At 42.2% G+C, this 139,682-nt stretch overlaps 7 protein-coding genes across 10 annotated transcripts; 3 read left to right on the forward strand and 4 right to left on the reverse strand.

The window, feature by feature from the left end:
- Positions 1 to 533: 533 nt before the first annotated feature.
- Positions 534 to 45,192, reverse strand: dnmbp (dynamin binding protein). Of its 3 annotated transcripts, none has more exons than XM_080463063.1 (17): positions 45,054 to 45,192; positions 29,964 to 30,118; positions 29,125 to 29,247; positions 24,880 to 27,090; positions 10,254 to 10,468; positions 9,606 to 9,705; positions 9,184 to 9,331; positions 7,710 to 7,727; positions 6,615 to 6,814; positions 6,390 to 6,520; positions 6,205 to 6,309; positions 5,928 to 6,056; positions 4,652 to 4,987; positions 4,381 to 4,569; positions 4,109 to 4,307; positions 2,072 to 2,706; positions 534 to 1,498 (listed from the first exon to the last, which is right to left on the reverse strand). In XM_080463063.1, exons 2-17 carry the CDS (start codon positions 30,106 to 30,108, stop codon positions 1,310 to 1,312), a joined length of 5,073 nt encoding a protein of 1,690 aa, XP_080319189.1. In that variant the 5' UTR covers positions 30,109 to 30,118; positions 45,054 to 45,192; the 3' UTR covers positions 534 to 1,309. The 3 variants fall into 3 exon arrangements, with proteins under 3 accessions (XP_080319189.1, XP_080319190.1, XP_080319191.1); XM_080463064.1 differs by lacking the exon at positions 45,054 to 45,192 and adding an exon at positions 33,417 to 33,426; XM_080463065.1 differs by lacking the exons at positions 24,880 to 27,090; positions 29,125 to 29,247; positions 29,964 to 30,118; positions 45,054 to 45,192 and adding an exon at positions 19,246 to 21,106.
- A 4,049-nt stretch (positions 45,193 to 49,241) lies between these two features.
- On the reverse strand, positions 49,242 to 52,674 carry zmynd10 (zinc finger, MYND-type containing 10). Its single transcript, XM_080486419.1, has 11 exons — positions 52,546 to 52,674; positions 52,336 to 52,452; positions 52,207 to 52,260; positions 51,989 to 52,123; positions 51,724 to 51,812; positions 51,552 to 51,646; positions 51,156 to 51,328; positions 50,215 to 50,340; positions 50,023 to 50,144; positions 49,710 to 49,829; positions 49,242 to 49,573 (listed from the first exon to the last, which is right to left on the reverse strand). Exons 1-11 carry the CDS (start codon positions 52,645 to 52,647, stop codon positions 49,522 to 49,524), a joined length of 1,185 nt encoding a protein of 394 aa, XP_080342545.1. The 5' UTR covers positions 52,648 to 52,674; the 3' UTR covers positions 49,242 to 49,521.
- Positions 52,675 to 55,883: 3,209 nt separating this feature from the next.
- Positions 55,884 to 71,308, reverse strand: cpn1 (carboxypeptidase N, polypeptide 1). Its single transcript, XM_080478492.1, has 9 exons — positions 70,900 to 71,308; positions 68,907 to 69,103; positions 67,695 to 67,850; positions 63,738 to 63,914; positions 63,531 to 63,642; positions 59,297 to 59,436; positions 58,426 to 58,525; positions 56,514 to 56,632; positions 55,884 to 56,349 (listed from the first exon to the last, which is right to left on the reverse strand). The coding sequence occupies exons 1-9, from the start codon at positions 71,138 to 71,140 to the stop codon at positions 56,239 to 56,241; spliced, it is 1,353 nt and encodes a 450-aa protein (XP_080334618.1). The 5' UTR covers positions 71,141 to 71,308; the 3' UTR covers positions 55,884 to 56,238.
- Positions 71,309 to 74,062: 2,754 nt separating this feature from the next.
- LOC308114361 (integrin beta-3-like) lies at positions 74,063 to 91,920 on the forward strand. The gene is made up of 15 exons (XM_080471187.1): positions 74,063 to 74,299; positions 75,119 to 75,204; positions 75,940 to 76,144; positions 76,222 to 76,474; positions 77,911 to 78,073; positions 78,316 to 78,477; positions 78,604 to 78,699; positions 79,471 to 79,560; positions 79,977 to 80,111; positions 81,782 to 82,208; positions 85,563 to 85,785; positions 85,874 to 85,974; positions 86,760 to 86,879; positions 88,968 to 89,134; positions 90,603 to 91,920. The coding sequence occupies exons 1-15, from the start codon at positions 74,224 to 74,226 to the stop codon at positions 90,669 to 90,671; spliced, it is 2,373 nt and encodes a 790-aa protein (XP_080327313.1). The 5' UTR covers positions 74,063 to 74,223; the 3' UTR covers positions 90,672 to 91,920.
- Positions 91,921 to 94,069: 2,149 nt separating this feature from the next.
- Positions 94,070 to 106,598, forward strand: LOC308113961 (serine/threonine-protein kinase tousled-like 2). Of its 2 annotated transcripts, XM_080470550.1 has the most exons (21): positions 94,070 to 94,675; positions 96,031 to 96,125; positions 97,187 to 97,258; positions 97,936 to 98,005; positions 98,151 to 98,188; positions 98,392 to 98,484; positions 99,675 to 99,782; positions 99,950 to 100,042; positions 100,644 to 100,754; positions 100,917 to 101,053; positions 101,171 to 101,323; positions 102,439 to 102,505; positions 102,620 to 102,717; positions 102,788 to 102,869; positions 103,498 to 103,589; positions 103,686 to 103,775; positions 103,861 to 104,030; positions 104,167 to 104,305; positions 105,099 to 105,210; positions 105,301 to 105,408; positions 105,512 to 106,598. In XM_080470550.1, the coding sequence occupies exons 2-21, from the start codon at positions 96,033 to 96,035 to the stop codon at positions 105,683 to 105,685; spliced, it is 2,100 nt and encodes a 699-aa protein (XP_080326676.1). In that variant the 5' UTR covers positions 94,070 to 94,675; positions 96,031 to 96,032; the 3' UTR covers positions 105,686 to 106,598. The 2 variants fall into 2 exon arrangements, with proteins under 2 accessions (XP_080326676.1, XP_080326677.1); XM_080470551.1 differs by lacking the exon at positions 98,392 to 98,484 and having other exon boundaries at positions 94,214 to 94,675.
- Positions 106,469 to 111,763, reverse strand: becn1 (beclin 1, autophagy related). Its single transcript, XM_080470569.1, has 12 exons — positions 111,628 to 111,763; positions 111,307 to 111,435; positions 111,153 to 111,220; positions 110,783 to 110,841; positions 109,748 to 109,838; positions 109,512 to 109,648; positions 109,227 to 109,421; positions 109,001 to 109,147; positions 108,697 to 108,846; positions 108,276 to 108,336; positions 108,026 to 108,168; positions 106,469 to 107,123 (listed from the first exon to the last, which is right to left on the reverse strand). Exons 2-12 carry the CDS (start codon positions 111,431 to 111,433, stop codon positions 106,955 to 106,957), a joined length of 1,347 nt encoding a protein of 448 aa, XP_080326695.1. The 5' UTR covers positions 111,434 to 111,435; positions 111,628 to 111,763; the 3' UTR covers positions 106,469 to 106,954.
- Positions 111,764 to 112,713: 950 nt separating this feature from the next.
- LOC308109503 (uncharacterized protein) lies at positions 112,714 to 139,341 on the forward strand. Its single transcript, XM_080463094.1, has 21 exons — positions 112,714 to 112,799; positions 114,111 to 114,192; positions 114,282 to 114,335; positions 114,450 to 114,530; positions 114,633 to 114,721; positions 114,811 to 114,847; positions 114,939 to 115,054; positions 115,295 to 117,649; positions 117,893 to 117,966; positions 118,837 to 118,972; positions 119,446 to 119,503; positions 123,491 to 123,594; positions 124,383 to 124,564; positions 124,643 to 124,730; positions 127,646 to 127,723; positions 127,937 to 127,977; positions 128,510 to 128,593; positions 131,737 to 131,794; positions 135,067 to 135,140; positions 135,604 to 135,661; positions 138,788 to 139,341. The coding sequence occupies exons 2-21, from the start codon at positions 114,119 to 114,121 to the stop codon at positions 138,880 to 138,882; spliced, it is 3,936 nt and encodes a 1,311-aa protein (XP_080319220.1). The 5' UTR covers positions 112,714 to 112,799; positions 114,111 to 114,118; the 3' UTR covers positions 138,883 to 139,341.
- The last annotated feature ends 341 nt before the right edge of the window (positions 139,342 to 139,682 follow it).

Here is a 139,682-nt window from a genome sequence, read left to right on the forward strand (position 1 = left end):
AAAAGTGAGAAAAATGAACTTCAAACTTTCACGGTCTCCTTTAAACAAGGCCAGCAGGGGGCGCCAAAGAACTTTGAACACTTTGTTACTAAGATACTAGTTTGTGGCCTGGTTTAAAAACAACAAAAAAGAGAAAAGAAAACTTCTTTCTAGTCTTTGTAGTCCTTGTTATGACCATGATAGTTCAATACCTTTTTTATTTCTATGCTTGAAACAATTCTAAAGATTGGAAAAAATTTAATTTTGGATTAAAACGAGTGTAAAAACATTGCACACCTGCAAGTGACGTGGGATGACCTTGGAAAGTATAAAAAAAATCTAAATTAAGTAACACAAGTGGTCATATAAATAAAAGAGCACTTTGTTTATAATGCACTCGAACCCATTTGTACTTTAAAGTGAAAGCATTTAGATCATCCCATCATTTCACCGACTCCGGCCATTCAGAGAGAAAACTGTTCTGTGTGCGACTCCTCAGGTCTATAACGTTCGTAGTTCATTCTGCAAAAACTGAAGCAATCGGACACGGTTTTATTTGTCAGCCAAGCTGTTTTTTATTTATTTTTATTATTATTCAAACAGTGATCACTTTACAGTGGGCGCAACATCATATCCTCAATATGCAGCCATGTGTAGCCTGTGATGTACATTGGGAGCATGTGGAGAAGATTTCATCCGACTCTTTCTTCCGGTCTCTCTCTCTCTCTCTCTGACGGGAGATCAGAGGAATGCCTGTAAACCGTACACGAAATACCACGAAGCCGATTTCCACACGACAGTCCAAACCCGTGTCGACGGCGCCGCGGAAACTTCAAACTTCAAACGTCGAGTGACCACGTTTTGGGCGTAAATCCATCTCACATCCAAGCACTACTATAGCGGCGCCAGGAGCCACATGCAGGGAAATTAAAGTGATTATCAGTGTCAGTCCGCCCGCATACCCCTCCATGTTGGTTTTATACGAACCAGTCCAAACCCCGAAACGTTCACATTTCCATTGTGATCTCCCAAACGTACATTTTGATCATCGTCGGGCCCGAGAGCGCGCGGCCAAATCTGGTGCAATTCACAGGTTTTCACTGGAAACGCGAGTACGGTGCAGTTCCCAGTAAGTAAAAATAGTATAAAAAGTCTATAAATATAGGCATATGATGCAAACTTTTCTACCTCCAACGAGTTAAAAGAAAGGTCACAGCATGTCGGACGCTTTGCCTCGTTGTTCCGTCGGCGCTCGCCGTAGGGGGGACGGCGAGCCCCTCAGTCGGGTGTACGCTCAGTCTCGGGTACAAGTCCGCCGGACGACGCTCGTTCATGTGTACTCGGACTTGCGGATGTAGTTGGAAGGCACGTATCCTCGCTGGCCGCCCGCCGTCTCGCCCAGCCACCACTCGCCGTTGCCGTTCATGTCCTTGAATTCCAGGATCCGCAGCCGCTGATTGGCGGAGATGCTCAGTTCGTTAGCACAGCGGGCCGTGAAGGAGTAGAGAGCGTAGTAAATCTGACAATATATTAAAAAACAAAAACAAACAATGGTTCTTTTTAGAAAGTCTCCTAATCACTGCACAGCGAAAAGACAAACATTGATTCACATGAGGGGGAAGACAAACACTGACTAGAGAGGAAGTGAAGAAGAAACGCGACTCATTGATTGGTCTGGACCGAAAGAGGAAGTCCTGCCGCTTTAGCCCCTGGTGGCTAGGCTAGTTAGCTTGTTGCTATTGGGTAGCCACAAACAGCCGTGATATAAAGTCTTCCAGAAATCAATCAGCGCCATTTTCACCACTACTTCCTCACTACTCCACGTCTGGCCACCAGATATTTTCCACCTTTTTATTCCTGCTTTATATTCTCATGATTTGCGCGGTTAGCTCTCTTTGTTTACTACCCAGAATGCATTGCGCTCTTAACAGCAAGAACGATCGTTGGTAAAGGAAGTGAGACCGAGGTTTTCAAGGGGACCAGAGATCTCTTGTTTGCTCCGGTTCAGAGTTGGTGGACTCTGGTCCGGACCAAACAGGAACATGAACGCGCCCTTAAGGTATATATTGTTTGACACAACACTGGTGCTCACCTGATGTCCATCGAGCTCGCTCTCGGGTTCTGGCTCCGGCTCCGGCTCGCTGTACTCCTCTCGGGGGTGGGTGGGCTTCTTCTCGCCGTTTCTGTACCGATACGAGCTGGAGCTCTTGTCGGCGTGTCCGTACCTCTGCGAGCGGCCGTTTCTCTGCGAAGAGCAAGAGTCCGATTCGGAGAGGTCCGACGTGTCCCGGCGCCCGCCCGGGCTTCCGTAGCTCGTGTCGTACGTGTCTCTGGGATCTGCCGAGTGGCGGTGGGAGGAGTTGCGGTCCGAGAAGTCCCGGCGGCTCGCGGGGTTCCGGGGCGACGAGTTGATGGAGTTGCTCTGGCTGGCGGAGTCGGGCGCGTCTCTGGGCTGACTCCTCCGGGCGGAGGCGGAATCCAGCGACGGGTGCGGCGACGACTGGCCCGGCGGTGGCGGCGGCGGCGGCTGCTGCAGCGTGGAGAAGCCGACGGTGGCCGCTTCGTGGTTGAAGGTCAGCGTGCTGTTGCTGTTCTGGCGGGAGAAGACGGGCGAAGAGCCGCCGTAGCCCGACTCGTTGGACGACTGGCTCTCGATGGACACGTCCGACTGACTCCGGCGCGGGTTGTAGGGCTTGAGGAAGGAACTGTACACGAAACCCTTGGCGACTGCAAAACACGAGCGACACGAGACGAAGAGGCAGATTAGAACGCTGGAAAACGATCATTTGTGTTTCTAAGACGGAGATATGCAACTGTTATGAATAAAAGAGCTTCTATCCAACAAGATTGGAACCTTAGAAAGTTCTATACTTTACATTTATTTAGGAGTGGCACGCTGCCAGGTTTTCGTCTTATATTTCAAACTGACCTTATATTGAGATTGTAGTCATTTTTCTGTAGTAATTATTTGATCTTGCAAAATTATTACAGCAATATTTTACCAGTCCAGCAACTGGAGATGAAACTGGACTGTATGTGGCTCCTGAAGTCAGATTTTATTTAGGATTTTTTTTTTAAACATCTTTGTATATATCATATAACTGTATATATATTGTATACATCTTTTCTTTGGTTCAGTTATGTGCTTTTAAATAAGTATGTTTCTTCCACAACATATTTGGTGTTTGGCTCGTTCAATATCAACTGGTCCTACAATTTATCACACGTCACAATGCAGTATTTAGTCGTACACAATGTAGTGTTTAGTTGTATCCAAGGCATTAGATGGACAACTCAAGATCTAATTTTTCAAAAATCTTCCAGTACGCCCCTCTTTTTTGCTCCATTTAATCTATTTTTATGTATATTTAATTGATTTTATTTTATGATTGTATAGTAATAACAAAAAAAAAAAAATATATATATATATATATATATTTGACCAGCACTGGTCACCCCGTCTGCTTCATTGATAAGGGTCAATTACACTTTTAAGAAGTAAACATTTTCCTACTTTCTAGCAGTGTCACCTTTGGTTCTGTAAAAATAATATTGGCAATTTTAGCAGTTTCACTTTTTTTTTTTAAAACAACTTTTGTGGATTTAATCGTTTGTTTGTTTTTCCCGACCATTGGACTCATTTAGAGACTTTTCAAGGCTCGTTTGTCCTTTTTAACCTTTTCTTTTACCTTTTGTCATTCAGGCAAAGCCGATTTCAGTTATTTGAACAATTTTAGTCATTTTGTTTCATCTCATTTCAGCTACTTTGTCTTATAGGCCATTTTATTTCTTTCTCTAACCATTTATAGTAATTTGAACAGTTTTAGGGGTTTCTCACCACATATCAAACATACAAAGCAGCATAATTGTTAAAGAAAGAAAGTCTGTCTCTGTTGAGTGAGTGTACTCTGAGACCTTTCCTGATTTGGATGAATTAATTAAGTTGCAGCATCTTTCATTAGTTAAACTACTGAACCGGTCTTTCATTCAGACGTTCATCGGAATTTCAGTCCCTTGAGTACTTTTTGAAGATAGAATGCAAACAGAATGACAATAAGACCGAAATATATACATATATTTACGTGTAATTTTCATGTGACCTCTGGTTTAAAACAAATGAACAACCCACCTCCCTTATCGATGAGCCAGCGGTTTTGGCTGCCCATCGGGTCCTGCTGCTTGATCACACCGACAAGATCACCCTCCTGTATGGAGACGTCCAGGTCCTGCGCGGCGTTGAAGTTCCTGTCGGCCTGGAAGAGCTTGTCGGGGCCGTAGCGCACCATGAGCGCCGCGCGGTGCTCGTCGGACTGCAAGGCGCTGTTGGGCTGGAAGGCAGACGAGACGTTTTAAGATTCTGCTCCGCCGACGATAAAACAGCAGTTTTAGAGTCGCACTCACAGCTCCCTGCAGTTGCTTTTTGGACGTCTGCTTCTCCAGAGTTTTCTTCTCGAAGGTCTTTTTGACGGCGGCGGCGGCCGGGGGCAGGTTCTCCGGGCAGAAGCTGAAGCTCTGGAGAAGCTGGAGGACTCGGCTGTACTCGTCCTGGAACTGTGCGATCAGGTTTCCCTCCATGCCGACGTTGGAGAACTTGAGGGGTAAATGGTAAGTAATCATTAGATATTGATGATTCAGCACAACCTTTATACGTCTTCACAAAAGACACACTCACCACTTGCAGCAGCGGCTTGAGCTCCCCCATCGTGGTCTTCATGAAGTCCTTCTGGGCCTGGGCGAAGGCTCTCACGCAGCCGGTGAACAGGTCCTCCGCGGCGCCGTGGAACTTGGGCAGCTCGTCCAGCAGCTGGGCGTTGAGCGCCTCATAGTTGTTGCGCGCCGCCTGCAGCTCGTCCTGGACGCGGCGGTCCTTCAGGCGGTCGGCACGCTCCTTGCAGTTGTCGTAGTCCAGCAGCTTGTCGAAGCGCTTCTGGATGAGCTTGTGCGGCCCGGCGAACATGAGGAGCAGCTGGGTGAGCGGGTTGATGACCAGGGCCTCGGTGCGCTCCTTCTGCTCGGGACACGACGGCAGCCAGACCGACAGTTTAATGTTGGACATGACAGCTTGTCTCAAAATGTCTCCGGCACATTTACAGTTTTAACAAGGACAAACCAGAGACCTGCCTCATCACCTGAAATATATGTCCTAATGTCAGGAACGTTTCAGTGATAAATAGTTTCAACAAAAGCTAAATAGAGAATTCAATTCAAGATAAACAGATGAATTGACTTTGACCGATTAAGATTTAAAAATGTTTATATAATGAGAAGTGGAAGAGATCAGATTGTCTTAACCGGAAATGACTGCAGATGCTGTAATGTAATAATAGCCAAAAGTCTGATAAAATATTTGAGCCAATGTTTTGGCAGTAGTTCAATATTTCATTAATGCATAAGTAGCTTTTATTTATTTTTTAAATCACTTTAAAATCTATTAACCGTTTATTCTTAATAGTCTTGTTTCAATGTATTTCCCTTATTTCCTATAAAGAATTATTATTATTATTATTATTATTATTATTATTATTATATCATATAAAGATTATTTCCTATGGAAAGTGTGCTTTTGCTTTTGTGTGTATCTCCTATAAATATTCGTATTATTATTTCATCCTATGAATATTAATTATTTCCTTTAATTAGTTTATTTCCTATAAAAAAATAAACTCAGTATATTTTGCTTTTGTGTTATAACTGAATCTCCAGACGGATATCAGACATTTCTAATGTATAGCAAGAAGAACAGGAAGGGAAAATGTAGAGAAACACAATAGAATCCATGGATATGTAAAAGCCTGATAAAAATAATAACTTTTTCCTTAATCTAAATTAAAGAACAATTATGAATCACTGCAGTAAATAATAATAATTAAAAAAAAAAAAAAATGCATATCTACGACTGTATTTCTTGGAAATATCTCTCGAGTGATGCATTGACGAGACAAACGTACAAACTGTGTGAACTGCTTGTCGCTGATGCTGCGGTGCGCCCTCTGGAAGCGCTCCGGGTCCAGCACGCTGCGCTCCGTGTAGATGTCGCAGAAGCTGATGGCCGCCAGGACCTTCACAGACGCTGATTCCTGGAGACAAACAGAAGCTCTTCATTCACGGTAATGATTCAGTAGTTTAGCGATGATTTTAATGCAATAGAGTGGTATTATAAATATTATATATACTATATTATAAAGCAGGACATGCGACTTGCTTTCCACTGTTTACTGTTCTCACCCTGATGTGTTGCAGGTACAAGGAAATGTCCCGGATAAAAGACTTGATGAGTCTCTCCTGAAGCCTGAACTTCTTCTCAGCCTCGTCGAAGGCCTCGTCTTTAATCTGGGAGAAGACAGAAGAGCAGGCGAGGTGAGCGGAGTCGATTCTTCACCACTCGGACGTCCTCCGGGGCGGCGACGTACCTGAGGTGAAATCCCCGTGAGGTGCTTGAGGTGGCTGCTGACCCTGTTGGACTTCTTGATGATGGAGTGCATGCTCAGCTTGGAGATTTTGTCAATAAACGTATCTTCATCACCTTTCCTGTACTTCATCACTGTGGACAGCAGGGGGCGAACAAAGTGATCAAAACACACATTTTAAACCCGAATCGTTTTCAAATGGCGGCTGAAGCGCGGCGGCTGCTTTACCGAGGTCCTTCCTGCGTTTGTACTCATTGATGTTCCCGTTGATCTCCTTGACGGCCTGCACGGCCATGGCGAGCTGCGCCCGGTCGTGGTGGCTCTCTGGCGTGGCGCCCAGCAGCTCCATCAGCAGCAGCGGGTAACGCATCACCCGCTGCACGGGCTTGATCAGGAAGGAGCCCAGGTTGATGTAATTAGTTTTCCCCCTGGGGAAAAGAAAAAAGAAGAACATAAAGTGGTGAGCAGATGAGAGAATCAAGAGTCTGAGGAATGACACACAAAGCCAGCAGGAAATCAATCAACTACTGACTTTTGTTGAGAATCATTTTTTATCCCCCCATGTACATAGTTCACACCTCTATCATGTGGATAGCATGATCCAATGATATGTGACCATCATCATCATATTTACACACATACACTGTATATCCTGATGATGATGCCAACAACCAACACAATATGTGGGTCATGTAAAGGGACACGATCACTTAGTTTTGATGCGATCTCGAGGACAAACTGCTGAATAAGTTCACAGGCAACATACTTATGGGTTTTTTTACCCCCCTAATATTTAATTAATATATATTTTTTTACTTTTTTTTTTAAACAAATTTCATGCAGAACATTAACAATACATAAAAATAAAAAAAAAGATTTTTTTTAAAGTGCCATGAACAGTATTTGCTTTATCAAAAAAAAAAAGTAAAAAATACAATTTAATAAAAATATATTCAGCTTGTTGTCGCCGTTTAGTCCACTAGATGGCATCAGACACATTCCCCAGAATTAACCTCTTTTTTTTTTTTTAAGTAGGTTATGGCAGAAGAGAAGCCGTGGACAATGAAATGAACTTTTCTCTGCACATGCAAACAAACAAGTTCATCTCAGTCCAGGGAAGACATCTTAAATGGCCTTAAAGGAAACTCTCCAAACTCAGAGCACAATCAATTTTAGCTTGAACACATGGTGAACACATGCAGACACCCACACACACACACGCCAATGCCATTATTCAAAAAGGGGGGTTAGTGAGCAATAGACATGCAGCCAAGATGATTCTCGGGTGGGAAAATGGAGACCGCTCTGGTTACGGGAACTTACCACTCGCGGTAAATGGCTCTGTTGAAGGAAAGGATGGAAAGAGATAGGAAAAACGACAAAAACAGGATTTTTACTGCAAGTTCGCAACTTGACGTCAACAAGTCAGAGACCCTGAAAGAAAGTGACTAAAAATACGTGAACTTCACGGTGTTTTAAACGGGGACGTTGTCTGTTGGTTGTTATGGTTCTGTTTGGTGAATTCCCTCTTAAATTCCACCGTGGCCGTAATAAAAACTCAGAGACAATCGACACCCACTGGCTTCCTCGGCGAAGCGGTGGCTCACACGACCTTTACAACACATAAGTTACGACTACGGTGTCCTCTTCGGCGAATTAACTTGAATCTCACAAAACAAAAAGGTGTGAAAGCAAAAAAAAAACAAAAAAAAAACTATGTTCACGCTGCGATAGCTTCCGGCCTCGGCATAACTTGTGTTTATGTTTAAACGCAGAGGCGCTATCTGACTTCACAGAAAGGCAGCGGGTTCGGCTCAAGGGTTATGAGTCACCGATAGTGAAACCGGACAGGAGAAACAGGGCAGGGCGCATTCCTCAGCTGCTCCACGTGAATAAAGTCCAGCCAGACCGAGCAGCCTGACAGCAGCAGCGACGACAACATGAGGTCGCTTCAAGGGAAAACTTTAACATTTCAAGTGCAAATAACAAAGATTAAATATTTGTTTTGCTGAAGTATTCAAGGGCTGCATTTCTAAGAAACCCGAGAACTAACAGGACACCTATCTCTAACTTTAAAGGCACCAATTATTACACAGTTTTTCAACAATTTCACAAAATTTGTCAAAGATCCAACAACATTGTATTCAAAGAGTTTTTACCCAAATTCAGCCAGTTTAAAAGTCCCTCTGCTGAGAAGAGGCCGTTTCTGACTGGCCACGCCTCCTCCAGGAGAAGAGTTTTCCGGTGTTCCAGATCCAGTGGTTTCCCTGTTAACTGGTGACTCTTTAGCGTCGCTGCTAATAACGGATGTTAAAAAGCCGTCCCGACAAAGGCCTTTTACAATGAAGTTTCGAAGTGTTGTACCTTTTGTTAGTGTTATTCTGATATATGCCGTTACCACCCGCGACGACGGACGCTAAAGGAAGTCAGTCACCATTTAAACAGGGAAACCAGTTACTCCGAAACACCGTTACAAACCGCTGATGTTTACGGTGAAATTGAATTTTAAAATGCTTCATACCCGAAACAGAAAGTTGTTTTCACCTGCTCTTATAATGAAAGGTCTCCTACAAACTTGCACTCTTAACTACTAACACTCGTCGCAGCATTTTCATGCTAAAACCGGCACACGCGCAAACATGCACTTTCTCTTTTTGTTACTCACATGCAAAGAATTTCACAAACAACTCAGGTCTAAAATCTAAAAGTGGAAAACGTCTTGAAATCTGTTTCTTGTTTTTTTTATTAGGAGGAACAGATTTCAAGATGTTTTCCAGTTGAAGCCTCAGTGACTCACCTGAGTCTCTCCAGACACTCCAACACATGGCGCTGGATGTTTTCGTCCTTCTCGTAGGTTTCCAGCAGAGAGATGGCATCGTCGTGGTTCTGGCAGTAGATTTTGTACACGTCCTCAAGCTCTACTTTGAAGTCCAGAAATACCTTTCCTGAGGGGACGATAACGTAAAACCATGTGCTTTTTGAAAGAGGGAATCCCAGAAAGTTAAACAAGGCGTTAAAAAAAATTCAACAGAAATGCAGAAAAAAAAAAGTCAAAACAAAATGAAATCTAATTTAAAATAATCACACTTGAGCTTTCTTCCTATGAAACTTAGTCATCTCAAAGTGCATTCTATCTCGAGCCAATAAAAAAACAGTGACGCCACGCGTCTATTGGAGTAAAGTATGCAAACGGGCGTCTTTCAAAAACCGGCTCCTCACCTATGGAGTCGCTTTCCCACAGCGTTTCAAACAGTCGCTGCGACAGGTCGATCACAGAGCCCAGGTTACCAAACAGCCCGTCGAAGTCCACGTTCTTCACCTTCGCAAAGGAAAAAAAATAAACAAACGCGTGTGAACGACGATGGCACAGATACACGCAGAACTAAGAATACAAACGTTTTTTTATTCAGCTTCTGATGTATAACAAAGTCTTTACATTAAACCTGCAAAAAGTATGTGATACCAGTTATATCTACACGACAACTAAAACACACTGAATTACTGCATTAGTGTAATTAATCCTCGACTTTAAAAGTCAATGTTAACAACAGACAAAACTTTTTTTTTATTTTCAATGTGGGACCAACACATAAAAACGCACTGATATTTCATAAAAGGAAATAAGTTTAAAATGTGGAAATAGTTGTTCGGAAAAAGTTAAAACTTTACTAAAATTAAAAGCTCACTGTTCACCATTGTCTGTAACGACGTAGGGAAATTGGACGCGGCCCAATATTGACAAGCTGATTCCCACAATAAAGGGATTAGACTAAGTTCTCACCTCCTCCTCTCCCATCACACCTGCTTTGTACAAACAAACAAGGCCGTGGGTCCTGAAAACTTGGCGACGCGTTCCCCTCTCCTTACCTGATTCTTCTGCAGCGGCTCCACGATCTCCTCCACACACATCTGCAGGTCCTTGATGTAATCCCTCTCCGTCTGCCGCAGCTCCTCGATGACCTTTGACCTCTTCTCCAGCATCCTCAGCTCGGGGTCCTCCGTGCCAGCGCCGGCGGAGGGGGTCATGTCCGAGGCCGGGGTGGAGTCCAGGGATTTGGGCTGAGACGATAAGAGTGTCATCTCTGGGGGAAAAAAAAGCAGATTGAACTTGACTGGAAATGAAAGTCGCCGGGAAATTGGCAGGAAGGCGACACTTGTTGGAGCCAAAAAGGAAAAGAACATTTTAGAGAAGACAGTGGAGAGAAAACGTTTCCCAGCCAGCCTTCCATTCATTTGTCACCAAACACACTAGTGCCCACCCACCCGGCCCGCCCAAAGCCCTCCATCTTTTCTGACCAGCTTTTGATCAATGTCTCTGCTATCACTCACACAGGCCTGATATCTGATGAGGGGGGGGCCTGGAGGGAAAGCCTGGTTCATGCTCTGCTGCTTTTCATGAATGGACATAAAACTGGAGTGGACTGGGGCTCTTTGTGTGCTCCACAAAGGCTTGTGACAGCAGCTACAGGCTCTCAGGGACGGGCGGACGTTTAAGGAGACGGAAGGGGGAGGAGAGATAACGGCGCCGGAGAGAGAATGTGAGGAATCAGTGACGACTGCCAGAATCCCAAAAGTCATGTCGTATTTAAAACATGGTTTAGTTTGATACGTCATGTCTTCAACCAGTCTTGTCAATCATATAAAACAGATACTCTCATAGAAATACAAGTATTACAAACTGTCATTAAAGATTATTTATCAGTAAGTAAACCCGGTCACAACTGCTGACTTTTAGGGGAATGTGTACGGACACATCTATTCTACAGAATGCAAACCAGTGTATCTGCACAGAGGAGCATTGTGGGTAATTACGGTGCTGCTGTACAATGGTGTAGTGGTTAGCACTCACAGGACAGTCTCCGGGTTTGAGTCCAGTTTAGACCTGCGGGACGTCCGAGACATTTGCTCGTGGGTATTAATGCGACTGTCTCACTGTGTCTGTGCTGCGATGGACCGGCGGCCTGCAGCCCACCCTACCCTACCCTACCCCGCCCTGCCCACCGCCGAGCCAGATAAGACCCAGGAGACGGATGGTTGGGTCAGAAACGCAGGAGATTGCGCCGTGTTGAGAGACGAGCGCGAAGTCCTTCCCTTCCTCCCTGAACAGATGCCGTCAGACGTTAATGGAGTTAACCCTGCTTACCCTCACCTGACGACATGCAGGCGTTTACACACAGCATGCATCCAGTGTCAATCACAAAAAATATAAATAAAACACACTTAATGATCTAAAATGTCACATGAACGATAACACAAAAAAAAAGTCCTAAAATTTAAGAATATGTATTGAATTTTTATTTTCAAGATTGTGTATCTGACCCCAAGCCCCCCCCCCCCCCCCCCCCCCCCCCCCCACCCCCGACCTCATCCCTCCCTCCATCTTTCTTTCTCTTCACGTGACTTGGCTCAGGCTCAACTCAAGGAGCTTTTCTCACCGCTCGCACCGTATCTGGCCACAGCGTCCACCGCCGCTGCTCCTCCGATGAGAAAGTAGTCCACTAATGGGTTTTTAAAAGTCACCAACAACACAGGGCGACCGGAGACAAAGGGCCGTGGGTTTTAATTGGAATCAATCGGCTCATTCCCACGTTTGATCCTCTGCACCCGCATCATTCGCTCCACTTCACACGCTTCAGCGACCATTTCCATCACCGCCAAACCTGCGGACCCCGCGCCACCACATTTTGACCCAATTCTACAAAAATCCCTCTTTTCATTGTTCCGCTCGGGGGTTCTGCCACTGTACGCCTTTCTTTGGTTTGTTTTTGTGCATCTGAACATACATATTTGACAATCTGGAAACTCTTCTTATCTGAACTCAAACAACTTACTGCAACACTAACGTCGTTGTAAATGTGCAGCATCTCGGACAGAAACCTCCCATTCAATGCTGCAGAGCAGGAAACAACAATCACTTAATATCTATAATCTGGAATTTGATTTATCCAATTTAGACAGTTTGAGAGCTTTTACGCAGTCCCTTTGTCTCTTCATCACATTCAGCTTTTGAATCTCATTACTCTTCATGTAATTTTAGTTTCTGCATTGTAATGTTTGTTAATTGTGCACCAGTAATCATTCCACTGCCATTATATTGTAAACAATAGAGGGCTTGATAGGAAGCTCACACTAATGCACAATACAATGACTATACTGTTCTTGCAGCACAAAACCATGTTTCTTTTTTAAATAATATATGATGAATCTCTGCGGGGGATAGCCAAGCAGTTGAATATATACTGATTGAAGCACTGACCTGGCAACGTAGATTTAAAAAAAAAATAAAAATAAATTGCTGCTGTGTGTATAAAACACATTAAATACATTATAGAGGGGCAAATGAAGATAGAAAACTATTAGAAAACTTATCAGCATTGGATGTTTTGGTAAAGCATTTCTGATTTTGATGATGACTGATGACTTTGGTATAAAAATCATCAACTTTTTCTTTTAAATTTATAATGGGAATGCTAGACAATTACAAACAGGGAAGAGGAACAAAGGTCCCACCATGGGAGCCATTAAATATTCCTTCTCTTCCCACATTAAAGACGGACGTGAGCAAACTCAGGCAACTTGTGTGGCGTTTATAACAGACAAGCTTCAGCAGGTGGACTCAATAGCAGAGAGCAGAGGTGGAGCCAGTTGACTGAGTCATCCAACTTCTGAACAATAGAAACTGGGACAGGTCTGCTTCCAATCCGTCCACCTGTCCTGCATCGGGATATCCATCAGATTCATTTGGGGAAAAACCCAGAGAACCCGTTTTCTCGAAACACAAGAATTTCCCAGAACAGACGATTTATAAAAATTGGAATTGAGTTAAAAGTTCACATCAGAGGGTGTTGCTCATGGCAGGGAGTGGAGTGCTAATAACAGTGCAATAAACAGTCGTGAAACAGAATAACACCGACATTCAGAGTGACTCAGCAGATACGCGAGCGACGGTCATCGAGGATTTAGTATCAGAGTGGATTTCAGCTGGAACAAACACTTGGCGGGTCGGGCTTCAAGTTACTCTAAAATAAGACTGTTTGTGGCATGAGATAATATTTCCAGCTAACATTATTCTACACTCTCATTTGCATTGAAACGAGTAAGAAAAACACGGTTTCTCTTGCTTTGATCGTCTCGTGCAAAGACATTTAGTCTTGTCATTCTGATTAAATATTCCACTCATTCATCAAAGGTTTTACAATAAATACCAAAAAAACTGAATATAAAGATTCTCTGAAATTCACTAACACACTGTCTAAAAGTATCTCCACTGCAGATTAAGAGAAGACAGGATGCTCAGTTTTCACCCACCTGCCGATTTAAAGTCATTCAAAAACAAGCACACCCCACACACACTCACACACAGTGTTTAAAGTCCATCACCCATTCAAAGACAGTCCATTGTCAATCTGAAGTCCAGCTCCTGAGCCTTGCAGACAACAGCACGTCCCGCCGCAGAAAACTCCATTCCAGAGCTCCAATTACCATGAGAAAGGATGGGAACCCACCATCATCTCTCACACACTCACACTCACACTCACACTCACACACACACACACACACACACACACACACACACACACACACACACACACACACACACACACACACACACACACACACACACACACACACACACACACACACACACACACACACACACACACACACACACACACACACAAGGGAGGCCAACCACTCTGGCAGATGATAAAACCTGGAACTGGACTAAAGCTGTAAATCAAATTGATGAGACATAAACGAGTGATGGATGATTGGAAAAGTGCAGATCTGGTATAAAATCCATCTTCTTTTTTTTTTAACCACCTCTTTCATTTAAAATGCTGCTTTTCTTTTGCAGAAAATCGCAGAATTTGAGTTAAGATGGAAAAGGCTAATCCAGCTCCGTGATTTATCCGTTTCAGGTTTCACAGACACCTGGTGGGACGACGACTCCTCCTCCTCCTCCTCCTCCTCCTCCTCCTCCGACAAGCTGAACTCCATTGAAATGATCATGATAGGAGTAAACATCTTACTTTGAAACTTCCACTTCATGCAATCTAGAAAGTCCTAAAAAGACTAGTTTTCTCAAATTTTCTCTTCTGCAAATCCTTTTTCTAGGTGCTTCTCTGCTACTGCAGAAAAAAAACGTTTAGTCATGATGCTCCTCCTGGAACTTCTTTGATGAAGAAGCTGCACAAGAGTCAAAAGTTTGTCCTGCAGCTCTCTGAAGTCGCACACAATCAGCGCTGTGTGCTCCGCTCCAAAGTTCAACACACAGTGCATGGTCGCCATGGAAACAAGAATGGCAGGGGGCCCTCCTCATATCAAGCCAAGTTTTCGAGAGTGGCATTACTCAAATGATCAAGTGTGTGTGTGTGTGTGTGTGTGTGTGTGTGTGTGTGTGTGTGTGTGTGTGTGTGTGTGTGTGTGTGTGTGTGTGTGTGTGTGGCGAGACATGACGGTACATGAGAATAAGTACAAACAAGCTCAATTCCCAAACTACCAGAAAACAGACAACTCCCACACAACAACCCGCGAGCCACAACTTGTAGTTATTGATAAATGCTTAAAATAAAAAACAACAACCCCGTGATGACTAGAAGAAATGTCAGCGGAGGGCGTGTAAACATTAGCGGGGCACCAAGCTGTGACCATTTCACACAGTAACTATGTGCTTTAAAGACACGCCGCCGGTTTGTGTAAACCTTTTCAGCTTTGCTTAGAAAAACAAGCGAAACCTGACATTGTTTGGATCTTATTTAATCATCCGACCGAGCAAGCATGAAGGGGATTTACTCGGCTACAAGGCTGAGCTTCTGTTACTGACTTACTGGTTCAGGTATGAAGTAGGTCATACTGAAAAGAAAATTTTATTTAAATACTATCTTGTTTATCTATTAGGATCAAATGCAAAAGGTCAAATTCCTGCTTCGGGCAGGATCTCCACGCATGGGTATTCCTTTTAATTACAGGCCCCTCTCAGATTCCATGTAATGAATAGAACAATGCTTCAGAAATACGACGTTTGTCCTGATTGAATCCGGCGTTGACGAATTACCTTGCACACTAACTGTCAGTGACAATTTACATGTTTTAATGCTAAAGAGTTTCATGCAAAATGGGGCCCAAGTTCAAATCAATAGCTTGGTTGGAATGTCCTAACTAACTTCACTCCTGTGATGAAAGACGTGCAATTATCTCAAGAGACCGTCGGTTTTGCATATGAGAGAACTGGACGTCGCTATTCACGCAAACAAGCAGCACTTTTCTCAAACTAATGAAGAAGCGGAAGACAAATGCGTCTTCTTGAGGCCTCGCAGGTGCTTCAGTAACTCACTGGGATGCAGATTACACCCGCAGATATTCCACTTTTCTGGGATATCTCTTGCCTTTGGTTTTCCTGTTTGGGATTAAAAACTTGTCTCTGCATCACGATCTCGGCGTGAGAATCGCCCTGAAACGTTGATAAGACTCAACATGTGCTAATCGTTGGGCGAGTGAAGACAAGAGTTCCTGCTCGGGGCATTTTGAGTTTTCCCACACCCAAACATGACGGCGACGTTATGCCATTCATGAATTACTGTTGCAGAGTGAGCTTCTTCAACCACTCAAACAAAAGTAAAACATTTAGTTTAATCGCTCCCGTATCCCATCGTGATATCAACCGATTTACGGCCAATGAGCTCAAACGAATACCAAAAAATACCGAGTCATTTCTAGGATTATGAACAATGTGGATATAATAAAGGACAGTAAAGTAATTAATCAATCAATGCGTCTACACTACAAACAAACTGTTTTAGAATTAAAATGAAGTTCTAACGGAGATATGTCAGACTGCTTTGGGGTAAACAAGGAAATGATTTTCATGACTTTGTATAACTGTTTTTCTCAGTTCGTGTGAAGGTCATGTAAAAAGCAGTAACCTTTCACATTAAAACAAATAATCCACTTCATTTCTTTATCAGTGATGATTGAACGTTTGTTTACTGAGGAAGAGTCCTGACAGAAAACACTTGTGTGTCACACTGCAGAAAACTCTTGACTTAGAATAGAGTCTGCGGGACTCTGAAGGACGATCAGCACGTCTATTTTCCCACAGATCAACTTGAAAAAGCAGATAACATCACTCTTTTCGTCTTTTTTTTTTTTTTTTTAAGCTGCAGGTACCAGTAGATCCTCTCACTGAAAACTGAAGACTGTGCGTCTTGTCAGTAATGTGCACCTGTAACATATATTTATTTAGTTGTGCTGCACATGCGACGTCAACGTCTTCGTGAAACACGTATGGGAGAGGAACTTAAAAATCCAAACTACACAAAAATAAACTTTGACGAAACTGATTATCAGATGATACAGAAGTGACACAGGAAAGGAAAAACTGTAGAAGAAGATTCAAGATAAACCAAATGACATTCATACAAACTGAAGTAGGATTAATCACTGGTTGCTAACTTCAGGGTTATTTTTTTTTTTAAACAGATAAGACGGCCCAGGAGCAATGATGTCAGATGATTTGAGATTTCCTGTCTTAACTCCAAACTCCTCCGTCCCTCCCACTGACGGATTACAGTGGACGACGGAGCAGATGCTGTCAGATCATAGATGGATGACGACACATCACTGACAAAGACATTTACGTCTCGTCCATACGGCAGATGACTGGAGTTCAAATCGCACCAACTCTCATGGTCACACGGATGCATCCCCCCCCCCAAAGTAGCACACTAATTATCCAACTATCTTATAACAGGAACAGGATACAGATACACAGTCACACGCTAATATTGATGATTATCAAACAAACTCCCATAAGACTCAAACCAGGGTTACTCTGGCGGTGCGGTGAGAGAGTTCCAGCCACTGTGGCCAGGGCACAATAATAACGGTGACTAAAATGGATTATAAAAGCACTTTAACATGCCCGCCGGGCTCATCTCTAAAAGCCTGGGCCATCACCTCGATGTCACTGCATCGCGGCGAAGCTCCGATGGACACGACAAGGAGATGGCCTAATGTTTTTAGCCGCGCGATCAAATGCTTCGCTGAGGGAGAACCCCCTGACCGAGCTGAAACTGTTTAACAAGATTAACGGATGACACCAAGTGTGTGTGTGTGTGTGTGTGTGTGTGTGTATGCTTGCATGTGTGCATTTAAAAGGAAAAAAATGGCGTCATCTCTTAAATAAGCTTCTGAGACACACACACACACACACACACACACACACACACACACACACACACACACACACACACACACACACACTCAGTCTGCAGTTAAGGAGTCAGTGCTGGCCGCCGCCTGGCACCAGACAGACCCCCACCTTCCACACACCATGCTGACGCTAGGGATTAATACTCGGACTCTCGGAATGGATGAAAGGTGGGGGTCTGTGTGTGTGTGTGTGTGTGTGTGTGTGTGTGTGTGTGTGTGTGTGTGTGTGTGTGTGTGTGTGTGTGTGTGTGTGTGTGTCTAGGTGACTGGGGGAGGGGTCTTGGGGCGCCACCTGCTTCTTCTTAGCCACAATAAAGTGAGTCGAGGGACGTGTTCTCTCCTCCTTCAATACCTCGTGATCCATTTTTAAATGAGGATTTAACTTCCGGATTGGAAACTGACAGATAATCAACTCAAAAACACACAAGTAGAGAACTACTTCTTAACAATTCTGACACAGGATTTTCTGACGACTTAACCTGTTTTCAATATCTGACCTCATCAATGTTTTTTTTCTTTCTTTCTTCAGACTGTTTCTTTCATGCAAAGGTCTTCAGGCAGAAAAAGGAGTTAAAAGATTGTTTCACCAAATCGTTTCCTAAACATGCTCTGATGTGAGTTGCAGTGATTTTTTTCGAGTTCTGAATGTTTCCTCTTCCCTTAAACCCACAAAGACAGATCTCAAAGCCTAAACACACAAACCACAAACGCTTTGTGGCATTAATGTTCATATTTACACACGAGCCACTTTATTAAACACACAAATCAAATGTAATTTGCTCCGGTAACAACAGCTCCGGAGTAAATCCAAACCAAACTTTGAGGTTTTGGTTTAAGACCGTCAACAACTTTTCCTTCATGCTTTCTTTAGAAGTTGTGGTTTCACTGGACTACATTATTTTGAAAGGCACGTCTAAGCATAAATGGGAGGTTGGTGTTGAACACTGAAAGACATTAACTTATTGGTGAATGAAAATCCAATCACACCGTCTTTGTAAAAGCAGATGGTGATTTCCATGATTACATCAAATTATATCAGTGCACTGGGGGTTAAATACGTCTGTGTAACAAATTAAAATACTACAATGCATGTGTATTGTATTTGTTGTCTCGGGGAAATCAATCAATGCAGGAGCAAGTTTGACCTTTCTGTCCTCAACAAACAAGCTGCAGGCGAGCGCACATTGCATCGGGGATCAACAGGAAACAAGAATGATCACAAAAACCAAAAAGACACGTAACCTGTTCTGCAGGTTTCTGCACCTGCAAATACCTGACAGCTCACTTTTCTAAGAGACAGGTGACACCGAGACACACACGAACACACAAACAGCTTCCGGCACTCACTTTCTAAAGTGGCGAGAGGTGAGTGTGACGAGTCAGCACTATGAAACCTCCAGCATTGATTAGAGGCGCACGTCTCGAGGTCGCCAATGACAAGGAGTCTGTGGTGACCTCCACACTTTTATCAGCAGTGCTTCTAACAGATAAGAACTCGCACGTTTCCTCCTGTGGAGAACTTTTGTCTCAGGAGCTGTAAATACTCCCACAAGGTAAATTTACAGACGAGCACACGCGCACTTAAGTCTCTGACAAGTTAATCAAACACACCTTCTGTCACCTGACAGTCTCCTTTGTTTTTTACCTGGGCTTTTTTTCCTGGTCGTGGCGAACTGGGATTTGAGCAGGGAGCTCGGAGCCGTCTTCCTGTAGAAGCTGTTGCGGTCCAGCGAGCCCACGTAAACGGGTTTGCGACCCCGTCTAGAACCGTCGACGCCCCCTCCGGCGCCGGACTCGTAGCCCTTCTCCTGGTCGTCGCCGTGCCGGTACACACCGGGATCCTCGAAAGAGAGAATCTCTCCACGCGCCAACTTCTGGTTCTGCTCCTCGACCCACTCCTCACAGTGTGTCTTGCCAGCTTTTTGAGGGTATTCCATAGACAGCGATCGTAAGTCTCTGTATCTGTCCCTGGGACTGTGATGGCGACGTTCCTCTTCTCTGGAGGCGTAGCGGTCATTCTCGCGGTCGTAGTGGTCCACGTCCCGTCTTTCACCGCGGTCCCTTGCCGAATACTCCCTCCGCTTGTGGGAGTATTGCTCATCTCTCCTTTCCTCTCCAATATCTCTGTATCTGTCTCTCTCCTTGTAAGCCCAGTGCTCATCAACGTCAGAGTCGTACTGGCCTCTTCTTTTACTGGCGTGTACATCCCCATCCCCATCCCTCCACTTGTAAACCTCCCTGTCTCTGTAGTGTTTGTCTCTGTGGTCGTATTCGTCCTCTGAATATCGATCGTAGTAACGGTCCTTTTCTTTGCGCTCATTATAGTGGAGGTCCTCTTCTCTACGTTGGTAATACTCCTTACCTCTAGAACGATACCTCTCTTTAGAGTCATAATAATCCCTGTCACGGTCATCATAATGATCCGTGTCTCTGTATTTGTCTCTGCGAGCGTACGCGTCTTTATGCTCGTAGTAGTCTTCATACTCACTGCTGTAACTTTCATGTTCTCTGAAGTTATTTTTATAGTGTTGCCTGCTATCATAGTAGTGTTTCTCCCTGTCGTCATGATCTCCAGGGACATTTCTGTCATAATGATCCCTGTACCTGTACTTGTCATGATAATCACGGTCTTCTGAGTCTCTGCGCCTCCTCTGATCATAACGGTCATTGTCACGCTCATTTTCTCTCTCGTAATCATCCCTCCTTCTCCTGCTCTCGTCCGATTTACCGTATCCATCCTGAGTTCTGAAGTCATTGCCGTCTCTTTCTGGCGGCGCCCTGCTGTACTCCTGGTGGCTGTAATCCTCAGGACCCTGATAAAAACAATGCTTTCCTTTCCGTTCAGAAATCCTTAGATCGAGGTGTCCATCTTCTGAACGAGGGTGGAAGTAAACATCCTGGCCGGCGGGCTGGTGTCTAATCTGGGCTTGATGATCCCATTGTACCGGCCACGGAGCTGGCACATGAGCTGGAGGTGGCACCGGGCCACCTACCTGAACCATCATGCCGCCATGTACTGGCACGGGGAAGCCTGGCACTGGAAGTGGGTCACCAGGACTGGGTACGAGGACCGGTACCTGAGGGTGACCCGGGGGAGCCACTCCATACCCGGGGTACGCCACCTGTTGCTGCTGATGCTGAAGCTGCAGCTGATGGAGTTGCTGTATGTGCTGCAGATGGGCCAACCGTTCCCGTTCCTTCGCCCAGCCTGCGTCGCCCAGCTCCTCCACGCTCTTCCCCCGCCGCATCGGAGCGTTGGCTGCGTGGTTCCAATCCACCGGGGCAAACATGACCGGGTTTCCATACACCACCGGACTCTTCATGGCTCCTGTTGCATGCTCAGCCCACCCGCAGCTGATGGACTTTCCCGTTTAATATTTCCTCCTGATAAAGTTCTGCATTCCAGAACAAAGCGCGGTGGGAGGCTCCACCTGCCAGGCATGTTGTCTTGCAAGGCTCCCACTTGTTTTTCTCTCCCGTCTCCTCTCCACTGCCTCAGCAGGACTGCCTAACCCGAGCGCCACCCAGCCCAGAGTGCACTGGAACGTGCCCTCCCTTCGACCGTCTCAGCGAATCGTGGAAGGAGAAAGAGAGCAGGGTGAGTGAAGGAGGGGCCTGCTCGGGTTAATGATTCAGTAGAGTCACATGAGTGGAGGATTAGCCCGACAGCCACTCCCATTGTTTCAATTGGCCAGCACTCCTCTTTGCAGGAAAACAGTCTGTCTGGAGATTTTCTTTTAATGGAACACAGCAACAAACTTCACAGTCTGTCTTCAAGTGACTCTGGCACCATACAATGAACCATCTTTCCCAGTATCCTGTGTTTGTTATTTTTGCTCTTTCCTGTAGGTTTCAGAGTAAAGTTCGCCAGGTCAATGATGCGTCTCGTTCCTGTGTGTGGAGAAGACTTGTTTTTAACCTTGTTGTTGTGAAAATAAACTTGGCTTCAACAAGGAAGGGCAAAGTCACGACACTTTGCCCTACATACCTGTGAGGTAGCAACCATTTATAAGCAAAAGGCTTCTCTTTAAATGTACAATCAACTTAATCAAAAGAGGTGTAGAAATGTAGGAAATAAGCAAAAAGATCAAAATAAACGATCAAGAATCTGATATATGTCGACATTTAGAGTAAGTCAATGAGCGTTCAGCGGTGGAGATTCTTCAGAGCCTGACGAGGCTGAGGCAGCTTCAGAAAGAAAGTAGCTGCTGGAGTGTACAATGAGCCATTGTTGGGAGACTGTCCCCGCTGAGAGACGAGACACGATCTACTAGTGTGAGAAAAAACTCAGGCCTATTCATAAAGCTGGAGTGTAATATACCCCCCTGCCTGGACTCTCTATGAGAGAGGCGGGCCGCTTTATAGAACCTGCACACACGTCATACAATCAAACACACATATCTGCCAATTTCCTATCAAATTACAACAATCTCAACTTTAATTAGGGGCCACAACTTCATGAATGTAATTCTTTTTTCTTTTGTGAAGTAAAATCAGAACATAATGCATTAACTACATGATGGTATTACTACGCTCATGCTAAAGCATAGAGGTATTCTGCAGACATCAGTCTCCACTTACATAAGACCGTTTAATGATCAGTGTTCAACATCTCAGCTTTCAGCAGTAGAACGAGACCGAAACTGTGAGTTTGTCTACCTGTTGCAGCTGGAGGAATGTCAAATACAACATTCCTGTGTGTGGCCGTGTTAGTTTATTCACATGAGGGTGTCCAGGACATGATCACCAAAACAATTTATAAAATAAAATGCTGTGACATGCAGGGATATATTCATCATCAAACAGCAAGACGTCTCCCAATTGGGGGAAACCAAAAGCTGAAACAGATCCTGAAGACAGTATTAAGCAGATATTTTGAAAAAATGCTGTGATATGACAGATTATATTAATAAAATTGTCAAATGAAGAAGAGTAGAGTTTTGTGAAAACACATGTGTTGCCATATTATCAGTTCTCACCCCAACACAATTTTTTTCCCAGTAACTCAGATAAGAAAAACTAACTTTTGTATTTTGGAAACACCAAATATGTTTGAATTAAAACTTATGAACCACATCTACACACTCCTCAACCTAAAGTCCAAATTGAAAGATGGTCGTCCTGAGTGTGCTCAGTCCAGTATCTTATTGATTTCTTTCTGTCTTGATTGAAACTATCACGCCTCCGACCAGCCTTTAAACACGACTCTGAACAGGCCAAGCACTGAAGTTACTCCCTGCCTTGTAACAATAAGCGCTCATTGTTTCTCAGCGTCACACTTCGAAACACACCCTGTAAAAACACGGAGGAACGCTCACTCCTTGGCGAGTGAATGTCTGTATGTGGCCGTGTGTGTTCTGACACACACCAGTACGATGACAGGCACGTTTTTAAGGCAACAAAGGTCCTGAGAGGGTGATAGTTATATACACACACACCTACACAGGAAGTACAAAAGGAAACGTCAATTTCTTGTAAATGAGCATTTGTCTCCAACCAATAAGTTGAACGTCACATACATATTTGTGTCCTCTCAAGCATGGCTCCATCGCTAACAAAGATAGATTTGTGTTGTAAAACACAAAAGGAATAAATAAAAAATATAAAAAGTAATAAAAAAAATTATAAAATTAAATAAATGTTTGATTTATTACTGCGAAAACAGAGTTTGAGGATTCTCCCGGGGTGATGAGTCAATGGAAGGTATGTTGCTGCCTGACCCTTAGAGGCACCTGCAGACACTGGAGCCTGTCCCTGCCCTCAGGACGATTCTTTTCATTGAGAGAAGATCAGAGACTCCACCAGCATCAACAAGCAATGGAGACTGAATAATAGAGTCCAACAATGGTCCAACAAAATCACAGAACTTGAAACAATAATACTACCACTATTCATTTACTGGTATATTGGTTTAAATCATACCAGTCAATTCTTAATATATTTCTTGACTTGTTGATGACTACATTAATGGCAATAGTACAAAAGAGAATATAAAGAAGACAATAAAGAATATTTTTAATAACTAAATATTTTAACAATTTCAGAATCGGACAAATCATCCTGACATCGTCATCTTTGATGGATAATCCAAAACTGTGGCAAATATAGAAACGATTCAATAAATAAAAAAAAAAAAGAATTCTCACACTGGACAAACATACTGAGGTAGAATTGAAGTGGAAAATGTTGTCAATTAATAGTCACTTAACAGCCAACCAACGAAAGTTTATCAAAGCCAAACAGCAAGACATTTAACTTTTAAACTGATTCAATGGCCCGTGATGAGTAAAGTGACTCAGGCTGTCGACATACCTGCCATTCGGCTGACGGTGGTCTTATGAGTGGGTCCAAACAGTGTGGAAAGCCGGGCCACAGGCCATGTGGTCGCACGCCATAACCATATTTTGGGTGGCACACTAAAGTGCGCCATGCTCTGTCCCAACTCTCCACTAATGCAAAAAAACAAATCCTCAAATCACAATGTCTCTCTTGGGGAAAAAAAAAAAAGAAAGGTGAACAGAGGAAACTCCGAGAAAGGCAAGAGAGGTCGGAAACTTGGATGGTGAGACAAGAGGGTACCGTCTTTGAGTGGAAAGAGAGACAGAGGCCCACGTGGAGGGCTTGCCCGCTCACTGTGAGCAGGAATGCGCCTCATGTCTATGTGAAAAAGTGGTCGGATGCCAAAGACAGCAGTGTGCACCCAGACAGCATTAGGCAGTGAAAACAAATCTGACTCAATTAGCTTTGGAGGACAGTGATCCCACAAAAAGTCCTTTTACAGACCCGTTATAAATAGATAATAATTGATAATGTGCAAATACGATATGAAAATTAAACAATTTCGATAAATGCCATCACAGTAAGTAAAGTGAAGGTTTTAGAGTATTTGTGTCTCGAATTCTGCAACATTTATTAATCTCTTAAAATGTACTAAAGATAGTAAACTATGACAATAGTTTAAATACTTTTGTGCATTTGTGTGCATCAGAGAGGACTGGACAGGAAATCTTTTTAGTACTGCCGTCTCACTTTTTGATTCCTTCTTTATTGCATTCTGGACTCCGTGAATGAGCAGGAACAAACCCGCAGGCAACGCAGAGCAACCGAAATCAGCTAAAAACAAGTTCTACTTTATTTGTGTCTTGTTTTGCATCGTTTCTACGAGCACACAACAGTTGGCTTTACCTTTTTGTGAACTTAAAACTGTGCTGGAACATTGAATTCAGTGCGACTAATCCCATCTGCTCTTAAAAATCTATTGCTTCCATCGGAGTCTTACCTTGAAGCTGCTGCTGCTCCAAAGCCAGAGTCTCCAACGTGTAGTTGCAGAACTCCAGATTCTCCAGGGCCTGTATCCGAGCCGTCTCTTCCTCCTCTTCTTCCAGCATCGCCCGGAGTTCCTCCGCCGTGTTCGCGTACACCTCCATGTCCTGCTCCACCTCCTGTAGCCGTAGCAACAGCTGGTACCTCTCCTCCTCCTCCCTCTGCCTCTGGCTCTCCAGCTCCATCTCTCGCTCCAGCTCTTGCTCCGCCTCCAGCTGCCGCTGGATTTCCTGTTCCTGTGCCGCCGAGAGGTCGCCGAACTCGTCGTGACCCTCCGTGATTTGGTCGAGGTGGTTTCCAGCCGGCTCGTCGGGACTGTAGAAGATGGGGCTGTTGGTTAGGGTGCTGCCCGTTGGTGGAGGAGTATTCTGCCGAGGCGGTGGGCGCGGTGCCGGGCGAGCGGGCCTGTAGGCGGCGGGGGCGGGGGGCCGTAGCGCCCTGGGACGGGGGGGAGGGGGCCGGAGGCTTCGGCGTCTGTCCAAAGACAAAGAGCGCGAGAGGCAGGACGCGGGAGCGAGCGAGGAGCCTCGGATGAGATCGCCTTCGTCGCTGTAATCCAGAATAGAAAAGTGTCTGGAGATGCCAGGTTGCTCGTTGAGATCAGCCACGGACAACGTGTCGGCGGAAGCGCCGGGGCCCGTGTGGGCGTCGCCGTACGGAGAAGTCAAGCTCTTCTCGAACTCAAACAGCTGCTGGGAGAGCTTCGCCTCCAGGTCGCTGGCCGACGCCGCCAAAGCTTCCAAGGTGACGGACGCCGGCAGCGTCCCGTTGTCGCCGCGCGTCGTCCTCTGGAAGTGTGGCCGTGCTTCGGAATTGCGTAACATCATATCAGCATCGCCTACACTGGCGTGGCGAGTTACCTTCCTTTGCTTGTGACCTTCGACGAGGTTGAATAAGGCCTGGCCAAGACTGGCACCTCTGTTATTGGCGGAGGCGCCGTCTGGTGGCGAGCCCTGGCGGTACTTCGTGTGCTTCGACCAACCCGAGTGCGAGCTGGGAAGCGTCAAGCTGTGTGTGAGCTTCGGTTGTGAAGGTCGAGCGTTACCGTTGGTGTAGTTGCTCCTGCCAGAAGACGCGCCTGCAGGCTGCCTGCTGCTGTGAGCCGGCAGGTTGGGCCGCGGTGGGAGTCTGGGCCTCGCAGGGGGGGTGGATTTAGGTCTCTGAGGCCTTCTGTTTTGAGGGGCAACAGGTCTACGTGGCTGAGCCTCAGGCCTGTTGTCGCCCTCTCTAGTTTGAACCTCAGCACTTTTGTTTTCATACTTGCACCTCTGCTCCTGAGTCCTTTCGAAATAGTCCAGGTCCCACACGGTGTGATCCTCATAGGTCGCCCACTCAGGATTGTTCTCTGACCCGTTGAAATGGCTCGAGCCGTAATCGGTATTTTGATTGTCTTCCTCTGGCTCAACCGCCTCCGTTTCCTTTGCAGTTTTTTGGCCGTCGCCCTCTATTTTGACAAACCGATGAGGGAAGATCCCCTGGTGCCCCCGCAGCTCCCCCTCCAGCCACCCGTCTTCCAAAGTACTCACAATACGAATGCGATCTCCCACATCAAAGTCCAGCTCTCCGGGCTCCATGGCCCGAAACTCATACAGAGCCACTCCAAAGACTCCGCCGCCCTCCTCCTCCTCCTCCTCCTCTTCCTCCTCTTGCTTTTCTTCAACAGCATCCCTTTGTTCCTCTTCGTCTCTTAGAAAACCCTCTCCTTCTTCCATGCCCTCCTCCTCTCCAGCATCATAAGAGTCCTCGTAGGTGAATTCTCCAACGCCATCGTCCAGATACCGGCAGTCCGAGGGCTGCTGGGGAGAGCGGAGAGGACCCAGGAGCTCCACAAACCCCTCCGGGAAGATTCCCCGGCGGCCCTCCAGCTCCCCCTGGAACCAGCCGGGCTCGGGCAGGCCAGTGATGATGATCAAGTCCCCCTCGCGGAAGTCCAGCTCCTCGTTGAGCTGCGCATGCAGGTTCATGAGAGCGCGGGCCTGGCCCAGGGCGTAAGGCGGGAGCTCGGAGGCCTGGGCCTGAGCCGAGCGCTCGGACAGCTGGCGGGAGCGGCCGGAGAGGTTCAGCTCCTTCACGCAGGACGTGGGGAAGAGTCCGCGGACGCCCCACGCGTTACAGCCCCGCTGCCAGGCTTCACCGGAGCCTCCGGCCTCGGCGACGACCACGTCCCCTACAACAGAACGCAAAGAGCATTTCACTTCATATTCAGGACAGATTTCAGTTGGGATTCAGAATGATTTCTTCTTCTCAAGTGTTTCACATGCAGGACTGTGCAAAGGTTTTAGGCTGGTGTACTATAACGCTACTCATTGATCATATAAAACCAGAAGCAAAGCAAGTTCTGATGTGATGACCTTAACCTAATAGTCTGTCAGGGCTTACAAGAAGTGACAGATAGATCTGAATCAGAAAAAAACTAAATTAATTTAATTAAATGCAGGTTCCTCTCCTCCGAATTGCTTTAAAAATGTTTTTTTAAAGCACTCTTGCGGCAGTCCACCACCACAACTACCACACTCTCACACACACACACAACAACCAAAAACCTTTAGAAAGTCCTGTACACATCATAAATAACGTGAAGACGACTGACACAGACACAGCAATACAATGACATAATAAGACAGTGGAAAAACACAAATTTGTATCTACCAGTTCACATACCTCGACGCTGAGTCTTTTGTTTTCGCGTTGATTTTTCTTATGAAATGAAATAAGCAATCTGAATTTGTGATTCTAACTTATTTAATTATCATTTTGCACATTGTGGGGATAAAAACTTTTGTTTGAAACTTGAAACCAGGTCACCTTGCTGATATTACAAAGAAGCTCGCAAGCCTTTTTTGGTTTTTTTCCAGATTAGCTTTGTTTTGATTACTTTGCTTATGGAGTCTAAGGTCCAACAGGGGAAAGAGGGATTACAGGAATTTTGACTGGTCCAAGCAGAAGTCATGGAGGCCACATTCCACAGACCTGCGGCTCCACCTCCCATTGTGTCTGTGACCAGCGCTGGAACACGGATCTCAGGATTGTGGAAAACCCAACTGGAAATGAACATTTCCACTTTCAGACAGGCAATAATCACAGTTTCCTTTGCGTCCCGTGATCTGGGATGTTTTATTTGGCTATTGCAGTATAAAGACACACTAAAATAAAGTGATTTAATCTAAATAAAGTTGATAAATGTTTTATTTTTTATTGTCTGAAAGTGCAGCGAATTGCCTTAGAATAATGAACTAGTGAGATTGTATTAAAGTTCAGTTTAATCCTGATAACGTCTACAACTACCACTTCTACCTAACTAATGTAAAAAGCTTTACCAAAACAAAGAATCTCTGTAAACACCGCTGCTGCATCCTTGAGAGTGGTCTGAATGGAACAAATAACAATGAAACGACAATCTCAAACGTGCAAATCAGATGTCAGAAATCAGAAATCTCAAAAGAAAGAAGAAAGCAATGGGAGAGTGCCTGTTTGTTTAAAGTTTGTCCTCTGAGGACATCTAGTGGAGAGATCTGGAAGTAAACATGTTGTTTCCCAACAGTTTGAGGAACTGCGAAAGTACTTTATGTCCCCAAAATGACTGAATTATTATTTTAATTCTATAGCTTTAATAATCATACAAATATAAGCCACGAAATTCTAATTAAAATGGAGCATATGGACAATGTCTTTAAATCTGCAGGAGGTAAATCTAAACAGCAGCTTTAAATTGATATGAAGTAAATTATTGTAAAGGAGACTTTTTATAATTTTGTATCTCATATTTAAGCCTCATTTGTTTTTTAAGTATTAAAAAACCTGAAACAATCCAAATTTTTAAAAAAATAAGTTTTTAAACATTTTTTAATACAATAATATATATCCGTCTTTCTCTGAACAGCATCATTACATTGTTAAATGTCCACCATTTAAAAAGCTAAAAGAATATAATCAACTGGAAATTAGATATTAACTTTAAACAATATTGTGTGAAAAAAAGACTCATACTATCAGGTCACAACACAAAACAACACAAAACAAACGTTTACCTGAGCGCTGCAACGTCAACAAGCAGCATTAAGCTAAATGAGAAAACATGACCTGTTAGAGTTCCCAATACTTTTTTTATTATGTTTTCAGCTGCATCCAGGAGAAGAGCAGTAGTGATGGGGACAAAAAGCAGCCGTGTCTGTCCTAATGAAGCCATTCTGCATGGTTATACCTCTCTGCAGGGAGAGATTGCCCGGCTCCGCTGATGAGAAATCGTTGATGCACACGACGAGTCGGTCGCCGGGCTTGGTGCTGGGGATAGTGACCTCCTCCACAAACGTGCTGGGGAACTGACCTGAAGGCGAGAGGGTGGAAACGAGTCAATCGAAAGTGAAACTAAAGCTCTTGTTTCCTGAAGACAAAACAAACTCAAAATGTTGTAACCTCCCGATTTCCTCCCCTCCGTGACGACTCACATCCAGTTGTTTGTGGACATTTAAGACACGGTTGAGATGATTTGCAGATGAAGACTAAAGTCTGAGTGGGACGGCGCGTCTCTCAAAAGGTGACGGAGGTGTTCAAAGGTGAGCTCAGGGGGGAATGAAAACCTCATATGAAGAATAAGGGTTGGATTTTGGTTTTCAGTGTGAATACAGAACGTAAAATCTTTGTTTTCCTAATGACTTTTTTGAGTTTGAAGCAATAAATGTCTATAACTTCATGGTTGCTGATTGATCCGTTGATGTTTTCTGTAATTCACCATCTACTAATAGAAACTACTGATGTGTTGTTGCGATACTTGACTTATATAATTTCGCTTTTATGCAATCTGAAAAATGTACATTCTTTTTCACAATGAGGTGATCGACCTTCACTGGGAGTGCAGCATATGGATAAAGCAAGACGGGGAATCAAGCCGCCACGTTTGAGATTTAGAAGTTGAGCAACAGCTTATCCAATGGAGCCACGAATACCAGTAAAGCAGAAATATTATCAAAGAAAACCCCTGACAAATCCAGAAAAGGGTGTCAAAACGGCTTTTCATTACACGCGAATTCAAATCCTTCGTACCTGTGACGCCATCTTTGTTGCCGAGCAACCAGAACTCGTCCACCACACCGAGCACCTCGATGACGTCGCCGGTGAAGAGGGGCAGCTCCTCTGAGACGCTGGGCAGGAACTCAAACACGGCGCGCACCACCGACCCCGCTTCCATCACTCATTACCTGCCGGGAGAGGGAGAGGGAGAGAGGGAGAGAGGGAGGGAGAGAGAGAGAGAGAGAGAGAGAGAGAGAGAGAGAGATGTGGTTAACAGACAACTTCCACACTTCCTAATGGTAAAAGCCAAGATCCACACGGATTCACGACGGGTAAAAGAAATAAAAACCGACCGAACTGTAAAGTGCAGGACTTCTATTTGTTGCTTTCTGAACAAGGCACCTTTTAAAATCCTCCTTATTCAAATCAACAAGCTTTCATGAAGTAACAGCCAGTGAAACGGGCTGCGAGAGCGTGAGAAACCCGCGACAGAAAGAAGAAAGAGGTCTAATTAAAGCAGCTGAAGGACACTCCTTCACACTTTTCCTTCCTTCTCCCGTTTCTCCGCCGTCCTCTGTGGAAACAAAAAGTGTTTATGGGCTGGAAACTCGCTTCAGGTACATTATTAATTCCACACACGTATTTTCTGGTGAAATCATCTCTAACCTGAACACAACGACGTGTCTGTCATGTAAAAGCTTCATACTGTGGGGTATGACTGTGTTTCAGTTTGAACATAGTTTAATTAAAAGTGACCTATTGTAAACAAACCAAACATTTTTTTTAATGAATTAAATTAAAATTATTTAAGAAAAAAATGTTAAGAATAAATTTAAGAAAAAATAAAATAAATTAAATTAAATTAAATTAAATTAAATTAAATTAAATTAAATTAAATTAAATTAAAATAAAGTAAAAACTCTTTTAGAAGAGGAAGGATTAGGAAGTTATTTTGTGTAATCTAGTCCTCTATCTCTAAGTGTCATTATCACAAAGTTTTAATTCCATACCCACACTTCTGGTTGGCAAACAAAGCGATAATCATTGTGATGATTTGTTGTCATTTGAAACCGTTTGCTGATCTGACAACACATATGTTTGTAATTACGGACTCGCCGTGGCTGGAAAGGAAAATCACAATCACAAACGTGGGAGGAAAAAATTACAAAAACAAAAGTCAAAAGAGCAATTGCACAAAGTTGTGGTTGATTTTCCAACTTCTTCCTTAATTATTGGTTGAAACAAGAAAAAAAAAAGGCAGAAAACGAGTATTTCAGCAGCCCTGGTGCGTCACTATCTGGAGACAGACTAACCACAGGTGGGGATGGAGGAACGAGAGAAGAGGGCTGCAGTTTGCCTCCATCAAAGAGGCTTCTGTTAGGAGGTCAATGGAGCTGGGGGGGTGGGGGGATCCTCCAGCCATCGGTCAGGTTATCCCGGATGTGGCCGAGCAGCAGATGCATGACAGTAGAATTAGAGAAAACACCAGAATATTCTACTGCGTGTGGCTCGTTGCTTGGTTGACCACTAAACCAGAACAGTTTTTCCTAACAAACACATCCGGCGGGTCGTTGTGAACTCAACACCACCCCGTGTTAACAGCCACAGTGAAACACGAGCCGAGGCTGTAACTAATGCAAGTCAAGGGGACGAGGCCGAGCGCCGGCTAAAGACACTTTAACAACAAGCACAATCGGGCTGCTGCTCATCTACTGTAACGGACGACACATCTTGATAAGTATATTCATGTGTAATGTTGGACAAAATGTCTAAAAACAATTATATAAATGTGATATAGCAATGACTGAAGAATCACCAGATAACGCTTCATCAATTACATCAGTGGTTCACAAACCTTTTCAAGCACCTTAACGGTGCAATTATGTTCAGTGGAACATGATCTTTTTTTGGGAGCATATTGCTTCATCTTCTGCTTTGCGTTTACTCGGAAGCCCCAGTCTAAGGCCCCGTTTACATGACAACGTTTCATGTGACGACGCCTAATCCATTAAAAAAAAAAAAGAAAAAAAAAAGGAGTGTGTTTACACTGCATCAGCAGACACACTGACAACAATGTAGTTAGTCTGCCGGGCCACGGGAGGGCGCTGTTGCTTGTTTTAGTAATGAAACCACACAGACATGTGTGCAGAGAACAATACACTATAAATGTGAAAAAAAAAATAATAAAATCAAGAGAACCCGACATTTATATGGACTGATGACAAATCGGATGCCATCAGGGGAGAGTCTTATATATATACTATAAAACTACTGATATGGACTATAAAACTGGAATATGGACCGCGAGTCATACCACTACGGGTCCGCCATCTTTTCATTCATAAGGTGCCCCCCCCCTGCAATGGCACTGTGCCTCCCCTAGGGGGCCCACCCCCCACTTTGGGAACCACTGAATTAGATATTTGTAATACTGATAAATCAGCAGATTATAGCCATGAGAGAATAATCGGTGAACCAACCTTTGGCCGAGTTTTACACTTAAGTTTACTAATAATAAAGCAGTGAATATGGTGTTTTTGTGATGTCCTTGTGTTACGTGTCCAGTAGAGGGCGCTTTAACTAAACGGAGTGGTTTACCCTCATTGGTTAAGTTTACCATCATGAACCAGTTTAAAAAGCTTTTAAAATCATATATCATTAGTAAGTATAAGAAAGAAGAGCAACAATTTTACCTAGGATAGCAATAATTTATAATATGTATATAATAATAAAAGGTATATATTGTGATAGAGTATATTATTAATTTAACTATTGCCACCATATGTTTTGTATTTAAAATGTAATTGATGAACTTTAAGTAGTATATTATTAATATTATGTACATTCATGTGTATGTATGTATCATTGATGTGCATGTATAACCTATATATATATAAAACTTCTGTATAGTATATATTGAATGTGTATAGTAAAAATACGACATTATCTTGATAGTCTTGTTTTGTTTAGTTTTGTTGTGATGGTGTAGGTGTGAATAAGTCTTTGCTTCAACTGACACCCTTTCGGCTGATTAGTTGGACAATTGAGTGTTTGTTTGTTCTGTGTTTGTTTGCTGAAGACTAAATTCAATTCAGAGTTTGAATGTTCTCTGGTATTTGGGATCCTGCACTCAAAGAGCCTGACACGCAACTTTAATTCCGTTTTGTCAAGGTAATATTAACAGGAGGACCAAATGACTCATTTTCTGCACATTAGCTGAGAGATGAATGGAACAAGCCCCAGCATGCACCTTTGTGGTTCGGTTTTCCCGAAACAAAAGAGCCAAAATGATCTTACCGACAAAAGCTCAGTGTCTGGAGGAGTGAGAATAGTTCCTGTAAACAAAGAGCTAAAAAAACGTCTGTGTGGTCCGGCAGGTTTAAAGACACAGGAACTAAACACGAGCACAAGTCTGCGTTTGGAGATTCGTTTTCTCGGTATGCGAGGTCGTATAAATAATTCCTTTGACTATCTCAACACACATACCCAATCAGCCAGTTGCTCGGCGGCGACACAATCGTTCTAGATACGCAGACGTGGTCGACACAACCTGCTGAGATTCAGCAGAGCGACAGGATCCATGTGACCAACTGCTAATGGAGATTTTCACACGGGACCGTTTCGAGGTTGTGAAGAAAAGTTGCCTTAAAAACCAAGAAATATCCAGTCAGACTCAGTTCTTTGGGCAGAAATTCCTTGTTGGTGCCAGAAGTGAAGAGGAAAGCAGCATAACTGGCTCCAGATGAGAGAAAAGCAACAGAATCCGGAGTCAACCACATGAAAGTATGAATCCGTCTGACTTTAAACAGTCTGAGAGCTGCTGTTGGTGTGACGGTGCAGAGAAAAATCTTTCAAAGAATTTGACCGGCACCTCGTTGAAAGCATGTAGAAGGAATCCAAACTGAAACACACACACACACACACACACACACACACACACACACACACACACACACACACACACACACACACACACACACACACACACACACCTCATTCGTTCGTCTTTTAAACAAACGGCAGCCGTCAAATCCAGATGATCCGTGATGTCGACAGCTACAAACGTTCAGAAATGTTGAGGCGACGCGAGATCTCGACAGGACTGCTTTGAAAAACAACGCGCTGCAAATTTAAAGACGCATATTGATGGATATTGTTCTGCTTTGTAGTGAAAAAGCAAATCACTTTAAATGTAAAAATATGAAAATAGATTGTGTTTAAGAAGCATGAAGCACCGTGTTGTTTTCTTTATATTCGTAATAATATAAGATCACCGGTCTAATAACTGGCGGGACTCAAGAGGGCACCTTGCCGAGTGATAAAAGTCTTGGATAATGTTTTCTGCCCTGCTGGTGGGAAGTTCAACGTCTTTTCGTCACAAACTTACAACAATAATCAATTTCAATCAATCTGATTTGTCCTGAACTGCGTTAAAACCAACGCAGAGTATCCAGACTCCGCAGCGCCGAGCCTCGCCGACGTTAATCCTTTGGACCTGAATCCCGCCAGACAAGCTCCTTAGTGTTATTTCTGGTTTGTCTGTGTGTCGGTGCTCAGTGACTTTAGCCCTCCAACACGGCGATTCACAGAGCCATCGCTCCGGCAGCTCTTATCCAAATGAAAGGACCACCGGCCGATTATCAGAGCCGTGAAACACAAAAATCTGCTTTTAGTTGGGAGGTTTTTTTTCGTAAAGAGGACAGCTGACTTCTTGATTGACAGGCAGAAAAAGAGAATGTGTTTGGGTTTTAATAATTTCAGACTGTATTTTCTGTCTCTTTAAGTCAGTTTGAGATGGAATCTTCTAACAGTTGATTCGAGGAGGCTCCCCCCCTGCAGTGGGAAAATTGAATTAAAAGTGCTTCAAATTCAGTTTTTCCTATTTGTTTTAAAGGAGGAGAAAGTGAGTAATAAAAAAAGACTCAGAACAAGAAACATCTGCCCGTTTAACCAAACACATGATTAATTAGTTTAACTTTCTGTCCAGCTACTCAATGTTCACGATCATTTACGTCATTATTTCACCAGAGAAGTTAAACTAGGAGGCAATTTGTATTAAAAGAATTAATGTGGTAAATCTACTGGCGTACGATCGAAATCCAGAGTCTCTCTCCTCAACAAAACCCCTACAAACAAACAGATTTTTACGAGTGAATTAAGTCATTTAAAATTTTAACTTTTCCTCTGTGCAGAAACGTAATGTTCCAGTCATTAAACCGTTGTGACTCGTGCAGCAAATTTTGAAAACAACAGAAACGCATTCATCTAAACAGAAAAAGGGTTGGAAAAGACTTGGACGGTGTCACTCCTGGAAACACCTACAAGACACACACTCTTGTCGGGATATGAAGCGTTAACCGCTGATCCACCACTGGTATTAAGAAAAAATAAAAGGTACAAAGGGCATTCACACACCCGAAGTCTTCCGAACGAAACTCACAGGCGTGGACCGACCATTACCTGATAAGCAGCAGGACTCTGATCAGGACTGAGAAAATAGTCAAACACACTCCGGATCATAAAACAGGTCATTGCATCATCAAAACGGATTTTCTTTCTGACAGAAAACCTTCTCTGCATTGATCAGTGATGGAACCTGGGGGGCGGGGGGGGGGGGGGGGGGGGGGGGGGGGGGGGGGGGCTGTGTGACTCGAACTAGTGTGTCACTTGGCATCGGCCTGGAGAAAGTAACAGGATCACGACAGACGGCTAAATCAACAGCTGACGTACACACACACACACACACGCACGCACACGCACGCACACACACACACACACACACACACACACACACACACTTCGCAGCTGACAGCCAGACAAAGCGCCAACTGTCTGACCCGAGGCATCATCAGACGTTTAGAAAACCACTTCTGCGCGAAGACGAACAATAAGTAGTCAAAATCAGTTTATTTCAAGTGTAAATTGGTCGGTTTATTGTGCAACATGAGTTTTGAATTTTGTGAACTGCTTTTAACTCCAGTTAACACAAAGTGAACCAGGTGTCATCTGGAATTCTGACCCGCGGGTCACTTTTCTAGTAGTGAAAAATAACCCGCCTCATAGAATTTTGACCCCTAATCTGAAACTTCTGCTGATAAGAATGTTCTAATGTAGATATTTAATATAAATATTACTTGTTACATGTCATAAGCCTCTGCTTTTTTTGTATTATTTGATCTTTCCTTTCATATATAGTATATATTGTATATATTATATACAATTTCAAAAAAAGGCTAAATCCTTAAAGGCTCTATATACACACAATAGAAATAATCTTTCTTATTTATTTATTCCTAAAAATAAATTTCAAGACTAAACAATGCTAAAGGTGTATTAGTTAGATGTCACGTGAGAGGTACATTTTTATTATTTTTATGCACTTATTATTTTTACAACTAAATAGGAAACAAAGGTCACTTTTCTATGCTATAGAATATCGACCCATGCTTATTTTAATGTTGTGTTTTTTTTCGGGGGGGGGGGGGGGGGGGGGGGGGGGGGGGGGTTACCAGGGACTGAGCACGAGAGGCCTGGCCTGGAGGCCTGGAACCTATTGTATTTGTAATATTTCTGATTATTCTTTTTTTTTTTTTTCTTCGACTCCTGGCGCCTCATTGACCCCAAATCTGACCCACTAAATTCCCTCAAATGTTGACCAGAATCGGCACGCTCATCAAAACTGGTGAAAAAGCATTTGAATGCGTCAGGATGATTACCTACAAGAGCAATTAGATTTTTTTCAAGTGGATAATGTGCTTTTCTTAGAGAGTAGGTTCTGAAGCGCTCGTGTGCCAAATCTGGTGCTTTTATCATTAAATGAAAGATTGTTTCAACAATCTGCTCTATGAGAAAAGTGGTTTTGTTTTTTAACCAGAGTTGTGGGGAAACCAGGGCACCTTGAGAAAATCCACATTAATGACTTCTAATGGATTAATGGTTTCTGAAGTGTCTGACCTGGAAGTCTTTGCCACGGCAGGTAGTAAAAACGACCAGTCCCACAGCAACCTCCTTCTCTTTTGGTCACTTCTTACTTACCTGGAACCATCCGTGCCAGAAACCCTCTTCTTTCTTTTTCACTTCCTTCTATTCACTTACCTTGACAGCTACATCTGTTCCTTGTTCCGCTCTTCCGGCTCTCTTTCGTTGTCTTCTCGGCCTCTTCCACCGTCTCTCCGGCCTTCTTCTCTCTCATCCCATTGTTCAGCGTCTTTTGAAGAGTCGCCACCAGAAGCCTCTTTTCTTCTTTGTCTTGGCCTGGAGTTCCTCCTCTAAGGCCTTGTTGACCTCCTCCAGCCTGACCTTCTCATCCAGCAGGCTATTGCAATGAGTACGGAAGGTCGCCTTCATACATTGCAGGGTCTCCTTGTCATGCTGCAGGGTCTCCTTCTCCTGCTGCAGGGACTCCTTCTCCTGCTGCAGGGACTCCTTCTCCTGCTGCAGGGTCTCCTTCTCCTGCTGCAGGGTCTCCTTGACCTGCTGCAGGGACTCCTTATCCTGCTGCTGTAGGGACTCCTTCTCCTGCTGCAGGGACTCCTTCTCCTGCTGCAGGGTCTCCTTCTCCTGCTGCAGGGTCTCCTTGACCTGCTGCAGGGACTTCAAGCATGTATGCATGTTCTTTGATGCCAGCTCTGCTTTAATAAAGGAAAAATACTACTCTAATATCTGTCATTTGTGTATTTGAATATGTGTTGAAGCTGGCAAAGGTGCAGACACATTAGAGATCCAGACATAATGCTAAACTAAAGCTACAAGCAGCTTTAAACGGGTCCTCGCTGCTTGGGGCACTGCGACTGAGACAGTCAGCCGGCGTATGTATGTCATCTAATAAAACGTGAAGTTTGGGGCCAGTCGGAGCTTGGACAGGTTACGGAGACCTAACATTCTGTTTCCAGCAGTGGCGCTATGGCCGATGGTTGTAATTGTTGTATGGCTGTGATGAGGACCGGGCTCTGAGGCTTTCAAAATAAAAGCCCAACACCATAATTGAACAATATTGAAATGGGCCCGAGGCCATGATTGAGGCCAGAGGGGCCAGCGTGCAAGGTCCCGATCAAGGCTGCTTGCAGCTTTAATTTTAAGTTACTTTCGTAGTTTTGGTGCGATGGTTTTGTCTCAGTTTTAGCTCATGCGCTCTGTCCACACACACTGGTCACGAATCTGATTACCTCCTGTGTAATAATCTGCTGCAATAACGTAGAATAAAACAATAAAACATGAGCATCATCCTCTACTCCTTGATGCCTCGATACGTCTGACTGAGATTAAACGATATTAACAGTAAACTTAAATCAACATCTTATTTGAACTATATTTATATATCCTTGACACTTCAGAGAACTAATGTGCCTTCCACTGTGCCATGACAATAAAATATAGTTTTTCAGATAACTATTATAGTGATATGACTTGAAATTAATAATACAGAAAATTATACCATATGAATATTTCATTTCAAGGTTATTGTGTATTGTGTTTTTTGTTTTTTACTGCCTTCAGCTGCATCTTTACACAAGTTAATTGTGCTGATTAATCAAGTCAAAAAGCCAAAATTGAGCTTTCGGTTACACACACGTACCGAGGACTGTGCGTCACAAATCCTCGATTTTCACCTGAGATGGGCTGGAAGTTCAGACGAGTCATTGGGAGACGAGAGCGGAGGAAGTGGGATCTGCTGACTGTCTGTATTCTTTTACCAAACCGCGGTCCGGTGCCAACAATAAAGCCGCTGCCTCATGATCCGGGAGCGAGGCAAACTGACCTCTGCGCCATTCATCCCATTCAAATACACTGAAGTGGCAGGCTGGCACGTGCTTCTGTGTGTGTGTGTGTGTGTGTGTGTGTGTGTGTGTGTGTGTGTGTGTGTGTGTGTGTGTGTGTGTGTACACTGGTAGAAACCTCTGGAGTGAGCTGGATGGCCGCTGATGTCTCTTGATAGCGTTTTGTTTACGGCGGCGAGGCAGCGCCCAGAGTGCTGAGTCCGCCGAAACACATTCACTGTGAAACAACGTCACTGGAGCAGGTGGACGGTTCTGGATATGTTCGGGACATGTGCTGCATCCTTTTTGACCGTCTAGTCTTTCAGCACTTGTGACAAGGGTGTGTGTGTGTGGGGGGGGGGGGGGGGGGGTGCTGGCCAGCTGACAGTTGTCAACACGGGTCATTTTGCTTTATGAGCATGTGTTAAAGAGTCACAGACCCTCTGAGGCACGACGACAAAGCCGATTCAGATGTCTTCCCTCACACACACACACACACACAAGTAAAATAGAAACCACACACACACACACACACACACACACACACACACACACACACACACACACACACACACACACACACACACACACACACACACACACACACACACACACACACACACACACACACACACACACACACACACACACACACAAAGAACATGATGTGATTTAGTTTAGGCTTTGCCGTCTTTTGCCAGCTCTTAATCAATGTCATGTTTGCCGAAAGAAGAAACTCACCAAAGCACAAAACATTAGTCCCAAAGCTCCTTGTTTAGACCGTAACACTGAAATAATCAGTTTCCCCACTAATAGCTCCAAGAACAAAAAAACATCGAAAATATCCTTAGAATTTAAAATGTATGAAATCACCAAGTTACTGACCAACGTCTAACAGCCACACAGTGACGTTCTGCATTGTAAAGTGAGGAGAGGAGCCCAACTTAACGGTGCGTTTGGTCCAGATGAGGCAGCTCCACGTGGCGACTGCCAGCTGGACACTGACAACACATCTGGCAGGCTGAGTCAAACGCCTCATCATGACAAACACTGTTGAAATATTTGGTTTTATTCCAGCAGATGAACTCGCCACAGTGCAAGCAGAGAGACGCCGCACAACGACATAAGCAATATCACCATGGTAGAAACAAGCCCCACGTGAGGACACGGGGTCTATAAATGCCCCGAAACAAGGCAGAATATTCTTCTTAAATAACGTATTAGAGTAATACTGGTCTTTTTTAAAGTCAATATTGTTGAGGTATAGATACCAAAAGGAGTTATCTCTATTTGTCAACTGGTTTATTTTCCATCATACTTACATGTGAAACATCTGCTTTAAGCAGAATAAATTCTCAATCACCCACTGTTTAAATATTTTACTTTTATTTACCAACTTTGTACTTGAAGACAACATTTCATGCTTATCTTCTATTATAAGACCTAGTTTTAGAATTATTATTAACACCCTCAATTAGTTAATATTGAATAAAATTAAATAGTATTTAAAGTTTAATTGCCCAAAATCCAGCTTACCCTTGATTTTTCCTCCAGTTGAATATTGGTTCATAGGAGCTGCATTCAGAATCTGCTGTGTCTGTGTGAGCTGGACTGGCTCCACCCACACATGCCCATCTTGGGAAGAGGAGGAAGTCCTTCCTCTCGTGGTGCCATGTGCCAGAGCAGAGCTGCCTAATTGTGGGAGGAGTCAAAGGGAGGGCCTACCTTGATAGGGATTGGCTAAACCCCCGATGACACTATATAGGGTTTGATTTCTGAGTGGCTGGTTGGAGCAACACACTTTTTAAGAACTGAAACAAGCCAGGGAGAGAGAGGACAGACTGTCTTCACTTCTGGTTACACATATTAGTGTTGGAAAACCATCAGAGAGTGAATTTTGCATAATATGACCTCCTTTAAAACTCTTTCTTCCAGAAGCAAAAAACACGGAATGATCGTTATTAGACACCAGCCTCTTCCTCCTGCTGGCAGCTGCTGTACTTGCATTAGATTAATAAAAATATGTGAATTTGGTGCTTTTGTATTGAAATACTTTCAACAGTGTTCAAATGTTTGCAGCAGGCGAGAGGAAAGTTACAGGAACATTTCAAGTGTTGAGTTCAGGGGAAAACCCTGGGTGGGTTCCTGTGGAGGACTGGAAACACTCGCGTTTGGCTCATCCCAAGAGCAAAATCCGCCTCCCTCTTCGCATTTTCATTCAGCCGGTTCATTTTCCAGCATCTCCGCAGTTTGGCCATCGGCCATGTCGTCATTTGTCAGATTTCATTGCGTCTTCATTTCTCCTTTCACGCTCTCTTCCAGTCCACAACGCCCTCTGCTCACATACTTGTCTCTGCATTTCGTTTTCTCAAGCCAGCACGTGTTCAGTATCAATGGCCTGTATGACACACACACACACACACACACACACACACACACACACACACACACACACACACACACACACACACACACACACACACACACACACACACACACACACACACACACACACACACACACACACACACACACACACACACACACACACACACACACACACACACACACACACACACACACACACACACACACACACACACACACACACACACACACACACACACACACGGCTCTTTTGCATAAACATTTCCACAGCGAGGAGGAGGACAGCTTGGAGAACTGAGCTCAGAGGGCCGAGCCTGCGTCGTCATGGCGACAGCGATCTGTTTGGACTGCGAAGAGGGTTTTCCCTGAGAGGACCCCGGAGGTGTCCGAGGATATGCCGCACCCTCACAAACACAGCTCAGCCCCCCCATAATAGGTTGCATATGAGCCCTTACGTAACGAGTGTGTTCCCCCCCGGGATCACATCCTGACATGCCCGCAGACACGGGATCAATTCACGGAGGGTGAAATATGCAACAAAAAACTTTTTTTTTTTTTTTTAAATCCTCCGCAATACAATATTCTTATGTGTTATTACGAATTTCAGCAGAATGAGAGAAAAAATGCGGAAAATGTGGTCTGCTTTCATAAGTTCAAATGAGTTTGGCATAATTCTGCAACAATCTGAGTGACAGGAGATTGTAAGAATAGCTGACAAGTGGTCTCCCAATGCAAAGAACTACTATGGGATGAAAACAATATTGATTAAAGGACTAAATATAGCTCATGGGGCTATAAAATCTGAAATATGTAAGTGATGTTTTAGTCATGGGGAAAAGAAACTATCCATCCAATAAAGCATTACATAAGTCTCTTAGTCGCAGCTATTGCAGAGACAGTTGAGACATTTATGTAAAAAATAAAGCCTTAAGCCTTTTACATACATTTTAAGCAACAGAAGACCATATCTAAAAAACAAACTCTCTTTCATAGCTCAAATAAGACAAATGCTGTTTACTTATTAAATGATGTGCAGCCCACCGACATGATGAAACCAAAGAATAACAGCCGAGTAGATCATGTAGAATTCTGTGTGCCTGTCTCTTTAAGAGGGAAGACGCAAAGTCGACCATCCTCGGCACCCGTTTTAGTTTTTTGTTTAAATCTTCATCTCTTAATTCCACAGGATTTTCGGCGCCGTTGGTAACACGTACACCAAGTACATCAAAACGTGCGGAAAACTGGGGATTACCGTGTGAAAGTACTTTTGTTAACGACTCGGCAAACCGTTTCTGCAAGAATCGCAAAACAAAAAAACAATGACAGCCGCGAGCAGCAGGCACACACAACATTTTCTATTTTCCAGTTCAATATTAGACCGACAACAAGTCAATTCCAGTACGTGGCCGTACAAACTGTGTAAAACAGGCTCCGGCTGACCAGTGATACCAATTCAGCTTCATTTCACCTGGGCAGTGACAATCGTCAATGTAAAAATAATATTCTACAGCAGAGTGACTTCCTCAATCCACTCTATTTATAATACCGAAATATATTTAAGGTGCATGGTTCACTTCCTCCCCTGCAGCTTCTGTTTTCACCAACCCGGCTGCACTTTTGCATTCTGTCATTTATTTTCCCACGCTTAATGAAGTTATTGTATTGAGCATTTCACCGTGCGTGTCGCAGAGTGGAGAGTCGTTTGAACCAACAACCAAACCGAAGATATAAGCGCCATTAGGCCGCGTGCGCACCTTCGATTCCCGACAGTTATTCGCAGAGCTGTTTCACTGCCAACCGACACGAGACGTCTCAAGTTTCCCCGTTACCAGATCCTGCTGCCAGCGTTTAATAATTAATTGGACGTGTAGGATGTTTGTGTCCATTTAAAAATCTTTACCAGGCATTAAACACACAACAATCGTTGTGTTGCACAGCCATAATATACAAGAATTGACATGTTAGTGACTTGTAAATTCACACAATGCATTTGATTTCTGCAGGCAAAGAACAATTAAAAAGGTGAGTTTCAGAGAAAAACAAAACAAACTGTGCATCTTCCTCATACGTTTGCTGTATATTCATGTTGGATGGTCTTTATGAACTTGGAGACACAATCATTGATGTTTCCTCATCAGTGTATTTTTAGACGAAAATCAAAAAGCAAATTTGCATGTCTTAAAAATATATTTCCCTGATCCTGTGTTGCTTAACGTATTGATATTTTCTGATATGTTTAATGTGTATAACTACCTGTCTTGGCCAGGACACTCTTAAAAACGAGATTTTCAATCTCCACGATGATTAAATAAAGGTTAAACGCAAAGTGAAAAATAAAACACATTTGAATGGTCGTTTCTTTCTTTCACCGTCTAAGTCTTGTTGAGGGTTTTAGACTAAATTCAACTGTATTTCACTACAAGGCCGTGAGAAATTAGGAAAGTAAAAAAGTTTCTTTGAAAATGAATCACTTACACACACATAAAAAACAAAAAAACACAAGCCGATCAGGACGGGATACGCCGGCTCTGACATCTAACTGAATAGCAAAGCTTAAACGAATACGGTTCATCGCAATCCAAACAATCACAGGATTTAGTTCAAATAATTAACCTCTGATTGTCATGTATTGAAATACGAAACACAAATAGAATAAGAGAGAACAGAATAGAAGTCAGTCCAATGGACTTTTTAAAACTACATAGTTTTTATAAACGACACTCCAAACTATAATCACTTGGTGTGGTGCAGCATGCAAGATTATACACTTCATTGCACTATAATTGTGGACTTTATCTACTTAACCAATGAGGAACGTCGGTTTTACCAGTGTGTTGGTGACTCTCCAGATCGAATGCTGAAGATTTAACACGGCATCACCTGCACTTGTCACACTTAGCTATTGATGTGATTTCAGAATGCGAAACACCAAATCAGCGGCGGAATGCAGATTTGAACATAATCTAAAGGAAGTGCCAGAAGGAATAACTATTTATTATTTGGATTGTTTCAAAAGACAGTTTAATAACTCACAGTTGGCAGTTCAAGCGCGTTACTTTCTCCCCATTATAAGGTTTATTTTCACAATTATTAAATGATCTTAGGAGGCACTAGTTTTATTAGGGTCTATTGTTATGGAATTGCTTGAACTGGATTGAGAACTTAAATGTATATTTGAATGTTGACAATGACACTATAAGGACTTTTCCCCTCATTAGATGTTTTCAATTAGTCAGACAAGCACTAACTGTTGGTGAATGAGTGATCCCAAACATTCCTTCTCCGAGTTAATCTAATGTTAAATTCAAGTCCAGGCAAGTGGCGTCGAGGGGCTGAAGTGAGTTTTAAAGCCTCGTCGTGTGTCTCCTGATGGGATGGAAACAAGGCTTTGGCTGTGCGTCCTCTCGCTTCCACCCCCCCCCCCCCCCCCCCCCCCCCCCCCCCCCGCTGGGAACAACTGACAGCAGTGGGCACAGGTGACACACAGACAGCAGGGGGATTATTGGGTCTGCAGCGCTTGTGCTCGCTGCCATCACTCATTCAGATCACGTCATTAGGCAGTTCAGCCTGAAAGCTGTGAGAGAGTGTGTTTGTGTGTGAGAGTGTGAGTTTGTGTGAGTGAGTGAATGTGTGAGTGAGTGAGTGAGTGAGTGAGTGAATGTGTGAGTGTGTGAGTGAGTGAGTGAGTGAGTGAGTGAGTGAGTGAGTGAGTGTGTGAGTGTGTGAGTGAGTGAGCAGGCCAAATCATACCCAAACTACACCCAAAAGCCTGGCTGCTCCAGAGCACACTTTCACCAACAAGTTGAAGTGAGGAGAGCGAAGTAAAAGCAGTGGAAAGAAGCTGGTGTGCAAACGTGAAAAACGCGTGTTTGTGCGTTATTACGCATTAGTAGCGCAGCAATCGAGTTCTAATTGTTCCTAGTTCGTGCCGCTGTGAACGTGAGGGTTAAAAAAAAACATAATAAAAATGTTTTCCTACCTGTGGAGTGTGTCCTGTTGAAAGATCGCCTCAGTCTGGGTTATGCGACTCCTTCAGCCTGCTGATGTGGTGCTGCGCGGAGCGGCGCGGCGCGGCGCAACTTCTGGGAGCAGTTTACGCGTCCCAGGGCTTCGGAGGAGGACGCCGAGTCATTGGGGTTTTTTGTTTTTTTTCTCCTCTCTCGGTCCCGTTATTCTGCCGCAGAGCTCAAGGAAACACGCTGACAGGCGGAGAAGGCTCTCGGTGTGGCTCTCAGCTGTCATGAGGCTGGACAGAGGAGCGGCGGAGCGGCGCGGCGCCTCCCTCCTTCCCTCCTTCCCTCCCTCCGGCCTGCAACACCCTCCCACTGCTCCTCGCGCAGGAGACCCGCGGCTGGCTCCGCTCGTGCCTGTCTGAAAACACAAAGATCCAAACACTTTCACCACCAAATATACATTTATTTATTTTTTTATCCAAAATTCCACAAAGAATAATGTATAGAAATGTCTAAAACCACTTCCAATTTCGAAATAAAAGCAACACGAAATGCACACTTCTAAATTGTTTTATTATTTAAATCTAAAGTGAAATCCATGTTGCATCCACATAAGTCCTTTAAAGCTATTTAACTCCTAAATTAAATTTTTTTTTCTCTAGAGATTAGCTCTGAAAACTGCCGCTCTGGAGCCACATGTGGCTCTTTGGCCCTACTGTAGTGGCTCCCTGAACCTTTCACTGAATTATACCTCAGCAAATATTACATCTTGAGTTGTTTTTTTATGCACACAAAGTCATTTTTTAAGTCACTTTTAACTCTTGGCTTGAAAGACGTTTGAATAAAGTTAAAAGGACTAAAATGGGGTAAAACTGTTCCCTCAAACTCGTCCATGGAAAAATAATGAGAAACATATTTAAGAATTTCGAAAATCCATATGACCGGATGTGTTGGGGCAGCAGGGAGACACTTGGTCTCTCTATAGTTTATACCAAAACTGAGGTTCATGCCGCAAATACAGAACTGGAAAAAAAAAAAAAACTAGAATTAATAAAGGCTAAATATTTTTTTTGTTTCTTGCAACTCTTTCAGCGTTCTTTGTTCGTTAATTTTAATTAACATGCAGCCTGACAGACAAATCACACTTAAGTACCTACATTTGGAAGTAAACTGAAGGGAGAACATGCAAACTCCACATAGAAAGACCCGCCATGTTCAGAATTCAATCTTGTTACTATGAACACCCATTCTGCAGACCCTGCATTGACTTATGCCCTCTATAAAAAAAAATAAATAAATAACAGCTTATTTACATGTAAACCCTGTAGAACTGATCTAACAAACAGCGTGGTCACTCTCATTGTGGACATTGTTAAAAATGACTTCACCTTAATCAAACAACACAAGCCTGGATAAGGTTTTATGTGGACATTCAACAAGTACATTTAAATAATGACTGCGTCTTAAGGTTGTTGACTTCATTGATGAATCTGTATATTTTCCCCGAATGTAACCGTATTGTCTATTCATTGTCAGCAAAAGAAGTTTAACTCATGTTGTGGATAACTTTGTCTTCAAATTGCCTGAATAAAAACAGTAGAAATTGGTAAAAACAAAAAAATATATATATATATATATATAAATTTATGTCATGCTTTAACCTCCACACAGAAATTCACTTTACGATGGCTTTTACTTCCTTTTTGTCTGTTGTTGCACTGGAAATCGGCTAAATATCCATCAATCTCACAATGGCTTAGGGACACAATGGTTTTTCTAAAACTTCATTAAAATATAGATTTACTGTGAGAAGGTGTAAAAGCACAGGGTTTTTTCGAATGTATTTCTTATTTCAAAGGTTTGCATGTGCTTCCCAATTGAATCTGTGCCTGGACTTGATAATAAACAAATAACTATTTATTTATTTATTTATTTATTTATATTTAATTTTATTTTATTTTATTTTATTTTATTTTATTTTATTTAAATTGAATTGAATTGAATTGAATTGAATTTAATCTTATCTTATCCTATCTTATCTTATCTTATCTTATCTTATCTTATCTCATTTCATTTAATTTAATTTAATTTCATTTCATTTTATTGATGTACTGTTCATTCTGAGCCAGATTTGACAGTGGTTTTGTTGTTGTTTTATGTATAGACACAATGAAAAAGTAAGAATTCAATTTCTAGTACTGATATTATGTTCATCGATTGTTTTTCTCAATAAAAGTTTGTGTGGGGAAAAAAAATCATCTCAGCCAGTCTTGGATTTCTGTTGTTGTCATTATGTTTCGCTGATTACCTTAACCGAACACCCAGTATATTCACTTTTTGTGCATTAAAACTACACCGCAGCTCTCAAAACGTAATGTTTCTTCCTCAAGACACACTGAATTCCAAAGCTTTCAAAACTCTCCACTGGCAATGTAACTGAGGATAGAAACTGAAGCCTGGAAACGTGATCATTAACGAACATGTCCATGCAACAAGCCAAATGTTGCAACTAAAACCCTCCATTATGAATCATCTCCCGTTGTGATCTGTTGCTTGTGAAATCCGTGCGAGGAAAGAGCAACACTGCAGTCGTGGCAAAGGATTGAACGAAAAAATCAACATGGACATTTCCTCAATTCATGACCTCATTCCTGTGCAGGTCAGCACTTGTCCACTCCACCCAAAAAAAAAAAGAAAAAAGAAAAAAGTTCACAACAGCTTCAGGAAAAAGAAGAATCTAAATATATAACTTTTGCTTTCTACAGTTTTTCTTGATTTGGAGTGTTCGGTGTTCAGCCACAGTTATTTATTAGTATTTAATACGAAGTGAAAAAAGGCTGTTAGAAGCCCTGTGCTTAATGGATTTCATACAATAACGTGTGATATTTAAGATTTGAGACGCCCAGCAAACAGGAATTCTTTCATTTTCATGTATTTTTATTTAGGCTGAGCAAACCGGAGCTATCGCATACAAGAATATACGGATGTTTTGTTGTTTTTTAACTTGTTCTCCAGCGTGTCGTGAAGTGCTGAACGCACTTTTTTTGCTGAGTCGACTGTAAAGCCAGCTTCCTCATATGTGGTCTTGTGTGTGCAGGAACAATTGGAGGAAACAACGGCAGATGGATGTGTTTGCCTTCGAGGTTTCGTCGCGGAAAACGGAAAAGATTCTGGAGAGGACGCACAGGCACTGACATGGAAACGGGTTCACACCGACATAAACTGAACGCAACGCAAAACTCGTGATTTTATCAGAACCATGAAATGATTTAAATTCTACTTGCTGCTGGAGTTCAGTGTGTTTGAAAGTGGTCGTCTGGTTTACCGAGAACTTTCCTGTGAACTCTGAGTCAATGAATGTGGGTGAACGTGTATGTGTGTGTGTGTGTGTGTGTGTGTGGGAAATGCCTGGCACTGTAGGAGCGCTGGTGGGCTTCATTGACGCCACGTTTGGCCAAGTATTCACACACACACACACGCGCACACACACGCACACACACGCACACACACGCACACACACACACACACACATGCATGGCCACTCAGTGCAGCTGGGAACCCTCCAGATCAGTAAGGCTGCATGAAGCGTCGGCTTTGTCTCCGCTCACACTGAACTTTCAACCAACGGCAGCATGTGGGCCCATTGTCGTCCCTCCATATTTGTTGCCGGTCCAGCGTCACTATAATGCTCTGTGCGCAGAGAATACGCCGCCTGTTGACAATCAACCTTTTGTGTTTTTCATGTGAGAAACACAACGTACGCTTGAGTAGGCAAAAAAAACTCAGACTGACTCAGTTTGGCAAGAAGTTTGATGGTAAATGAGTAATTTTCACAATGATCCAGATTTGTTTAACGTTTCAATAATTTTCCATTGTTTAAAGGTGACGAGTCGGTGTGACGTCCCACCTGGTGCAACACTCATGATTCCATTAGTCGACGTATTGATGATCATTACCTCTTTTTCCCCTCACGGGACTCAATGTTGGAGTGGTTCACGATGCCGGAATTTAATACAAACTTCAGGCGAAACTTGTCGTCTGAAATGGATCGACTGCATGCAGCAGTTAAAGAAAGTTTAATAAATATAAGAAAAACGCAGAGACATTACAAAAACTAGAAGAATTATTAACTTTGAGCAAAAACTTGAGGTATATTTCCTGCCTCCCAATACCCATTGTGCCTTCAAACTACTGAATCATATTGACAGAAGAAACACTTTTACAACAACTTTATTGGCATAACTTGCTGAAGTGGAAAACTAATAAATATCACGAAGGTAAAAGAACAAGAGACTCATTCCTGGTCTCTCTAGTGAAACAAGTGAACTAAGTGAGGTGACATGAAAAATAAAAACATTTAAAATCTTTGAATAAAAAGGACAGAACGCTATAAACATGCATAAGCATGGTAACATTAACCAATGTAATGGTGTTCAAAATGGCGGCATTGGAACTGGGCAGAGTTCTGACAGGGTCCAGTCGACCCGGAGCTTCTTAGCGCCGGCAGTGCAGCTTGTGTTTCGGCCAGTGCTTCGCTTGACACCCTCTGGAATGAGCAAAGCAGACGACGCGAGATGCTTTACATCCAGACAGCGAACATGTACCGTATAAATGGAAAAATACTGAGCATTGGTGACGTGTGTACGCCGTGTACGCCGTGTACGCCGCCCTCGTGGTCTCACCTGTCACAGTAGAACGCCCACTGGCACCGAGAGCATTTCCTTGTGGCGTCGCCCCCACAGAAGCCGCACCGGTGCGGGAAGAAACGCTCCATCATGTTGAAGTTGTACGTTTCAGTCAACCTGGATCAGACAAACAGATGTAGAGTATTAAAAGGGATCAAAACACTGCATCTTAGGCAAAACGTTTAATGTACTAAGATGTTTCCATCAGAGCTACGATGAAATCTCGAAAATTGTTGGAGCTTAACTTCAAATTCGGGGATTCCTTTTTTAAATGTCCAACCTCTAAAGAACAACTGGAACACACTTTCACCTCTCGGCCTGTCGTTTCAAGTCACTGGCAGACGGGCTGAATATTTCTTTGACTTGATGCTTTGCGATTGCCTTCCACTTCCCACCGTTCTCTGTGAGAATGTTGCTCCGCATTTCTGGGATCTACAAGGGAAGATGTTTTGATTGGTAAATGCACTGGGAGAAAGAAAACAAACCTGACGTGTGACGGTACCTGCTCCAGAACCAGCTGATGTTTTGGAGGCGCTGGGTCTGCGAAGGCCAGCGAGGCCAGGAACTGCCGCAGGTGAATCAGGGGAGGCAGCTGATCCATCAACACGTCTGTCATGAAGCTCTGCAGCTGCAGAAACACGAGGGACGGTAAATGGAACGACGGCGAGGAGGCACAAGGCTCGACGATTATCTAATTTACACAGCAGGAAGAGGAGGAGAACACCTTTTAATTTAAAATGCCTTTACCGAGCTGGGCCCTAAAATACCAGGTCCCTCATTAATGTTTTTTGGAAGCTAAACGCTGTTTTTTCATCTTCATGGAAGAAAGAGTCACTATGTGGCTTAAAGGGAAGATAAGCTACTTTACCAGGAACCAACTGGAGAGATTTTGGATTAATCGGGGCTGTTTTTTACACTTGGTTAGTCCAAAATGAAATCCAACTTCATTTATGGAACGAAACCTCATCGTGAGGTCACTTGATAAGAACAACTTGTGTAGATGTTGATTTGACTGTTGGTTGGACTGCTTTTTTTATTTTAGGTCATTTATTGACTTGCTTATTTTTCATATATTGTTTATCTGTATGTATATGTGCACAAGAGGGCTCCTCATTTGTTAAAAATAATCGCGATGTTAAAAAAAAAAAAAAAAGAGAATACAGAAGCCAAGATACAGATTACAAAGCATTATGAGAAACATTAGCAGTTTACATTTCTGTTTGAATTGATCTGAATCAGCAACCAGTTTGTAGGAAGAGGATGTTTTGTTTTTGTTTTTTAAATCAGTGTCACAGGGCGTTGGTACGAATCCTTAGTGAACTGACTCTCTACAACATGTTACTGAACACGTGAAGAGCCTGATGAGCACCTCAGTCTTCTTGGATGATTCTTGGAAACAGTCACACCGGCACACAGTCAGACGATGTTTCACTCAGTTTGTACCTTGAGGAGCTGATTCCTGTTGAAGTTGTTGAAGTCGTACTTTCTTTGGCAGTCTTTTTTGAGCAGCAGGTTGTAAAGGGCGAGCCAGACCTGACCCTCAAGCATCGTGATCTTCAGCTGGTCCTCAGCAGGAGTCTTCTCCCATTTGCATTTAATGTAATTTTGCAACTCGCCTACAGGGGGAGACAAAGAGCAGACAGACGAACAGGTTACTTCAAGCAAAAGGACTGATTTTGCTTTTTCTAAATAAATAAGAGCTATCACAAAAAAAAAAAATAACAATCAACGATCGTTTCATTTAACATCCGAAGATGCAGTGAACGTGTTTCCCACAAAATATCTGGAGCAGTTCGTAAAATGTGTCGACATTTCGGAAAAACAAGTAGTGTGACGTACCATCTACACGGCGACTCCAAGGATGGCATTCAATCAGCTGCACCAGGAGACAGGGCAGGTTGTGTGTGCACAGCATGCGGTTGATCACACTGATACTGAAAGGAGACGAAAGTATTGTGTCGACTGTACCGTACATGATGTAATACAGCTCCTATATATATATCTGACATACTTGTTGGTGTGATCCGTGATGTATTGCAGTACAGGCAAGGCTCTCATGGAGATGTGAAACTCTGATGCGGTGTCCTGGTTCTGCAATTCCTTCATCGAAAGAAGAGAGAAACTTGACTGAGGTGTTGATGAAAGCTTAAACGAGTACAACACACGACAACTTTATTATTCAAAATGTAGATGATGGCGGCGGGGATGGGGGGGGGTTCCCCCCCCCCCCCGTTTCTTCTCAGAGTGGTAAACAAGCACAGATCTCCGACATTTACCTCTGCAGGGGAAATGTGTTTGTCATCATGGGTCACAGCCTCGTTCCTGGCGGCTCTGACAACCAGCATGATGAGTTTGCGGTGGCAGTAATCCACCAAGTCCACAAGAGAGTCGTCCGCCGCCTCACACGACTCCTGCACACGACACACACCAACGTTTCAACACGGCTTTTCAACTACACTGATATTCACACGGGGTTGTTTGTGTATCCACCAACCTTAAAAAACATTATTGATTCAAGCAGAGACAAAATTGTGACTTCATGGTGCACCTAAAAACACATAAAAAAAAATAAATTAAGAATGAATATTGTGTATAAATGTACCACATCTCATGTTGCACTCACCATTATGTACAGAAGATATGAGTTGCTTGGATTAAAGTCCTTCAGTTGGCATAAGATGGGAAAGACATTCTGCTTCCACACCTCCACAAGGATCATCTCATGGACCAGGTCCGGGATCTATAGATGGGGATAAATCTTTCACTTCAGGCGACCACAGGAGACGTCACTCACATCTTAAACATGACGCTGTAAATATGTAAAGACGGTCACCTTTCCATGTGACGCCAGGAGCTCCTGGACAAAGTCATCCCGCTTGGCAGATGCATTCAGAAAGGCCTGATTGTTCAGCTTCTGGATGTTCACATGCTGCATGAGCCACCTGTCAACACAGAGAGGAGCAACACTGAGGGGCTCTATCATCTGCTCTGACAGTCAAAGCATGGATGCAAAGTGGTGTTCAAACCTCTTATTAAGATGGTGATGCTCTCATTTCATCCATTAACATGCTTAAATTGTCATGGAGGTACATATTAGTTAAACAATACTAGACAATAAATAAACACAAATAGACCAAACTATTATGTGAATATCAAATAACCAGAGAAGAAACCACCAACAAAGTCCACAAACAAACAAAATTACTGTAGAAACTGAGACAGAAACGCAAAGAATTGTTGGGGTTTTCTCTGTTAAAGTGTCCTGAAATGACTGTTTGTTGTATTTGGCACTTTTTAAATAAAGTTAAACTGAATTAGAACAACAGGAACATTGCGGGTCCCACACGAGGAGGGCAGAAGATAAAATAGGGATAAAAAAATAAATAAAATAAAAAAACTGTGGCAAAGAGAAAGACTTATGTTTCCAAATAAATAATGAATCTTGATTTTCGAACACGACATCTCTGAGATTAGCTTTTAGCTCCGCAGGCTAACGCTCACCTGTCCGATCCCACCTCCTTCAGAGGGAAAGTTTCCAGAACTTTAACTAAACTTTCCGCTTCCGCAGCAAAAATTAACGACTCTGCCATGTTGGTAAAGATTAATGACAAAATGACAACGACAACAAACCACCGCAGCTTTAAGCTTTAGGAGCGTAACGTCTGAAACGAGCGCAGCTGGACTGGAGTGGTTGTCCTGGTGACTGTTAAACACGAGCGCAGGGTGCAGTTTGACTTCACCGCCGCGGAGGGGCGCCAGATCGACACCTGCGACTACAGCAATACTCTCCACAGTCAATCTCTTACTTTGGAAGAAGTTGCACTGCATTGACAACATATGGAAGTAATATTAGTTAAGCACTAATAGTTGAAATATTACATATAATATGTATATAAAATAACAGCATCAGCTGTTACCATCTGAAAAATATAGTCCCTCAAAAAACATGATTTATCTTGGTGAAGTGACTTGGCAAATAATCTGAGGAAATCCAAAAGGGTTCTCCTGCACTTTCAGGGCTCAGTCCCGCATTACAAAGAAAATAAAAAATTGTATGGGGAAAACATCTTTGACACATATAAAACATGAGATGGGCTAAAATATCAGTTCAACTCATGGCCTGGTTCTCCACAGTCGTCTTGGTTTTTTATGCTATGATGTATGATTTTCCGGTGATGAAAGGTTTTAGCTTGTTGTTATTGTTGCTCATTTGTGTTGAAAGTCCTTGTTTTTCTTCAGTGTCTCTGTCATAAATTGTCACAGAGCGCTCTGAAGTGCGCTTTTCCTCTTTCCCGTTCGTCAGAGGGAAGCTATTGTTGTCCTCTGTAGAGATTGTGAATGGCCCAGAAAGAAGTGGAAAGTCTAATCTCGTTCAAGTGCCCAGAAACAAAGGTGGAGGTTTACAGCTTGTAAATGTAGTTCAAATGATCATTTTGTCTGAGAAAATTTATAACAGAACATTTTTTTTTTACATCTAAGGTCAATTTAGGGTCTGCAATTGACCTCACATGCATGCAGTTTTCTCCAACAATCCAAAAACATGTGTCAGGCGAGGCTTGAATTTAACTGTGTGTCTTTGAATAGCAGTAGAAGTGAGTGTGTGTGTGTGAATGTGTGTGTGTGTGTAGGCGGGCCGTGTGTTTCTCTGTGGTGACCTGACCAGGACGAACCCGGCCCCCCCACCGAGACCCTCAGCTGGAAGTAGATAAATACGACGGATGTTAAATGTTGTTTTCCTGTTGCTTTAGCGGTCACCCCAGGTCGAGGGTCAGTTCCTTTGGCTTCAGCTGGTTCTGCAAACATCACTTGGTTTGACGTTGCCGCAAAACAGCAGAGCAGTAGTTAGAAACCACTCGTGATTGTTATCCACTTACATGTCATAAATCTATATTCTCCTACGATCGAACCTATAGAAAGATGAAGATTGGGGATCAGACCTGCCTCCTTATGATGAAACCAACTAAGCCACAACCGCCTCAATACACCTCAGAAAATAACACTGCAGCTCAAACAGAAAGCACAACAGGATTCAAATACTTATTAATATAACAAGAGGAACAGACTTACAGTCATGACACATTGTCAGAGGATACAGAAATATATATTTTATATGACCTGACCTTCTATCTAAATTTCATGCATTTAATATTTATTTTTCTGTCTAAATCTGGTCTCCTTGTTTATCCCCGTTGTTTGTCTTATTCCAGTTGTTTTAAAAATCTATTAAAATGTGTTTACGGGTTTAATTTATAAAATCATGCTGTGTTGATTTTTAAAGGGACTATGTAAATATATTATACTTCAAGTTCTATCTATCTATCTATCTATCTACATGGCGCCATCTTTTACCTCTTTCCTTGCACAGCAGTGACCTCTACTGTACAATATATGACACTACAAGTAAAACAAGCTTCTCATCCCGTCAGGGGTCTTTGTCCCTTCATGCTGCCACTAAATTATACCTGAATAAACATCTTATGTTGTTTTCATTATATTCACGCACCCAAAGTCATTTTCAAATAGACTTTTGACTCTTGGCTAAAAAGTGTTTTTTTTTAATAAAGGCACAACTAAAACGGGGGAAATTGCTAAAATGTCAAAACTGTCTTACAAAACGCTTAAAAAGAAGGTTGAAACCTATGAAATAATGAAACGTTCTCCATAATCAAAACATGGTAAATGGAAGGTAAGATGCAGTTTATGTTCATATATCAAAACTATATACATTTTAGCCTCGTTTGAAAAGTTAAACGTATAAATGTTGCAGACTACTGCCTTAGACAGCCTATAAATCTGTACTTTATGATTTAATTAGTTCTCTAAAGGAATTCAGATGATTATTATGGCTTTAACGAAATGCCTAAACTCTGTTTGGTCAGGAACTCACTGTTTTTTTATTAGGTTTCTAGTTTTATAACGTTCATATTTAAGCACATTTAGTTTATGATACTCAGAATCCACAATGAAAAGCAATGCCATTGCCTTAAAAGTTTGAGATTTCTGTTGAATTTCTGGCTGCTATAATGTGCAGTGAGTGAGAGCTTCTGTCTCCTTTTCCAAGATACCTACCGCTCTCAATACCAGGAGTTTTTCTACAATATATCATTTATAAATCCTGGGAATTCAGAGTAAGCATGTCAAATCCAAAATCAATGACACAATGCAATAGGTGACAGTAAAAATATTCTTTTATTTTCACCTTCAGTTGTTATGAAATCATCACAATCGAAGCCAATAATAATAATAATAATAATAATAACAATAATAATACAGATGAGGACAGGTGTGTTCTTACAAAGGGTCATTGTTACATAAATACAACAATTCTTTAATACAGACACACAGTTTGTATTTACCAACAGAAAAAACAACCAAAAAAAAACAGTTTGAAATACATAATCCTAAGACTACAAAGGTATATTATGGTCATTTATCATTTACATATTTTGTATGGTTCATGTGACATCTTCAGTGTATGTGTGGAGTTTTTTGTTTGTTTGTTCCGAGACTTTAAGACGTCCGCGTCTCATCTCGGGCCGAGTTTTAAGGGGGACTTGGGAGATGAGAGGTTCCTCTTGCCGTTGTGGGGCTTTGCTTTCAGGTTCTGCTTCGGCGCCGTTTTCAAGTAAAAATTAAGCTGTCGAGATTTTTAAAAAAAAGAAAAGAAAAAGAGCACGAGTGAAACTATTTACAACCTAAAATGTCATTTAGAAAGCACTTTAAGTCAGTAAAAGCATATTTGGATGACTCACTTGTTTTTTTTTTTTTGGTTTTTTTTTAATATTGTGATGGGAAACCAACCTGTATGGCCTCCGCTGGTCCCACAGTGACGGTGTTGGTGAAAGGAAGGTAGCCAGGAGCCGAGGCTGTCGCCGTGTAGGTGCCAGGCAAGAGAAGTCTGAAGTAGTCGCCATCCGCCCCTGGGAAAACAGTTCATAAAGAAATCTGCATCCTGTCTGTACATCACTAAAGACACAGAATAATCTCATGTAGCACATGGCAGTGGGAAGAAAAATCTGCTGTGAAGTGGAACCAATATTTAGAAATGTACTGTATAAACTGAAATCAGTGACGCTCAACTGGTGGGTCACCACCCCAAACTGGGTCATCGGCTCATTTTGAAACTCGTCACGGGCCTAAAAAACATAGGAATTTATACTCCATAGAAGGTGGATAATAAGTTTGTTAAGTAGGTTTGGTTACATATGCTCATTGTGTATGGCAAAAAAAAAAGGGACTTAAGAATGTGAGATTTGGCTTTTATCATAGTGAGGACATAAACATTGTGCAGCGAGGTGCTGCTACGATAAACAGTTCAAGAGCACGTACACAGTCAAAACTACAAAATCAATTCCATTCCATATTTGTGGAAAAAAAAAAAAAAAAAACCCACACAGTTGAGTTTGTTAAAAAAAGAATACAATTCTATAAATCAAAAGTTTCAGTTTTATTTCAAATTGAACATGACAGGGAATAACGTTAGTTTTTTTTCTAGTATGTGGACCTACTGTAATATTCTATTAAATTATCTTGGGTTCAAACTGGACCCTGTAATAATTCAAATGGCTTAAAAAGTTATATTTTTTTATATTTTTCTTAAATTGTGTCGCATATTGTTGGTTGAAGTTTGGACTCACAATGTGCTGAATATTACCAACGTGAAGTCATTACATTATATTACATTATATATTAAAAGAAGATGATGTTCCACTACTGTCCACTAGAGGAGCACTTGTTCTATTCTCGGGCTCTGAAACCTTTAAGACTAAAAGAGCTGTTTTCACAATTTTCCACCAAATAAACTAAACATGTAAATTCTCTAATATGAAGAAAAAGAACATGTTTTTGCTAAACAAACAAACAAACAAACAAACCCTGAGGTTGCATCCATAGTGTTATCGGTACAATTTATATATATTTTATAAAAGTTTTAGCTCTTGTAGCCATCTCTTTCATTTTCATTTATTTACTTTTTTTTTGTTGCTTTGCTCTTTTATATTTATTTCTTTTGGGTGTTTTTATTTATTTCTGTTGTTTGGAATTATTTCCTTTCTACCCAAATGTCCAAAATAAACTTTTCAAAATAGAATAACTTTTTTCACTTTAGCTATTTTATGCATTTTGGCTTTATCCACTTTCTCCCTTTACCTATTTATTGCCACGCTGTGCGTTTCCTCGCGGTTAGAGCAATTTTAGCTATACTAACAATAACAATACTTTATTGTTTCATTCCTTTTCCCCCTTTATTCTCTTCTTTTTTTGCTTTTTCTTTACCATTTTTCTGAAAAAAAACCCCTATCTACTATCAATTAGCATCATTTTAATTTAAAAAATGTACAAACATTTTTTTTTTTTTTAAATGATTATTAATTAAGTAGTTTTATCTATTTTATCTATTTATTTTTTCATGACGATTCCAGCTATTCTGGCTGTTTGGAGCCGAGATTACATTTCTAACTACTAGAATTCTTCATTGAGATAATTTCACCTAAAACCTTTCACGTCAGATTATTTCATGTGGAATACAAATTAACTAACAGATTTTTGTTTTTCAATTTCTAATGTCGCCGATCATTTGATGAATATTGTTTCTTAAAAACCATTAAGAGACGGAGGTAAAGGGATGTTACGTAACACACTCCAACAGCAGGCAGGAGAAGCTTGATAAATAACTCCAATGCTTGTATGGCGGTTTGGACTGGCGGCCTCCTACCGGTGGTGACGTCGTGGTTGATGCCAGCCACTGAGATCTCTGCATTGCCGATGGGGTTGTTGTTCTCATCGTACACCATGCCCTTTATCCCGTGATGCACCTGAAAAAAAAAGAGAAGGGAACGCACATGTTTTCCTCGCTATATTTTCTTTTGAATGGATATCCGGCCAACAAGAGGTTAATCGCGGTGGATCCTCCACGTTTGTTCAAGGTGCTCGATCGGACTGAGATCCAGGGAATCTGGAGGTCAAGTCAACACCTCGAGACTTTCGGGATAAAACGTTCACAGCAACAGGAGCCACGATAAAGACATCGGCCATGTTTTTTTGTTTTTCACTCTGGTTCCACGTCACGGCGGATCAGTGTAGTTTTTCATTTCGGTGTATTTGAGGTGAGAATTTTAATTTTGTGAGGCGACTTTCCCCCAAAACTTTTAGATCTTCTGAACCTTTCTCAACCTTCACAACAGACACGAGAGGATCAAACAAGTCCGGCGCAGCGTCTGCGACTGTTTCGTCTTCCTTCACCTTGTTTAATCACGTCTGTGGAAAAATGTTTTGACTTTGCTCTCTCCTCTGCAGAAACATCACCGTTTTTTTGGTTTCAATATAAAGATAAACAAAAAGAAAAGCCTCTTTCTCGTTCTCTTAACAGAACGGTAAGCTTCGCTGCATTACAACGAATTTCTGCTCATTTTCATCCAGGAAGACCTCCGCCAGCATAAACAACAAGCCAGTGAATCACGCTCATGACGTTTGGCAGGAGGATTCCGTTGCTCAACTGTAAAAGCTTTGTGCGTAACGTCGTAAATACTGCAATACTTTATTGACACAACCGCAGTCGGCTTCATTCGGGTGGCCCGTGTTCTGACCTGCTCCAGGTACGAGACCAGAGCCTCTCGGTTGCCCAGCCATTCCCTGGGCAGCGCCGACTCCGGGGGAAACTTGTCACAGCTCAGCTCCAGAGTGATCTCGAAGCAGTTGGAGTACAAGTAGTTGAAGTCCTGCATGCCTGAAAAACATTTACACGATACATAAATAGAGCATCGGAGTGGAGTTTGGCTCAAATTTTTTTTTTAGATGAAGTCATATAAATGTTTTACTCATGAGGCGGGAGGGTTCAAGTGTAACCTCATAGACCGTGACATAACACTCTGAGCAAAAAGAGCTGCTAAAATAAACAGAGTTCTCCTGTTATATGCGACCGGGGGCGTTTTTTTTTTCATCCAAGTCAAAAAAAATCTGTCATGACTCAACCCAAAAGGCTGACATTCCTCAGAGGAGTTCAGAGCAGGATTTAATACACATGAAAGAAGAGAGTGTTGTTATTGTTGCAGCTACAGATTAACTGAGATGGAACTGAAGTGAACACACGCCCAGACAGTTCGATGTACTTGATCTCGTAAAAAACAAACCCAAAAAAAAAAAAACTGTTCATAGTTCTGCAACACGACTGCAAATCTTTCCCTGCTCTCAAAGTTTCCCAACACGAAGCCAAAAAGCAGAGTGGGCTGAGGAGTTTCACCTGTTCAGTAACTTGTAACTGACCAGTGGAGGGAAAGGATTACCTCACGAAATAAACCTGGAAGAGTTTAGCGTTTGTTGTCCGCTATTTCAAAACAGGAAACTGGACATATGTCAACATCAGACGAGTCTTAACTGGACCGAGTCTTAACTGGACCGATGATCAACGGTTCAGAATGTTTTTTCTTCTTTTTTTTGGGGGGGGTGGGTGGGGCTTTGTTTATTGGTTTGTTTGTTTGTTCGTTATTTTCACATAAATACAATCACACATATGGACAAAATGCAGCCAGTGGTTAAGATAATGGGAGTAATTAACAATATGAGTCACAAATTGCATAATAATAATAATAACAACAACAACAATAATAATATTTATAAATTAATATTAATGAATAAATATAAATATATATATATATATAAATAAATAAAATGTATGATTAAAGATAGAATAAGGTGACTCCACATTGATGCTGTGACTAAACATTCCGACTTCAAGAAGTTTGACGGTACTACAGGAGGCAGCGGTGGCCGAGATGTGAGGCAAGCAGGCAAACCGGGCAGGACGCGGAGGAACGACAAACTAGAAACTTATTTTTCGTCTTTACTACAATTTCCATGACCTCTTGCTTGTACTTATGGAGTTATAACAACAACAATAGCCTGAAAATCATTGAGATTTATTACTCATACTTCAAAACACTATGTGGGAAACTTTTAATTAAATTACCGTAACTGTTTATCCATATTCTAAAGTTTTAAAGGGGTCATATTATCCAGCTTTTCAACACTTGGTCCAAAAACCTTGTATTCAAAGTTTCTTGATTTCCCTCCATTTGAATATTGGATCATAGGAGCTGCATTCAGAATCTGCTGTGTCTGTGTGAGCTGGACTGGCTCCGCCCACACATGCCCATCTTGGGAAGAGGAGGAAGTACTTCCTCTCGTGGTGCCATGTGCCAGAGCAGAGCTGCCTAATTGTAGGAGGAGTCAAAGGGAGGGCGTACCTTGATTGGGATTGGCTAGACCCCCGATGACACTATATAGGGTTTGATTTCTGATTGGCTGGTTGGAGCAACACACTTTTTAAAACCTGAACCTGACGATTAGTACTGTTGGAAAACCTTTAGGAAGTGGATTTTGCATAATATGACCTCCTTATAATACAAGTTAATTAAGCCATCCTGTTACAAGTTTCCCCCCAAAATCGATCTGTCCTCCATATATCAGTGATTCCTAACCTCAGAACCCCCCCCCCCCTTCACAAACATAAGCGGACGGCATGACTTTGGGGCTTGTTTGATAAGTTTTCATTATGATATCTCGGCTCGGGTTTCAGTTTAAGAATATCTGTTAACATTTTCACAGTTTGCTTGTTGGTGTGGCCGGATTGGAGTCTCTTACGGGTCAGTCTCATATGTTTGACACCCCGATGTTAAAATCAAAACGTCTTCACGACCTCCCCAAAAACCTCCCCTCCGTTGTAAATCACTGTCATATATAGAACCGCAACCTGAACGCACAAAAAGCTAAAGAAGTAAATCTATAACAATATTTAATTTACTTATTCCAACACTCCAGAAGTGGACGTGTGTCTGCACAACCGCTGGAGGCCTGTAGCAGAAATAGTACTTTAATGAAAATTTTGGTAGTTAAAAAATAAAGGAAAAAGTTTGTTGTTAAGGAAAAACAAACAAACTACTAAAGTGGTGCAATCCACCAACCTGAGCTGGGACACTCAGGGGTCACGGGGAGCACAGCTGTTAATGTGGACGGGGTGAAGAGGTTAAAGACGAGCCCTGGGAGGGTCGGCGGGTTCGTGACGGGAAAACGCCTGTGAGCGAGTCAAAGCATGTCGACCATGCTTTAGTTCATGCCAGCGCCTTCCGTCACTCACGCAGGTCGGCCTGGACTTTCTTTAGAGCAGGATTACAGTCAGTATTAGGATTTATGAGGGTTGCTTTTTTTTTTTATACCAGGTATTTTTCAAATTAGCCCGGAATTCCAACAGTTTCTGTGTTGGACGGCACGTTTCTATTTCCCCTTCTCAAAGTCGTCATTTACATTGTCTGCTTATGATTAATACAGTGAGGTTAGGAACTGAACTAAGAAGCAAAATCCATCTGTTTAAAGTTATAATATCATCTTTTACAATACCTATTAATGCCTGGCTGACATGTATCTAATAAACTAATCAACATTTAATTCAACAAGCCGAATCCAGGCCACCAGAAGGTGGAATACATATGTGTGGAATAACCCTGTTTACTGTGAAATTCTTTAAATTAAAATTGTATTTGTAAATTGTCCGCTGACCAAAATACAATCCTGGACATAGAAGTGAAGAGCAGATAGCAACAACGCTCAAACTAACACAATCAATGGATTATAAACATATGGAGTTCAGAATATTTATAATTTGTTGAAGAAATTCCATTTCGTAAAGTACACACACTTCACTCTACAAAAACTTTTGGAGCCGGTTTCACACCGATTGTCCAACCTGTTAAATTGTGGCACTGATGTAATTTTCTTAAAGCTGGAGCTAAACATTTAAAGACATTTTACTTATATGAACCTCCCAGCTCCCAAATAATCTGATAAAATACATTAATATCATGGAAGCATACAAATCTAAAGGTTGTATCACAACTCATTTAAGGAGACGAAAAAACGGGTTTCAGTGGTGAGGAACTAATTTTCCTAAAAAGTAAAATTAGTTGAAAAAGTAGCACAACACTCAAGGGGACTTGAGTTTAGCTTAATAAAAAGTTTATTTATAATTTTTTACATGATTTTCCCCGAGCGACTGCTGTTCTGTGTCACATTCTCTGTTCCAGCCGCTCTCTAGAAATCAAGATTACATCTTTCTAAATTTCGAATTCAGTAAATAAGTGAATAAAAACGGTAGTCCTTTCAGTTACCGTGTTTTTTTTCCACCGTGAAACAACAATTTTGTGAGGTAGCAATCGTAATAATGGAAAATAATGTGAAATATTTGACCATTTTCTTTCTTTATTTTTCATTTTTGTGAGATGCTGATTTATGTATTTGTACGTATATTTACGTATTTTTTTTGTTTATTGAAATTTGACAGGTGAAATTGTACAGTTTTATTGGTCAGTTATGACGATTGCTGGTAATTTATTTGAATTTTTTTTCTAAGATAAGAGAACAAAAACAACATATATAATATTTCACCATTTTTATTTTTTTTTTTCACTTTTGTGAGATGTAGATTTATTTATTTATTTTTTGCCTGTTTTGAATCCTTTTTCCCCCCAAAACTTTATTTATTGAAATTTCAACTTGTGATGATGTGTGGTCATTTCTTCTTTTTTTTTTAAGATAAGAGAACACAAACAATCTATATACAATATTTGACAATTTTAGACATGATATAGTCATTAATAAGAGTCATTTTCAATTGATTGGGGATTTCTAAGTGACACATGTGGGCCGGTCAAACAGGTTAAAGGTCGACGTATGACCCCTACATTGGCACGACGTCGTTGGAACACATATCAGAAAAGGTATCTTTAAAAATGACAAAAGCAGTTCCCAGTGGTCAAAGGCCTCGCCTACCTTTGGACAGGGAGTACCAGCTGGCGCCGTTGGTTATCCCCTCGTCGAAGAAGTCGCCGCAGTTCCAGCCCTTGTGCATCCAGCTGTGAGCGTACGAGTACGTCCTCGCCAACTGTCGCCACACGCCAACGCACACAAACGACACACAGCGGTGAGATCAGATGTCTGCAGCATCCGGAGGGAATCTTCTAGTGTTTGTTCCTTAACCTTTCTGAAGAGCTTGTCGTCCGGCGTGGCCGCGTACGTGGTCCTCCCTCGAATGCGGGGGTCCCGGGACTTGTCGAAGGGGTAGTTGGCCACCACGGCGCCGCCGTGCAGGTTGGCTGACAGGACAAAATTGTAGTTTTGCATCCATTTTATGATAGCCAAGGTCTCTGGTTCAACCTGGAAGAAGTTACTCTTTGGGTTAATGTTCAGGAAACTTCATTGTTATACATTAATAATCCTTGTTTGTTTGTGCACCATGCAAATCGTCTTTCATCTCAGTTTGTGTGAGTTCTGTCTGGCTTTGTTTAATCTCCTTTCTTCTTTTTTTTTTTTCCTTCCACTTATGTCATCGTGACTGAATGTGACCCCCCCCCCCCCCCCCCCTTGAAGTGGAGTAAATATTATTCCTGAAAACCAGCACATATTCAAAATGACACCATCCGCCTCTGGCTGTGAAACTGTCAAAACCTCCCACCTGCTGTGTATTGTGTTAAATTAAAGTATTACGCACAATCTCCACTTCGTCCGTGACTTTCCCCAAACATCAATGAATGGACATCTGGTTTTCTTTTCACCCAAAGCCACCGGCTTTTCTGCTTGGCTGGTTATCTGGACAAATCAGAGTTTTCTCTGCGTTGCCATATGCACAATTATTATTAGTTTTTTCTTTCTTTCTATGTAACCTTTACTTGCAGGCCCATTAAATGGCTCCTCGCCGGCGAATTATACCTTCTTTTCTGTTTTCAAGAAATTCTGTGTCTTGCCAGGACAAAAAAACCCAACAAAACTACAAAGTACAGTTGTACTCTTGTGAATTCGGTGGTCTAATTCTGCATCACCAGGATCAACCTGGACCAGATGCTGCTGCACAAAATCTCACACATTGAAATTCCACTTTTCTTAGGGGGGGGAGATGCTGTTTATTTTCTCTGTCAGCTTTCCTCACACACTCTCAGCCGCTTGTCATGTTTGGAGACCGAGAGGTAATTCCTCTCCTTGAATAAGGTATGCGGGACAATAAACAAGAGTCCGACTCGGTTCAAGAATAATCGCGCCGAACTCCGTCCGCTGGCCTTGAACGGAGCAGCTGAAGGAGACAAGTAGGACTTTCGTTTTGAGAGCTGCCTTCTGATCATATATATATATATATATATATATATATCGTTCGAGTCAAGTCAAAAGGTTTTTATTGGAATCTAAACAAACTGCTTAATTATTCCCATATACGTTTTAACTAAATTGTGATGCATAGTTTATATTCCTCATTTCATTTTGTTCAATTCTTTTTTATGATTAATCGGTCTGCGATGACACATGTTGGGATCTATGTATATTTGTGATAAATAGTTTTGCGCTATAGATTTGTATTGATAGAACTTGTATTTATCTATTTATTCTAAATTGATTCCATACTTTTGTGTTTTTAAATTGTTCACTATAATGTCACTATTTCATATTTATGTTTTTTTTTATTATTTTATTTTATTTTATTTATTTAACAGAAATAAGTCTTATTTATGACTTTTTTTGTGTCATCCTCTGTTTTTTTTTTTTACATCATCAAAATGTTTAATAAATAATTGTATGTTTTATTTTGTAAACACATGTAGAAAATCTAAATCAATTCATTCATTCATTGGACCTCTCAGGATGCTCCGAGGTGAAATGACCAATCAGCTGTCGCCGTGCACATGCACGCTGCTGGCTTCATGGTGGGCTCTTTTGGTCGAGGTTGTGCAAATACAATCATTTCCAAGAACAGGCGCTGCCGTCAGTCGGTGGCGTTGCATCAGTCAGGAAGACGACACAATGATTAAACTTTCAGTCGAGCCCGAAAAGTGCCTCAGCTTCGATATTTACAATTAAACTGAACTTTTATGTCTGTGGGAAATGATAAATAACGTTTTCCCCCCCGACGGTACAAGTGAAACATTATGGTTGAGTCTGCTGGGACGGAGCTGTGGCTTCTTGTAGGTTTAACCCCGACCAGCGTGAGCGAGGAGCTGTGACAGTGGCACAGTCACACTTCTGTGTTTCTCTGTCAGCGGGGAGTCGTGTGGCGGAGGCGGCCAGCTCGGGAACGGAAGACGGGCGACAGGAAAACACCACGACATAACACTTAAGAGGCTATTTGTTAAAGGAACTTGTGACAGAAATGCGACGATTTTTCAAAAACAAAGCATAATGATGAGAAATTGACTGAGATCGCAAATTTAAGTGACAGTGTCAGATTTCTATTTTTAGATTTTTAAGTTGTTAGTCTTGAAAAGGTTTCTTTTAACTTGACTCTAACTCACTATTAATTCTATATTAAAATGTTAGCAATAGTTTTAGTCTCCATTTTATTTATTTCATTGTGTAATTAAAATATAGTAAAAAAAAACTAAATCAATACTTTTGGTTTCTGTTGTGTTGAATTAGTGAACACTGCGTTACTGTCAGATAATAAACACACGTGTAACTGTCAACAATACTACAAATGGATACTAGCACATTTCTACTTTGTTACTCTCGGCCTCAGTTTCCAATAATTCTAATAACCAATACAGAATTGGTCAATAGAAAAAAGTAAAAAAAATACAGCTTATATATCACTACAATATTACATTTCTTACTTTTTGTTCATTACTTACATATCCTACATTGACACTTTAGTCAATTACACTGCAGCACCAAATATCAGAATATTGTGATTATATAGTAACCACAACATTTATTATATGAAACCAACGATTTCCCCCAGCTGGCCGTTTTAGAGTTTGCTTCATATTTTACACTAAACTCACACGGCTATCTTGGACGTTGACTTGTGCTTTTAAGGAAATTATACCCCAGTAGTGTTACACTCAGTCCTCCCAAGCAGGGAATTCAAGGAATTAATGAGGAACAGAAGCCCTTTCACTGTCTATTACGTACAAAGACCACTGCACCCTGGAGGACCCTGGCCCTAATACTTATAATGTACTTGTTGGCAGACTATAAGCAATAGTCTGAGGGCGCACCCTCTCAGGTTTCACTCCTTATTTCATTTCACACTTCAGCAGACTATTACACATGCACAGTGAAGTATGGAGGCTGTTTAATCACCCGGAACGAAGCCAGGCCTGTCCCACGGCTAACATCAACTGCTTGTCTGTCTCCACTGCCCGTCAGGCCAAAGAAATTACACTTTCTGTTACCAGGGCTAAATTGTACTTCATCACAAGTAAAAAGAAAGTACTCCTCCCAAACATTACTCAAAGTATTAGTTCCCCGTTACCCACATTCAAGACTTACATGTATATTTATGTTTAAACCAAGTTTCTTAGAAAAAGTGTAAAAGATAGACACTATGACAATTTGTCCACAAAGTTTTAAAATATGAGACTTTAAGTACATTACATGTGTAACTTATACTTATGAGTGCAATTGCATACTCCCCAAAAGTACCCCTTAATTTCAAGAACGTGAGTATTTCAGCCTTGTTCTCAGTGAAACGAGGAGAAAGCAGCAGGAAATAAGCACTTTAGCAGCATTCTGGAAGAGAAAATGATCCTCCGCTCAAGGAAAACCTTTTTGAAATAAAAAAAACAACAAAAAAAAACAGGAAACAAATGGACGCGTTTGAGTGAAATCGCAGGTTCTGGAGACGAGATGGAGAGCATGCCGGTACCGCGGGGTGGCAGGTAACGGTTCCACTCCGAAGCCGCGGGGGCAGGTCGGTTCGATTTCACACGGCGGCGACGAAAAGACAAAAATGTTCAGCCGGAGCAGAAACATTTAGGGCGAGGTGAGGGAGCAGGACTATTGGAAACATTCAGAAACCTCGCGGAGATACTCGGAGGGGTATTTTTGGACGTGCTTTTGTTTCAGCGTTGGTAAGGTGTCAGGCTGCTATTTGTGCCTCCAGTTTCAAGTTGCAAACAAAACAAACAAACAAACATAGGAAACAACCTCCTTCTGATTCGTCCGACTGACCTGATGCTCCCAGTTGTCTGGCAGAGGCAGGTGGTGGTTTCGCCCGTTGGTTTTCTCGTAGTAGTACATGAGCGCGTTCAGGTCGGGAAAGTTCCGGTTCAGGTCGATTTCCCTGGCGTTCCCTCGACCCACGAGGTAGCCGTTGAACTCCGGACCCTGTTGGGGGGGGGGGGGGATTACTAAATAAATAAATGAAATAAAACCACTCATTGTGAAAGTGTGACGGGGTAAACCTCGGGCCCCGCTCCAGCACCGTCATTGCGCGGTTACGTTTTGGCTTTCGAGGTTGGAGATAAAGCATTTTCAAGCTGTGAGTTCATCTCGCTTTGGAAGCGCGAGAGGAAAAGGGACTTAACGAAGAGGCCATCCATAGGCCAACCACAGCAGCATAGTTTCCAAAAGAAACACACATTTCAGACTGATTTACTCAATATCCCGCCCCTGAAACCCTGAAAGGCCACGAAAACAATGCAAGACAAACCCCCACACGCAGATTCCAGTTGAGAAATGTTGCACGTTGGACACAAGAATTTCTCTAAACCTTGCCATCCCAGTAGCTGGAAAATGAAAAAAAGTCTTGCCATCCCTGTCCAGATGCTGCTGCACCCAAACATCTGTTGATGCGACAAATTACAGTGCGCAGCAGCGCTGGTGTTGTCTGAGGGGCAAAGAGACGGACTGTCAAACGGTTCGCTTGAGGACATATAATTAGTCTCACATGGATTGTGTGTGTTTGTGTTGGAGTAGGTTGAGTTTGTATTTTTTTTATTTATTTTTTTTTGGTTGCAGTCTGTACTTACCTTTGATATGGAGCTGGAGGGTTTTCTTAAAGAGCAGATGGTTGGTATTATTACAGTGGAGAAACACGACCTGCTAGTATTTGGCTCCTGTTGCTGGTCTTGAACACATATTCATTTTGTAAATACGTCCATGTACATGTTGGCTGTGTGTCAGGAAGTCGAACCTTTATAATACCCCCCCCCCCTCCTCCCCCAAGCAGAAACACACAATCGTGGAAGGTTCACAGATTTTTCTCCGCCATGTCTTTTACCATGAAGCGCCCAGCAAAACAACATTACAACTTGTGAAACACTTTTGACAAAATTCACATTTCCACAGATCCTAAAACAAAATGACATCTGTAAAAAAAAGGTTTCCCAAAACGTAGAAGTGCTTCACACTCACGAGTCGGCCACCGCCGGGGCACGTTACCTGTCTGGCGGCCACCTCGTAGCCGTCGGGGTTCATGGAGGGCAGGATGTGGATGCGCGTGTCGTGGATCAGCCTCGTGATGCGCTGGTTCCCGGCGCGGTACTCCTCGCAGAGGAACTGGGAGAACTTGATGAGGAGCTCGCGGCCGAGCACCTCGTTGCCGTGCATGTTGCCGACGTACTTGAACTCGGGCTCCACTGGGGAGGAAGAGAAGAGGTGGAAGGGGGGGGTGAGGTCAAAAGAAAAAAAAAAGACGACGGCGAACAACTAGACTGGAAGCTTTAAGATGAATGAATGCTTTTGAAATACTATTAAAAACACACATTCAGACTGAAGAACTGTCCTTTATTAAAAGTTAAATGGCTTCTCATTCTTTAGAAGCCCAATGTAATGAAGCCTGTACGTCATAAACCAGATATTTTGCTCTCAGCTTCTACATTTATCCAAATGTCACCACATTCAGTCACCATAGGGTCATACCAAAGTGCTGCTGCACATTCAGATGGATTATAAAGGTTGAGGTTGTTCATTTTCAAAAATGCCGTTTTTGTACACTTTCTCATAAGTTGGATAAGACGTCGACTGAGCTTCTACTTCAGAGCACTTTGTATGAAAAGTGAAGCTGAAAAACCCCAGATGTCAGTCATTATCACAGATTCGGCCAAAGAAAACAGAGAGAAGATCTGCTGCTCTCTGTTTTAATTTGAGACTTTTTCACGTGTTGGGAAAACAACGGCGACTATGTTTAGTTTTTTTTTTTTTAATTACACGGCTATCGTTTCTTGATCAGCACATTCGAGGTTACGGAGATTGTAAAAACCCCGGAGAGTCTATCTGAATTATTTGGACAAGGTCATCTGGCTTTTCTTCTGTCGGTGAATGGCTGAGCTACCAGTGCAAACGCTCCCCTCCTCCCAGGAGTCCTCGCAGCATTAATCACTGCTGAGAGAAACCAAAAGACACAAACAGTGCAGAGACCACTGACGTGACGGCGTTTTCAGTGTAGTACAGACATACTTTGCTATTGTTTGAGGGAGAAGTAAGTGTTGCTTCTTTTTTTTTGGAGGAGTGGGGGGTGTTGGAGTTAGGACGAGGTATTGTGAGGTTGAGTAGATACTTCCAAATTTATCAACGCCCTTCACTAATTACTTCAGGCACCCAAATGGCAGCTCGGGCACTGCAATTCACCTCGTTTTCTTTTAACACCGGGCCAGTTGGCCTGGGGTTCAGAAGAAAAAAAAAAAAACTGTGTTGGCTCTGGTGTGCAAGCTTGAGAAACACACACACACACACACACACACACACACACACACACACACACACACACACACACACACACACACACACACACACACACACACACACACACCTCAGCAGCATGTAAAAGAAGTGAACTTCCTCAGGCGGTGCGGGAGGGTTTGACCCAGACAAGACCCGAGGTCACTCCCTCTCCATGAAGTGGACGGTTCCTGTTTTTCACTCTCGGTCACCTTGCAGCAGAACAGACACACATCCTTCCATTCTACTGAAGGAAACCCCTACGTGTGCAAACACAGAAGGAAGGAAAAAGAAAAAAAAAAAAAAAATGCATGCTCGGTTGTAGCCAAGAACGCATGGCCTGCAGTTGTCAAGTTTTTTTTTTTCAACCCCCCCCAATAGCTGCTATTAAAATTACACGAGTGGAAAGTTGTCAAGTTCCAGTTAGAAACTTTAAATTTAATAAGATTCTCGCTTGTTCTTTTTGTAAAACAAAACACCTGAAGGGGCTGATTCAGAGAGGAGAAGCGAGGAAGGAAGAACAGGCAAAGTTTCTTCGAGGGACCCCCGGCGTTTTAAAACTTGTTGATTCAAACCGAACCTCTTGATTGTCGTCGGGCTTTGGTTCAAATTCTGATTGAAACGAATCACAGATGTTTGGCCTTTTCTCTTTTAAAACAGTCAGAGAGGTTTGTGTGTATTAGAAGAAGCCCGTGATGCGCCGGGTGTTACTCACACTCTTCGTGGACGCCCGGGTTGTCGCTGACCTCCAGCACGTAGAGGTGACGCCCCTCCACGCTGCGCCCGATGCTGTAGATGCGGGTGATGTAGGGGCACTCGCTCTGCACGGCGAACAGGGCTCGCACCATGTCCTCGTACCGGTGATGCTGGAGGTCCGACCCCGACGCCGGGAGCCCCGTCGCCCAGAGCAGGAGAGCGGGGAAGAGCCGGGGAAGGAGGGTCCACGCCTGCCGCATGCTCCCGAGTCGAGGTGCAGGGCCTTGAGGGAGGGAGGGGAAGAGGCTGTCAGCGACTGTGTGAAAACTGTTTGAGATTTATTCTCCTCCACTTCACACGGCGAACATAACGCTGCTCTCCCTCTCTCTGATTCCCTCTCCTGCTCTCCCTCTGCCTCCTCCCACATTACAGTCCTCACAGTGAGGAGCAAGTAAGGACAGCCCCCCTCTGCTCCTTCTTTGTCTCTCTCTCCTCCTCCAACAGCTGCTTCTCTCCCTCTCTCTTCCCCTTTGGGTCCTTGTCAAGTACACGCTACTTGCTTTATTAGAGCTCCGAATGCTTCTGCTTCAAGTAGTTCACCCCGCAGCCCCCTTGGGCTCTGCACACACACGCACACACACACACACACACACACACACACACACACACACACACACACGCACACACACACACACACACACACACAGCCTGGATTTCACTCTCTCTCCTGAGACACTCGTTCTCTATCCCCTCTCTCTTTTGTCTCCAACTCTTGTTCTGTGCTCCCTTCCTGGGAAAGAGGGGTTGTTTCCACGGCACTGCTTTCCCCAACCCCTGCAGCCCTCAATCATCCATTCATTAACTCCTAAGTCAACACACAACCCCTGTGTGTGTGTGTGTGTGTGTGTGTGTGTGTGTGTGTGTGTGTGTGTGTGCTCCTCAGATGAATCAGTGTGAAAGCTCTTTCGCAACCTTTGGACTAGTTTTGTTGCTCGGCGTCCCCCGAAGCACGCACACACATATTGGGAAACATACCCACACATGCTCCTCTGGCCCCAAGAAGAAAGGCCAAATGCTGCAATTAGAGCTCTAAAAGACACAGGTTGATGCCAAGACTCATGCACCCTCCATCCACACACACACACACACACACACACACACACATACACACACACACACACACACACACACACACACACACACGCAAGGGGTGCTGTCTATCAAACTCTGAAAGAAGAGGAGTTTTTCCTGACTGAATGTTGTGTAACGGCTTACTGAAGTTTAAACAAGAAAAAGCTCTGAAGGAAAGGCAAATGTTAAGCAAGAGGGGAAAAATGCTGATGGAAAGTTGAGCAACAAGAGGGGAAATGTAAAAAAAGAGAGAGAGAGAGAGAGGAAGGAGAACTGACAAAGATGGAGAGACAGCAGGAAGAGAGGATGATGATGATGATGATGATGATGAAAGTCAAAGTGTTGGACAAGAGCGACCACCGTGGTTTTGTTTGCATTAGAAATAGGCTTTTCTGTTATCGACTCCCTTCAAACTAATCTGCACATCTTGTGACTCGAACACTTTTAATCAAAACACCGAAGACACACAACGTCCCTGCGAGGATCTGTTGCTTCGGTGTGCGCAGATGGTGGGAAGCAGCTCTGATCCGTGATCCAGGTCAGCCGCAACTGTCCAGCAAGTCAAATGTTACAAAACGTGCCTCAGATAACCAGAAAAAAAAGAGCCTGTCGATCCCATAGTTCATTTCCTGCAACATGTTAGGACACATGTCTCCTACCTGTTGGAGTCAAAGAAGCTTCCCTGTAACTTTAACCCTTTGAAGGCAGAATCTCCAGGAAACCCACATGCTGCTCACCAACAGTGTATTTATTTTAAATATATATATATTTTTTGTATTTTATTTTTTTTTTTTACATGCATGGTTTTGATTGCAGCAGCCTCAAGTTAAGCAAAAATCATTAATGAACAAGATTAGTCAAAGCTTCAAGACACAAACTGAATTACCAAAGAAACGTGCATCATACTCACTCATTGATGAAGTGGCGAGCCAGGAGCATACCGAACAAATAGGACACCTGGTGGACATGAATGGTACTACAACCACAGACCGACTAATCGGTTAATGAATGAAGCGATCTGTTGTTGTCACACATAAACGTTTTGCTTATTTTTCTGCACACACACTGCACAACAGATTAAGATAAAAAAATAAATAAAGATAAACTGAAAGACATGGTGGGCATCTTGAATAATTTGCAAATTGGTCCCATGTCAATAGTTAGAAGAGGTCATTGAGCATGGTACATGTTTGTTTTGTGTTGTTTTATTTTATCTCTAGACTTGATGTAATAGCTTCTAATTTAGCGCGTTTGAATAAATAAATAAATAAATAAATAAATAAATAAAGATGTATATCTCCCACAGAACGTATTAAATTAAACACATTATCAATTAAATAATAAGTAAAAGGAGAGCAAACGAGCTCAAGGTCATGAGAAGTTAAGAAAAAAAATGAAAGGTTAACAACTGCTAAATTAGCAAAATTATAATTTTCCGATGCAGGATCGTCCAGGTGTCTTTGTAGAAAAGCGAATAAGTCAATAAAGACATCTTGACACATTTTCTTTCAAAGTCTATGATCAAAGAAAACAAAATCAAAGATCCCAGAATTCAACAACAACACAAAAAAAACAAAACAAACGGATGTGTAGAGGTTCGACAATTTCTCTAGAATGTTTCCTCTTTTATTCTTGTTTTGGTGTAAATTGAACCGAATATCCAGGCATGTTTTCAGTCACACATGTCCTTGCAGCTGTCAGCCAGTAGTGGGCGGTGTGCCTCCACTAATGGAAACACGGAGTTGCAGCGTTGATTACATTACTTTCTTTCTTTATTCACTAAAACTTCTGCCTGTTCGCACAATGGAGCTCGAATTAAGGACCAAACTTATTAACTTCACTGTTTTCTGAGGAATTTCAAGCTTACATAGGCCTGGTTTGTCTTTTTCTTTTTCAATTGGCACATCTTGTAAAAAAAAATAAAAAACGTATTTCATGAATATGAATTGACTCTTTGAGTTGGAGTAACGAGGAGCGTTTGATTTTTAGACGCACAGAAGAAAGTGGATGCTGCGCGCGCTCCCCCACCCCCCCGCCCGCCCACTGCGCTTAGACTAAAGAGACGTGTGGATGGATGTGGAGCGGGAGGGGTGGCCCGGACACATTTGACTCTATTTGGACTTGTCTGGTTTACACATGAACAAAGTTTTCCCCTGTTGTTTTCCTCCTCTGGTCTCCTCTCAGCTCAGTGGCGGGCTGCGTCCTCTGCAGGATGGATGCGCTCCGGACGCACACGGTGTTCTGGATGTGCGCTTCGCTCCTGCTGGGAACAGCAACGACAATCCGCAGTGAGTCCAGTCACTTTATTTACTGTTAATCTGTCTAATTAAATCATTCTCGCATTGGATAACGACTTGGGAATCTGCAAAAAAAAAAGAAGAAAAAAAAAAGTTGTTTTGCTGAATCAGCACGTGAAACTACAACTAACATGGGGATTTTCACACAGAAATATCTGACCTGAGCACATTTAAAACTTTGTGCATACTTGTAGGTTTTACTAAATTCAAGGAAATACTAGAGTATATAGAACAAATACTTACGGTATGTGTTGTTTTGACAGATGTACTAAGCATCAGCAACACTGGATATGCCCAAACTGCTTTGGAGTTCGTGCAGCTGATTGATGTATTTAACCCTAAAATATGAAAACTGCATCAACATAAACACTGTACACAGAAAACAACTGCAGGCGATAGTGTGTATTATTTAAATATACAAGCAAGTCTAATAGGTCATGTTTAGTATGCTTCTTTTTTGTTGTAAAATAATATATGATCACTTTTAAATGCTGACTAATGACATTTTACACTTTAAAATGTATGTTTTATGTCATTTGTACACACTTTACCAGGAGATTTGATTGTATATCTGGCATGCAATTGTGTGTCTTTATAAATCCACGGACGACAGAAATATATTTCCACTACACAACCTTAAATTTACACACATTACCCTATTGAGGGCTACCTTAAGGAATTAAACTGGTTCTCATGCTTTTGAATGGGGTATCAGTAGACATCCCTTTTTGTTTTTGTGGTTGAAATGTGAGTCTTTACAATGAAAAGTCTCTTTAGTTTTAGTTCCTGATGTTGTCTTCTTGTTTCCAGGCTCAAATGTCTGCACGTCCAGAGGGGCCAGCACGTGCAAGCAGTGTCTGGCTGTGCACCCCAGCTGTGCTTGGTGCCTCCAAGAGGTGGGCTCCTTTTACCACTTCACTTCCTTCAGACAATGAATTTTCTGCCCACCAGGCTGGTACCGGGTGGTACGGCTCTCTTCGGCTCTGGTTCACATAGTTGGAACACTAAAGCCACGTATGAAACTTGCACACCTCAAATGTTTTACCTCTTTTTTAAAGTTTTGTTTTTTTTATGTTTCTTTTAGTACATAAGCGGCACAAATGGAAATATTTGTGCCGCCCTGGTGCCACTGAGTGGGCTGAGTCTGTGTGACGTACATCCTGTGACTTCAGTCATATTTTCTGACACAAACTCACGAGTGCAATGATTTAATATCGAGAAACTGACAGAGTGGAGGTCGATCCACTCGGCCTTGAAGTCAGCTGTAAAGGTTTTATATGACTTTCCACAGTGAAAAAAGAAAATACTTGGACCGACTTAACTGATTGCTTCAATTGGTAACGCCCTAAATGAATCAGGTTCGTCAAAGTTAAGTTTGTGAATTAGATAAAGTTCAAGTATTACATTTTTTCAGTGCATGTCGAGCCAGACCAGCGAACCTTTCTGTGACTTCCTTTGTACATATTTCAATATTTATATCTTACCTCTCTGTATTATATTTTCTACCATTGTGGGGTTTATTTTATTAATTTTTTTTTGTCACAGCATTTCAGTGCTGCTAACACTGCGTTTTAACATTAGTAGAGAAAGACAATAAGCACTTCTATTCTATTCTATTCTATTCTATTCAGGATTTCGGTCAGGGACTTGCCGGCTCGTCTCGCTGTGATTTGAAAGCCAACCTGGTGGCGTCGGGCTGCGGCCCGTCGGCTCTGGAGTCTCCGGCCAGCAAACTGCAGGTGATGGAAGACCGGCCTCTCAGCAACAAGGCGGCCGGGGCGACTCAAGACGTCACCCAGATCAAGCCCCAGAGGCTGCACATCACCCTCCGGCCAGGTGAGGAGACGCGCAGCGGCACTCGTCGCCTCTGAGTGAACAACTTCCAAAATGTCTCCGTTGTCACGTTTTCCCAGACGACGCGAAGCGCTTCACGGTGAAGGTGCGCCAGGTGGAGGACTACCCCGTGGATCTCTACTACCTCATGGATCTCTCCTACTCCATGAACGACGACCTGTTCCGCCTGAGGACGCTGGGCAGGGGCCTGGCCGAGGCCATGAACCGCACCACCAGCAACCTGCGCATGGGCTTCGGGGCGTTCGTGGACAAGCCGCTGTCCCCTTACATGTACATCTCGCCTGAAGAGGCCGTGAAGAACCCCTGCTACAGGTAATGAGAGAAGAACGTGAACCGATTGCAGTTCTTAGTGTTATTTCCTCGCTGTTGTCGTTGTAATTGAAAACGGTTTAACAGTGTTTTGTTTTTTGTTTTTTTTTAACGCGTTGCTGATGTCAGTGACTGTTTTTATGTCAGCAAATGTGAGAAATGGCTTCATTATGCAGATGAAGTCATGTTTGCGAGGACATTTTAAACACAGAGTTCGGCCCATAATGATAAAGGTAAACCGGGAGTCACAGCACTTGTTAAAGGCTCACGGCGGCTCGCCGCCACTGCTGGCTCAGCCACTGTGAATCAGCTGCAGGTAATCTGTCCCAAAACAAGCTCCACCCGGAGGCTCCTCCGGGGGGGATTTGGTGGTTTAACGCCTCTCGGGGTCGTTTGTGTTTCTGCTCCTTCACAGCCTGTTAAGATCCAGCCAACAGGAATGTTTGGATAAAAGATAAGTGAAGAATTTGGGTTTAGTATGCAATGCTTACTGAGATTGAAGGGGGAGCATATTGGATATATATATATATATATATAACAAACTCTAAAAAAACATTCTTATCACTCTATCACTATTATTCCAAACATTTCATGTCACAGGGAGATGGAGCTGACCCTCGCTGACGTATTACATGAAATGCATTTCTTTTTAAACCGTAATTCATGGGGCACATTGATGTTCACACAATCTAAATGTTTTTATTCATGACCCGATACATGCCGTTGCCTTGTTCCCATGTTGTTCACACATCACAACATTAAAGTCTTGTTTTGTTAGCCTGTTGTTTGCTGACACCAAACAATAATGCACGTAAACTCAAAACTGTTTTAGTTGTTGTTACTGCCATCACAAACACTACACTTACTTATACATAACGTTTCCACCTTGTAGCACCGCTTTATGTATTAATCTCGCAATATGTAATAATGCAATACATTTTCAAGTCATTATGTAATAACGCCGCATTCTGTAATATTATTCTTTAACGTCTTACAGTTATTTCAAAATGTGTGTGTTCCTTTTTTTTTTTTTTTATGTAATAATTTGGTGCATTATATAATAGATATTTCCCCTTTATCTGTCGACAAGGTTCTATGTTTAATAACGAGAAGAAAGTTAAGATTCAGGTGGACTAGAATTATATGTCACTCTCTGCTTTTGCTCATGTCGTGCCAACATAGTGATGGTAGAACGCAGCTCTAAATCAGGTTGGACGTTTTAGATGACCTTTTCATTGTGGCTGGTAGATTTTTAAAGTTACGAGCCAATCAGAATTTCCACCGGCTAGATTTGCCAGATTTTGCACCCTTACCACATAATGTGGCGCAACACACCCGGACACATATATAGTTATCTAGATTATATCAGGAAAAAACGTGAGGTAAACCTTTGGTGCTCGCTGCTAAATTAAACAGGTGATCTCTCGTTTAATTGACAGCATTAATACCACCTGTCTGCCCCAGTTTGGCTACAAGCACGTTCTGACTCTGACGGAGGAGGTGGGCCGCTTCACGGAGGAAGTGAAGAAGCAGATGGTGTCGAGGAACCGCGACGCCCCGGAGGGAGGCTTTGACGCCATCATCCAGGCGGCCGTGTGCAAGGTGGAGGGACAGACCGCATGCGCACACACACATGACAATGTCATGATCACATTTGGATCAGGCAGAAAGAGTAAACTCTGGTCGGACAAACCAGATCACCAGGCCGTCGTTATGGAAAACTATTATGTATTAGTCAATCACAAGTGTGAGAAAAGTGTGCACCTGCCCGGAGTAAAAGTTAAACTAAATCCTCCATCCAAAGGTTTCATAAGATTATTTCATGCGCTGCGCTTGTCAAACAGGATCAGATCGGCTGGCGGCCCGGCGCATCCCACCTTCTGATCTTCACCTCGGACGCCAAAACTCACGTGGCTCTCGACGGTCGGCTGGCCGGAATCGTGCAGCCCAATGACGGCAAATGTCACCTCAACTCTGAGAACATGTACAGCATGTCCACCACCATGGTGCGTGTGTGTGTGTGTGTGTGTGTGTGTGTGTGTTTGTGTGTGTGTGTTTGTGTGTGTGTGTGTGTGTGAAGTATTTCAGTCATCAGTTCTCAGTCCACCACGCCGTCTGGTTTGGCTCCACAGGATTATCCGTCTCTCGCCTTGATCACGGAGAAGATGTCAGAAAACAACATCAACCTCATCTTTGCGGTCACCAACCCCGTGGTGCGCCTGTACCAGGTCAGGACATCTTCAGCACGTGTTTCAGCCGAAGCCCTCCAAACCTCGCTGGCTTTGAATGAGAGATTTTTGGATTCAACTTTGGGAGGAAAAAGGAATTTTGATTCAGACGCGCCAATTACAATCCAGAGTTTCCAAAACCGAACACACTGTTAGAGCCAGCTGCTGCTCAATATTCCCACATGTATTTTGTAATTTGGTGGTATGGACTGGAAAAACAACTATGTTTTCCATTGGTGGTACCCACTGTTGACAAGAAAAGATGAGACAGGACAAGATGAGACGGGACAAGATGAGACGGGACAAGACAGGACAGGACGAGATAAGATAAGAAAAGAAAAGATGAGATTCGACACGATACGACGAGACGAGATAAAATAAGATACGAAGATGAGACAAGATAAGATACGACAAAATGAGACGAGACGAGGGTAAATACGACCAACAGAGAGCTTCCCATAGCTGCATTAAATGTAGTAGATATAGTACTTTTGTAACAATGTAGCCATTTCACATAGATTTTGATTTTGTGTGTGTTTTTTTCTTGTATATATATTTATGGGATTTAAGTAACGTGTAGAATCATATCCAGTTTGGTATATGTATGGTGTGAATGTAGACTGGAGCTTTGAAAATTGTTCAAACAAATGAAAAAAAAAACAAGAAAACCCCCCCCCCCCTCCAAGTGGTTCAAATAATTTGATATTTCACTAAATAATTATTCATTCAAGCTGTGATTTCCGTGTCCACTGTGTGTTTGTGTCGTCGCAGAACTACAGCGAGCTGATTCCTGGAACCACAGTGGGAACGCTGTCCAACGACTCGGGCAACGTCATTCAGCTCATATTGAAGGCGTACGCTGTAAGTGACACACACACACACACACACACACACACACACACACACACACACACACACACACACACACACACACACACACACACACACACACACACACACACACACACACACACACACACACACACACACACACACACACACACACACACACACACATTCAAGGCGAGACAGTGTGTGAAGAGATGATATGTGTCTGTCGACACACACCCAGTGAGCGTGAGTCACACACTGAAGTCGACCAAATGTAGGCGACTTCTGGCTCCTTCTCCTTGTTTTGGTTTTGTCACACGGAGGTAAGCGGGTGAAAAGAAAAGAAAAAGTCTGATTTTGTAATGCCACAAATGCCAAATTTAAAAACAAAATAATCTTTCCATTGCCTGTGCCTCTCTGCTCACATCTTTTTGTCCTTGAATTAGAAAATCCGTTCCAAAGTGGAGCTGGAGCTTCAAGGCGTCCCGGAGGAGCTGTCTCTGTCTTTTAATGCCACCTGTCTGAACGGAGAGGTCATCCCCGGCCTCAAGTCCTGCTCCGGGCTCAAAGTCGGAGATACGGTCAGTCACCTACACTCGACGTTTCTCAACTCTAGAATCCCGCTAGTGAACGGACTTCATTTACAAACTGTTGGTGAGGTTGGACTCTTAAGTGTGTTTTTCACAGATACTACACTACTTGGCAGGGTTAGACGAGGCTGGCCAATGTGAAAAATACCCGACGGAAATAATCAACTAATGAAAATGAGTTGATATTGATAAAAGAAAAGTTACCGATTCCATAAATCCACGTTTGTTTTTGTTTCAAACATCTCACAGTCTAATACTTTAGTAGAGTTCGACACCATTAGAAAGGAAATGTTTGAATGACACAATACACAATTTAAAAACGTAGCTAGAACTACACTCGGTAGAGTGAATACCTTCGCTAACGGCACATTTGTCACCATGGAAACGAATGGATTAGTCTATTTGATCCACCACACCTCTCCCTCCATCATTTCTCATGGACATTTGAATTGCTTCATGTTATCACTGTTTAACACTGATGTACACCACATTTTACAATTTCCATGTGACCCCCCCCCCCCCCCCCCCCCCGACCTTTGACCCCCAAACCACTAACCAGGGTAATGACATCACTGCATCATGTGGCATGTCAGAGGATAAAGAATCGAAAACTGAACATTTTGGTGTTTGTTTGACGTCAATCAGATTAAAAATTGGCCGCGTTATGCCGACCTTGACCTTTGACCTAAACGCTCTCAATATTTAATGGGAACGTCCCCGGATAAAGACAAATCCTCCCTGAAAATTTCATGCAATAAATAGTTTTTGGGACCACGGCAACAGACGCTGATCTCCTTTGAGCTCCATGAGGTGCCTCTCTCATCCACTTCCTATGGGACGTTTGTTTGCAGTTGTTTGGGATTAATTCTGAAGCGTTTAGCCGTTAACGTCCTAAAATGTAACGGATTGGTCCTTGGATAAAGGAAACTCTTTCCTGAAGATTTCATGCAATTCAGGTCATTTTTGGGGGGAAAGTTGGTCAAATACATACATACATACATACAAACCAATGAAGTGATGAAGATTGAACCTTCTTGCCCTGCTGTTCGTTGGTGACGGTAAAAAGACTGACATTAAAAGCAGCATGTGCCGTATTATAACACAACAACCTCCTGACTGCAGAATTAATACATCAGCTACTTCCACATATTATTTTCAACCTTTCCTCTTTTGCTATAAGGAGCAGGTGATGGAAGACAGGGATCAGCTCCGTCTCTGACTCAGCTGATTTGTCCTTGTCTGCATCCTCTTTTTAAGCCGTCTTGAGTTTTATTTACTTTTTGCATTTGGCTTCTCGAGCTTTTTTGTACTTTCTCCTCACCCCAGGTGACATTTTTTGGCGTTTCTTTCTCTCTGCCTCAGCTCCTCTTTGTTATTTCCATATAAGGCTGCTTCTCCAGATGCAGTAACAGCCCACTTTTGGACATTTACCAGATATGGATGTAATACTGACTGAACAATTACCGACAGCACTTTGACTAAATACGTTTGGAGGCGGACCTCTTGTTGCTTCTCGGGGGCCGTTTCCTCCATCAGTGATTAGATAACGATGAAAAATCCCGCCGCTACACAATGAGCATCAGTATGGATGCAGCTTTAAACATGTTTATTTCACAAAAGGTGTGACAGTTAGTTTTTTTTAATCTCCTCCTTCGCTCCAGGTCTCCTTCAGTGTGGAGGCTCGAGCTCGGGGTTGCCCCAAGCAGAAAAAGAAGACCTTCATAATCAAGCCGGTGGGCTTTAAGGACTCCCTGTCCATCACCGTCGCCTTTGAGTGCGACTGCAAGTGCCAGAGCAAAGCGCAGCCCGACAGCCCCAGGTGTAGCCAGGGGAACGGCACGTACGAGTGCGGCATCTGCCTGTGCCACCCGGGCCGCCTGGGGCCGCACTGCGAGTGTGCGGAGGGCGACTACAACCCCACCGAGCAGGACCGGTGCAGCGGGCCGGCCGGAGCCATCTGCAGCGGCCGGGGCGACTGTGTGTGTGGCCAGTGTGTGTGCCACAGCAGTGACTTTGGGAAGGTCTGGGGCAAGCTGTGCGAGTGTGACGACTTCAACTGCCTCCGCTACAAAGGAGAACTCTGCTCAGGTGGGTTCAGGTCGGCGACGGCGAGAACGAGGTTGGGATTTCTTTTCAAACTCTTTTACGCAGGTTATTTTCAACACTTGACCTCCTGACGATCACGTCGACACTCGTCACAGAGGAAGTGTGTTTCAGTGCAGAGGCTGCTGGCAGTCCCTTCCACCACACTGACTCGCCTCATCTGGGAAGAATTACATAGAATAACAACCCTCCGGTGTCCCCCGTGACATGAGCTTTAACCACACGAGTGTGTGTGTGTGTGTGTGTGTGTGTGTGTGTGTGTGTGTGTGTGTGTGTGTGTGTGTGTGTGTGTGTGTGTGTGTGTGTGTGTGTGTGTGTGTGTGTGTGTGTGTGTCTGTGTGCAGCCCAGGTTGTATGTTTGTGTCACCGAGGCCAAACTTTCACACCGCAAAGTTACAAAACATGCACAAAGACTATTTTTCCGCTTGGATGGCAGATCACTCTGGATGCTCACTCTTCTGAAAGTTCCTCTGCTGCGGGTTTAATGTTCAAACTGTGGCTGTGAGTTTGTGTTTGGCGAGTGTGTGAAGTCATTGGGTCACAACACGGATGTTTGCAAGCGGGTATGAGAGGCGATTCATGGTGGGAAAGGGAGTGTGGCACTGTTTGAAAGATTTTATTCCAGCTCTGTATTTGGAAGTAACACATTTTTGTATATTAAAACAGAAATATTCCTTCCATGGATAGATTAATGGATATGAATAAATAGATAGAAGCATTGAAAGATTTATCATAGTTGAAGTTAAGAACAAAGAATAGTCACACTACTTTGTTGCACTCAAGCTTATTTAATTATATTTGTGAATTCAACTTTTTTCCAAAACTATAAATGACAGTTTCAGACTTTTAGTGTTTTGTCTTTGGATCAGAGTTAAAATAGACGCACGCACGCACGCACGCACGCACGCACGCACGCACGCACGCACGCACGCACGCACGCACGCACGCACGCACGCACGCACACACGCACACACACACATCCTTGAAATAAAAACACTCCCAGGATTGTTTTCTTCTTTAATTAAACACGAAGGTTTTGTTTATTTCTCCATCAAAAAGTCTCATTTTGACATTTTGGCAGCATGATAAAGTTTTCCTGCCAAGTGTTTGATGAAACGTCATTACACACCGTCTTTATGAGCGACTGAGTGGAAAATATTACACGTCATCCTTTGCTGTTCACGAGTGACTGAAAACATTATTGGCAACTAAGAAGCATCATTATTCATTTTAGAGGAAGAGCAAGCTCTGCTTTGACTTGAGAACAGGCTGAAACGATATGCAACGATGGAAAAGTGGAAGTAATGGGAAGCTTTAGAATAACTTTGATTTACACTACTACTACAAAATCAAAGATTATTGTTTGACCTGTGCGAGACGTTGTGAACTCCTTTCCTGTGTTCACGCTCAGCAAACGAACTCCAGAATTCCTCGATATGTAAGAAAAAAGTAAGTCTCTCCATATAAAACGAACTGATTTCCCTAAATGTCAAGCAGGGGAGTTAATGACGGGACAAGAAGAGAATAAGACTTGTTAGTAAAAACCTACATCTGCATCCTCCTGCTCCATTATGTAATCAGGACATAATTGTTTTATTGATTTTTCAATTGAGTTCTAACGCCAGGTTTTGGCAGAGACCATTTGTCTTGATTATGTCCCGAGGTGTTATAGGAGCTCATATATCACTCAAAGCCAGCCCACCTCCCCTTTGCTCTCACAGAAAAATGTTTTTCTGAACTCCCCAAAGCCCGTAGAGTAACATGAAAATACCTCTGTGCTTACTCACTGACTGCTGTGGCGTCATGAGGCTAAAAATAAACCCATGTTTGGTCAGAGAAAGAGCCGAGCGGGAGAGAATACTGGAAATCTTCTAATACGTCTTGAAAAATAGCTCATTCGGTGGTCAGACCATTGGCCTTTCGCCGCAGCGTGGGCCACGAAGGTCTGCAGTTCTGCGGTCAAGTCGTGGTGACAGTTTGTTCCTGCGTCAACTTTAATCCAGTCAGCCTGTCCAGAGCAGCTTCCCCTCTCTTTGTTTATCTGGCCATTGTGGCATTTCATGCATCGTCACTCCCGGCGACGCTCACATGCGTCCACTGACACCCCGTGCACTGAATCACACAAGAAAAGAAATAGGTCCTAATGTGCAGAAACATAAATATACATTTTTTTTGTTTTTAAATCTCTTTTAAAAAAAAAACCACTAAGATTCTTTGCATGGCACCCGCGTTGGAAAATTATACTTGTCACACTTGGAATGAACATGAACACGTTGTTCCGTTTAAAGTGTAGCTGGATTTTTAACAAGGGCAACTTGGTTGTTGGATATCTAAGAGTTTGAAGAAAACAAAGGTGCTCCTGAAGACGGAGGAAAAACCTCGAAGCTGGAAAAAAACCCGAAAACATGACAGAGGCTGGCGGTTATTCAGTCATTACCACTTAACAAGCAGCAGCCGGCGGTTTGCAAATTCATGCTGACAAACCAAATGTTGACCGAAGCCACAGAACCTTTTTTTTTTTTTTTTAATTCTAGTTAAGTTCTCTGGGTTTTTAAAGACACCTCCTTTGTGTAGCTTTAATGAATAGACAGGAAAAGCTCATACTAACATGTTATGAGGTGTCGAGAAAGATAGAAGAAAAAAAAAATGGTTGATGAGTTGCTTCTGGTCTCATTAAAACATTAAAAACAGCATAAGAAGAGATGACAGCCATCTGTAGAACCTTAGAGATGAATGAAATTATGAGTTTCCCAAAATTAAAGGAATAGTACAGCTTTATATATTTGCTCCTTTAGATATATAAGCTGCGTCGATGCACCGAGAAAACAGCATGAGAAGTTTTCGCAGTGCCAAAACGCTTTATTTTGGTAATTAATGACATTCACACAGTGACGGCGATGGCTGCCATGTACACTCAGAAAAATTATTTAATTAAAGTAAATTTTACTTAATTGAATCTGTGAAATCAACTATAAAAATTCAAGTTAGTAATTTTACACAAATGCATCGAGTATTAAAAATATTTGTTCAAAATACAAGACAACTGTGATTCTTTTGGAGGGGGGGGCATAAATAATATAAGTAATGTGAGCCAATCTTTTTAAATTCATCCACACAATTGAAAAATGATCTTGTTACATTTACTGTGTTTAATTCGGTATTTCACCAAATACTACAATACTCACAAGCCACCAAATGTCACATATATATATATATATATATAGATCGAAGATAAACTATCTATCAAACAATGACGGATATGCAAAGTGTTGCCTAACCTATTTAAATAGATCTAGTAGAATATTTTATTCAATTTGATCTTATTTCTTCACTCCCCAGGTCACGGCGTCTGCAACTGTGGCTTCTGCCAGTGTGCGCCGGACTGGCAGGGGGAGAACTGCAACTGCTCCAGGCGGACCGACACCTGCATGTCCAGCCTGGGGCTGCTGTGCAGCGGCCGGGGCCAGTGCGTCTGCGGGGCCTGCGAGTGCACCCAGCCGGGGGCCTACGGCGCCACCTGCGACAAGTGTCCCACCTGCCCGGACGCCTGCACCATGAAGAAGTGAGTCGGCGAGGGACGTCGAGGCGAGCCGAGCCGAGCGGATCCTCCTTCCAAGTGAAACTGACCGATGGCGTTGATTTTTTTCCAGGGAGTGCGTGGAGTGTAAGCACTTCAAGAGAGGCAGGCTGTTCGACGACAACACCTGCAGTCGCATCTGCAAGGACGAGATCGTGCTCGTGGAGGAACTGGGTGAGAAAGGGCGGAACCGCCGCTTCAGGCAGAAACACAAGACCTTTCATGCTTGTAGTGTTTTTAGTGAGGTAATGCTTGAAGAACTTTAAAGATGGAACTAATATCAGTTCTAACAGTCTCTCCTCACACATCTCACTTCCCAATCGTCATACATGTCTGATACGTGGTAATAAGAGGTTTGAAATGATATTTTAAGTGGGCTTTTAAACATTTTTTTGTAAATATTTTCTCTTCTGCACCTTTTTATTCAGACTGTGTCAGATTGTAAGTTTTGTTGTGGGGTGTGTTTTTTTAATTATTACTTTTGAATGACATGAAAAAAAAAGTATAAATTAATTTGAATAAAATAAATAAATTTGAATAAATTAAATTAAATAAATTAAAAATAAATTAGATAAATTCAATTAATTCAATTCAATTAATTCAATTAATTCAATTAAATAGTTTTATTAAAACACAAACAGTATAATGAAAGTGAGTGAAGTAGTAAACAAAAGCTTTTCTCAAACCCCTAAGTGTAACAGTTGTCGGATAAAGTCAGATATTTTAAATGATAAGAGCTGGAACATGTTTGCAGCCGCAGTATGATGCTAAAACTGACTTTACTGACAAACCAACATCCGCCATCTTCTGTAACTTTCGCCTGCGTGTGAAAATGTAGCATCAAGACCGATGAGCACCAAGAACAGTAAAAGGAGAATTTAATGAATGAAGTCATGAGATTTTTTTGGGAGGTGATTTTACCCGGACAAACTGTCCACTTTGTGTTTTTTTCCCTGCAGAGCTTCACGACACGAACGCGGTGAACTGCACTTACAAGGACGAGGACGACTGTATCGAGAGGTTCCAGTACTACGAGGACGCCAATGGAAAGTCCATCCTGTTTGTTGTGAAAGAGCCAGGTAAGATCGTGCAAACCTGAAAACAACTCATTCAATATTTAACTTTAAATATTTTTTCACAATAGAAAAGACTGATCCAGAAGAAAAAAACAAACACATGTTTTTGTCAACTGACAATTCTGAGTTCTGGCATCAAACTGAGTTCTGGCATTTTCATCTTTATTTATTAAATAATTATTAGAAATAAAAAAATAAAATAAAATAAATTAAAATAAATTTAATTTAATTTAATTTAATTTAATTTAATTTAATTTAATTTAATTTAATTTAATTTAATTTAATTTAATTTAATAAAAAAAAAATATATATATATATACACACATACATACATACATACATACATACATACATACATACATACATACATACATACATACATACATACATACAGCCCCCGGCTATCTCAGTTGGTAGAGCATGAGATTCTCAATCTCAAGGTAGAAGGTTCATGTCCCACGCCGGGCGCCGGGCACCACCTTCCCATGGGCTCACCACCTGCAGGAAGGTTCTTAATCGGTACAATGTGACCCGCAACCCGGAAACGGATAAGCGGGAGAAGATGGATGGATATATATATATATATATATATATATATATATATATATATATATATTTCAGGTATTAGAGACAAATTAGTCAAAAAGTGAAACTGTAGTTTCATGCCTATGCCGGATTTGCTACCCTCTTTGCCATCGTGACTTTATACAGCAGTAAATGTTAAATCACTTCAAATACCCACAGGGAAACTTCTATTAGAACTACTGCAGTACTGAGTCGTTGTTTATCCGGCTGCATATCCATATATTGGCATTAGAAATGATTCACAATGTATGAGGAAGAAATAAACAGAGTCAAAATGACAAATAAGTTCAACCTCATTAAATTACCATCATCTCTGTGTGGTTTAACTAATGATCATATTTGCCTCTCAAAAGTAGTATTTTTTCCCTCACCTGAGTACGAGCTAAAGCTTCCCTGCTGCCTGCTCTTCATCTGCTTGTTAAATGGCCTGATAGAAAGAGTGTGGGGCACTAAGACACTTTTATTGGCTACCACTGCCCGCAGAGAAAGTCCGTGCTCGGGTTTGCCTCTAATGAATGTGTGTGTGTGTAATTTAGAGACGTACCCCGCCACTCGCCTTGAACATGGGGACCCCCCGCTGTGTCAAAGAGAGCTGTAAACAGCTGCACAGCTCCTCCGGGAACCCGCTGATCTGACATATTGTCAAGAGGAAACTCAGTAAGCACAAAGAAAACCCAAAACCAGCAAAAGACTAAATATTTATCACAAAGAGAGAAGCTGGGACTTGAAACAAAGGCCCTTAAGTGATGGTGGAGATTCAGTTTTGGTTAATAATGTTAAAGGTCTGCATATGAGCTGTGATGGTAAAGGTCGGTGTATCAAGAGGGGCAGTGGAGGAGCAGGAAATGGAGCAGAGGAGGATGAAGGAGGGAGAAAGAGGAGTCCAGCTTTGATGTCGGCCGTAAAAGTCGACCCTGGTCGCCTCGCCGAGTTACTCAACGCTCCCGTGCAACTATACATGTTCGTTAACAGCCAAACACTCGAGTACAGAAAACATGAGGCACACACACACACACACACACACACACGCATAAACTGCACGCCGTCACAGGGAAAATCAATATGCATCGAGTCGATGGTGGAATTTGTCCATCTCTGAATTTCCTGACCCGTTCACGCAGATCTTGTCGCTGTGAACCGAACTCAAGATTTCCCAGATAAACGCATGATTCCGCCCTGGTGATGAAACAAAAGAACATGAACGTGAATTTTTCAGCCGTCTCTCGTTGGGCCTTCTCTAAACCGAGCCCCAATGCGGCACAGCTGTAAGAGGTTACTGTTTTCCACTTCAGCCCATCCTCCTCTTTGCTCTTTTCGGTTTTGTCGCCTTCAGTTTACCACTGTGAAGCTCCTCTCGTTGTTTTCTTCACGATATCAGATCGAATCAATCGTGCTATCATCGCGACACTAAATGCCCCGTCGGTGCTTCACACCCAAAACGTCAGAGCATTGAAATCAGGCTTCCTCTCATCTGGCTTATCCGCTCACACTTTCCTACTCGTCCAGACTGCCCCAAGGGCCCCGACGTTCTGGTGGTGCTCCTCTCGGTGGCCGGAGCCATCTTGTTCCTGGGCCTCGCCGCTCTGCTCATCTGGAAGCTGCTGGTCACCATCCACGACCGACGGGAGTTCGCCAAGTTCGAAGAGGAGCGCGCTCGTGCCAAGTGGGACACCGTGAGTGGATTTATCTTCAGGTGTTACGTCACTGTCAAACCCGAGCTCGGGGACGAGCCGCGGTTCAGGTGGAGCGGTGGTTTTCAGTGGGGGGGGGGGGAGCGCCGGGGTCTGCAACCTGCGTGACCACAAAGGAGATGTCTTCAGGGTTTTCATCAAAGGAAACAAATCGTCCAGAGATTGTCTGAAATTAAGAAAAAAAACTAAACAGGATTCAGTGTCATACCTACAAGTTAGATATATTTTATTACATTTTTATCTTTTGTGGCCATTTTTAGAGATTTGTTTTCAGGGATTTTGTGTTTCTAATTGTTGGAGGAGTTTGAGCAATACCTGTATTTTTTTTTTTAATTTTCCCTCTTTTTTTCCCCATATTTTTCTTTTCTTTTCTTTTTTTCTTTTATAATCAATTTTCTTTTCTTTTTTCCCCCCTTTTTTTTCTCTTTTTTTCCTTTTTCTTTTCTTTATGGTTTTTGGATTTTTTCTTAATTTCTTTTCTCTCTTCATAATTCTTTTCTTTTTCATTTTTTACTTTTTCTTTTCTTTATCATTCTTTTCTTTTTTCTTTTTAATTCTTTTTAATTCTTTTTTTCTTTTTGCTCTTTTTTAATTTTTCTTTTTTTTTCTTTTTTTTTCTTTATCATTTTTTTTTTTTTTTAGTTTTTATATATCTTTTTTTTCTTTTTTTCTTTTAATTTCTCTTCCATTCTCTTCGGGGTTTAGAGTTTTTTCATTTTAGCAATTCTATCTATTCTGGCTGTTTCAGCTGTTTCGCCGTATTTTGATCCGGGACATTAGACCAGTTTAGAAAATCAGCGTGGAATGCAAATAAAACAAACATGAAAACAAGATGTTTATTCACAAATAATATTCTGTAAGTTTCATGGAGCCGCTACAAGGAGGGCTGAAGAGCCACGTGGTTGCAGATCTTCTTGCAAAGCATGTCCAGCCTGAGAGTCACTTCCTGATTCAGACAGAATTGTTGGGTTTAATTTGGTAGATCTACTTAAAAATCATCAACACTGTTCAGATCTGTGTAACACATTAACACACACACACACACACACACATACAACAGGCCACACACGCAGCCCCACACTGCTGTTGTCTGAAGATGGTTTTTATTATGTTTATGGCGTGCTGTTACCGCGAGCAGAACAAAAGGCAGCCAACGGAAGGGCTGGGTTTAAATGAGCGAACACGTTAATGGGCCTCCTCGTGGCCTCGAAACACCAAAAACCCCAAAGGCCCGAAAACCACAGAGAACCACAGCGGGCTTGGCGTGTTCGTTAAAAAAAAAAAAAACCAAAGTGAAAACTCAAACCACATGTTCAGAGCAACGCGCTTCACCCACAAGGTGACAAGAGAGGAAATATCGGTGATGAAATTGAAATAGAATTAATAAAGAAAGCCTGTATTTTGGTCCGGTTAAACTCACGTGATTCTTTCTTTGTGTTGTGACAAACAGGGGCACAATCCTCTTTACAAGGGAGCGACGTCCACCTTCACCAACATCACGTACAGAGGAAAAGACTGACGGGCGACGACCAGGAATGAAGGATGAAATAACGGACTCATACCATCCTTTGTGCGAACCAATCATGTGCAGGCTTCTACTGTCACAAGACAATGATTATCCAATATTTCTTTGTAAATATGTAGAATTGATTCCAAGGACATACTTTATCAGGGTTTTGATGAATCGGATATTTGTGAAATTGACTGAAGTCAGTTTTTTGTTGTTGAGGTTTTGTTCACCCAAACACATGCTGAGGTGTAGATTCTGCCCGTTTCACAGAATGATGTGCACAAATATACTCGGAAAAGCCCATATTAACATTTCTCAACAGCTTCGATTTACACACATTCACACACTTTTCTTACACTTTCGCTCGTTGGCTTTTCTCTCTAGCAGACACACACTTAAACATTTTCACCTGAAACATAAAAACACGGGAACTTTTCTTAATTAATAATTAATATTCCAAATTAAAAACCACAGTGCCTTTTCACATGTATATTGTCATACGTTGACCAAACAATTAAAGTATTAACAGAATAAAATTAAGTAAGGGCGGTATCTAGAGTTCGACGTAGATTAGTATGACTGCCACAAAACACTCCTTGTTTGGAAAAGAAACCAGTGAAAAAACCTTTTTGGGATCATAAGACTTTGCATTTTTAGTACTGCGACGTCCTTCACATGCAGCGGTGGTAAATATGATTTATCTGCATTCAAAGATGAGATAAGAATCATCAGCCACGGCAGGTTCTGACTGTTACCATATATTTATTGGCAAAAACACAAAGCTATACGCATGATTTTGTTTTGTTTTTTCACCAATGAGTCCAAGCAGGAGGATGTATGTATATATGGACATGTGCTGAGTAATCTTGGGAGTCCGTGGAGGAAGTGCAGGACAGATACTGTCATGTTAAACCTTTTCACAGTGTTGAGCTTTTCCTGTTGGTGAGACTGAGCAGCAAAGATAAACTGTCTTTATTCCTGTCAAGCGACATCCTGCAGATATAATGCGGTTTGTTGTATTTAAAAGTTGCTTTAGTTGTGCTGGACTTGTACGTGACCGTGTTTATGTCCTTTGTCGAGACTGAAAATATAAAAGCTGTAATTTGTTGAGATTCTTTCTAATGTGCTTATCTTTTCCAAAGACATAAAATAACTTTATTTTGCTTTCTTTGTGCTGGAGTGGTTTGCCCAATCGACGTAGAAGATGACTTGATTGATGTATATTACATTTGGATACCAATAAATTGATTTTGGGGGTAAATTATTGTTTTAAGTAATAATCATGCATACATGACAACTTCCTGATGATGGATACTGAAAACCTGACAAAGTGAGTATCCGCTAACAATCTCGTGGGGACGATCAGAATGTTTTTATTTCCTTTCAAGATGCTTTAAGTTTCCATCCTCAAGTCACATTGATTATATCAAACTTTTGTCATAACCCAAAAATGAAAGTCTAGGCGTGGACAGAAATGTCTGTATTCATAAACTAACACATGTTTTATATATTCAACATTTTAAATTCGTTTACAGACATGAGAAAAAGACTCAAGTGAGAAGTACTTGCTTCTCCTCAGTGGTAGCTGTTATACGTGTGTCTGTTACTGGGCTGCTGAAGCTTTGTGAATCCACGCATGACCTTTTCAGAGCGACACACTACTGCCATCTCCTGGACATCAGCTGCAAGTGAAGTTTTGATGGCCTTTGAAGTGACATTGAAAAGATTAGAAATCAATAATGAGTCTCCAACCTGTGGCTCTTTAGCCCTTCCGTCGTGGCTCCCTGAAGCTTTCACAAAATTATTTGTGAATAAACATTTAATCTTATTTTCAGCTTATTTAAACACCAGTCATTTTCAAATGGGCTCTGGACTCTGGGCTAAAAGGAGCTTTAAAGCCTAATCAAAATGACTCAAATAACTAAAAGGAATTAAACATTAGAAATGAGGGGGGAAACATGCACAACTGCTCAAAAGAGAGCCAAAAATGATCAAAAAGTTCAAATGTCCAAACTGTCAAAAGAAATTCTTAAAATAAAAAGTGTGAGACCTGTAAAATTAAAGTCAAAAATCTGTTGAAAATGTAAAGAAATTCAGAAATCCTGAATTGTATGTGAAACGTCACAAATGCAAATCTTTGTGTAATATATCAAAACTACACACAAAACCTTTTAACCCTCATTTTAAAGGTAAACATGTTTTGCGGCTCCACATAAATTTGATTTTGTGGAAAGAAAAAAAAAGAAGGTTATTTTATCATAAAATTGATCCGATAAATCCCAACACATTATTTGTTTCCAGATTATCTTTATTCTCTTTGATACCGATGTTTATGTAATTCGGATATCATGAGACCGTTTCCATCCATATAGTTATTCTATAATCTGCATTGACTTCCACTAACTTCCTCTTATTTAAATCAACTCCGGAGCTAATCAATTCAGTCAATAAATATCTTGTTTGACAGAGGCATTACATTTTAAATGGTGAAATTGATATGATCGAAGCACAGAAAGCTGCCTTCACACATGAACAGAACAAATTTGAGACTCTAGCCCATCTGCACCTGTAGCAAAGCCAAAAATACTCCAGAGGGTGATAATCACACTATCGAGTACCTGAGATAATTCTTCAAGGTACAGAGAACTGCCTTGATAAATGAATATGACAAATATATGAGACAATACTTCAGGACCTGGAGTCAGAATCACAAAATGAAGGTTTTTAGAGGGAGACCCTCTGCATTTAATGCATAACATTTTTTATAGTATTTATTTTTTCATATTATTAGTAGTAGTACTAGTATTATTATTTTATTGTCTTGTGTTTGTAAAAATGTTTGAAATAAAGAGATACCAAATAGGACTATACAAACATACATGTATGATTGTTCTGTATAGTTTAATGAAGATGTGTGGGTGGGTGCACGTATATTGGGGAGGGGAGGACTGTGTATATAAAAGCTATTCTAATAGTCTATCCATCTATATATAAAACTCATTTGTAATAATTTGAAAATATATACATATATATATATTTTCCAATTTCTAATAATTTTTGAATTTACTAATATCAAAATATATTTTGATGGATATGCCAGAACTCCAGAAAGTAAATTGTCACTTGACAAAAATAAGTGTTTGTTTTTTTCTATACCAAATATACATACATATACACGTCTTCATTAAATTATACAGTACTATATGACTACAAATAGAAGTTATTTCTTTTGTATGTTTTTGACATGTCTAAAATGTATTAAAATTAAATTAAAATCAAACAGAAAAGAACACTTCAAAAATACTAAAAGGGAAGGTGAACTTTGTCAGTATCTGTTATTGTTTTATGTTAAAAAAAAACCAACCAAAAATCTGATCCACATCTTTGCAGTGATGAAGGAACTTTGTGCAGAACGAGTGTTTTGAGTGTCCATTAGTCGCAGCAGGTTTGGGAGCTGCAGGTATTGTCTCTGTTTATCTGTTTGAGAAGCTTCCTTTAAAGCTCTGAAACCTCGTGGGGCCTTTTTTTTTTTTTTTTTTTTCTTCCTCCTCCTTTCGGGGTTATGATCTTTTACCACCGCTTGAAGAATGGACTCTAACAAGGTGACTCCTCCCGGTGCATCGCCTACATCGCCAGATAATGACACAAGAAGGGGCGAGTGAAGCCAGAATGTGACAACACTTGTCAGGAGGCTTCAGCGCGCTGACAGCTCGCGGCCCGCCCGTGCAGCGGCACCGACGCGGACCAGGAAACCCCGAGGATTTGCGGCCTGCCGTCCGAATGACACCAGCACAAGCCGGCCGCCGCACCGCCCGTCACAGCTAGCAGCGGCTAAGCTAACAGATGTCTTCCCCGAATCCGAACTAATTTGTAAATGGATAACTCAAATCAGACAGCGTTCTTCGAGGTGCGTGGGAGCGGGAGCAGTTAAAGGGGTTTTCTGTCGCCGGATGGACGGAGAACGTCGTCTCTAGGATCGCGAGCGGCGGTCAGAGCTGCTAAAGGTTCCTCAGGTGAGACTTGTAGGGAAGCTACATGCTATCGCGAACTAGTTTGTGTAATCGCAGCCGTTATTCAGCGACAATTAAAAAAAGTCATTAATGCAAGTCATGTGTCTGGCCTTGTTTGTTAAGATGTAACCAGCTGACATTGCATGACAACGTTTCGTTTTCCTGTTTGCTTAATGTCAACAGGGGTCTGATTAGCATAGTTAGCACTAGCCAAGTTTGGCATTCCTCGTCTACACGTCAGTCAACAGGATCGAAACGACTCTTCCAACAACTTCCATTCATTCACGTCCTCTGACACTAAACTAACATTAAACTAAAACAACTCAGCCCACCGCTCTGTCTCCGAGGTTTAAACATACTTGGACATCCTTTCTACCAATTTTGATAACATGTTGATTGTGTCGTTGGCCGGAAATATGTGATTGTTTTATTTTGTCTTATTTTTACTTTTTAACTATTTTCTACTTTTTCTGTTCCACTGTCATCCCAAATAGAAAGTTGTGTCCCTGGTTGAATCCGTCTATATTCCTGTCCCTCAAAGTCAAAATGCCTTCTAGGAACTTGAGACAAGAATAGATTTTTCTCCTCTCATAATGATTTTAACATTTAAAACATCTACTTTATTTCCTCAGATCTAACCCATTTGGTTTGCTGATCCAGACAATAATGTTTTCTCAATGTCAGTAGTTATTTTCAGTGTGTTGTGCATTGAGTATACACGTCATTATTAATGATATTGCACATGTATTTTGGGTCAGGGTTTATTTTAGCAGCTGGTGGAAACTATAAATAGAGCTAAAAGAGACTGAATACTGCATTTGTTTCCTCTCATGTTTGCCTCTGTGTATAAGGGTATTTGCAATCTTTGTTACCTTGTTTGTTTCAATCAGGTGTTTTTAGGGGGGTAAACCACTTGTTTATAGAGCTTCTGTTTTCATTGTGTAATGCAGTTGAGTGTTATTTCCGTCACCAGTAATGGACACCGTGTGTCACGTTTCAATAATATTTTTAATGCAAGCAGCTTTCCATGTTCCTACAGTTTGTTTTTGGATTTGTCACTATTTGTCAGGGCTGTCCTGTTGGTTAATTGAACTCCAGAAAGAGTTTTGTATTTGTGTTGTATTCTGCTTGTTTGAAAGTAATTGTCATGTAAACAGGCTTTGATTACTTGACTGATTGATTTTTTTTTTTTTTTTCTTTTTGGGACAAAGGACTATCAGTTTTACTGACCCATCACAAGCTCCAGTGTGGCGCCTTTTTGCGGATCGGACCTTCTGATCGACATGTTTGTTTGCGAGAATTAAAAGAAAACGATCAACACTGAAAGCAGTTAACTGTTTGTGTCCCTCTCTTTCCAGGCATGATGGAAGGACTTCATAGCCAGGCTCTCAGCATGGATCCACGCAGGCAGGAACTGCTCGAGGCTCGCTTCACTGGAGTTGGTGTGGCCAAGGTTGGCATGTCTTTAAAAGCGTTCTGTTGCTGATTGAATGTACAGATTGATTTTGCAGATGCAGTAGCATGTTCTTGAAAAACTAACTTGATGGTTTCTTTCTTGTTTTTTATTGCTAAAACAAATCTTTTCAGAGATTCAAATAAGTAGCTTCTAGTTTTTGTTCTGGCGTGCGTCCCATAACCCCACTGGGAGTGCACATACATATGTTGGTTATTTTCCCTTACGAAGAGCTTGAAAGTCCTCCTGCTCCACAGCGAGCTCCATGTTTGAGAGCTTTCCGTCTGTGAAATGATCTGTTTTCACGAGCTAAAGGTGAAACAAGACGAGCTCTGTTTAAGCTGACACGGGAGCCTGCCAGCAGCTCTTTGTTTCATTGGAGACCAGTGACACTGAAATGGCACCGCAGCTGAAGCCCACGGCATTGGCTCGCGTACTCTGCTGCAACCCTGCTGCTGAAGCGGGCATTACTATGTATGTGAGCATTTGAGAAAACGGCAATCACTGCTGTTGGTGCGGCTCTGAGATGGATTGTTTGGCCTGCTCACTGTGGCACGAGCGTGTGAGTGATGACTACAGTGAATGCAGGAAAGAGCGAGTCAAAACACTGCAGCGAACACGGCATAGGGTACACGTTGAGGGATTTTAAGAAGGAGAAAGAAAAAAGTGAATTTCTCTGCTGTATATTTGACCTTGAGCAGCAGAAAGTCAGCAGGCCTTAACAGCATTAGCCTCCTGCCCCAGTAAGCCTGCTGTTGCTTCTTAGTCTCGTGGCGCGGTGCAGCTGGCCATGAATGACACCAGCTGATTCCACCAACTGGATGTGAACTGACGCTTTGCAGATTAACAAGAGGATGCATATTATACCCTCACTGAAGCAGCCAGCCTTTGCGTTTCTTGTCAGTCGCAGGTATTATAGATGTTAAACTGTAAGTAGTGCTGAAATTCCACTCTTTGAAGTTCAGAAATAGACAGTGGCATAGAACGGGGTAATGGCATGTCATGTAAATATCTTCCTTGACTCTTTAATCACACGGGTTGTCTCTGCCGTCTTCTTGTAGGGTTCAGCCAACAGTGAATCATCGAACCAGTCGCTGTGCAGCGCCGGATCACTCAGTGACAAGGAGCTCGAGGTTAGTCGATGAAGAGAGACGAGAGAGGAGAAAATCACAAGTGGTCCTTGTTGACTGTGCCTGTACTGCTCAGCTGTTTGTGGCCGCGATGTGCAACATAAAGAAACACTTCATCCTGTACAATAAAAGAGGTACACATGAACAAAATGGGCAATAGATGAAATCTTAGGTTTCAAAAAACATCCTGATTTTAGCCTGCAGTTAATGGATATTTGAAAGTTCACTGGATCACAGGCTTTATTAAATATTGAAAATCCTATATTAGAGTGGAAATACTTTATGAATCCCACGGAAAATCTGTCGAAGAACAAATTGAAAGAAAATTCAAAATCAAATAAGACAGGATGAAGTTAAAAATTAATATGCACAGGGTTTATGTTGATTTAATTTAAGCACAGACCGAATGAAATAAAACAGAAAACACAGCAAATAATATTCACAAGGGGGGAGGTCGAGAGAACCTGTAATGTGACGGCATGTTTGTCAGGATACGATGGGAATGAACTGAAAATAATTTAGATGTATCAGATGATTTGTGTGAGACAGAACGGAAGATAAATGAATAAAGAATATAAGCTGTCATTGTTTTAAAGACCACAAGAGAGCCTTCGGCGGCTTCAGCCGGCACGTCAACATTCGTTAAATAAAAGTTGGATTCAAGCTGATTTTCTCCGCAGACGCCAGAGAAAAGGGCCACAGAGAGGAGCAGGAAAAGAAAAGCAGACGCCTTTGACAACAACAGCCAAGGTGAGTCCAGTCTTCTTCCTGCCAGCTCTTCAGGCTCTCCATACGCAGACCTGCTCATTTGCTCACAGGTTTCACTCCCTTCACTCATAATTTCAACGGTTTTGAATTTAGTCTCGACTCACGTCTGTCATATTCTTTTTTGCAGGCAAGGGAAGAGGACACAAACTAAGCGATTATTTCGAGGTGAGTACGAACTGACTTGGATTTTGTTGTTGGAACTACTTCTTTGTGTGCATTCTTTCAAATCACTCCAAGCCGTACTGTGACGTGCCACCCTCTCTGTTCTGATTGTCTCTCATCCCAACTTTTGTCCTCCAAACCAAAACACTCTTGTTCTTCTCTCTCCGTCTTGGTCTCCACACTCTTATCAACTGCCCCGTGGTCAGTTTGCCGGTAGCAGTGGCTCTGGCACCAGTCCTGCCCGGGGCATCCCCGTGCTGGTGCGCTCCTCCCCGCAGCACTCACTGTCTAATCTTCTGGTGAGGACCAGCGGCCATCTTTGTAGTTCTCAACCTCTCTGCTCTTTGTTTACCAGCTTCAAGCATCAAAACTAGTTTGAAGTTTGTGTGTTTGTTTATAGCACCAGTGTCCTCCTAATTGGAAAAGCTTTGCTAAGGTTTATAGTGGTTTTTTTTTTTTTAGGTTGCTAATCTAAATTCAAACAAGTGATCGTTTCTCTTTGGGTTGTCTTGAATATATCCAACAAAGAGAAGAAACATTGTTTTCAAATGCTGCTGCATAAACGAGAAACTTTTCTGTAACAAAATCGCAAAAAACAAACAATGGTTTAGAACTTGCTTGAAAAATAATTTGAACATTTTCATTGCAGTTGTCCCGATGTTAGATTTTCTCTGGTATGTGTGAGGCAGAAACGGTGCAAGAGCTCATCATGACTGTTCCTGTTTTAAATAATCAGGGACTGATGGAACGTCTCAAAAATTGGGAGGACATAAAGGGATGTTACACAACCTTTTATTTATCGTTGATGTGAATTGAAGCTCAATAATCCAAAATACTCAAGGTTCTCAAAACGGTCTCGGAGTCGTGCCACAAAAAAATAAACTAAGAGTATGTGACAAGACGAAGCCTCAATTACTGAGGTGTAAAAAGGAGGAAATCTAAATAAATGGAGCACCAACCAGAGTGACTACGTCAGAGCAAAATATACAGCGTACCCCAAACTTTGATCATCTACAAACCTAGTAAAGTTCAAACTTTACTTTCTGTAAATTATCCACTAGAGAACTTGGTCACTCTTCATTTCCATTCATCGTATGTTGACATTTTTCTTCATCACAACTACAAAAACTTCTATAAAGGTGTAACAGCAGCAGAGCTTCAACTTTAGGGTGAGAAAAATGCCAAAGATCAATACTTAAGAGGGAGGTTAACGTTTCTTTTTTTTTAAATTGGAATAAATGTCTGGTCCAGAGTCGTCATTTCCCCAAATACATTTAGTAAAACTGTTATTTTCTGAGAAAATTAGGTTTTATATCTGATCAATTGACTTTTTTGCTTCAGTTTAATTTCTGGCAGTTGGTGTTACTGTTTGCTTGTGATCTTTTTTAACTTCCTTGCCTACTTGTTCATGCCCCCCCCCCCCCCACACACACACACACACACACACTTTTTTTCTGCATTTCTCATTTTCTGTCTCTCTGGGAATCAGTTTCAGCACGGCAGTCCTTCGTCCACCAGCTCGGCCAACACAGACTCCTCATCCAGCAGCTCAGTTAAAACAGCCCCCGCACCCCCCTGCTTGCACAAAGCCATGCAGGTAATAATCTCACAGATCCCCCCCACCCCCCCTCGTTCCTCAAGCCGATTCCCAAAAAACTTTAATCAAATGTTGACTGTCTGATTATGTTTGAAAAAGTGTGTGTGTCTTTCCATTGGACAGTACAAGAAGGTGAACGGTTGTTTGTGTTTGTCCTTCGTCTCCAGTCGGAACTGACGTTGATGAAACTGAAAGCGCTGGAGAAAGACAAGAACTCTGACCTGGAGAAGAAGGAGGGGAGGATCGACGACCTGCTGAGGGTGAGAGGAGCCAAATCTTACAACCCTTTACGTCTATCATACATTTATGACTTGTTTTGAACCAGTTAGTGGACAGAAAACTGACTAATGGCCCATTTACAATGGATATGTTGCATTTTGACAAATGCAGTTATGTTAACAGCATTCTCTGCATTTAGATGGACCATAAATAATCTGATTAAAATCATGTCTACACTGATCAACTTGAAAACCAATGGTATTGGTGGAGGTAATGCTGTCAGTCGATCTGATCAGAATCCAGGCAAACGGGACATTTTGTTACTTTACACTGTTGCAGCTTCCGTTGCACGACGTCGCATTAACTAATCAGTTTTTTTATCAAAGTGTCCACGCAGGAGACGGTGCTGCCACATCTCACAGAGTTCTCTCTGCTCGTATTTCTTTGGGTGTTTCAAAAGTAATGCAAAAAGAAAGAAAGAAAAGAAGCTTCCATGTAAAGTGGATGTTGGACAATGTCCGCATGTCCTAAAAGGCCTCCACCTCTGTGGAATACGATCCACTTGCCAGATTTCAAATGCCATATTTGCTTACAAACAAAATGTCCCTTCTTTTGCTTTAACAAGTTGTTTTCCTTTGACAGGCGAACTGCGACTTGAGGCGACAGGTAGACGAGCAGCAGAAGATGCTGGAGCGCTACAAGGAACGACTTAACAAATGTGTGAGCATGAGCAAGAAGCTGCTGATTGAGAAGGTGGGGATGAGTTCAGTATCCGTTTACTGGTGATCGTGTCACCGGTGACGAGTACATTTAGGACTAAGACTTTCACCTTCAAAACGCTTTCATGGTGGAAATCTGTAGTGATATTCAGCTCGGTGAAGGATTCTCTCTTCTTTCCTTTCGATTTGTTAATAGTCAAAACAGGAGAAGATGGCGTGCAGGGACAAGAGCATGCAGGACCGCCTCCGCCTGGGTCACTTCACTACCGTTCGTCACGGAGCCTCCTTCACCGAGCAGTGGACAGATGGATTCGCCTTCCAGAACCTCATCAAGTCAGCATGCAAATGGCCGCAACCACATGTTTGCATTATTGCTCTGCAGCGTCTGGTGTTGGTGACAGGTTTGTTAAAATGCTTTTTCTTTTTTTTTTTTCCCCCCACTTGTTGTAGGCAGCAGGAGCGGATCAACTCGCAGCGGGAAGACATTGAGAGGCAGAGGAAGCTGCTCGGGAAGAGGAAGCCCCCCTCCATGGCCCAGGCGCCCCCACCCAACCTGGAACAGAACAGACGGAAGAGCAGAAGCAATGGCCAGGAGAGCGAAACGTGAGCTTGCAAACGAGGTTTAAAGGAATGTCGCGCCGCATTTTGTAATGGTAACGGTGCAATATGTGATAGGACTGGGCGATTTGGCCTAAAAAAAAAAAAAAAAAAAATCAGGGATTTTTTAAAAAAAGAAAAATTAGAGTTTCCATTTTATTTTATTTTTTTTATATCGATGCACTTAAAAATGACTGCATCAGATATATTGTCAAATGTGCAACTTTATTGCAGTGATTGTCCTCGGAGTTAAAATGCAAATAAACAATCCCCAAATAAAAAGTAAACGAGACTCCGTCAGAAAATTTGAAAATGCAAAAAAAACGTTTTGAAGGAAAAACTCAAATTTGTATATTAAAAATTGTTTTTAGCCACAAATTAAATTAAATCGATTTTTTGTTTTTTTTTACCCATCCCTAATATGTAATAATGTAATACATTTTCAACTAGGTATGTAATTTTCAACCGCATTTTGTAATCTGCTACACTTTTTTATTAAACGTTGTTGCATTTTATAATAACTTGTTACATATCGCAACAGTTATTACATAATCCTTTTTTAAAAAGAAAATCTAATACTTTGGTGCATTATGTAATAAATCATCAAAGTTGATGCCTTAATTAGAAAAGCCATCATACCACCAGAATAACATTAAGCTTTCCACCTTAATTAGTTTTTTTTTTGTTGTTTTTTTTAACGAGTAGGATGTTTTATTGCTCAGGCATTAATCAAAAGGAACTATTCATTATAATGGAAAATGTTTTTCACAAGCTAGAAACAAAAGATACTCTTTAATTATTACTGACACACAAACTATAGGTGCACTGAAATTTTGAGACAAAACATGAAATCTGTATTATGTTACGTAATTATTATAGACGATACAAAGCATAGTTACAAAAACATTTCTTGCATTATTATATATTGCACTACTATTACATAATGAGGCTGTACACACCTGCATTTTGTAATAACTTGCAATTTGTAACAAGTTATTACAAAATGCGGCGTTATGACACAATGAGTTGAACATTTATTACATGATGCGGCGCTGCAAGGAGTCTGGCAGATTTCGGTCAACACCACATGTATTAATGTCATCATGTTTGTTCCCACGCAGGTTGTCGCTGGCAGAATATCACGAGCAAGAGGAAATTTTTAAACTTCGAATTGGTCACCTAAAAAAGGTAAAGACAACATGAGTTCTGGGGACTGTGTTGTTGAGACACCAAAAGACGAAGAAGGTTTTGTGTGTGTGTGTGTGTGTGTGTGTGTGTGTGTGTGGGGGTGGTCGGGTGCAGGAAGAAGCAGAGATCCAATCAGAGCTGGAGCACCTGGAGCGAGTGAGGAACCTGCACATCAGAGAGCTGAAGAGAATCCACAATGAGGATAACTCGCAGTACGTACCGGCTCCACCTCACGGTGTCATTTAAAGGGTTCGATTGACTCGACAGCATCTCTCCCTTCAGATTCAAAGACCACCCGACACTCAACGACAGATACCTTTTATTACATTTACTGGGCAGAGGAGGCTTCAGTGAAGTTTTCAAGGTAAGAAAAAAGCTTCTTACTTTTATATATCAGTTCAGCCAGTAAACGTCGTTCCTTGATCTTAAGAGGAAAGTTCATCTGAATCTCTTTAATGATTTCAATCCAGTGGACTGAAGGTGGACTCATGTGGATTCTATTTATTAGGCATCTGTCATTCTGTGTACCTGCTCCCTTTAGTTTTTTTCAGTGTGTAACTATTTCCACGCTGTTGGGAGCAACACACACATAAATTTCCAGTCAATTTGAATTTGAGATTTTGGTGCAAAGCACAACATGGAGGGGCATTTACATTTTCCTGTTATTTATCTGGTAGAAATTCATATATATTTTTAGTAATTATGTGTTTTCCCATAAACCGGTGTTTTCCAATCGTTTTCTTTCATTTGGAGCCGCTTAGAAAAGCCAAGACGTCACGGTGAAGTCAACCATAGAAAAGCACGAGCTTTCAAATAAAAGCAGTCGGTCGTTTTTCCAGCTCTGCTGTCGATGGTAGAAAGTGTTATGTTGTAAAAGTTAGAATGATTTACTTTGACATGTAAGAATCATAAGAGCAAAAAAAAAGTCCTGAGAGCGGCATTAGAATAACCGCAGTTTGGTCACATGTCGCTAATGTGCATTTCTTTGTCAGGCTTTTGATTTGACAGAACAGAGGTATGTGGCCGTCAAAATCCATCAACTCAACAAGAGCTGGAGGGAGGAGAAGAAAGAAAACTACCGCAAGTCAGTCCTGGAAATGTTTGAATCTGTAACTGAGCGTGACGGTGAGAGTCTTCAATACGAAACGGTCGGTTAACTTCGAATCCTCCGTCTTTTCAGACACGCCTGTAGAGAGTACAGAATCCACAAAGAACTCGACCATCCCAGAATAGTCAAGCTCTACGACTATTTTTCGCTCGACACAGACTCGTGAGTCCTGAACGTTGTTCTTCACACACGTTTTCTCTCTCCGGTTACTGAACGATGGCACGTCTCTTATTACCCTCCTCCGCAGGTTCTGCACGGTTTTGGAGTACTGTGAAGGCAACGATCTGGATTTTTACTTGAAGCAGAATAAGCTGATGACGGAGAAGGAGGGCCGCTCCATTGTGATGCAGCTGGTCAACGCCCTCAAGTACCTCAACCAGATCCGGCCACCCATCATCCACTACGACCTGAAGCCTGGTAGGCGCCGGCAGCTTTCTGTTGCCTCTCCGCAGCGGGGGGCGCCGCACCGCACCGCGCCGCCTTGTCGAGGAAATTGCAAACGATGTGCGCGTGAGGACGGCTTCCATTTACTTGAAATGTGTTCTGCTCGCAGGAAACATCTTGTTGGTTAACGGCACAGCATGCGGGGAGATAAAAATCACCGACTTCGGCCTGTCGAAGATTATGGACGACGACAGCTACAACGCCGCAGATGGCATGGAGCTGACCTCGCAGGGAGCAGGGACTTACTGGTACACACACACACACACACACACACACACACACTTCACTGACTTTGGTATCCAAGCAACCAGTGTGACAAGTTTGGTCAAGAAGCACATCTGTTTTTCCGTGTAATGTAACAAGCTCAGTTTTTGCGTTTTCATCCGGCTTTTAATGTGAAGATGGAACTTCTGTCCGGGTCTGTAGCGCCACATTATGTAATAACATATGTAATAATGTAACACATTTTCAACTCATTATGTAATAATGTTGCATTTTCTGATCAACTTTGCTCCATTTTGTAATAACTTGTTACATATTACAACAGTTATTACAAAATGCAGGTGTGTAGAGCCGCATTATGTAATACTCGTTCAATATGTAATAAATGTTTTTGTATCATCTATATTAATTACATAAAATAATGCAGATGACATGTTTCTGCCTTGCAAAATTTCAGTGCACCTATAATTTTTGTCAGTAATAATTAGTGTAGCTTTAGTTTCTAGCTTGTGAAAAACATTCTCCATTATTACATAATGCACCAAATTATTACATTTTCTTTAAAAAAAAAAAAAAGTAGAGCACCCACATTTTGTAATAACTGTTTATTAAAAAATGCAGCAGATTATTACAAATTGAGTTGAAAATGTATTACATTGTTACATATTGCGGCTCTACAAACCCGCATTTTGTAATAACTGTTGCAATATGTAACAAGTTATTACAAAATGCGACAATGTTTAATACATAATGCGTTCAAGACTTTTATTACATAATGCATCGCTCCAGGGTCTCATGTGGTGACGCTGTGGTTCACAGGTACCTCCCACCCGAGTGCTTCGTCGTGGGCAAAGAACCCCCCAAAATATCCAACAAGGTGGACGTTTGGTCTGTGGGGGTCATCTTCTACCAGAGCCTGTATGGACGCAAGGTAACCAACCGCGCCCCTGCGTTCAGAAGACAGACAAATCAAAAATGAAATGAATGAAATATTAACTGTGCCAACGTTGTGTTCTTGAAGCCGTTCGGTCACAATCAGTCGCAGCAGGACATCCTACAAGAAAACACCATTCTGAAAGCTACTGAAGTGCAGTTTCCCCCCAAACCTGTGGTCACCACAGAAGCAAAGGTGCGGCACTTTGGGTGTTAAATCTTCTTCTCGTCCTACTTTGTAAGAGACGTTTTTATTGAACGTTCACCGAACTGCCACGTTCTCTCGCTCCCCTTCGCAGGCCTTCATTCGACGGTGCCTGGCGTATCACAAGGAGGACCGAGTGGATGTGCAGCAGCTGGCCAGCGACCCCTTCCTAATGCCCCACATCCGAAAAGCCCTGGGCAGCAGCACACCTCTGGCTCCGCCCCTCCCCTCCACCTCCAGCTGCTTCAACAGCAGTGCCTCCAACTGAAGCGGCCTGAAATAAAACCAGGGAGGCTTTTCCGATCGCAGGAAAGTAAAGAGCGTGATGGGAAGGAAGTGTTTAGCGTGGAACCAAAATGTCGGACGACGCAGTGAAGTTAGTAGTAAATGTATCCGCCGCCGTCCCAAGTAGTTAAAAAGGAAAGACCAGCCAGCGGCTGTGGGCTCAGTAGAACCCAAAGATTCGCCCGTATGCATGCACTAACGCAAACTTTGGCTCATTTCAAGGAGCTTTTTTTTTTTTTTTTAAATGAGAAATATTAAAAGAGCACCTGGAGAAATTGCACAACTGACAGGCTGAGAATTACGCCACGCGTGGAAGATCACTTGCCTATACTGTGGAAAGTTAAGAAGAGGAATCCTTAATTCATTCCATTATGCTTGAAACACATCGTCTCTCAGATTATTTTATTTTCAGAAGTATAGAGTGATTGAACCTGGAACTTTAAAAAGCTCCTGATGAAGACGAGAAGCGACTGGTGACCAGATTCCCAGCCTACGTCGTCGACACGGCGCCGTCGGAGCTTCTAAAGTCACACAGAGGAAAGACTGAAATATTTTACTGGAGAACTGGAAGTCGGCTTATTTTAATTGTTAAGTCCATATTTTTCCATGAGATTTACCGTGGAATGGTTTTTGCAAACCTTGAAGTGGTGGCTGACTGAGTGAGTGTTGTGATGCGAGGTAAGATTTAACTGAAATGATACCATTAAAAAATAAAAGATTTGGGTAACTGACTTGTCTTCATTTTGTGAAATTATCAGACAAATTTAGTTTTTAAACATTTTTATTCAGGAATTTCCAACAACACAGAACTACTTCATAACAGGTGGTCAAAGCATAAAGATACTCTTTGATGCAATCAAAGTTCTCATTTCCACAATAAATGCACTGCAAACAGCGACTTTCCATTGTTGTGAATATCTGCATTTTAGTGTTCATGGAAAAAAACCATCCGACCACACATCCCACCATTTAATTCTTTTTTCTCATCAGTGCAAAACATGAGGTGACATACTTGTGAGGGATATTTTTAAAGCAAAACTTAACACGAGGACCTGTGAAATTAAAGAGTTTTAAATGAATGCAACCGATGACAATATCAAACAGAGTGACACTCGTTCACAAACAATCCGGGTTAAACATTTTGAACTGTAGAGTTTTGTAAAAGTGGTGACGACATTACCATTTCCTTTGGTTATTCCCCCCCCAAAAAAATAGTATTCATGAGAGATGTACAGGACTATGTGATGCAGGTTTATCTGTTGTAGAACTGCGAGGTGACCCACGCCAGCCCCCACTTCAGGTTGGTGAGCATGAACTTGAGCGCCTTGGTCCACTGCTCCTCCGAGTTGAACTGGGTTTTGATGGAGTAGGAGCCTCCGCTGCCGCCCGTGTCCTCAATCTTTCCCTTCTCCACGTCCATCCTGAGGAAAAACACTTATTTTTAATTACACAGCATCAATGATAGGACACACAAATTCAGAGGTAAAGATGAACTAATTCTGAAGTGTAATCATTGTAAATAATCATTTAAATTTGGAGTTTTAATTAACTTGATCACACCAATTATTCTTTACCTACGAGTATTTGAGGAGTTTATTTCAGACACGTGGGCACAAATGAGGTTTTTCAAAACGACAAAATTAAATAAACACAAAACAAAGAAAACAACCGAGCAAAGTAAGGCCAAAAATAATAAAATAGATGATGCCCAACCGAATCCGAAAAGGAGCAGGACCAAGGCTAAGCTTATTTACGCCTGTTATTTCTCCACCTCAACAATTAATCATATATATATACATATATATATATAAATTATCAAGAAAATAGTAAATATTGTAGAACTATAAATAAATCATTTCTACACCAGCGTCGCAGCCCGTTCTCCTCCCGGTACTTAGTATAAAATCACAATATACAGTAAGATGATGTCCTGATTGAGAAATCCAGCAAACAGTAGGAGGGGCTTAAATACTCTTGTCATTTTTATGACAATAGTCGTATTTATTTTGCCGTCGTTTGGGTATTTTAAAAAATGTCGACGTGTTAATGTTTTTTTAAGCACTTCCTGGGAATTTCCTGTGTTTTCTGCAGCAAAAAGACACGATTTTCCCTGAGGCATTGATGAAGTATCTAACGGGCTCAGACTCTCGCTGTGAGGCCAGAGTGGAAACTACAACACTACGGTGAAGTGCCACTGCATTAGAACAGTAGTTACCAATGCCAAGAATGTCCCAAAAACAACCAATGATCAAAATATGCAACTATGCTAGCTTGTGAAAAAAAAAAAAAAGAAATAAAACAAAACCTTTAAAGTGTGTCTGACCTGTAAGGGAGACAGAAGCCAGTGTCTCCTTTCTCCACCTCCTCTTTGAACTGCTGCACACAGTCGAGAAAGGCCACCATGGCGTGATCGAATTTATTATCCCAGAAGAACCTCAAACCGCCGGAGCAGTACAGAGGAAGTTCCTGAAAACACACGGACAAATAGAGACGGAGAACACGGTCAAAATTGAGGATTTTTTTCTTCTTCTTCAATCGAGGCGGGAGAGCGAGAAACAAATCTACTGTGTTACCTTCGACTTGTCCGCCAGGGACTCAAGGTATGAATGGTTTCCATAGGGGACCAGACGATATCTACAGAGTCGAGACAAACGTCACTTGCAGAATCACAAAAACAACAAACTGTTTGTGGCAAAGCCACAGAGATTCATTATAACCGAGGTACAATAAACAGACGACGGCGGGAAGATTAAGATCTTACGCCGAGACGCAATAACAATGACTCAGTCGACCGCGACGAAAACCCAAACAACCCGAGAGATTTAACCTTGTTAGTGAGAGAGCAGAAGGCTGAAGAAAAGACGTTTTAAAAGTCTCTTCAGACATGTGGCTTGACTCAATTTCGTTGTAGATTAAAAAATAAAATAAGCAAGATAATCGATTCTAAGATTAATAGTTTCAGTTGAACGCGGGTAAATTAAAAAGTGCGTGTACCTCTGGAAGCGGAGGCCCATCTTGTTGGCCAGAGCGTGCAGCAGCAGCACCGTCTGCCCCCAGGCTGCGTTGATCTCGTTCCACTCCACGGGGACGCTGGGCAGCCGACCCAGACGGAAGTTGTTTATGGTGCCAAACTGGCCACTGTGCCTGCAAAACAAACAAACAAACAAACAAACAAACAAACAAACACTTGAGATGTCCAGTCAATACCATCGATTTTCTTCAGTCTCGAGGCCTACGTTTAATATCTGCAAAATCACGGCTGATTTGTGGACGAAAGAAAACAAACATGTTGTGTTACCAGATGTGAAACGTGGCGTTGAAAACGTTGGTCTTCTTCAGACGATCCAGCTGAATCTGGCAGTAGCACATCTGGTTGTCGACACTCTTCAGCTCGTCGTCCAGCTCCAACTGCTGCCGCTTGAACTCGCTGTACTCCTTTTGGTACCTTTGAAGCGAGACACAAAAGAGCGGGTTGGCTTGTGTTCCACGCCGCCGCGGCTCCACATCGCGGCCCGGCGACTCACTGGAGCTCCTCCGTGTCCAGCTGCTGGGAGTGGATCCGGCTCTGGGCCAGGTCCTGGGCCACCGCCGCCCGCTGCTCCTCCACAGCTTCAAGCTCTTTCACCAATGCTTTCTCCTCCTCGTTCAGCTGCTGCAACTCCGCCAGCAGAGTCTCCTCTTCCTCCACCTGCAGGTGTGACAGCAGCTCCAGACACTGCCTGGAAAGACCGAGGCGCACGTTTGAATTCCGAACCCGAAGCAGGGCGGCGTCGGCAGGCGCCACGTTAAACTGTGTGGTTCTTGCTCACTTGTAGTTTTGACATTCGTTCTCGGTGATGTTGAGCTGCGTGTCCAGGTGGTCTAACAGAGTGTCGGTACATTCCTCACACAGCGGGTGGTCCACATCCGTCTGGCCCGACATGATGTCAAACAGGTCACTGGTTACCTGGGGTGGGGAAGACGTCACACACACGTGAACTCACACTCACTTATCAAATCAAAACAAGCGACATAACTGCAGCCACAAGCCTCTGTGAGCGTTTACCTTCAGTCTGCGACTGAGATTCTCCATGGTGCCGCCGTCAGACGCTTCTCCAATCAGGGTGAAACTGTTGGCGCTTTCTGTCGACATCATCCTGCCGACACACATTCAACACACCTGATTCAAATTATCAGACGGGCTACATGGTGGTGTGGAGCAGGTTCACAAACCTTTTCTTGAGAAATTCACATTTTTTTACCATTGTAAACCTCGGCCCGTTTAAACGTACCCGGGTTTTTACAAAAACTGGTATTTCCCCCTCTAAGTTAAAAAAAAAAATTAAAATTAAAAAAAACTTCATTGACACAGATCAACATATACACCTCTTTCAGGGCTACTCTGAGCAGCCAAGCCTGTAGGGGGCAGTGTAACGAGAAGCATGAAGCCATGATAGCCAATCAGGATCGTGGTAAAAAACACAACATCAAATATCTGCCTACCACAACTTCAACATTCATTAAAAAAAAAAGTTGAAGGAACTTCATCACACATTATACGTCAAATTAAGTTTCTTTGTTTTTCATATCTTTGGGGTTTACACACTGCTTCAGCTCACAGTTTCAAACTTTTATTCACCCCAAAAGATGCATTCAGCTTTTATTTTGTCCATTGCTTCTATGAAACCAAATTCTATCAAACCTTTTCATGGATTCATCTTCGTCTTATTCACTGCATTTTTTGTGTATTTTGCAAAGAGAGTGTTCAGGCTAAACATGCGCATATTCTCAAGATATTTTACATTTATCTATGGGTTATTAAAAAATAAATAATACACTTTTAAAGTTAACACTTGAACGTCCGGTGAGCTGCTCAGGATGTAAACATAGTCAGCAGGGATCGGCTCCAACACCAAACCAGCCTGAACTGGATGGGGCAGTGCGGAATAGGGATGGATGGATCAATAACAGACATAAATCGATTCTTTATGTGAGTGACGAGAACACAGAACAGACAAATAAAACAATTGATCTCAAATGCCACGTTGACATAAACCCAGAGATAAAATCATGAGCAGGTTTTCCAACTGAACAGACTCACCGTGCAGGAGGAATGTATTTTCTTGACACTCCATCTTGTTTGTTTTCCACAAACGTCTCCTGAAACAAACAAAAAAAAATCTCAGATAAAAAATAAATAAAAAATGCTAACGAACCACTGTCATATGAAATGAGAAAAAAAAAGAGTTTTCCTGGTAACCTTGAAGGTTATAGTAAATGAACAATTATTTCACTGCTTATAAGTACAGTCCATCAAGTTGAGTTATTGTAATAAACTAAGAACTCTGTATTTCCCTGGTTTTACATATACATGTAACATTGAAGGAGCCGAGATCAGTGGAATATAATCGAAATCGAGGGTGAAACATGTAGGAATCCGCGTGTATCGATGTTAATGATCAGTGTTTTACCTCCGGTGCAGCCTCGCCTTCACCGCTGCTGTCAGCCTGTTTGCTCGGCGTCACTGTGACCAGCGGGGCTGCGGAGGGACATAGATCACACGAGGCGTCAGTAACACGAAGCAGCGAGCGGATCGATCGCAGTGATCAGCTGTGGTGCACGTACCGATCAGCTCGTGGATGGTGACCCGGTCGAGCACGTTGAAGGAGGTGTCCAGTTTGAGCGGCTGACAGCACCGCTGGCACACGAAGCTGACCTGCATGGTTGTGCTCGACGACTTGGAGCCCTCCATCGCTGCCGACAAGACATTTGTAGAGTTAGTGGATGTAAAGCGACATGATGTTTGGCAGCAAAACAAACATCCGCCATGCACCGCTCGTTAGCCCGGCAGGCTAAACGAGCTCCGCATCGCTTCGCGGCTCCCCGGTGTGGAAGTCACAAACGCGGAATGCAAGGATTTAAAAAAAAAAAAAAAAAAGGACTCACTGTCGCTTATGTGAAGATAAAACTACAGCATTGCTCTCCCGGAGATCAGAATTCAGTCCTGGTGTGTTTTGTGTGACCGTCTCATTTTGCACCTCGAGTCTTCCTGCTTCACTTCCGTATTGTTGTTTACGACGGTAGTGACGTCATGACAGAAAAGTGAAAGTCACGTGGAGGGGTCAGCAAGACCAGTTTACAGAAATATCAAAATACACAAATAATTGTTGTCACACAGGCAGCATGGGAGTATACTTAATTTAATGGAAGTACATTAAATAATTGTGTTTTTTCTGGTGTTGATATGATTTGTTATCAAAATTTGTCACAACTCACCATAAAAGAATCGGAATCAGTACTTTATTACTTCCAAGGGGAAATTCTTGGAAGTAAATAATTCTCTGATATATGGATCAAAGCATCAGTGTTTCTGTTGATGTCCCGATGGCTCCACTGTAAAGTTGTCATTAAGATACCTCTGATACGAGAGACCTTTTAATTCCAGACCATGTGTGGTGTATGATGTTTAAAAGTCACCTCTCATTGTGTGGAAGTGAACTGAAACAATAGGTCAGGTCCACTTAATTGCAAATTTATCGTGACATTTGAAATAAGCAAAGGAAATTGAGTTCCATTTATGCATGCCAACTTCAGTAGACTCATCAGCACAAGTTTAAAGCAGAGGTCACATCTCTACTTCCTGTTTGGAGGATGCCCTCGGTCAAAAATAAAGTTGCTTATTTTCAGGCACCGTACCAAACATAAATAAGTATCTGGATTTGAAACACTTCTGTCTATTCTTTCTTTGTCTTAATTTCTACGAGCTTCTTCTTTACATTGACTCACCTCATTGTCCTCCACACTCCACTCTCTGCTTCTTCTTTGTATCACGTCTTTTCTCTCTTTTTTTTTTCAAAAGACAAACTGATTCAAAAGCTTTTACAAGTTTTAATAATGAGCAGCGTTGGGATGAATAAAAGTGGTCACATCTCAATGAGGTCTAATGTCTGAATTCATGTTGAGACAGTGAAAACTTATGTGCAGTTCCGTCCTCCAACCAGCGGGGTCGCTCTAACCACCTGCGCACTACGTGACGTCATGCAGAAGAAGGCAGTAGTTGCGGGAAAACTGAAGCCAGTGACACCCATGTTGAAACCTGAAAACTGAAGAAAAACACGGTAAATGTTAACAATACTTCTCACGTTTAAGCCAGAAGTGTGTAGTGATGTATTCCGACATGTCTGCTTTTGTCTGTCGGTGTATTTCCGTGCGTTGTCGCTCTGTCGGATGCTACGAAAAAGACCACGTTGTCTCCGTTAACAATCCAAAACAAACCCTATCATGTAGCTAATTAGCGTTTCCGCATTTTCTGCTTTGTGACCTGTTTTCTAGTCTTACACTTACTGACAAATATTGGCACCGATGAATAATGGTCACGTACTTTATCTTCTTTGAAATCACATACATCGATGAAGGTTTCCAGGCGTCTCGTTCATCAGACAATTAATCCTTGAGCCACGTTAACAATGCACTGGCATTAATGTCAAATAGAAATAGTTTCAATCGATCAAAGTTGATAGAATTGTTCAACGGATTGGCATGCATCTTATCTGCCATTGTGCAAGCTTGTGTAAAACCCCATTTTAGTGACATAATGTGAAAACTCACTGAGTGAGTCCAATTAGCCTGTCTTTGTAACATAAGTTAAACTTTTATAATGTTATTTCTTGAAGCGCACTACCTGTTTTTGATTGTGCTGAGACATCTGCGTCACCCAGGTTAAATCTACCTGTGATTCAATATTGGTTAGTTTGTGGACACAAAACTCAATTTCTCTTTTTTTTCTTCCCCCTTTTGAATAGTTTAGAAACTATAAGTTGTGGTTATGAGAAATAACCATGTCTGTGTCGGGATAGCAGTAAAAGGTTGAAGTAGTAGCATATGGGTCATGTATTAAATATACACTGTTTTTAACACCTCTGCAATAAGTAAAGTTAGATTGTGTGTCACGTCAGTCAGTCCACAAAGGGAACACCTAAAGACACATGCGGGTTAATCAGTAATTAAGTAATTGTGTAACGAGAACAAAGCCACTTTCATTCCTTATCAGTGTTGCGTGTTCATCCAGCTTTATTCACCCTATTGTTTCCATACAGTGCAGTGAAGCGCTTGGGAGAAATATTGATAAATCTATTGTTTAGACGTTTATGAAGAAGTCAAAATCTATTGTCTCAATTCACACTTTAGTAATCCATCCCAAAAATTGTATATTTCCCCAAATAAAGCAACAATATAATGATTTCTTGATTCATTTTTATATTATTATTACTATTATTCATTTATTTATTTATTTGAGAGGAAAACTTTGTTGTTGTTTTTGTTTTTCCTTTTTTTTTGTGTGTGTGTGTGTACCTTGAAATTTGAAAGAAACATTTCAAACCAAACAAACCAAACCATTATTGTATATGAAATCATTCATTTGTTTTCAGAAATCACAATGGCAGCCCCAAAGATTACAGATGTCAAAAAAGGGATTTCACTTCTTTGGGAGACTCTGCAGTGTCCCATATGGTGAGTGTCATTGTTCACTGATTTGTCATATACTTCTATCTTATATCATTAATATATATGGTTAAGTTTATGTTTCCTTTTGTTTATAGTTTGGAATTAATGACTGCACCAGTATCCACTAACTGTGACCACCAGTTTTGCAAGTAAGGGTCCGATGTGTTCTATTGAAACGACCCATTGTACTTTCTTCATTATAAACTACACAATAGTGTTGGGTCTCCAATTTAAAATTAATGATGCAATATATTTCTTTCCAGATTCTGTATGATGAAGCTTTTGGATAACTCCAAACAAAACCGGGCCTGCTGTCCAGTGTGTAAAGCAAAGATAACCAGAAGGTTTGAGTGACTCAATAAGATGACAGTGTCACTTTGTCCAAAGTGTGTAAGTGCTCATTGTTTTTGAGACGTGCTTCGTTGTGTTGTAATATTTGTTTACAGGAGCTTGCAGGAGAGTCCTGGATTCCAGAGACTCGTAGCAGGACTGCAAGATATGATACAAGCTTATGAGCACGACACTGGCACAAATTGTAAGATTTATACAGACTGACTCGAATGCACGTTTGAAATGAATTTGCTTTATATCATTTGATAATAATACATTTATTACACTTTTCAGATTTTACAGGACTGCATTGGCCATTTGAAGACACAAAGTAAAGACTCATTAAAACTGAACTTTTTATTTTTTTGCGATGACCGCCTGTTCTTTCAATCTTATGGTAATCTGTGTTTGTTTGTATGCAGTGACAAACAGGCAGAACCTGCACACGATTCTGGAGACACACGTGACACTGACCTCGACAAGGAGAAACATACCGACCTGGATATTCTTCCACTGTCCCACTCGTCAACAATAGCAGGTACATCCTTAAACTCGTGAATAACCACTTATCCCTTTACCTTAAGTCAGGAACTTTTATATGCAAGTTATCTATATTCACTTATTAAACAAACAAATGGTTTTGGGAACTAAAACCTCCCAGTGGACTGCTACAACAATGATTTATTGAAAGTACAACTCATTATTCATGTTTAATTTATTTTTAAATGTGTGTCCCTCCATGTTTTCTTATTTTTTGTCTCTTCACCTTCCTTTATAGCCCAGAATGGATTTGCAAGACTGATGGCATTTGAGCACTCGGCTCCTTTCATGACGGAAAATGAAGGCCTGGATAGCGGCTTGGGTGACGCGCCACTGACGTCTGACAGACGAATGTCCAGCCCCGCAGATGATCTGGAACCAGAGCAAGCCGACGTGTCACGTGGTGTGAAAGAGGCGACGTCGACACACAAAAGGGGTTTTGTCGAATGTCCTAGTCTGTTACCAATTCCAGATGAGACCGAACATTATTCCCCAAGAAAGTCCTCCCAGAAAAAGAAGTCGAAGATTCTTCAGCAGAGGAAGAAGAAAAGCTTAGAAAAAGTGGCTGAATGGCTCATGAAGGTTCCAACTGATGGGACTCTTGAGTTGGACGAACCAGAAAAAATGGAAGACGACTCTGACAGCTGTTCCTCCACCTCAACAATCGACATTAAGCAACACATTAATGACATAACTGGCAAGAGAGAAGATCAGGCTAAAGCTCTGGAAGATCAGGTGTTTGGAGCCGTCTACAAACGAAGATCAAGCAAGATTCTTCCTGCTCTGCCGAACAGTTTAGCTGAACCATCAATTAACACAGAAACACAGGCGGAGAGTGCTTCAATAATAAGTAATGAAAACTGTCTGTCTCCTGCTGATTACACTAGACAGGAACAGCAGGAAGTGGCAGAAGCGACAAATGATGCCAGCAGTGACTTTTTTAAAGAGGTTCGAGAGAGAAATGATGCATGTGCAGAGGAGTCCAACAAGCCTGGAAGTGACGAAAATAAAGACAAACCGGATTCTGTGTCTGGCGCAAGGACGAGGAAAAGGACTCGTAGCGCTCTGCCGCAGGTGGACAGCGATTTAAAAGAGCAAACTTGTGTCGAGTCCGAAGCTCCCAAGCAAAAGAAGCCTGACAAGCGGATTGGGAAACTCTCAAAGTCGGCCAAAAGCAAACCTGGCAGAGTGCCAAAGCCTCTTGTTCTAGTTGAAGTCCAGAAGGGAGAAAGTAGTCTGAAGCTGAGAGGGAGAGCCGAAGACTCTCGACTGCAAATCGAGAGTTACTCCAGCAGTGAGGGACAAGAAGCTTCTGTCATGACGAGCACCAGGAAGAGCAGAAGACTCCAGGTCTTTGCTGAGGAAGTCCGGGGACGGCGCGAGAAGGCAAGCCTGAGGGGCAAAGTGTCTGGAAAAAACCGCAGCGTTACAAAACAACATGAAGAAGTTCAAAGTGAAGCACTGGGTGATACAACACAACTTAGGAATGGAAACATGATGAGGGCAACCAAGAGAAATGGGTGCGTCTATTATGAAGACATAGGCATTGAAAACTTAAACAAACCAGCTGAAGCCAACAACTGTTGTGTTGGAACGATGTCAAATGCCGATCCTCCTCCTGAGGTTAGTCCGGCTTGCAGCGTCTCCGTGGTCCCAAACTCTACGAGCACAAACAATGCAGACGTGGTAGAGCCAACGCTTCCGAGTCACAAGCCAGCTGATCATTCCCCGAGCAAGACCCAGCTGGAAACTTCAGTTTGTGAAGATGAAGAGGAGCAGAACGACTGTGAGGACACCGAGCAACTGCTGAAGAGCTTTAAAGCCACCAAAAGGAAATCGTTCCATCTCGGCGGTGCAGATGTGAAAAAGAGTTTTTACTCAGACAAAGATAAGGAAAAAGAAGAGAATCGTCAAGAATCTGCCAGACTAAGTCAATCCGACCTGGAGTTTCTCAGAGAAACTGGAAAGTCAACATGTAGTGATTTAATCTCTCCTTCTATCTCACCCATTCAAATAAAAAAGACAGTTTCCAAAGAAGCAGATCATGTGATGGTAGTCGATGCCTTGATCGCTGAGAGCTGTTCCACTCCGGTCAGTCCGTCTGCCGACTGCAGGAACAGTCTAAGTAGCGTCCTTCCTCCAAATCAAGTGGCAAAAGGTGATCTGGACATCTCTTCTGCTCAACATTCAGCTGACGCGGCTGAACACGTGTTGAATACAGAGTTCTCTATGACCCCCGACGGTCTGATTCCTCTGGGTGTCCAAAATGTCCACGAAGCAAGTGGCGAGATCAGCACTCCTTCTTCCATCCTGATCAGCAAGAAGAGGAAGAGAAAAGTTCAGACGCTGGAGTCGTCTTCAGGGTCTGACACCAACGGGTCGAAGGAGGACTTACCAACTTTGGCTCAGATATTTGGAATCGCAGGTTGTCCCCCTGCTGGTTGTCAGGATCCAGTTGAAGGACATGCCCGTGAAGGTGCATGTGATACAGCGAAGGACGGAGAGCTGCTGAACCTTCCTTCTAGATGCCCCAGCCCCGACTGCATCGGTCCCAGTCAGGGATCTGTGGATTTGTTCGGCACCCCAGATGACTGTAAGTTGACTCTCTAATTTGTTCTGGCTTTGTGCGAGGTGCCTGCACAGCAGTGGGGGGAATTTCAGGGTTCCGTGTTTTGCCGGACGATTCCTTGGTACATGCTGAGAATGAGGTTCAATCCAATGAAACTCCACCTCAGCTTGGAAACAGATTGTGATGCAATATGTCTCTTCTTTTGTGAGTGATTTGAACAGTAGGCGCTTCCTCACTCGATATTCACAGATCATTTTGTCTCTGCAGGTGAAGTTCCTGTAAACAACGTTGAGGTTTCCATGGAGCCGTCACAGTTCTCCAGTGAAGTCCTGGTTACACAGGTAAAGAAAGTCTCATTCTGTGTGATGTCACATGTGTCACTGTAATATTTGATCCAGTCAAATTGAGACTTTGAACTCTTGTTCTCCTGCGGGTGCACTGTCATCATTCGCCCTGTAGAGGGCAGCCACCACATTTTCCCCAAAGCAAACTGTCAGCGTCTGGATGACGGACTACCCAGCTCAGTGAAAAATGTCCCCCTCAGCAGCTTTCTAAATTGCATTTCATTTACGTTAGAGGAAATGCCGCCTAGAAGATGATTCTTGTTTTCTGCCTCATCCATCTTCTCGCGCATCCGCTTTTATCAGCCCAATGGATTTGACTGGGGAGTTCAAGTTTCACACCTGGGGGGGGTTTATAGAGGGCTCGGGATTACACTCGGCTCAGGTGTTATCGTGCCGTGTGTCTGTTCACATAATCAGTGCTATTATACCATAAAAACTGAAGCTGAGGAATTAAAACAATGGCAGCATCAAGTGGAGTGAAGATAAGCACGCAGTTATAAACCACCTGGTTTTACTAAAGCAGCCCCGATGGGGAAAAGCTAAGGTCCCTCATAGAAACATTCCACCATCATCTTCTCACTCAGCCTTTCTGTCATGTCTTCTCCCTCGTGTTTGCTCTCTGGAAGCAAAAGCACACATTTCTTTCCAGTCTGTGGCGTGTGTGAATCCCTCCTCGCTGACAGGAAGCTGTTGTCCTCACTGGACACTAGATGTATATTTTCACAACAACCGCCTTTATTTTGAGTTGTAGGTGTTGAACTGTGGCTTACATATCTTGCATATCCCCCCCTCATGTTCCGATACAGCCCAATACTCATTTATAGTTTGGAGGATGATATACTTTGCCCTGTTATCTCATCTTTTCAGCAAAAGATTGAAATGCAGAAGGAGCTGGTGCGGCTGGAGAAGCTGATGGCTTTGGTGTCGGAGGTGCTTCAGGAGAAGGAGGGCAGCCCTTCCAGCGACGTCCCGTCAGAAAGCCGTCAGCGCGACGGAGCTGCAGGTAAACAAAAGAAATGCAGATCTTATTCACGAGTCTCCTAAATTACCAGAGTCTGTTTAAAACGTCCCTGCTTCTTGTCACCTGGATGTGAATATTTGCAGAGTTTATTAGCCGCCTCTGATTTAAAGCCCGGTGTGTTCGGGGCTGTATTTGAAAAAGCAAGCTCACTGAAGATGTCACCTTGGACTGTGGGGAGTTGTGATGGATGTTTTTTTCACTCTATTCTGACATTTAATGGACAAAGTGAAGATAACCAGCAGATGATTTACGAACAAGACATGAGTGGTGGCGCGCATGAAGGTTTGCTCAGTGTTCACATTTAATGAAATGTCAGCTCAAAATACTCCCGGTTCCCTTTGCTCACCTTTCAAAGAACTCTTTCATATTTCAGCTTTATGAAATCTTGAGAAACACGCGCACTTTGTTGGTGCACACATTGAAGTCTGTTTTAAACTTTAATATTTTGTTCGCAGACCCAGAACCTCAGAGATTTCCTCAATGCAGCCAAGACGCAGGCCGAGACTCCGACAGGTACCTTTTTAAGTTTATCAGTCTTTACTGTGGTTTTATCATCAAAGAGGCAAATGTTTTGTTTCGTAATCTTTGTATTATGAGTCAAATTTACCTTCACCTGAATTGCTCCTATAGCGAGTGACACACGACACCGATAAAATGAGTGAAATCATCATCAGTTCAACAGAAAATATCACAAACCAAAGTTTGTGTTGAATCCTGAATTGCATCCCAGCCTGAAACACGGAACGACGACCAACATTTGCTCGCTGTTTGCAGGAAGTGATAAGAAGAGCTGATCGTATCGCTGCTGAAGGACTTTCAGGAATTAGACCAGTTTTAACTGTCTGCATTCCTGCAGAGGAAAAAAAAAAAACTTCCTGACATTGGCAATCCTCTTCATCACACAGTTCCTCTTCTGATTCGCCTTCCTTTATTGAGGTCATCAGTTTAATGTCGGTTTGTTGTCAGAACTTGCGGAGAGTATTTAACCTTAAAGCAGTTCAGCGTGTCCGGGGAGGAACGCTTCCATCTTGTTGATGATAAAGGTGTTTTGTCACGTTCAACAGATATGAGTGTTCTGGATCTACTCATCAAACTAAGTGTTCGGGCGCATAAAACCAAATAAAACACTCAACAACATAACTTGTTAATAAGTGAATTATTAATCATATGAGAAATAACTTGGGTTTAGCTGGATGGACGGAGAGCAACACAGATAGTCGGTTCACAAAAACTTAAATTAAGACATTTACTTTACAGTTTTAGTTTTGTAATGACTTTTAACATTTCAGTTAGTTATAATTTTTTTGTAATAAAGTTTAGTTTTATTTCAGTTAACAGGGTTAAATTTTTTTCATTTCTACTTTTCCTCATTTCGGTAGTTTTCATTGATGATTGGGCTCAACTGATATGGATGTTTTGGGGTCGATGCAGATTCCAAATGTCTGGTTACATTTCACGAGGAAGGATGCGCAAAGTGGGGATTTCATCAAATAGAGGAAATACGACCAAATATGCAGAAACATTTTCATTGAGAATCAAACAACCGATTCGTTAAACAGAATCGTATCAATTCCCATCTCGACCCATCATTCGCTAATGCAATAATCAGTCGATTAAATCGGCGGGGCCGATCATTCAGTCCAGCCAGAGAAGTAACAACAAAGGAGTTTGTCTTTTGTCTGTTAAGTCGACCAATTAACCAATTACTGTCCTCAAGTCATGTGACCAAAACTCGACAGCACATGTAACGGAGCGGAATTCGGCTCAACACGTCGAGCTCCTGTCGTCAAAGCGCTGTGTGCGCTGCAAATAAATTTGAAATGGCGCTACATTACAACACAGCCTTATTAAGCAGTACAATGACTGGAGCAAGTGGCATGTAATTGGTCTCTTTCAGTCTGTAACGGGGTGGGGGGGGTGCTGGTGTCTGTGTGCGTCTTGCAGAGCTCGTTCTCAAAGGGTGATGCATCTCGAGAGGACGGGCGGATAATCTCGCTAATGAACCCAGAATCTGCTTATGCTGCGGAGAATAAAAAAGTCATTACCGGCTGCATCTTATATGTCATTTAGAGCACTTAGAGGGAAACTTGCATTGCCACAGTAATTCATCTCCCCCGCCTGACTAACCCCCCAACCTCGCGCCTCGCAGGGTTCTAAGTGCTGTCCTCCGGGCAAGACGGAGAGAGAGAGAGAGAGAGAGAGAGAGAGAGAGAGAGAGAGAGCGAGGGAGGAGAAGAGAAGAGATGGCTGAGCGGAACTCGGAGGGGCTTAGTTGTGAAAGTTTTAAATTAAAAAAGGCATATTTCAGGAGTGCCATTGTGAATCTGGGGAGAAAGTTTTCAATGAGCTGCTACCACTTTGGGACAGGTAATTTAAAGGTCGGCACTCTGCCAGTCGTCAGTATTACTGCAGTCGAGCAAAGAAAAGGGAGAGAAAAACCCCACAGAGAACAACTAGAACTTTATTCATATTCAGTTAAAGATGCTTGTCATTTATGGATAAACTGGAAACAAAAACTTCAGAAGTTAATATACTTGAGTGGAGCTGAAGGGTTTATAATCCTGCTATTAGAAGACAATCAAACAATAATGACTGAAAATATTTCAATCTTTATCCTTTTTCCAATAAACTCCCTTCTTCTCCTCAGCTTCATCTCGAAACTGCTCGGCCTCATCTGTCCCTCTGATGTGTTGATTTTCAATGAATGAATGAATAAATGGCTAAATTCTGGTCACATTTCAACACATAGAAAATAGAAACGCCAATAAATATTGTTCATTTAACTGACCAAGAAAGGGAATAGGCTGAATCCAGTGGTGTTTATGCTCATCCTGTAAAATCAGTGGAATAATCAACATGTACCATAACAAAATAAAACGAAAACATAACATGATAATTAATGATATTCCTCTTTTCTCATCAGTCTGAACTGTAACCCTTAACTATTTAGTATTTTAAAGCTTTTGTGAAAGTTAACGGTGAAGCTTGAAGTTTAAGAGAAACAATTCAACCTCATTCATCCCAAACAGGAAGCGATTCATTCTGAACCTAATGTAGTAGTTCACATGTTTTTAAAATTTTGTAGAATCGAAATAACGAACATTATTTATTAATTTAATAGACCTTTTGTCTGTTATTGAATCTATATTAGTTTAAGACACATTTCCCCAAATCTCAGCACAGTGGGACATATACAGCACTATAAGTGAAAAATAGAGAACATGTTAGCTTTTTATACTTAACAGCAAAAGATATTTATAATTATCACTTAATATACTCTTGTGTGGCTTCCAACAGTTTTTTTTAAAACATCTACAAACACTCCGAAAAATTGTGTTTTATACTCTTTCAATTTCAACTCCACGTTAACGGCAGTCCTTCTAAACACCATTCATTTTGTTTTATTGTCATTTAGTGACATTTTATAAATATAAAAGTTCCCAGGACTGTACAAGGATCACTGGGAAGAGATCTCCTGGGGAAACGGCTGCAGGAAGTATTTTACAACTTTCTAGGAGTTTGTGAGTGTTTGGAGACCGTTTGGAAGGAGCCTCGCCGTTTTCCCATTTCCCATGAAAACATTCCAACTCGAGCAGAAAGTCATTCTTCAAAGGAATTAATCCATTTCAGATGTTCGCTGCTGGAGCAACACAACAGCAGTGTCTCACTTCTTAAAACTTTATGTGCCGTATCCCAGAGCTGAGCAGTCGTTAAAATCCCATAGTTTCCTTCATGTCTTGTCATTTCCTTTTTTTTTTTTTATATTGACTCTGATTTAAGAGGTTTCAATAGAAATATACCACTAAAATTTTTTAAACAAAGTGGTTGAATTGGCGGAGATGAAACTCCGTAACCACACAAGAAATCAAACTTCGTCTGCGGACATTTTCCGAGGACAATAGAACTTCTTTGCTTTGAAGTAATATTTCTGTTTTGATTACGTAAGGATATCTTTTTTTTTTAAGCCACAAATAAGTAAGAAAAAATGGTTTTCACCTATTTGTCGCTTAAGAAGAAAGACTACCTTATAATAAAGAATGATAAAATGAACATAATTCAGTTAAGCTGATTACTTGTTAGAAGTTCTAAGCATCAAATCTATTGAAATTGAAGCCTATTCATGATCTGTGTTTACCTGCTTTGTTTTTATGCCGCGTGAAATGATGTCATGTGGCACATTTCATGAACTCAGACATCACAAACGCGTGTATCTGCCATCGTGGATATAAAACACAGAATATCAAAACTGTCCATTTTCACCACATTAGTCAGATCAGATAAAAGGATGATTCAGACACAAGATCATGGACACATTCTTCCTCCATGCAATTTTTTTTTTCTCCCTCTAGATTGGCGACAGCGAGAAAACACTGCGACTTTAAAAAAAAGGCCGCTGTCGTGTATGTTCCTCTTTATCTTGCGGATCGAGTTGATTCATGTAGCTGCTTTGTGCGAGAAATCACACACACACACACCCACACACAAACGTCTCTGTTGCAGAAACGATGTTCGTGAGGCACAGGGAGACCTACATCCTGGACCTTCGGGTGTCGGAAAGGTCGCCGAGCAGACTCAGCCAAAGCCCGGCGGCATTACAGGGAGAGGTAAGGCTTGTTTGTGTCGGCGAAGAGACGTACGACTGGCAGAGAAAGTAAACATGAGTTTAAGGACGACGCTATTCAGTGTCTCAGTTGATGGTCTTACATGGCAGCTGTCACCATCAGTCTGCATGAATGAATGTGACTAACAATATAAGCAAAGTCTTTTCTCCAAACATCCTAAAATTTTATGTCCAATCTTGAATTGTATTTGTAAGGCGGGTGGCTTTTAAAGTGTCGTGGGTCAGATTGTCTATTTCCCTTCATGTTTCCCATGTTGCATTGCAGTTCATCGTAAGACGTGCACTCTGCCGCATTTTGACCTTGAAGGAGATATGTTCATGCAATTATGTTTGCAGACTGAAAAATAAGACTGCAAGAGGGTTTCTCAGGCTCAGTCAGGGGTGAATATAGACACACTGATGAAATCAAGTTAGTTTTATGAGGCTTGAGCGTCACTGGAATGTCACGTGAAAGGCAAACAACACAACTCTTCGTATAAACTAAGGCTTCATCTACTGATTATTTAATAATCAATTAATGGTTCAATTTAGTAAAAAAAAAAAAAAATGTCTCCCTCTTTAAGGTCTTTGCATTGATGGAGCAAAAGTGTCCGGAGAAGAAGCTGCTGCTCGAATATTCAAGAATAGATCATTTGAAAGAACAAACTAAATGTTCCTCGGTGATTCTTTTCCAGTGTTTTAAATTCAAGCTGCCGTCTGTTGACCGGTGGTACGTGGAGGTTTTCAAGCTTCTCTATAAGACGTTAAAACTTGTAAACTCTTCGTCAACAGTTCAACACGTCGGGGGGAGTGTGATAGGCACCGGAGTCTCCAAGACACTTGACTCCAAAACACAGAAGACCAGCGCTTCACCCTCCGACGGGCAGGAAAACAAGGAAAACAACAGCCCTCCCAAAGACGGGCCTAAAGCCAAGCTGGTGCTGGTGTCGTCTGGACTGGGCCCCGGCGAGCAGGTGCCTCTTCACACTGTGAGCCACTTCGCTCAGTCACTTTACTGACGCACAGACCCAATCACGCGTCGCTGTTCACAGGTTATGGTGAAAAAGTTTGCCAAGACGATTGGTGCCCGTGTGGTTTCACGTGTGACGCCGGAAGTCACTCATATCGTCATGAGCACAGGTCAGTACACACACACACACACACACGCACCATTAACTTAAGACGTTTCCTTGTAGAATTGATCTCCTCACAAGGCAGAGCAATTAAACTGACTCTTCATGTTTTGTTTTACCTCTGCCGCCCCTCGGTCGTGTTTTCAAATCTTTTCTTTTCCCCAAGCAAGAACATTGGCATTTCCAGAAGTACACACACACACACACACACACACACACACACACACACCCCGCTGCCGTTGCCCTGCTACATGCGGTTACAGCTTGTTTTGAGCCTCTTTTCAAGCCCTCCTTGGAGATAAGCTCCCCGTTTCTTTTTCACCCACACACACACTCTGGCTCCTCCGTTCATCCGCTTGTTGCTAATTACCGTCTCTGATAGATTATTTTTAATTTCAAAGCTCACTGTCTGCAAAGCGCCGTATTAACCATGACTGTTTGAGAAGTCCTTCTCTAATGGCAGCGGTTTCCTGGGCAACGCAAAAGTGGGAGCGCGGTGCCGCTTGATCTTTATGGTTGAAGGTTGGAGTGGAGCAGAAGGTCTCTCATTGTAACCAATGGAAGGAAATGGTTTGAAATCATAGATTTTATGAGAGATAAAACCCAACTGCAGCCTCATAAACTAATTATAATCTAAACTACCGGCCTGTGTACCGTTTTCAGTCATCAGAGAAAAACACATTTATTTCCTTCAACCTTTAAGTATAGACTTAGGTGTTTCCCTGTGCTTTGTTAAGACTGTTGATGTAGAATAAATTGCAATGAGTCTTTCTGTATTTCAACTTTATCTTCATCGTGAAAAGTTCCCCCAAACTCGGCCCTGTTTTGCCCTCGGGTGAACAGTCTGCTGTACTCCTGTTGGCCCGTGGCGTGAAAAAGAATTTAGTTCTTTGTAATTTCTCTACCAATAGGATTCACAGAAGTAATTAAAATTTCATTAGCATAAACGATAACGTAATGAAAAGAAGCAATTTGTGGGTGGACATACATGGTGCATTTATTTTGCCTCACATTAAAGCGATGTGAGGGTCGTCTCTGCAGTTGCACACGCGGCGTCTCCTCTGCACACAACCACCGTGTCTGTAGAAGAGTCCGTGTTCGTCGTGTCACGTCCAGATCGCTCTGGCAAGTTTATCAAACTTTTTCCTTCAGTCTGAACTAAACACCCTGGAGCAGTTCTACCGGACTGGTAGTATAGTGCCATAACCACCTTTTAAATTGAAATGAGAAAGTTTTTCTTTGTTGTTGCTCAGAGTATGTCTGATGAAAATGGTTACTCACAATTACTCCCAAAAATGACTACAATCTCAACGAAAAGCCGACTTTAATGATAATTCCTGGTGCAAAATACAGTAAAATGTTAAAAAAAAACTATTGCTTTATTTTAAAAAAATTTATTTTTACAAACTCACCCTGACAGCATGGCTTGAGGCTGGTTTGATTTGATAGTAACGAGGTCGCATTCCTTCATGGCAGCATCACTGATATCCGAGTGTCGGTCTCGGTGTTGTGTCCTCTCCTCTTTAGAAATTTTTTTAAAAAAAACTAAAGTTTTCTCTTAAATTTTTTTCTATTTGCTCTGTGGCTTTACCAGCTGAAGTGGAGCCTCTCGTGGGCCGGTTTTGACCCACGTGCCTTATGTTTGACGCCCCTGCTGTAGGTGAAAGTAGGAAAAAAAATGGCCTCAATTAATCTTTTGACAATTTGTGATCAGATCCGCGTTCATCTGTGATTGTAAATCAGATACTTATCTCATGGTTTTGCAAGCGACCTCAATTATCATGTCGCATTTCGTCAGATCAGATTAGAGATGTCGACAGTCACACAACTAAATATCGTCTTCCCCCCCAAAAACCCTAAATTAAGCAGTAAGACCTGCAGTGTGCAGGAAGCTTCCGTTTCCCCTCACCGTCGAGTGAAGTTAAATACGGTTAAGGTTTCATAAAGGTGGAAAATCCCCCAAAACTTTTAACTAAATGTCCGTGGGAAGTTAAGCGAGGGCATTTTGGAAACTTTCCATCGGAATTTTGGGAATTAATTGGGAATTTAGGGTCATATAATAGGAAGGTGTCATAGTTGAGCATTATTATATTGTTTTGAGTAGACATCCATCAAAAATATTACAATTAAAACAGATTGATATAGTTATTTCATTCATAATATCAAGTGTTTAATATTTTATAGAATAAATTCTTTCATTGGACAAAATAAACATGTAAAATATATTCTTCATTACCCAACCCAAATAAACAAAAATATCTTTTAACTTCTCAGCCTGCAGTATGATTATGATCATTTACATGTGATATTTCTATGTTAAATATTTGTTTTACCTCAAATTTGTTAAATATATTACCAATTAATATCATCAAAACATACTTCACTTTGTCATCCACAGGCTCAAAAGTGTGATTTCAGTGCTTTGGGCTCATAAGAGTGTGATGGAGGAATGCACAGTGCATGTCGGGGGCGTGGCCTCAAAAGCCCTGCAGTAAGCTCTGTGCATGCGACTGCAGCTACTCAACTGTACTTGCATGAGTTTAGTAAATTCTTGGTTTGTTCCCAGGGAAAGTTTCCAAAGTTTGAAAATTTCTCAGAACTTTGTCACCCTGATCACGATGAAACGAAGCAAATTAAAGAAGACGGAAGCAAACTAATATTGTCATATACACTATATACGGTCGTTTTTCAGCAGGTGCATATCAATTACATGACAAAAAAATTATTTTCACTCATTTTAACATTATTCTAAATCTTGTGATATTTTCCTCCTCGTTTGCACCTTCTTCTTTTTTTTTTTTTTAACACTCAAAAGTTTTCCAGAATTGCCGCACGTGTGAACGCACACATGTGCTCCTGCACATCTTTTCACACATTTTCCTCTTTCTCTCTCTCTCTCTGTCTCTCTCTTTCTGCTGCCAGATGAACAACTGGTATGCGAGCGCACGCTCAAATACTTCCTTGGCATTGCAGGCAGGAAGTGGGTGGTGAGCATCCGCTGTGAGTATGACTTTTTTTTTTTTTTTTTTTTTTTTTTTAATATACCGTGGAGCTCCTTCACTGATGACTTATGGACAATTACTCAAAAATACAAAGCGGCTTTGTGGTGGTGGGGGGGGGCTTGGCTGGAATAAAGAGAAGTGTTACATAATGCATTAGCCACTGGAATCGTGTTTGACGGTGAGCTCACAAGTTCTTCTTTCCTCTCCGCAGGGATTTCTGAGTGCTTCAAACAAAAGAAACTCTTAGATGAGGTATGCTCGCCCGCTCCCTGAATTTGTTAGCTGGTGATTTCCAGTTACATCTGTGTTTGTCTCGGTGCTGAATTAAGGCCGCATGATGAATCTCTCCTTGCAGTTTGCTGTAATACCTCATAAATTATTTGTCACCCATTTGCCTGAGCAATCCCTGCATCTGGTCCTCTGATATGGCGGCGTGATCCTGTGCCAGGCTTTGTTTAGTGTCGCCATTAATTTAAAAGCACGTCTCCGTCACGCCGGCCAGTTTTTAATCATTTCCACGCCGCATGAATTGTCGTTGAAATGGACTCGGTGCAATTAGGAGATGAACTTAGTCAAATTGAAAGAATGCCTGATCACCTGATCCTTATTTCAACGAGTGTATATGTGACCGGCTGCATAGTTTACATTGAGCCTTTTTATCAGACGAGGCGGAGCAGCACTTCACCGGCTCATCCTGAAGAGATGATCAACAGGAGAGATTAGGAACTTTCTGACTTGAGATAACAAGAGGATGTGATTGTGCTTTTTTTTGTTTTGTCAACAGAGTCTGTTTGAGGTGAGAGGGGATGTGGTGAACGGAGCAAACCATCAGGGCCCCTCGAGAGCTCGAGCCACCGAAGACGGTGACGTGAGTTCCTCTTAACATAAACAGGATTGTCACATATATCCGGTTACATTCCGATTTCTGTCTGTGAAGTCTGTAATTTACAAGTTGTTGGTTCCACTAAGCTCAATAGAAAGTAAAATATTTTTAACTCCTTATCTAGACAATGACCGTATTTGGTAACTTCCTTTCACATCGGAAGTAATTAAATTTGATGGTGATCATATAACACATGAAGAAATGTTTTTTTCACCCAATTGATGCGTTAATCTTCAAATTGTGCCGCCAGTTAGTCATACATAATGAATATTTTTTGCAAATATCTTAATACAAACTAGGACCGAGGCAGTTAATAGTGTGCAGCCAGTCAATGTAGTGAAATTCTAAGGGAGAAATGGTGTCAGTTGAAAACCTGTCAACAGACTTTATTATACATGAGCAGCACAGGAGAATATTCATCCACGCTGACTTGACAGTTTTTGGACATTCAGTGTTACTCGAGGGTTGAAATGTTCAATTTCCAAAGGGTTTAAATGAGTATAAAGAGTTAAATGATGGTAAGGAAAAGTCAATTCACCATTTGTCTCTAAACTTCAGATTGCTTTCTTCAAACTGTCAAAAGTGTAGTATCATGGCCATCTCACTGCATTTCACATTGACTGCAGCTCCGACCTGGCGACTCACCAGTCAATAGAAATGCAGCAGAAAACGAGGTAATAATCGGTGTAACCCCGGTGTTATGACCAAATAATGACTTTCAGACTCCCGTGGAGGTAAAATGCTAAACTACACCTGCAGTCTTGGTCGTCTTCTCCCCCCTTCCTCACTGTTTCGGTTCACACACACACACACACACACACACAGAAGTGTTATTATTACTAAACCTCCTCTCAGTTCTCTTCATTTATCTTTGATTTGCGTTGGGCTGCGTGTCACAGCGGTCGTCATCTCCGAGTCGGTGGAAAGTGACGCGGTGCAGTCGAACCTTTCAGGAGATGAAAGTCACAGTTTAACAGCAGATTTATGAAATCGGCGTGTTGGAGGAACAACATGCACCTGCTTTATGATTTATGCAAATGAGGGGGGGAAACATTTTTAAACTGGGAAACAGTTCTTTTGTTTTTGTTTTTCGAAATCCGCGTCGGGGATCTCGTCCTAATATATTAATAATATCAAGCATTTGTTTCCAGCTTCGTTACAAATTTACCAACCGCACAAGATGTCAGGCTTTCTCGCTTCATACAAAACTGTTTAATTTTAAGGTTTTATGTAAAATAGTTTTACAATTTTCAGTTTTCATTGTTATATCCAGGAATAAGTCTTTTAAAAAAATGTCAGCCTGTTTATGTACGATCAAGTTTGTGCATCCTACTGGGACAACCTGGGGTAGTTCCCTCCTCCACAGGTTAGTTTTGCTGCAGATTACCCTGAAGTGCAGTAATATTGGCAAAATGGAAAAAATATAGTTTTTATCACCGATCCCCAAAAAGGAGTTTTTATTAACATGTGGCTATGATGGGGGGGTGAAATGAGCAGCGAAACAAAGAGTCACGCTTACAACCGTTAGGATCTTCAAGGATTTGCTTTTGAAGAATAATTTACCAGTAAAGAAAAACGCACCTCTTAATCTCGTCGTATCGAAGCTGCCTGCTCTGTTTCACTCACGCTTCAGCCCCATAAAGGCCTCTGTCAGTCTGAGTGACATTATTTTCCACTTCAGTTCATCCCAGCTGATTAACAACCTGCTCTGCAGTGGGGATTCAAGCGGTGAGGCGGCGTCGAACTGCTCAGCCTGATATTGACACAAGAACTGTAACATGTTTTATGAACGAGCCGAATCAAGCAGAAAAACAACAAATGTTTACACTCTGCTTTGTACTTGTTCTATTGTTGCTCTAAAAGATACTTAAATTTGATAAAATGATGAAATCTTCGGTTTGCAAGCTGAACCTGAACTTCTATCCATCCTTTATCTTCCATCCTGCTTCGTCGACTCAGCGTCGTGGTGCCGCCGGGCCAATAACCCAGACTTGACCCAGAGACCCTCCCTCTATGACGCAAACACACATAACCGCTAAACCGCCGCGCCCGTTTCTCCCCACTGCGCCGGCGTCTTCGCCGCGGCTCTGTTGTGAGAAGCTAATTGTAATTTTCCCCTCGGTGTGAGGCCAGCAGGCCCGGTTCTGTTTCCACTGAGGGGGAAAATTAGAAATGGCTGGATGTCATGTCGGCCGCATCGCCGCCTTTGAAGAACCTCCGCTAATTGAATTAGCGAGTAATTTCAGGCTTATTTAAGTGGCTCCAACGCGGCGCCGGCTCTCTTGACGGAGCCAGACGGATCGTCCGCGTTCACGTTCGCTCTGCGGCACCTGCAAACCGGCGTGACAAACGGAAGAAACGGAGCGGCGGCGCCGGAATATTGATGCCCGGGAAATGAGTGAAAAGAAGCGCAGCGTGTATGTTATCACGCCACTAATACGTCCTGAAGGACATTAGCTGTTGTCTAAATTAAAAATCTGTAACAGAAACAGTTTTTCATCTCGCCGAGCACCTCCGGCTAATGATTATTACCGACGTTACAGGGAGGCGTGAGAAATGAGTTTTTCTGTCTCCAGCTGCCCAGACATTTATCTCTAAGCGCCTCCACCCCAGACGTACGATACCACGAGCTTTCTGCGGTAACCGAGGTTCAAGGGAATAACTTTACATTCCCGTTTTGAGAAAGCTATTGACCCCCGAGTGCAATAAAACATCGTGTCCCTGGTGTCGGGCAGGTCGTTTTTCTACGCGTGCTTTAAGCGTGACATTACCCCTCGACACTCTTTCCTTTTGAATTTACAGTATTACAGTAAGAGCAACCTTAGCAAGGTCTCCAGGCTTTATTTTTAAGCGAGGAGTACCGGCAGAAAATTGCAGGATGTGCTGGGAGAAGTGATTCAGCTCTGCCACTGTAGAGCCTCCACACAGGTGAAGAGTTCAGAAACACACTCGGCTGTAATGGGGATCGCAGCGGCAATTTCTGAGAGTGAAATCCGCTGAATAAACGTCTTTTTTTTTGTTTGTTTTGTTTTTTGCTTTTTTCCTGTTGGAATTCTTGCCGACATTTCACAGCATGTCATTTTATTCTAACCTCTGGTTTTCTTTTTCTTTTCTTTTTTTGCCTCCAGCTGCTCATGAAGGGATACAGGATCTGCTTCCAGGGGTCTTTCACAGACATGACGACAGGTAACCAGGGAAATGTCAGAGGAATTGTTTTTCTGTTTGGGAGCGAACGACTGAAGCGGAACACGCAAAGCAGAACAGGGAATTATTAAGAATTGGCTTCAAGTCAGAAGTAAAAAAATCTATCTATCGCTATCTCCATCCATCTAGTTTAAACGCCAATGAACCCTGTTTACACGATGTTCCAAATAAAAATGATCATTTTTGCATTAACGTTTCAGAAAAGTTTTGAAATGACGTCAGTTTCCACAAAAACAGCCGAAATTCTTCAAATGATGTTGTTTGAGCACGGGGGAATACTAGTGGGTGCTGTTGGTGGTTTTTGTAATGCGACCACACATGCATGCGCACAGAGAACAATGCGCTATGAACATAAACAATGGCGAGCAGACGGACATTCGTATGGACAGACGACCAAATTGAATTGTTATTACAGAATCTGGACTGGGAGTCATGACACTCCAGAGGCTGCCGTTGTTGTCGTCGTCGTCGTCGTCCGTCTACTCGTGCTTGAGCGGCAGAACTATTTACTTCGGCTGTGCACTACATGTGCAGTAACGGCGTTTAGCCCAGGTTTTGAGCTTTCCCTTGAAATTGTTGTGTCAATGAGTCCTCAGTCTGTGGTACCTGGAGAAAACCCACACAGGGAGAACATGCAGAGAAGCTGCCGAGGCCAGACTCCAACAAACGTTCTGGCCAGAAAGCGAACCACGACACAACTCAGTTTGAGTGAAAGTAATTTTCCTAAACGTAAGCAGACGAAGTTCGTCTCGTCGGATATCGTGAGTGGTGTGGTAGAATGACTTCGTCCAATCGGCTGTTCACTTCTACATCCTGCACCGTACACTTGTCTAGTCATCTCTCCAGATGCTCCGTCTAAGCGACGACGGTTAAAGGCTCATTAAGGAAGATGTGAGGCAGATTTTTGTCCCAAGGTGAAAAGGTCCATGTTCCGATTTTGACATTCTGAGTTGAAGGTTTGTAGTTTGTTCTGTTTCTGTTGTGTTCAGAAGAAGTCGAAAGCCTCGAGTCCAGAATGGAACATTTGACAGGAGAAAAAGAGAATTTGATGTGAAAATGTATTTATTTATAAAAAAATTTAATGGCAGCTGAAGACATTATCGAACAGTTTGCCCCAAAACAGCTTAAATGTGTTCACATCATAGTGTCTTTAAATGCCGTCTTTCCATTTAACCAAAAATCGTTAATAAAAAACACTGACTTCAAGACAATACATAATGAAAACTTCAGAGGTGTAGTTTTAAATCCTGTCTCTTTTTAAATCCCCCGAATTCAACCCACACTTGACTTTGAAAGTCCTTTTTAAAAAAATTTTATTCAGCAATTAAAAAAAAAAGCTTGAACCTCATATGCGTCTCATTATTGTTAAATGTCTCTTTGATGGTGCAGTCTTTGTTTTCACATGCTTCACAGTGAGCTTGCATGCAGTGAGTTACATTAAAAAAAAAAAAAAAAAGGGCCTTTGGGCATTTATGAAGTGTTAATTGGAGAATAAAATTACATTGTAAACACACAATATATCAAATAATAGCTGTGAGTGCCACAAATCAAACACTCATCACTTCAATTTGTTTTCACCAAATTGAAAACAATTTGGTCTCGTTGGGTTTATTGGGAAATGGCAGAGCCGCATCACCACAGGAAGTCTGAATCCACACAGCTGATGTGTATGATTACTAAAAACTAAAACAAAGGTTTTAAAAAAAACAAAAAAAAAAACTTCCTTTTGCATTTTCTTTCAACAACAAACCTGAAAATCCAGTGTGGTATTTCCTGGGGTTGTTGCCGTCACACTGTTCGCCCTCTTCTTTTATTCTCCACCAGGCCTTTTCTTTCCCCAAGTCCACCTCTTTCAGTCGCATTGAAGTCTCCGTCCTGCAGCCCTCCGATAGGCACCAGCTTCACTTTGAAGACGAGGGTTGGAAAAAAATAAAAAGAGTGCCGGCAGAGGTAGCCCTTTGACTGACACTGAGAATAGCTGGGAACCTGTGCTGTTTTTAACCCCTGTCATTTCACCACTGCAGAACAATGATGAGCGGCTCCAGCGCGTGGGCGCGCTCAATACGGGCTCTGGAGTCGTGCAAGATGTTGGTTTTGAGGGTTTTTTTTGTTGACACATTGCACAGCGGTTGCTATGGATTCGGTCAGCTACACGGAAGTTAGATCATAAAGAAAATTGAAACTGATTCTTCAGTCGGGCACAAAATAAATCTGCAGTCCTGTTGGTTTTGGGGCGGCTGTACTACTGCTAACACCCCCCCCCCCCCCCAGTCTGAGGTTGGACGGTTGATAGTTGAATGCCACTGGTTCCCACCTCTGTCCATCTATGTGTCCTTGAGCAAGAGTTCCAACTTGCTCTCTGCTGGCGAATGAGTGTCTGTGTGTGTGTGAAACTGATCATCTCAGCGCTGTAAAACTACATCATTTAAGTAAAGTTGGACGGCCATTTAGCTCCATTTAGAGGTTTATGTACCGTGTCAGAGAGTTTAAAGACAAGGAGCCGAGTTCAAAAACTGAGACCTCCAAGCTCAAGGTGGAAAGGAGTTTTAACTGCACTCTATATGAAATACTTTGCTTCACCCTTCCATCGCGGTTGAGTGGACGGGTAGATCATGGGTGAAGGTCTCAGGGGGCGCATTTCTTAAAAACCCCCAAGCCAGCATTCTTTGGTTTCCTTCTTCCTGGGGCTCTCAAAGTGCTCCTGCAAGCACGCTGCCAGATCGATGAAGCTTTTCTAATGGGTTGACATCTGCTGGCTCCAGCGCCAGTCGTCTTTTGAAGACTTTCCTTTACACGGCACAGACATGAGGCTGTTTGCTTCAACGGGATTTCATTCATCATTTAATTTCTGTATATGATACATGAAAAGGTTATCTTTAGTGGACACACCAAGTGCACTGATGTTTTTCTGGCATCCGAGATTATTAAAGATATCAAACAGGTAAAGCTTGTTGATTTCACTTCTTCTTTTTTTTTTTTCTTCCCCAGTGATGTGCCAGAGTAGAAACACATTTTTCTAACTCAAGGTAAATGTGTGTTGAGAGATACACACAGTCTGCTCTGAGTGGAGACCAAAGTATTGACCTGTTTTCTGTCCCTGCGATCAAAGCAAGTCTGAGGCAGTAATAAGTCTGCTCGCCGTCTCCTCGGGCTTGACGGGATGAAAGCAGAAAGAATAAAATTTTAGGCGCGACTATTGATAATTTATTTTCCGACAGTAACTGTGTGTTTGTGTGTGTGTGTGTTTATCCCAGATGAGTTGGAGTGGATGGTGGAGCTGTGCGGAGCGGATTTGGTTAAAGACCCTCTCCTCTTCGATGGTAAACAGGTATGTAGAACAATATCAAGTCCAAGTTTAAAATCTCTTCTCTCCTACATTCCATACAGCGAATGCCTCCAAACACTTTACAAGTTGAAAAAAAATCTAATTGTTACCTGTAGTGACGAGGCGGCAGGCACTAAAGTGCACATCCGCCTGCGGTTTGTCTCCTGGTTTTGAGTTATTTCATTTTTTTCAAAATGGCACACTAATGATATGTTGTTCGGTAAAGGTGACGTTAATTACGGTAAAAAAACAAACTCAAACATAACTGATAGATGCAGCTTCAATAAAAACAGCCGCTGTGTTTCCAACAGCACTTTAAAAAGCATATTTCAACCTGGATGATTGTGTTGTTTGCAGACGGGTGACATTGTGGAACGTCTTGTTCCCGGATTGCGTCACACGTTGTGGCTGTTTTGTTTTGCGATGCTGAACCAGCCGCTCTTGTTTTTCCTCATTGTTTCCACAGAAATCCCATCAGCTGCTCATTGTTCAGCACCTATCTGAGTCTTTGGCTTCCACAACATGTGAGTCCTGAAAAGAATATTTAATTGTTTTTCCTTGTTATGACGACTTTGACTACAAAATGACAGGCATCAGTTATTCTCATTTAATTGTCCTTTAATAATTAACACGCCTTGTTCTGCACATGCCCAGTAGATGGACAGTAACAACAATGGCGATCCCCAGAGTGTCATGACTCCCAGGCCAGATTCTCCTCGGACTTTGTAGTTTTATTTTGACAGACATTCTAGTGGACAGACGACCAAGTTATTACGGGGACTGTTCCCATCGGTCATGTTTCTGTACATTGTTCTCTACACACGTGTGGTTTCATTACAAAAACAACCAACAGCACCCACTAGTGGCCTGACCTGCCTCGTTCTCAGAAAACGCAAAAACGATGTCTTTTCACTTGAAAACGTTGTCACATATAGATAATAATTATAATAATAATAATACATTGTATTTATAACGCACTCTACATACAAACCATCACTAAGTGCTACAGGACAAATGTAAAAGGTACGTCAAAAATAGAAACTGTTAAAATCGTAAGTATTATTGGGTTTAAAAGGGAACTTATAAAAGACAATTAAGAGAAGCTTTTTTTTATAAAAGGAAAGTTTTTAGTTTTTGTTTAAAAGTATCGGTATAGACCTTAATTAAAAACATTATTTATTTGCAACTTGAACACCAGAACCTCTTTAAGTCCCATTTTGCTGTTTTTCTTTGACTCTACACTTGATTGTATAATGTATGTTATATTATTATGTACAATCCAGACCAGGTTTAGGCAGAGTGCTGTCATTTCTATTATCTCTCTTCTTATCATTATCTAAAAAATAAAGCACCACAGCCAACACACTAAAAAAAACAAAAAAAACAACAATCTTAATTGGTTCACCTGATTCCATCCAGTTCAGGGTAAAAGCCAGTAAAAATGCTTGACCGGGTAATATTCAGGAGGCTGGAGGTTTTTGTACGCGAGCGCCCACAGACCCAGACAGTGATTCTCCCGGGGCGTCGCTGCACCTTCCCGTCCATTACTTCCTGGACTGGCGAGCGAGCGCGGTAAAATGGCAGCTGCTGCCAGCCAAAATAAGACAGGTTCCCAACAAGAGCGCCGAGAGTGACTTGCCGGGAAAGCAAGTGTGAAGCAAGTTAGGCGGCAGAGAAATGGCCAAGAGAAAATGTCAGGCTGCAGCGGGGGGAATGTCAAAACAAGTTGGCCGCAGAAGAGAGAGGCTGGCGGAGCCCGAGAAGAGCTGACAGTTTGAAACAAGAAGTGGCTCCAAGTGCTCGTCCTCCCTCCTACTGCCATCCTAATTTGCACTGCTGCATATTTAATGCAGCTTTTCCTCTTTCACGTCCTCTGGCGCTCGTAGCCCAGGTAATGGAGCAGACCCTCCATCCTCTTCCCTTCCATCCCCTCTTTGTACTCGTCTTGTGCATCACTGACTAAACTGTTTTCTCCTGTTCTGTTCTCGAGGAAATCTGATGCGTGTCCAGTGTTTCCGCTAGGATTTCTTTCAGCAGCGAGGGCAAAAACTGGTGCATTGTGTACTACTAAATACTACATTGTTTACTACTAAATACTACATTGTAACGTGATAAATTGTAGGACGAGTTGATATTGAACGAACCAAATGATAAATTATGGAAGAAACATACTTATTCAAAAGCACATAACTGAACCAATATAAAGATGTATACAATATATATATACACGTATATAATGTATACAAAGAGGTATACAAAATCAATACGAAATTAAATTTGACTTTAGGAGCCACATACAGTCCAGTTTCATCTTGAGTAGCTGGACTGGTAAAATATTGCTATAATGACCTTTAAATTCACACTTTAAAGTTTTTGCTTTGTTGTGGCGCACAAAAAAAATGGAAGTTATTTTGTTTGTTAAAATTCCAGTAAAAAGACAGAAAACCATCAAACGGATTCAATGTTGCCATGTAGCTAAAACTTTGTCTTTTTTTGACAACCATGTGCAGGAAAGACGACAGCAAAACACAATGTATGCTTGTTGATGGTGTGACATATATGTAAGTAACAATAAACAAACAGGAATCGTGCCAACACTTTTTTTACCGGCAGTCCCTTTAGGCTCGTTTACACGACAACGTCTTAAGTCACGCTTTTTCCTTTCAGAAAAGTTTCACGATCATACATCAAAGTTCTGAAATCAAACCTTCTGGAAATGTCAGATTAAACAGCGACGGCAGAAACATTGAAAAAAGGTGTAGTTCGCATGCAAGGCCACTAGTGGGCTCTGTTGTTGGTTTTTGTAATGAAATCACAAACTTGCAGGCGGAGAACAATATCCCGTAAACATTAGCGGTGACGGAGCACCATTGTTTCCAGAAAGTGTCGGGTTTTTTTGTCTGTTCACATGACGACGGAGCTCTGAGTGTTTTCAAAAAGTTCTGCCCTGGGAGCCATTTTCAGCGGCTCTGAGCGCCATTGTCGCGTAAACGGACGCCCAAAACACAAGGTTTTGCATATTCACTTAAAACCGTTGCCGTGCAAAGCTGCCAAAAATTAGAAAGAGGTGTGGCATCTTGACTTTTCACTGGCATTGATATAGATGGCAATTAAAAAAACAATTACGCATTAAAGAGGTCTTATGATGTAAAATAAAATTCACCTACTAAAGGTTTGTCCAGCAGTACTAATCGTCCTCATACCTGGACTGACACCCAGAAGTGAAGACAGTCTGTCCTCTCTCTCCCTGGCTTGTTTGTTTTTTAAAAAGTGTGTTGCTCCAACCAGCCAATCAGAACTCAAACCCTATATAGTGTCATCGGGGGTTTAGCCAATCACAATCAAGGTAGGCCCTCCCTTTGACTCCTCCCACAATTAGGCAGCTCTGCTCTGGCACATGGCACCACAAGAGGAAGTACTTCCTCTTCCTTCCAAGATAGGCATGTGTGGGCGGAGCCAGTCCAGCTCACACAGACACAGCAGATTCTGACTGTTCATCTATGCTGATCATTCCTCTGGATCTAGTTCTCCTGAAATGAGTTTGACACGCCGAAGCAGGAAACCGCGCCAAACATCTTCTGCACTCTTTGTTCACGCAGACGAATCCTTCTTTTCTTTTCTGAAAAACCTAACCGCCCTCCTCTCCGCAGATCTCTCCAGACACGCCACAGTCGTGACCCGCAGTTGGCTGCTGGATTCAGTTTCTACTTACAGCCTCCAGAACGTCGATTATTACGCCACGTGAGACGAGGCGCATCGACCCCACGGCCGAGGTCGCGCACTCTCATGACCACTTTGTACAGTTTCCTTTTTTAATGTCCAACTCTTTAGACTGTCGTCCAGCTTTCCTGTGTATCGTTTGTGTGATGTATATAAAGTCTGTGACATAAACACAAGAGAGGCTACTGTCTTTTAAATTGCTCGAATTACACCGGCGGCATCTCGGTTCTCCTGCAGACATGATGATTATCTGCTGGTTATCATCTGCGGTGTGAAACGGGGACACGTTCGCCAGGTTCAGGTGAGCGAGACGGCGGCCCCGCAGGCCAACGCCGCTCAGCTAAATCAAGTTTAAACGGAAGTAAAAGACCCCGAAGTGATGGACCGCCACTGATATGATGCTCAGATTAGATGTTATAGGAGAGGCAGACTGAACAGTAGAGCTTTGCAGGTCCTTCATAATAAAATATTTGCTGTCGCACGGAACGTTCCAACATGATTGTTGCCTTTTTCAACATCAAACCTAAAATAATAAAAACCCTTAAGAATCAATATTAAAACATGTTCTGTGGTATAATTACAGTTTTGCTTCACAAAGGGAAAAGCAGCATTGGTGTTTTTTTTTTTTTCACAACAAAAGTACAGCTTCTCAGGTATATTTTCTTACACAATCAAATAAAAACATGCACATAAAATCAAACGAAACAAAAGTGCTTCTCCCGCCTCATCTAAACATTCTGCCAAGTTAAATGTTACAAAAAAAAAATTTATTTTAAGTATTTTTAAGTTAATAAATAAAATTTTGGCAAAAAAACATTAAGAATG

This window comes from Lipophrys pholis, assembly GCF_963383615.2.
Source record: "Lipophrys pholis genome assembly, chromosome: 1".
NCBI classification, from domain to species: domain Eukaryota; kingdom Metazoa; phylum Chordata; class Actinopteri; order Blenniiformes; family Blenniidae; genus Lipophrys; species Lipophrys pholis.

Coding starts and splice junctions, on each gene's coding strand:
- dnmbp (XM_080463063.1), bottom strand. CDS start 30,108: ATGGAAGCGGGGTCGGTGGTGCGCGCCGTGTTTGAGTTCCTGCCCAGC. Junction 29,248..29,963: donor CAACAAAGATGGCGTCACAG/GTACGAAGGATT, acceptor TCTCGCCTTCAG/GTCAGTTCCCCAGCACGTTT. Junction 4,308..4,380: donor AAAAGCAACTGCAGGGAGCT/GTGAGTGCGACT, acceptor TCTGCCTTCCAG/CCCAACAGCGCCTTGCAGTC.
- zmynd10 (XM_080486419.1), bottom strand. CDS start 52,647: ATGCAGCATGTGAACATCCAGAAGCTGAACAATCAGGCCTTTCTGAAT. Junction 52,453..52,545: donor TCCTGGCGTCACATGGAAAG/GTGACCGTCTTT, acceptor CCCCATCTATAG/ATCCCGGACCTGGTCCATGA. Junction 51,813..51,988: donor AACACATTTCCCCTGCAGAG/GTAAATGTCGGA, acceptor CTTTCGATGAAG/GAATTGCAGAACCAGGACAC.
- cpn1 (XM_080478492.1), bottom strand. CDS start 71,140: ATGCGGCAGGCGTGGACCCTCCTTCCCCGGCTCTTCCCCGCTCTCCTG. Junction 69,104..70,899: donor CCCGGGCGTCCACGAAGAGT/GTGAGTAACACC, acceptor CTTCCTCCCCAG/TGGAGCCCGAGTTCAAGTAC. Junction 56,633..58,425: donor CAACCACGACGTCACCACCG/GTAGGAGGCCGC, acceptor CTGTTTTCCCAG/GGGCGGATGGCGACTACTTC.
- LOC308114361 (XM_080471187.1), top strand. CDS start 74,224: ATGGATGCGCTCCGGACGCACACGGTGTTCTGGATGTGCGCTTCGCTC. Junction 75,205..75,939: donor GTGCTTGGTGCCTCCAAGAG/GTGGGCTCCTTT, acceptor TATTCTATTCAG/GATTTCGGTCAGGGACTTGC. Junction 89,135..90,602: donor CTCGTGCCAAGTGGGACACC/GTGAGTGGATTT, acceptor TGTGACAAACAG/GGGCACAATCCTCTTTACAA.
- LOC308113961 (XM_080470550.1), top strand. CDS start 96,033: ATGATGGAAGGACTTCATAGCCAGGCTCTCAGCATGGATCCACGCAGG. Junction 101,054..101,170: donor GCCTTCCAGAACCTCATCAA/GTCAGCATGCAA, acceptor CACTTGTTGTAG/GCAGCAGGAGCGGATCAACT. Junction 105,211..105,300: donor AGAGCCTGTATGGACGCAAG/GTAACCAACCGC, acceptor GTGTTCTTGAAG/CCGTTCGGTCACAATCAGTC.
- becn1 (XM_080470569.1), bottom strand. CDS start 111,433: ATGGAGGGCTCCAAGTCGTCGAGCACAACCATGCAGGTCAGCTTCGTG. Junction 110,842..111,152: donor AAGGCGAGGCTGCACCGGAG/GTAAAACACTGA, acceptor TGTTTGTTTCAG/GAGACGTTTGTGGAAAACAA. Junction 108,169..108,275: donor CCCTGGCGGACAAGTCGAAG/GTAACACAGTAG, acceptor GTGTGTTTTCAG/GAACTTCCTCTGTACTGCTC.
- LOC308109503 (XM_080463094.1), top strand. CDS start 114,119: ATGGCAGCCCCAAAGATTACAGATGTCAAAAAAGGGATTTCACTTCTT. Junction 114,193..114,281: donor ACTCTGCAGTGTCCCATATG/GTGAGTGTCATT, acceptor TTTTGTTTATAG/TTTGGAATTAATGACTGCAC. Junction 119,504..123,490: donor GCAGGCCGAGACTCCGACAG/GTACCTTTTTAA, acceptor TCTCTGTTGCAG/AAACGATGTTCGTGAGGCAC.